We start from the raw sequence: 101,342 nt of genomic DNA, 5'->3' as shown, positions 1-101,342 counted from the left end.
AAGAATTACACTAAAATGTCAGAATCCCTTTCATTCGACAGAGTACAGTACTATACAGTACTACATAATAATGTCAGATGTACATTATTATCACCGTATTTAATTTTGGTAATGTCATACTGTGCGTAATTGATCACTTATCCACCATTTAGGCTATTTGCAGTAAGTCTTGGAACGTGGATATGGGGGGCTACTGTATATATGTATATTACAGGCTCATAAAAGGTGCAATGGAAAAACCCACCTACCTCTCTATTTATTTTTTTAGAGAAAGAACCAAAATCTAAATAATTCCCTTTTAGTGAAAACAATTCCTGGTGCTTTCACCTAAAATCCTGGAAAAGTTTGTCATTTATCTGAGATTTTCTTGTAAAATATTCAAATACTGCTCTGCCCTTGCGTTGTGATGGATTCCTTGGTGAATAATAACAAATAGTTAAAAAGTTCTGCAAGAATCTTATCATGCATGACCATCCAGCAGCACCGATTGTATCCATGTCATGTAGGCTTTCAAGGGACCGATCCGCAGCAGGAGCATTCTGTGTTCAGTGACAGCTCCTAAACTTTATATCAGGAGCCAAATACAGTGATCAATTTTTATAGTTTATTGTCAGGATCAGTCCCTGCCTCGCCCATCGTTAAGCCATTTGGCCAGCAGGTGTCGCTGGCCATCCCATTCTTCTCTCTGTGTTGCCTAAGGTGTAGCACCTTTCCCAGTTCCCATTATTTCCTCATGCTCCCCGGGCCACTGCATGGCTGAATGGACTGAGTACGCTCCTGAGAACTGGGCACCCTAACCATTGTGGGTTAAAGGCTGGCAAGAAACCAGTTTATATTATAGTACACTTAGGATGGCAGAGTGGCTCAGCGTCCAATCACGGTCCAAGGCTCCACCCCGGCCATGTGTGTGTTGTTCTCCATGTGTTGTCGTGGGGTTTCCTCCAGGTTCTCCAGTTTCCACTCACAATCCAAAAACATAAGGTGATTTGAAGTTGCCAAATTGTTCGCGGGTGTGGGTATGTGTGTGTTCCCTGCAAAGGGATTGGTGGCTCATCCTACGTTATTTCCCTCCTTATAGCTTCCAGGACAGACACTAGAACCCTGCAACCCTGCATAGGATGGAATGGCATCAAAAATGGATGAATATTTGATTAACTTTTCTGTGAAGCAGTAAAATATATTAAACTAGGGCTGATTCTGCAACAGATGCATCAGACCATTCAACTTGGAGGTTTATATATCCTGTTAGGGTTCCCTACAGCTTATTCTGAGCCCACATGGCAGAAGTACAGCCAAGGCAGGACTACAGTCCATCACAGGCAGATTACCAATGGGTAAGTCAGACATACCAGTGAACCCAGCTTTACCTTTCAGGGGGAAAACAGAACACATGTAGGGAACTTACTCACAGGGAGCACACGCAAACTCCACACCCCCATAGAGCAGAGTAGGAGGAACCCCAGACTTGGACATGTGGGGCGATTGGTATCATCATGTCACCCCAAGATGTCAGTGAAGAATCAAACTAACATCAAAACAGGAAAGTGTCTTAGTGACATTTCTCCACCTACAGTCTGGTGATAGTTAGTCACCTACTCCAGACAAAGGCCCGTAACACGTGAACCACATCGGTGTGTATTCTGATTTAAAGATGGCCATACTTATATCGTACCAGTGATTACAGTGCAAACACTTAATTAGCTAAATTACTACTATACGTGAGATGCGTTCTAAAAATAAATCAAGACATTTTGGTACGAAGTTCCCATCAAAAAGAGGCTCAGTCATATATCACCTGAAACCCCAGGACCCTGTAGATAAAACAGCCGTATGGTGAGAGAAATGTCATTCATAGCATGTGCTGCATCTCCATAGTGTGCTGGAGCTTCTAATAACTACTAATCAAATCGCATATTATATCAAAGTATAATCTTAGTAGTACATGCATTGCATGAAGTGTGACCAATGTTCATACCAGAAAGCAGAATGAATGAAAAAATCACACACACACACACACACACACACACACACACATATATATATATATATATATATATATATATATATATATATATATATATATATATATACATACGAGGAAGCACTAATCAAAGTTCTAATCAAAACTTGGAAGTTTGAACAAAAAACTAGACAGATGCATGTCAGAAAAGTACTAAACTACTATTTACTGCAGTAAATCCCAGGGACCAACTTGGTTAGATTTGATGTTTTATAGCCGAAGTAGAAGCCATGTCAACATTTACTTGTTAACACTACCTGTGCCTCTACATTTTTATGGACACATCAGCAGGTGTTTCATACAAAGGTTCACTGCGTTGTGGTATTTCCTCCGCTGGTAACGTTGAATCAGTAATTTCTTTGGTCAAGTCATTTGTATCAGATGTTTTATTGGAAGTATTTAGTGTGTATTTTTCAGTTCTGTTTCTGCAAGAAGGCTGAAAACATCAACATGACTAATAGATTCACCAGCCAACAACGCAGTCCTCCCTCAAAGGGGGGACAATGTCATTAATCCCAATTTCTTAAATTTAAGTGATACAACTTATCACAGTTTAAAAGACTCTATAACATTTTTATTAAAAGTGCCAAATACAACTGCACCTCTTTCGTATTGGTGGTTCGTTTTTTTAAATTAAAATCAATACAGAAAGCTGTAGCTGCGACAGCCTGTCAGAAGTAAATGTGTTAGAATATAACTTCAGAAACTGGCAGACTTACGCATGGGTGACATGGGCCGCCGCTCTGGGCGTCTGCAAAAACAAAAGGAATGGTGACATTTGCGTGGCTGGCTTTTATCATTCATTTTCACATCATGTCAAGGGTATCATGTCACCATGAGGGTCAATTAACCGTATCGGAGTGGGGGCCCTGATTACAGTTTGTGAGATAGGCAGGCTACCACTGAGAAGGAGATTGGGGGGTGGGGGGGCCTTGACCTCAGGTCGCCCCCCTGCAAGCCCGAGGTAGGGCGAGTGGGAGAAACTGTCACATAGCGCATCGCTGCCTTTGCTCACTATAAACACTATTAATTTTGCTTGGGGTGGCTGAAGGGGGGTGGTGGTGACTGATGGGTGGGGGGAAATATCGCCAAGGGCTGCATACAAGCTAGAACCACCACTGACTTCAGTGATGGTTACCATGACTTAATACCAGAATACTCAAAAATGCTCTCAGTTAATACATTTTACAAAATATAATCCCTACTTTGTACAAAACATTTGTGTTAGGGTGGGGTTTTATTTATGGCTATGGTGTACTCCTTCCCGGGCAAAGGAAAACATATTCACAAGCACACTGCATTTACAGGAGATACTGATCGGAATGATCGTGTTTGGTGTGAGACTGTCACCAGCCGCGATTACATCTGTGCGAATATTATTTTCTTAACTACACAGTCTCTGGGGGGCTTTTTAAGGGTTTCTCATAAATATGGATTTGAATAAACAAACGACCGGTGAAGTTCTTATGACTTTGCATTGCAAAGTTTTTACGCGTCGCTGAATACACAGTTTTCCAGACTATACGAATGTGGATTTTTAACAGCCAAATAAAATGGCACTTTTTAAAAATATACAAAAAGCCTGTTCAGCGGGCTTATTGTTTTCTGTTCATAGATGAGCCATTGCAACACTTCCAGCACGCGGCGCACCGTGAGGTGATGGAAGGATAAGACTCGTAATGTTCATGATCCTACGCCAGTGCAGTTTTTACGGTAACTCCGGAAATTCTCCACAAACTGCGCCACATACGTATTAAAGGTAGGATGTTAACTGTCAAAAAAGCTTTCTTTTCAAATTAACCTAAGCAAAATATCCTAGCAAATCATTTAATAATTATTTGCATATTATGCTAGGTAATGTAATAGATTTAAAAAAATCTTTGCAGGAATAACACTTGTAACGTGGTGTCGGAAAAACTAATTTTGCTTAAAATATGGGGAGGTGCGTTTCGCCTGATTCACACAGGCTTATATCGTTAACATGTACGGGGAGCGTCACTATATTTGGCATCTAAGTAAACATTTAATGTTAATGCAAAATTCAGGTCTGAGGAGTGCATAAACGAAGGTTAAATTAACACGATCGATTCCATGAAATATGCAACATGAAAGGAACAGAATACGCCGTAACATTGTCGTTTGAGATCACCGGAGATACTCTCATTGGAAATGACATGTATTGGGTGATTTGACGCAGTTCAAAGAATTTTATCTAGCACACAGTGCAAGTGGTGAAGGCTGTCTTGGCTTTTAACAGTAAAACGTGAATCCTGTATTATTAGAAATATTTTATTACTTTTGTAAGTGGGGGATAGCCAACATAATGTCACCATAACGTCAAAAAATACTAAAGGGAAATGATTTTGCTGATCTGTTCTACTATTACATTCGATTTGAATCACTACAAAAATACACGGAAACAATATGAATAAAATATATTTACCTGAAAATAATGCTTCTTTTATTGTGTTTAATGGCGTATTAAAATACATGTATTATGAATTATGTTATTCACTACACTCTCAGAAAAAGGGTAACCCTTTGTACCCTTGTACTTGTACCTTTTAAGGTACAGAAATGGACTCTGGGGAACATTCCAAAACTACAAACAACATGTACCATCCTCAGAGTCCATTTCAGTACGTTTAAAGGTACAATTACATACAGCTAAGGGGACAATTGGCAGACCCTTGAGAGTACATACAGCCCCAGTGACAAGCAAAGGTTTTTAGTTTGTATCCGTTTTTTCCGAGAGTGTATCTTGGGGAGAAAAAAAAAACATTTATGGGTTTATAGGCTAAGTTCTGTTACATAAATGCATTCCAAATTTTCCATAGAATTAGACGACATTATTTCCTATTTAATTCCATGTAAGGTTGCTGAGAGGGACTGCTGACATAAAGTAGACCAACAGACAGCAGACAGAGAGGAAACACTTTGTACGCCAAAACAAAACAACATTTATTCTCAAAGTAAAAAATATCACACTCTGAAGGCCACTTTTGTTGGGTAAATTAACAACCTGGAACATTGTTCACATATTTACACTAAGTGATATACCATCTCGTCTAGCTCAGTAAGCCTAGTTCTGTCAGACAGAATTGGTGTTATGACACATGCCCACAAACAGCGATTAATAAGAATGTAATCATTTTCGTGGTACACAAAATGGCAGCCTTATCGTATCCATAACATTTATTTTCAACCGAGGCATGGGTGTAATCTACTGACCATCTTTTTAAATACACTTGGTAAGGAGATATTTCATCCACGACAATGGAAGGTCCATCACCTGGGTTCGTTGGGACTTTCAGACCCAACGAGTCAATGACCGGGTGTTTGCTACTGGTACTTGTGAGGCACCTTGTCAATCTGAGGTAGAAGCGTTGCATCCGAATCTTAAGTAGCGGTGTATCGATGAAGTAACAGTCATGGCACTCCGCAGTTTCGGTATGAATTAAAAAAAAGTTCCATACATCACATTTATATGAATATTATGGACACATCAGAGAAGTGCTCCAATGATCCAGTCATTCCTACTACATGCTCACGATTCCCTTTTCCTGGTCACAGATAATGAGGCTCATCCTCCTATATTTAAGAGGCTCCCATCTGCATGCAGCGATGCAGCTAGCAGTCATGCAGCCAGGCTGGGAAATTGGCTCGTGCAGTCCTCTCATCCTCGTCAAGATGGTCTTGAGCACAATGAGAGTGTATATGAAAAAAATATATATATTAAAGGGTTCCAGATGTGCACTTTGAAGACAGGATCAGCTTCAGTGTCTGTCATTTTCACCAGCGCCTTCGTGCATAGTGATCTCTCTCCCGTCCTCCTTCATCCGGCGCGTCCCACAGACTGGAAGCGTTTTGGTCGGCACGTAGACTCCCGCCTTCTCTGTGTGCTAGCAGCTGCTGCTCTTCGGGCCTCCGGCGTCTTTGCTCGTGATGATGCTCTCTGTGGATTTCAGCAGTCTCTCCAAGCACGGCGCGTTGATCTTGCCCTGGGGCGGCCGGCCGCCTGGCGGCTCTCTCCTGGCGTCGCTGCTGGAGGAGACGGCGTTGTCCTGCGTGGCATCATCGTCCCGCCGTGGCAGCCGCTCGTGTAGCCCCATGAGGCCCAGCTCTGGGCCAGGGGAGCAAATGGGAGACACGTGGAGCCATTTCAAGCTGGTGGCAGAGTAGGGGTTCGCCACAGTATGTGGGACGCTCAGAGCCTGACAGGCGGAGTGAGCCGCTGCGGTACTGACGGCAGTGATGGTCGAGACAAGCTGTACAAGATCAAAACAGAGTTTAATATTCTTCCTCATTGTTTTAAATTGGGATTCTTCTTAAGAAGCTAGAGAATTAGACCAAACATCAGCATGCTGCAAGCTGACCCGCTGAGGGAGTAGCACTGTATCCTGAAACTGCCATAGTTTGGTTTGGACCCTACCCTCTGCTATGTCGACCTGTCATTCCGTGTGGAGTCATCACCCCCGAGTCACTCCGTGTGGAGTCATCACCCCCGAGTCACTCCGTGTGGAGTCACACCCCCGAGTCACTCCGTGTGGAGTCACACCCCCGAGTCACTCCGTGTGGAGTCACACCCCCGAGTCACTCCGTGTGGAGTCACACCCCCGAGTCACTCCGTGTGGAGTCACACCCCCGAGTCTCTCCGTGTGGAGTCACACCCCCGAGTCTCTCCGTGTGGAGTCACACCCCCGAGTCACTCCGTGTGGAGTCACACCCCCGAGTCACTCCGTGTGGAGTCACACCCCCGAGTCTCTCCGTGTGGAGTCACACCCCCGAGTCACTCCGTGTGGAGTCACACCCCCGAGTCTCTCCGTGTGGAGTCACACCCCCGAGTCACTCCGTGTGGAGTCACACCCCCGAGTCACTCCGTGTGGAGTCACACCCCCGAGTCACTCCGTGTGGAGTCACACCCCCGAGTCTCTCCGTGTGGAGTCACACCCCCGAGTCACTCCGTGTGGAGTCACACCCCCGAGTCTCTCCGTGTGGAGTCACACCCCCGAGTCACTCCGTGTGGAGTCACACCCCCGAGTCTCTCCGTGTGGAGTCACACCCCCGAGTCACTCCGTGTGGAGTCACACCCCCGAGTCACTCCGTGTGGAGTCACACCCCCGAGTCTCTCCGTGTGGAGTCACACCCCCGAGTCTCTCCGTGTGGAGTCACACCCCCGAGTCACTCCGTGTGGAGTCACACCCCCGAGTCTCTCCGTGTGGAGTCACACCCCCGAGTCACTCCGTGTGGAGTCACACCCCCGAGTCACTCCGTGTGGAGTCACACCCCCGAGTCTCTCCGTGTGGAGTCACACCCCCGAGTCACTCCGTGTGGAGTCACACCCCCGAGTCACTCCGTGTGGAGTCACACCCCCGAGTCTCTCCGTGTGGAGTCACACCCCCGAGTCACTCCGTGTGGAGTCACACCCCCGAGTCACTCCGTGTGGAGTCACACCCCCGAGTCACTCCGTGTGGAGTCACACCCCCGAGTCTCTCCGTGTGGAGTCACACCCCCGAGTCTCTCCGTGTGGAGTCACACCCCCGAGTCACTCCGTGTGGAGTCACACCCCCGAGTCACTCCGTGTGGAGTCACACCCCCGAGTCTCTCCGTGTGGAGTCACACCCCCGAGTCACTCCGTGTGGAGTCACACCCCCGAGTCTCTCCGTGTGGAGTCACACCCCCGAGTCACTCCGTGTGGAGTCACACCCCCGAGTCTCTCCGTGTGGAGTCACACCCCCGAGTCACTCCGTGTGGAGTCACACCCCCGAGTCTCTCCGTGTGGAGTCACACCCCCGAGTCACTCCGTGTGGAGTCACACCCCCGAGTCTCTCCGTGTGGAGTCACACCCCCGAGTCACTCCGTGTGGAGTCACACCCCCGAGTCTCTCCGTGTGGAGTCACACCCCCGAGTCACTCCGTGTGGAGTCACACCCCCGAGTCACTCCGTGTGGAGTCACACCCCCGAGTCTCTCCGTGTGGAGTCACACCCCCGAGTCACTCCGTGTGGAGTCACACCCCCGAGTCTCTCCGTGTGGAGTCACACCCCCGAGTCACTCCGTGTGGAGTCACACCCCCGAGTCTCTCCGTGTGGAGTCACACCCCCGAGTCACTCCGTGTGGAGTCACACCCCCGAGTCACTCCGTGTGGAGTCACACCCCCGAGTCTCTCCGTGTGGAGTCACACCCCCGAGTCACTCCGTGTGGAGTCACACCCCCGAGTCTCTCCGTGTGGAGTCACACCCCCGAGTCTCTCCGTGTGGAGTACTCTTTGTTACTCTGTGTTCCCCCCTCGGCTGAAAGCCATGCAGTTGGGTGAATTGCACATAATGTGTTTCTACAGGCTCTGCAATGGACTGACATCCCACCCTGTATATTCCCCAACCCCCTGTGACTTTGTCCTGGATAAACAGCATGGAATATGGATGGATGAATTTAAATCATTATTGTGTCATTGTCTGGTAATATGGCACGACATTAGTGGATATGAGTCTGTCTAAGGCTGCACGCAGTAATGGGCAATTTAGAGGCAAGTTACATGGAGGAAACCCATGTAACAAAGGGAGAACATACAAACTCCTCACACACACAGAACAGGAGCAATTTAACAAAACAGAATTAAGTATTTGCTAGACTCCCCCCCCCCCCCCCCCCCCCGAAGAGGCTGCTCAAAAAAAATTCAGTCGTCTCAAACCCTCAATGAACTTGGTCACTTCTGCGAACACAATCAGAGGTTCCTGTTCGCTCCCATTTTCCATGTCCTGTTATTTAAGTGCAGCATGACAGCCCAGAAACACCCAACATAATGCACAGGTACCTTCTGCTTCTTCCGAAGACAGGTGTGCTCAGGTCGGTCAAAGGCATCATTTCCAGGTTTTATGTTGGGGAACCAGGTCTTAAGTAATTCCTCCACTTTCAGTAGGATGTTGATGTAACGTTCGCTGAGGGAAAAAAAAAAGAATATTTCAAACATTTCGTTTTTTTTTTCAACAAAACCAAAACTGGAAATCAGAACCTCCCATTTTTCCAAAATAAATGCAAGCAAAAAAACTCAACTACAACACGTTGCTTTTTTGATACTGACTATTCTGATGGTCTCGTGTCAATGATAAGAACTGAAAGAATGAACGTAGACTCCCAGAGGTTAGTACATGTTTGCGAAGACCACTGTAACACCCTCCACTCTATGCAACATCTGCACTGATTACCTCAGTCTGTCTGAACCTTGGCTTGACTCCACTAGTGCGTGTTGTGATGCATCATCCGACATGGGGAGTGAGGAAGCAACAATCACTCAAACCAACAGCAGCAGAGGAGCTACCTATCCAAGCAATAATCCTTAAAATGACTCACGATGCTGGCAGAGGGAGGTGATGGATGAAGGAGAACATAATATTTACCCCATTCCTGGGTTCTGTAGAATCCCCATTATCCTCTGGAGTCTGTCTATGGCAGTGCTCTCCTGGAAACTGCTGAGACCTACAAAGGAGGAATGAATTTAACGATGGCAATTTTGCACTCCCATTGATTCCGCTCTATGTGGTCAAGACAATTAGCCAGATAGGTTCCCAGAAGGACTAAAATACTCAAAATGTCATTCAGTCACCATGCAGTGTTTTGACGCGAGTCCAGTCCCAGACTGAACTCTCTCCTAGAATTTCCTTTCATTTACTTGGTCTGGTCACTGGTATGGAAAGCTATTCTAGACAATAGGTTGGGTACAATATGTAGGGTACCAGGAACACCGCTTCTTACAACAATAAATGTATTTTTGCATAGCGCAGTATCACGACATAACATCGTCTCAAAGCGCTTTACAGTATCCTCACCCAAAGCCCCCAGTGAATAAGCCAAAGGCGACAGTGGCAAGGAAAATCTCCCAAGAAGGAAGAAACCTTGGGAGGGACCAGACTCAAAGGGGGAGCCCAACCTCCAGGGGCCGGCAGGGATAGTCAAATAGGAGGAAACCCATGTAGGAGGAAACCCTTACAACTCGACAGTATGAATAAACATTTAAATAGCTTACACCAGTTAGACAGTGCTCAGGGACTTGAATGAATTTCTGTAAGTTTTTCTCGAATACACCAACAGAACACTCATCTATTTTCTGTGCAACAATAACAATTAAGATGAAGCGAACACTGCTAGTTATTATACAGCGTCGCGTCAAACGCCGTGCATTAGCCCACTGCTCTGAAATCGCAGCTGATGGCACCTCGTTGACCCCTCACTCACGTTATCTGGGGTGCTCTTTTGTTAGACACTGCGTTCAGCACATAAAGGAGGCCCTGAGATCATTGACGTCTGCGTGGTGGAATATTAAGGGGAGGAGGGGCAGGGCGGGAGGCGGGGGAAGTAAGAGTGAGAGCTGGATCGCAGCTTAACTAGCCAGGAAAAATGGATGAATCACTTACGTTGCCTGTATCTTCCAGATCGCAGAGAATTCAGGATCGAAGACAGCGGGCGAATGAAGCAGTGCAGGTCCCTGCACTGTAAAACCAGGAGTCTGTTTCAATGACTTCATCATGATTTCACAATGACATTTTGATCTCTTTGTATAACTCTTTTAATCACGCTGGTAGAATGAATGCTTAATGAGCACAGAAATAACAAGTACTCTCCTTTTCATCCTCAAGGCTACAGTCCTTATACATATTCATCTTCATCTTCTGCTGTAGGTGGGGGGGGGGGTACTGGATGCATGTTAAACTCAAGGGGATAGAAGGATGAGAAGAGGGAGGCTTTGAGGAGATTTTGATTCTGCTAGACCTAGATGCGGTTCCCATAGGGTGAGAGTCCTGTTCAATAGCGAGACGTACCTTGTCTGCAAACAGCTCATCTCTTTCTGTCCCGTTAGGGGGTTTGCGGTACCCCGGCTCCAGCGCGTCACCGCTCCGGGGCCTCTTACGCGCCAGCTGAGGCTGGATACCCGACGGCTTTTCTGGACGCTTTGGGGAAAGGGAGTGGTGCTTCTCCTGGTGTGGCAGGGACAGTGAATCACGTACTGGGAAGGAGTCAGCGTGGCTGGAGGGCGAGTCACAGCGAGGGCTCCCTTCCGCGTCGCAGTTGCCTTCGGACGCGTGCCGAAGGTTGAAGTTGTGTGCCCCACAACAGCCCCCTGACTCTGGAAGGGGAAGCGAAGATCTGCCAGCACCTTTATCCTCATCCTCGTCACTGGCCAGCCAGTCAATGGAACAGTCAGAATCTGAAGTCGACATCTTTTGCTTCAGCTTCTAACTTTTGGTGACCATCACTGACCTGTACAAGTAAACCATTTGTCAGCAGCCAGTATTCCACTGAGAAGCTATGATCTTTATCAGCTAAGATCGTTGACAGACAGGGTAGAGAATGTGCAAACTTCAGGTCTTCACTGTAACATCATGATCATGACAATTGAAAGAAACAAACAATGGACTGGGAAGAAAAATCAATTTTCCCCCCCATTCACTAGAAGATATTGTTGAAATGTAATTCTAAAGGCTGGGAGGACTGATAAACAGCTTGATTGTTAAGAGGAAACTGAATTGGAAAACGTTAAACATCCATAAAATTGCAGTTATCGGGAGTGACACTTTGGCTTTCATTTATGAGGTTATCCATATCTCGCTTTGCTATCTGTGAAACTCATAATTCACTCCCCGCTGAGCTGCAGTCCTGGCTCAGTATTGTAGGATTTGGGAAGGTGGTGCACATTTTAGTGCATAAAAATAACCCTAAATGTTTATGTCAACAAACATAATGAATGCAATAGCTATATTAGAGGTACTTATGTCTGAGAGACAATCAATTGTTTCATTCCCAGCACATAAATAAGTTCATCTCTATCTACTCAAATAACTCTTACAGACATTTTCAAAAACTGATGTATCTATAAATGACAGAGTGGATCAGATAGTCACATGTGTGCAAGAAATACTTCATACTGAATACTGATATTCTCTACGATACCGTTTTGCTGGGTGTCGGCCAGAAATACAGATCACTTGATCCAACTTCCGTTTTGAGAAGCTGAGCATCTCCTAAACTGCTTGACATCAGCATGACAGAATTTACATTTCATAGTTTTTTTTTTTTTTAAAACCTACTGTTGGTGAAACGTGCAAAGATCTAAGTGAATGTGCTGCGACTTGCCATTTACATGAGCCAAAATGATGCAGTACACAACTGGGAAGAGTGTATATTGAGTCTCCTATACATTGACTACAATTCAGAATCAGTTTTTATTGCACAAGGTCTCACTCAGAAGGAATCTGACTGGACATTTGCTCGAGGATAATGAAGAGCTGAATACCACATCAAATCAGCAATTCACAAGGCATACTCCATCAGCACTTTATACCTATACCCATACTGCTTATTCTAATTATAGCAATGACTTAATACTCACAAACGCATTTCCTGTGAAATGCAGTTTGTGATCGCCTTAGAACAATGAGAGGGCAATTACACTCTCATATTCCACGTAATTGAGAGAGGTTAGTTAATCTAATTAGGTGTCTTTGGACGACAGAAAGAAACTGAAATACCTGACAGGAACGGACTCAACTCCACATACGCGGCCGGGGAGGGATTTGAATCCCTCAAAACTTGGTGCACGAGACAACAGTGCCACCTAATGAACTACTCGGCTCTTATATGCTACATATGATAAATGCATTTGTAAGTAACAGGTAGGTATGTTTCAGAATATCTAAACATACCGCAGATATAAATGTAATTTCGTTCGTCCAAACCAACGTGTTACCTTCGTCGCATCCTCTTCTTCAGTACGTGCAAAGTGAAATTTGCACGTACTGAAGTGCAAACTGTGTTGATCAGAATCCTCGAATCCTCTAGAGGGCGCACAAGCACTTATTAATGTGCAATGTAACGGAGTTACAAACGCAACCCTCGATTTAACTTACTGTACACTAATCCAGCAGAAAGTCTTCTCACTGCTGAAACGTTTTAACTGGAGGTTGTCAAACAATTGCTTTGTGGAATCTCCACAATGCAGTTCAACATGCATTTGTGTTTAATATTCACTTAGATGTATAGACATCCTTTTCCCTGTCGATTTCTAAAGTTCTTAATTGCTTCCATTTCATCGATGGTCACAATAAAGGTTTAATATCAAACGTCTTTATGAAAATAACCTGCAATGCAACAAATGCAGTTTTCATCGGTTTCCTTCATTGCCCTAGTGACGTTTACAGATTGCATGGGATTTTGGCCAATCCTCGGGTAATATTATTTAATAGTAACGACGGTTGAATGAACATCTATAAGCGCTTTATCCACAAGGTAACAAGTAAAGGAAAGGGGTTACTAAAATAAAACAGTGACGTAATTACTAGGCCTTAAATGATACTAATTCCCATTCAAAGAATATGCATAAAATTAGTACATAAATATTTTAACGTGAAGAGTATTGTATCGTTGATTTTTATATTTCATTTTAACTAAATATTTTAAACGTCTTTTAAATATGAATAATAAAATGCTTTAATTAAGGGAAACCGTCAGACGAGTTGAAATAGCTACAATCAGAATGGGTCGCAGATCTGCAAATATGCCAAAAGGCCTGATTTTCAACAGATGGCCCAAACACCAAACCAAGTATACCTACACGCGCAATAATACCCATGCAATAATGCAATACATTTATAATAAAAACTCAAAAGACACAAACATGTAATGTTCATGGTTTTAATAAGTGTACTACATAAAAAAAATCGTAGATAATATTACTGTTATCAGCATCAACGAAATTTTACATTAATGAAACAACAACAATACTAATAATTTTCAAAAGACACAAGCACGATTGAAGATATTCGGTGCAACTTGCTAATTTTGTCATGATGACGGGATTTACACCTACACTAAATAGTAATGAGGATGAGGCCCTAGACAGATTCCTCCACATCCCCTAAAACGTACAAAGGATGCAAACATTTTGAATGAGTAGAACAAAGAAAGTTATGACTTCGGTCAATATCCATATTAAACGCGCAAAGAATAAATGCAATGCGTCCCCAAATGTAGTCCAGTGTTTGCGGAAGGACAGACGCCGTGTTGGTCACAGAAACTTGAACCCAATCAGATATATTATAATAGAATTCCGAGACAACTGGATCAACATTCCTCTCAACATGTACCCAACACGATCTTATACACATTACGGCATATAAAACCAATAAACACGTTGCTGTACTGCTTTTTTCTTGATTCGCCACGGTTGCTTTAGGAGAAGATCCCGGGTCAAGTCAAAACGAGTCTCCGAATTTAAAATAAGAATAATGTTACATAAGATGAACCCCGACTGCTTTCTTCCTATTAAATACAAGTGTCTACAGCAAATCTGCGCTGCGGATGAAAAAAAATGCGGATGAGAGGGCAATGGTGTCATTCCTTACCAGAAGTGAGTGAATCGCACTTCCCTTTGTTCAGCGCAAAAACACAGGGCTCTCGGGTAAAACACTGATCATGACCGGCGCGGCCGTTTCGGTGATGTAGCCCAGTTTTGGAGCACCCGTGTCACTTCTCCCAGGGCAACGTGTCTGGGAGGGCGGGCACAATCCCATGTTGCCTTCCGATTCGCTATCTTAAGGTACGAATCTGACAAATGGCATTCATGACTGAGTGTGATTGGGCGGACGGTCATGTATATGTAAATATTATGCAAATTAGAAAAGCACGTGGATGGAAGGAGTGGCTTCGTTCCAAGAAGCTTCGTTGTGCAACCGTTTCAACTGCAGCTGGTTGGCTGCAAGTCTGCCACTGCGAATTGGAGGTCCAATTCACTTCGTTACTTTTATAAGATAAGGAGTTACACAAAACGCAACGTATTTGGTATCACAGACTGGCATTGTGTATGTATTTAAAAAATGCACAATGTTGATTTAAAGACAATACAAAACACAGGGTTTGTTTGTTTAATGTAATTTGTTATTGCCCAAGCATAATCTTTCCGATCCATCAGTACTTTGGCAGACGCTGTACAAAATAACCCAGTATGCACATCATATGGCATGTTGGGTGCTTTAATGTTTTTTTAGTCTGCAGTTGCAATTATGTAATTTTAATCGAAAGGCTGTCAGAAGAGCTAATGGGGTTCAGATCAAAGGAAATTTGTTGAATTTTACTGAATTTATGGATGGTGATTGATGGATATGTATAATTTCCATCTATCCAGCATTCTTCCAATTTCATATCCAGTACAGGGTCACGTAGAGTATGGAGCCTAACCCTAACCATAACCCTAACCCCCTGGATGGGATGTACAAACACCCACACATACAGTAACACATTATGCATAATTTAGAGTCAACATTTCACCTTGCTGCATGTTTTCAGACTGCGAGAGGAAACCGGAGTGCATGGAGGAAACCCGCAAAAACGGGAGGAGATGATCACCTTTAACACACAGATTTGGGGAATATTAAAAACATACCTACATGCATACATACATGCATGTATACCTACATACGTACATGCATACATGCATGCATACTGTACAAACTCACAACATATGGGCAATTTTCAGGCATCCGTCCGGCGAACCTGATGCTTCTAGATTCTAGAATATAACCCAGGTAACACTTTAGTCACGAGTGCTAACTGCTTTTTGGGATCTGTCCCAGTGAATTCCCCAGACAACTTTTCCTTCCCCTAAATACTAGCTTGTGAAGAAGAATGGAATAGCATTGGAAGTCTAAGAGTGGAAGTGGGGATTCAGATCCTACTTTTGCTTTGCGCGTGTGGAGTTGCATGTTCTCCCTGTGCTCTGTGGGTTTTCCTCCCTCAGACCAAAGACATGCAGTTAAGCTAATTGGTGTCTCAGGACGGGCCATAGTGTATGATTATGTTACGTGATGGACTGGGTGTAGCCCAGCTTTGTTCCTGTGTTATGTAGCTTCCTCGCTGGAAAAAAAAGTGATTGGAAGCGTAGGAGCACTAAAGAGTGGTAAGTATGGTAAATAACATCATATGAAAATGTTAATTAAAAAGTCCAGAGATGAACTGCGTTGCTAGTATTTAGGTAGCATGAATTGGTAATTGAGGTGTGCAAATCTCTCTCAGATGACAGCATCCCAGAAGAAGCAACGTTTTGATCCACCAACCATGACCTGGGAAAGAACTGATTTGGGAAAATGGTACAAAATGAAGAGAATGGGAAAAATAGTATGTATATATATATAAACTGAATTAACAATAAGATATATGATGTCATAAAAATATTTCACAGTAGATGAGAAGAAAGGGGGTGTGAAAATGGCTTGAAGTCTGGGAGGGTTCAGAACTGGAAAGACTGGAAAGAAAGAGAAGGCTAGGAAGGATCCGAGCAGAGAAGTGTTGGGGAGCCGGGCTGCCGATTGAGGGAGCACCAAAGAAGAGCAAGTCTATAGCTGCATACGTTCGTTTTTCTAATTGGATCAAATTCAGAACAGATCTCCAGAGATAATGACATTAAAGTGAAGAGGGAACTAATGTCTGTTAGCTTTTATTAAAATACAGAGGTTTCTGGTCCATGCAATTTTAATTTCAATCTTAAAGCCGTCTCTCGTTTATTGTCTAAATAAATCAAGATCACAGATAGTGCATATTTTCAACTAGTACATATACTGTAATTACAGTAATAGTCAGTAATAGTAAATATGTAAACAGATCTTAAAAATGACAATGACTATTCTGAAAAGGTTAGCAAAACGTGAACTACACAGCTTCTGGGTACATGTGGGTGTAGCGTGTGCTGCTTAAGATGGGCTTCAGGCCCCCTTGTGACCCTGACCAGGAAAGGCTATTGGAGGATGGCTGACGGAGAGGTAAACTTTACCCTTTCTGGTAAACCAGAAGCTGACAATGTCAAGCAACATACGAGTCATTTCACAGTTCCTAACTGGAGTAGCCTTTCTGTAATTTTCTAGATTCCCTTCTACTTAGCTGGCCCCATGAATCACTGAAATTCCAAATAGTATAACCAGACCCAACTTGGCAACATAATAAGCTACTCATACCCCACTGGTGATTCACACATTAAAATGATGTAGCATCACTGAAGTTTGACCATACGCTTTGGTTTAATGATTCCTTTTTGGGCACATGGTTTATTGACAGAATTGGATAATTCTTGCAGTTCATTATCTTGACCACTTTTTCTAACACGACAAGACATTTAGCTAGCATCACATAACACTATTTATTAATAAAATTGGTGCAGACAGAACTCTTAACTTTTGTATTGTACATACTACACTATTTCTATTGTACATTTCTATTGCTGGTCCCTTGCCTTGTACCTTATGATGTCTGGGTGAAACATTGAGGCGGCACATTGGATAACACCGTCACCTCCTACCTCCAAGAATATAGGTTTCGATCTGGCACTTTGTGTGTGGAGTTTGCATGTTACCCCTGAATTTGTGCACGTTTTCTCAGATACCCCAAAGAGATGCTCTTTAGGTTAATCTCTGAATTGCCATAGAGTGCATGCATGAGTACATGTGCCCTGCAATAGACTGGGGTCCCAGCCAGGGTTGATGTCTGCCTATGGAAAAAAACCCCACACTGCCTATGAAACACTTATGGGCTCCACTATGAACTAAATTTGATGGGGGTAGGGTGTTGCACAGTGGATTAGGGTTAAGTGGCTCAGCTGCCAGGGTAGGGCTCTGGATCAAAGCCCTTAACAATCAAATGGTTCAGTGGCTCTCTGACCCGACATTCCCAGAAAAGTATGTTGCTTTGGATGTTGAAGTGTCTGCTCAATAAGTTTAATGTGAATTGTCCCTCACGTCAATCTTAGGCTGCAAACCCGTTGGAAGATGGACGAATAGATCAAAAAGATCACCCGAATTCCCTAAAAAGTATGTATTTTGCCTTAAGATATGGCCCATATTTCATATACAGCTCAGGTAACCGTTTCAGACAAATTGCACGTCCTTATATGTCCTTATTTCCTTTTTAAATCACCGGTAAAATTCCAGCGAAAGCCGATCCCAACATATGTGCCCCTCATACTTTTTTGCTCTTGTAAAAATGAAATTGGCTCCAGTGTGCACAAATAGCCCAAGAACTCGGTATAGGGGCTTATTTACTTCTTTCCAGAGCCGGGCTGCTGTTTGTGTTCACGTTTCACAGCGAGCGGCGGTACACTGCGAAGGCAGGGGAAAAAGCTTCATTTTCAGGTATCTGGGTCACAGCACAAACATATCTTGCGGGCCTCTTCCAGGCCCCAAACCATAAGCATTTGGTGCCAGTCTAAATAATTTCCCAAGCAGGAATGGGAGTAACTTCAATAATTCAGTGCTGACTCCCCTGGGTGATGTCATAATAAGACTGAAATACAAGCTGCACCACACATGAATGACAGATAAGAGAAGTATTGACTATATATGGGGTTCTGTCCGTCTTTCCAAGGCGTGGAATTGCGGCCTGCTTTTTTTGACTAAGCCTGAGCATTGTGGTCCTTCTGAACGGAGTCCTTTTGGCACTCTGTGTGCTTGCTTGTAATTTGAAAGCCCTGCGCTTTCTATTTTTAATTGAAGAGACTGGAAAGGAAGCGAAGTTGGCCATCTCCCTACCGCTCGTCTTTTCTTCGGTGATCGGCGTGCCAGGATAAGGTGAATGGTCGCCGCAGAGTGAATGCATACGGAGGCACCATCGATGAGTCAGACCATCTCCGCTATGTCTCCGCGGCACTTAAGTGAGAGGCGCGGCAGACACTGCAAGGTTGGTGCGTTTAGTCAGCGCCTTATCGCAGTAAAACGTGACAGCGTGTAGGAGACTCCCACGTGCAAACATTTTCCCTTTCTTAGCCTCTGAAACTGCAAAAGCATTCGGGAAAAAGAGACTATTCTCCCTCCCCTGTATTAAATAAGCACCAAACATCATTCACATCCTCTTTGACTTATATGCAGATATTGTTTTACAGTAAGCACCATGAAAAGGAAACTGATGATAAATATCCACCTATGTTAGGTGATATCATTCTTCTGGTCTCAATAATCAGCCCTATTTTGAACTGATCTGATGTGCGTTGAAGGTTTTTTTTTTCCCCCAGTGTGATGTCATAAAAACCATCAGACAAACGGGCACTGAGCAGCTGCCACATATCAAAGTGAAGACAGGAGACGGTTTATTTCCTTCGGCTCTATGTGGTGTCTTCAGCAAAGCAGTGTGTGAAAACGTTAGCAAGCAAGCGGCACGGTGGGAGGCCCGCGAGAGTGACGCGTGCAACACTAATGAGTCATGTTCTAGCACAGTGGTTCTCAAAGTCGGTCCTCGGGCCCCACTGCCCTGCTTGTTTTCCCGCTATCCCTGCCCCACACACAAGTCAGTGTGTGGCTCAGAGGGGCAGTGTGTGGCTCAGTGGGCTAAGCCTGTGTGCCTGTAATCAGAAGGTCACAGGTTCAAACCCAGCCTCAGACTGCGGGTCCTTGAGCAAGGCCCTTAACCCCCAGCTCCCTGGGCGCCGCTACGGGTGGCAGCCCTTCGCAGACAACTTCCTCTATGAAAAAAGAGGAAGTTGTGGGAGGCGTAAAGACAATTTCCCTACGGGGATCAATAAAAAGTGTCAATTATTATTATTATTATGTCAAGTCCCAGCTGTCTTTCAGCTTCTGATTGACTGAACACATCTGATCCAGGTAATCAGCAGTGTGTGGTGCAGGGAGAGCTGGAGAACGAGCAGGGCAGTGGGTCCCGAGGACCGACTTTGAGAACCGCTGTGCTAGCAGGATAATTCTCAAACCACCTCAAGACTTCGGCCCTGATTTGCTAGATCATAAACCAAAAATTGAGAAAATTTTATGACATGTCATTCCCATTAATTGTAAACAAATATTTGAGAATAGATTTATTCCTGTCTCAGAAAAGATATCGCAGCTCTTTCAGTGCAGTGGTCTTACTGCTGTGAGTGACTGCAGACACTGCAGTTCTGACAGACCGATTATTCTGCTTGCTACTTGGTTCCAGCTTCATACCCTTACCAGGTTATTGCACTCTTTGAAGTCCCTCAGCCGGAGGGGGGATTTAACTGCACGCCAGTCTCCTTCTGCTGAGCTACAGCACTTCGGATGCCCTTGACAAAGATTCTGGGAAATGGAGTCATATTTGACACATATAGTTTTTACTATCTGACCTATAAGTGTGTTTCATGTTCTCATCATTGGTTTTCCCCACCGTTTTGCTCATAAATGCACACTTTATGTACGTTCATGAATATATATGTATATTTAAGCACGTCCCAAAAGCAATTCAAATTTTTTGTGCTGCACATACCCGCTTGCGTTTAAATTGTGAGGAAATATATTCATTTTCCCAACTAGGTTGTTTGAAGGTTGAGATAACGACTGACACTCTAGCATCGGTTTGCCAGTGCATTCACATTTCTTAGCACCGATGCATTTTTGCCGTTGACAGACAGTGAAATTGTACGCCGTGTGGAGTGGGGGTGGATTTGAAGTAAACTCGCCGCCTCCCGATATCCATACAAAACCCCAGTTCTCGCCGCATGGGGTCTCCGCTCTCTGCCGCAGCCTGCAGAGAGGCACAGATGGAAGTTGCACTTTGATGTTTCAGTCGGGAGATTATGAATGATTCAGAGCATACAGGCTGACTGGATCCAAAGAGCTCCTTGTTCTCATTCATGAAACGAGGGGATTTCACACTGTTCATCCATACTGTCTTTCACAAAGATGATGCTGGAGCCCTGTGTGTGTCTGTGTGTGTCTGTGTGACCCTGCAAAGGGCATATCTTTAGCATCATCTCACATCTACACATACAAAAATCTACATATGCACTGTAATGAGTCACAGGCCAGAAGCTGGGAGAGCCATTGAATGACAGTGCTGGAGGAAAACTGCCAGTGAGTGGAAGCAGGGGGGCAGCCAGTGTCTCATTCAGTGGCTGACGGCGTTGCAGCTTGTTTCAGATGAAACTGTGCCTTTCTATTGCAGACAGGTCAGTGCCGCTGTCCTCATTCTGAGGCGGCTCCCCGGTAACTTCCATCGCCGTCAGTCACTGGAATCTACCCTCATTAACACCAATCTTCACTAACACTGGAATGATATTAAGCTCGAAAGTATTTCATAAAAACTAGAGACGGCACCGACACTAACTATCGGTATCTAGCTGATACCAGCAAAAAATATTGGTTTGGATATGGGGGGGGGGGGGAACCAAACATTTTCCATCAGCAGTGTTGTGCAAGTTACTCACAAAAGTGATCTATTAAGACAGAGGTGGAAAGTTCAGGTCCAGAGAGTACAAATGCAGACCAAGGTTGTGTTTCAACCAACCAGTTCAGTACTCTGTGACTGTGACTCTTTATGCTCAATTGGTTGACCTTTCCACCTCTGTCTTTAATGGATTACTTTCGTGAGTAACTTCCCTGACACTGTCCGTCAGAGCCTGAAAATTGCGAAAATGCTTGTAGCGTTAGTCTTAGCCTTCGTGCCTGTAGCATTGTGGCATAGCTTTTTGTTTGAGCAAGATGACCATTATATTTTTCTAAACTAGACATACTCACAGTGCCGCTGCAACAATAAATTCAGATAAATTGCCATGTTAATTTAAATGTATTGACACAAATACCTAATTTAATGCTTATTAGGAGGAAAAGGAGGAAAAATATTGGATTTGCATTGATATCGGCAAACTCTCAAAATTTCAGTATCAGGGCTGGGCCAGAAAATGATAATGTACCATCTAATGTACCATCTAATGTACCATCTAATGAATGCATCTCTAATGAAAACTTTGCCCAGCTGCACAATGTTGTATTAAACTGAACTCAAATGCCAAGCGAGTAATACAGTATTTTGCTTCAACATTCCTGCATAATTTATGAACGCGCTCAGGGAGGAAGTTTTAATACTGAATCTGACATGTACAATCAGCTCAGCACATTCATTCCGCACATCTAGTCTATTCACCGTTAGTTAGAGCAGTCATAACTATATTATATTTGTGAATGCTGTGCAAATCCATCCAGGACAAGGTCATGGTGAGTCTGCAGACTATCCCAGGAAGCAAAGGGCTTGAAGTCACCCTAGATGGGACACTAACATATATACTCACTGTACCAAGTCCTCCTAGAGCAGGACACCCTTGTAAAACGGCTTGATCAACCCTGGGACTTTAAACTCTCCACATAGAGAATGGGAGCAGAGTTTGACCCCATGGAAGTGTGAGGTGACAGTGGCTTTGATGTACATACTATATAATACTTCCATTTCCAGATCAGCTCCATATGTGCTTGTTTCTTCATATATGTTAGGCAAAATGTAATGCAATTTACCTGATCTATCATAGTTATTCACTCTGTTATTTTGTCTCTGTTCCTGGTTCGGTTCCCTGCTGGCCGTGACGCTTCTCATACCTTGACATGAACCCCATCTGATGACTGGCTGATATCTGGCAGCGGAGCGCAGCTGTGGTCAGGACCTGCACGCTAGCAGACAAGCTCAGCTGGATTACTATGGGCTGAATCAGCCATGTGACCTGCAGTATACTGTAACAGAGTTATGTAACTGCATGCTCTGGAATCCACACACAACACTGAGAATTCCAGATTTTCCTCCCCAAAATATTGCGTACAGTAATTCTTGCACTGGGGAATATGTCATTTGCAGAGACTCTTTAGTCTGTTTCCACCACAAGAAAAATCACATCAGTCTGTGTCCTGTGATTGGATTGTTTATGATGGATTACATACAATTCATGAAAGTCTGAAGTGCTCAGTGCACATGTCAAACAGAACAGGATCATATGTGCATTGCAAATGTATTTCATAATAATCAGTTCACCCATGTATACACGCAGATTAGATGTTTAACAGTATACTCAACTGAGCCAAAACATTACGACTACCGCCATGTAAAGTACGACTATCTACATAAAACAGTGCAAATCAAGGTCTGGGCTATATCACACGGTAAGCTGACGTTCGGAATTGGTAGTCGACGTGTTGAATGCAGAAGCAATGAGCAGAGGTCGACATCCGAGTGACAAGAGTCGTACTGTACCATGGTGGCCAGATGACTGGATCAGAGCTTTTCTGAACTGGCAAGGCTTGCTGAGTGCACCTGCTGAGAGGTGCCTGAGGAGGGAACGACCACGAACCTCTAAGAGGGTGGTGGGCGGCCAGGACTCGGAATGGCAGATAATATTGATGCTGATCACAGGTCAAGACACACAGAACATCAAGCCAGTCGAGTTCACCGTTGAAAGCTCCTCCAATAGGTACAGTAGAATAGGAACTGGACTGTGGAGCAATGGAGCAGAGCTCCATGCACTGAGGGCTCCATGCACTGAGGGCTCCATGCACTGAGGGCAGCGTCACTCGTGATGAGAACTGCCCACAAGCCTTGCCATTTCGGAGGTTCTCCGACCCAGTCGTCTGCCATGGCCCCCTCGTTACTTCATGTGAATTCCTGATTGTAAGCAGCTGTCCCGTGTTATTTCTGAGTGATCCTGTGTATTTAAGCTCACGTCTGAGTCCGTATCCCCAGGTCTGTCATTGACGATGTAACGTTCCCTGTTAAGAGTCTGTTTCCCGTCAGTAAACCCTGCTTGCTCGCATGTACGGCTCCAATTGCCCGTTTCCCTGTCCCGGCGCAACGGGATCTTTATCCCGACACATTTCAGCTGGGTTCCGCAGGTAAACTCAGAGTAGCGAATGTTAGCTTACCGTGCTACCACTTCACATTGATGTATATAACACAGATGTTATGTTAAGGATGCGGCATAACTTTCTCCCACAGTCCAGTAACACTTCGCGTCCTAAGTGACTGTGCAGAGATGGTATTCATAAATATAAAAAAACGTTTCCATAAGGGGTTAAAGGACAAAACATGAACATATACCTTGGTTTTATGTTAGAGGTTGAATTCATTATTGCATTAAAGTTTTTCAGCATAGATCTTTCCCTAATAGCTGAGTCCAGAGCATCGTGGTCATTCATATATCCGTTGTGGACATTATTTTACAGATAATAAAGAATTTTTAGTAAATTTTATATTTTATTTTTTACTTGCCTAACCAACGTATTCATTAATTAACTAAGAAAAACGCATTTTAATTGGGCATCGCTGTATCATTCCTGCTTCGAGAGGCAAATGGAGCTAAAACGTTTTTGTTCTGTTGATGTTATATCGTCTTTTCCAGCTCTGATTTTTAGCTTTTAGCCCATTGTTTGTCCATCAACTGTCAACTAACAGTGCAGCAATTATGTATTACGCACTGACTATATTCACACCAAGCACACCGAGCTCCATCCTTCACAGGAAAACAAGAAAGAGCGTCATCTCTGATATGCAAACAAAATGAACTCGATACCATTTATGAATAAACATCTATGTATGAAATAATAGGGAAGCGAGTATCTTCTCTTTGTATGGGCAGTGATGCGAAAGAGACCCTTAGGCTGTTAAGATTATGCACTGATTATGAAGCACTAACATACATCGACTGCCCATATCGATTTCAGTTGCACAATAATGACACCTCATATATTGTCACTTTAGCCAAATGCTTTAAAGAAGTGCAGACTTGGAGGAGTGAAAGTTTTCTGCCAGTTATTGTGGTGAATCTGAGACTCCTCTTGTTCGGGGGCAGGAACACGGGTACGACTGTGTGCTGTAAGTTCTGCACTCAGCTCTGAGGGCCTGAACCTTTGCCTCTAAAGCTGATGATCTTGGTGCTGTTTTAGAAAGGTGTGTATCTACGGCTGTGAATAAACTGAGAGGATAAGGGATTTTTTTTTTTCACTTTTTAATTTTTCTTTTGATATTTAAGGCGCTGAGAAACGAATACATGCTTCTGTGTAGCTGTCGTTTAGATTCCTTTAATGCTCTGTCAGCAAGCAAACGCCACACATTATTCAAAAGGCAGCAGCTAGAAACCTTGCTAGGAGTAGATGTATGGACAGATAATTCCTGCAGTTTCTTCCCTTCACTGTAAAGTAGAGAAGTGGCTTCCAAGTGCTCTTGTTTAACTTACAAGGTAGGGGTTTCCAACTGCGGCATACATTGTTTCACAGACTGGTAAAACTTGTCGACCGGGAGGGGGGGGGGGTGGGGGTGGGGTGAGTGATGGGTTGGGGGGCCAGGTTCAGCCATTTCCTTTTCTTTTCAGATGTTATCTGGATAGCAAATGTCAGGGGGCCTTGAAAGAAAGGCGTGGTCTGAAAATATTTCTTTTTGGAAGTTAACCAAGCCCCCCCCCAACCCTCCAGCATTCCCTGGACCAGTGGAACACGGACCATAGACTGGAAGCACAAACCCCCAGAGCTCAAAGGTCAAGCACCTGCCTTATAAACTGAATTGATTAATGTTTAAAATCCCCACTTACAGTAGATGGCCGAATTCAAGTCTTCTTGTTATCCCACATATAAATAAACAACTACCTTTCATTATAAATCAAATAAATAATCTTGACAAACATTCCCATGTTTAAAATTCTGTTTAGGATCTTTTGTGATCTATTTAAGGTTATAGTGGCTTTGCTCTGATCAGGATTTGAGCTGAATTTGTTTTATGTTGCATCAATAGCAAACCCATTCATTTGTTCAACATTTATGTTTCAGAGGTTTTTCTGCCTCTTGTCAAGTTTATAGCAACCTTCTTCAAAGTATCACAGTAAAAAAGGTCACCCCCAGGCCAGTTTGCACTCACTGACACTGTTAACATACATTCATGGCAAACCATTGAGCCTAATTGCAGTGGGCCCCTTGCTGCGGGTTCAGTGAGTTCAGAGTGTTTGTGCACAGGGTGGTAGCACACAGCTGTGTGGCCTTCTGTGTGCATCACCACACAGAGGATTTCTGCAAACCCAGAAAGAGCCCAGGAGCCAGGAATGCCTTGCTGTGTTTACATGTGGAGCCGTATGCTGGAAACACTCATTTCAAGCTTCCAAAGCTGAACACTTTAATACTGGTAGGGCCTCAATGAGCCCCTGATGACCAACAGTTAGTCTGCGAAACTTTCCTCTCATCTAGTTTTATGTAAAGCACTTGTACTGTTAAAAGTGGTATAATAATAAACAAAATTTCTATAAACAATAATAAATAAATAAAATTTTATATAAATATATATATATATATATATATATATATATATATATATATATATATATATGTGTGTATTCTTTGTTTATTAAACCTTGTGAAATACTGGTCATGCTGGTAATTGTGAATTCAGAATAATCATGGAAGTAAAGGATTTTATGATTTAATTTGACCAATATTTGATTAATATTTTCAGGCCAAATGGCAATTTGGATGCGAATGTTTATTTTAAAAATCCATTTTGACCAGCCGTTGTGTATTTTCGTTGCCGTTTATCGCCGGCCGGCACTAAGTAATCGTGAGTAATTTAAGGAAAATTTCAAGGATCCAAATGAGCTTTGTCGAATTATTTAACAAGTAATAATTTGTTCGTTTGTTTTGTAGTCAATTTAAGGGTCTGTTCTATTAAAGTTTTATCATTTACATGGATATTTCGTGAGTTCTTTCATCCATCTTGCACTAAGTGGTTACAATGTTCTATGCTTATAACGTACATGTTTTCGATATCCCGTCTTGTACGTAGTAACGAGGTTCGACTGTATATATATATATATATATATATATATATATATATATATGTATATATATATAATGTTATAATCTGCAATAGTCTGCCAAACCCTTCTAATATAATGTAACGTAAACGGAGATATTGAATGAGATTGATCCCTGACTTCTGTTCATCTGCCCTAAACCCAGAGCTTACCTGCCTGGCAACGTCTGCCAACTGGCTGGCAAGTGGTTTTTATGAAGGCGGGGGGGGGGTGGCTGAGTTGTTCATGGGTGGGTCTGAGTAGATTGGTAGTAATCTAAAATCTATCATCTGTGTAAAAACAGCTGTGGGTATGTTTTATTCCAAAATACGTAATAGTGAAGAAAAAAGTTGTACACTGAATGTAGAAAATAGGGGGCACCATAGCATCAGGGAACCTCTATTGTTCTCAGGTTAAGGAGAATGGACAACAGGGGTCAAATGCTGGCTCATGTTGGTTCAAGTTCCTCCTACAGTTGTACTAACTGGTAGTGGATCTCTTCCCTGAATAACTTGTTCCATCTCACCCAGAAGCCGGTCCACAGCATCAAACAGAGTGCTGGATGCATAGGCATGAGATGCTGCAGCCCTCCCTTGAGCATTTATAGGAACTCGGATTCATTAGGCCAAGTATTGTTTTTTTTTTTTTTTTTTAATCCTCCAGTGTCCAATGTTTTCATTCCTTAGCCAACTGCAAGCCCAATTCCTTGTTTTGATAGTTTTTTTTTTTGTTTACTGAATGAAGCGGAACTCTGTAAGGTCATCAGCAAAGAATGGTTGGCATGTATCACCATAGCATTTACTGTAGCATTATAGCTCATTGTTCGGTTTTATTTCGATAACAACTTGGTTTTCATGGCTAAACAGCAAAGGCGCAGGTTTACAACGTTGGTAGGGACCAAATCATCCCTGCACCCGCTGCACCCCTAAACTCACATGGTACTCCCACAATTTTGGTAGCATTTGGTACCATCCAAACTCAAATCTACACCCTTCCAAAGCAATGCTCACAAGAAATAAGGTTTAGGGTTAGATAATAGCTGGATCAGGGATAGGCACATCCACACTTGATCAATGTACTTCTAAAATTATCACAGCTTAGTACCAGTGTATACTCTTTGTTTAATGCTTAAGGATCTAATCAGTGCAAAGACACTGCCTGTTAATTGTCTTGACAGCCATATTAAGCAATCACTGCCCTCTGGTTTTCCCCTCTCTCCTAGTTTCCTTTAGCCTCGATGGATGCTGTGAAAGACAGCTCTACAAATAGACCCTCCCTTCATCCACAGGGAACAGTAGCCCCACTTCTCTGCTCTCTGATGCGCCCCAGGCCAAAACAAGCCACTGCCAGCCACTGGGAAATTAAAAAATTGGACTGATCATCAACTATATCTAGACATATGACTCTTGACAGTACCAGAGATAGGATCCAACATCTTGGCCTGATCCAGTCTCCTACATGCAACTTTCTTAGCATGCCCTGACTCCTTCGATGCGATCATCAGAGCAACTAACCTCATCTCTGAATACTTCATGAAGTGGGCATTTATTTTTTATTTGCCTGATGTTGTACAGGTGAACGAGGAGGGAAGAAAAAACTGCTTCAATTGTTAATATTATCTATCAGGACAAAAATCAGGAAGAAGGTCACTACATTCAGATAAGAAGAATGAACTTGGTCTGATGGGTTTGTAAATTGATAGCATGGCAGTGGGTAGTTTTCTTATTTATAGGTTACTTATTGAGAGTAAATTTACGTACTGAAACTATATTTAAGTTTCAAATTGCACTGGGTCGTTTTTAAGGGATTTCAGTTTTTTTTTATGATATTTTACTTAAAAAAAATACATTTTGGGGTGGTATGTGGCTCTGTGCCTGTGGTCGGCAGAATACTTGCATTACCACTGGGGCCTCGAGCAAGATGTGGGACATTTTGTAAATATTTGCTGGACATGGCAAAGAAAGGAAGACCAGGGTCAAAGGTCGCCTTAAGGATTCCTTCGACAGTAAGTTTCTTCTTCCTGTCGAAAGCATCGATGATCATAACAATGTAATTTAAATATCACTGATGTCTTTCAGTGTTACTTGCTGTTACTGCACTATTACTCATCTCCTTTATTACTTATTGAGTATTAATAGTTACTCTTTATACTAGGTGTAACTGAGCAAGTAAACATTCCAATAACTTGTTGAATTTTATACACAGTCAATAAAACATCTTGAATCTTGAATCAGATTTTTCTCACATTTAAAATTTGTAAGATTATTACATTTTTAAAAAGGCAACCAGGGCATACTTAAAGATTACTTTAAATCAGTAGTATGTATTGCTAGTTCATATATAACAATATAAACAAAGCTGTTGGGGTTTGAATCCAAGCTCTACAGTGTGTATGAAGTTTGCATGTTGTCTCTGAGTCAGACTGGCTTGTTCCCACAGTCCAAACACATGCGGGGAGACTAACCGGCGTCTCTGTCTTTGTATGGTATGACTGTGTGTGACCTGTGATAGACTGTTATCCTACACCCCAGCCTTATGTACAGCTTCTGTACAGCTGGGAAAAGGCTGTAGGCCCCACTATCACCCTGACCAGGATATGTGGTTAGGATTTCAGTGCAGATGATGTTCCTTAATCCATATATGCTGTTTGATTCATGGGGGATGAGATCGATTGGCCAGATAAGTCTAACAGAACATTTGGTGGTAGAGAAAAATAGCAAAAGCACCACACCACAAAGGACTTTACATCTGAAGCGATTAAAGCACAACTGCAAACAGCTGAGTCATATTGGGTTGAACGCCATTTAGCAGCACGGTTCAGCTGTGGAGGTCTGACAGTCAGCATTTCCATATGTGAGTGTGCAATGCAACATTTCAAGGCAATCCAAAGAGTTCCAAAGCCTAAAAGTCAATGCCCAAATCACAGTGACAAAAACTGTGATATTATTATCATTATCATCATCATCATCATCATCATCGCAGCATATGCCAAACATGGACAAGATGTATCCGATAAATGGGAAAGTTTCAGTTGAAAAGTAAAGCTCACTGACATGGATAAAAGGACACATTCAGCAATAGAACAGTTACAAAACGTAACAAATGTACAGTCTCAAAAATTTCCCCAGAACGGAATCACTGAATCAGCACCTCTGTGACCCAGTCGCAACAAAAACGTTTACATATTGTGAGCTTCACAAGGCTATAAGGAGCACAAAATCCGAAAAAAAGACAGTATAATTTGATCTTTTGCCTTTCTTCCAGATAAGTTTACATTTGGCAAAAACTAAAGAATGCACTCATTCCACAGTGATTCGTGACGGGCAGGGCATCTCATGGGGGTCATCAGCTATTTACGGAAATGATAGCCCTTCTCATTAGTTCCTTGATACTGATATGTATTATTACGTGTTTCCATCATTTTGTCTGCCTCCTGTATAGATGAAACTCTGGATAACATTGATCATATCATATTGCTTCTATCTCTCATTTTGATACCCAAACAGGGTATAAAGGGGTATAAGTTATTCATGAACAGTTTTACATAACTGTGCTGCAGAATAGTGTGTGCAAGATTCTCAAACATTAATTACAGGGGCGACGTGGCTTTCTGTTTGTTCCCAGCCATCTTGGTTGCTACTGGGGCAACAAGCGACCAAGGAAACTCCCCCTGACCACTTGACCAATCCCTGCTCAGTTTCCCTGCTTTTATTTTAATATAAGACTCAGGTCCTTCAATGAACTTCTGTTTTCTGAGTTTCCCGTGGATCCTATAGTATGCTGAGAAGCCCACAGCCTTTGGAGAACCATAGTCACTCAGGGTCTTCAGAAGCTCTTCAGAAGATCCTGTACATGGTGTATCCTGATATCTGTCTTTCGAGGTTACAAACGGTTACAAAGATGGATGAACAATATTTATGCGTTTGGTAATACTGTTGATTGACCTAAGAATCAAGTGCAAATGACCAAGGATATCTGGGCCACTGGGGAGGCGTAGATACCCTAGCAGACTGAGGGGGTTCAACACTTGACAGGGGCACTTGAATATGTGAAATTGTATGTAAAATCAGGTTGGAGGGCCCATTTTGTCCAGGGGGGAGGGAGAATATAGAGTAGCACAGGTTGTGAATACACATGCTCACTTAATTGTGCTTTATGTCACACCATTATTCTTACCTTACTTGTTGTATTTGTCATCAATGAAATAAACACCTCCCCTCCCCCCCACATGCGCAAGCATAGGTATTCAACTGGAGAAGCTGACGCTATGAGGGTGTGAAGAATGTGCCCCGCATTTCCTTGTAATCCTACACTCACAGATCTTCAGGCTAAGGAGTTGGCAGATGCCAGACGTGTCAGACGCATAGGCAGCCTTATTAAGCAGACCAGGAATCGCTGCCAAGCTTGTATTTTAAAGTTAAGGGTTCTGGTGTTTTTGCACATTGTTCCTCACTAGCTTTTTAATTTCGACCTTTTGTTTCTATTGTCCATCCACTTGAGTGGCTCGTACCTCAACACTGAGACAAGGACCCCCAGGTTATCGTTGTTAACCACCTGCTACCGATGGCTGGTTACCGTCCACTTCCGAGATTCGGATAGAAAACAAAGAAAACGGCATGTGTTCTGTTTTCTCTGCGTCCGCCAGCGGCAGACAGCCCATCCCACACTTCACCGGGGCCTGTTATTTATGCCTCCGTCCGGCACCTCTCACTATTATGCTTGCACGACAGACTCTTGTAAAAAAAATCCATGGAAGTTCTCCACACTTCTCATCACTGGACTTGTCACATCTCTTTGCTGAAAAGTTGTAGACGCTGGAAATGAGCAGCATTTTCATAGACAACTAGAATGAACATTTACTTTAAAAGGTCAGAATGTTTTCCGTGTTGTTATTTATGCACAACGTCTGTAAAACCATCAGTAATATAAGTGGCCTGCGTACTGAATATAGTTAGGAAGTGCATGGGGACAATAACGCAGGTGACATTTTTTTCTGGATTTATAGACTGGATCAACACACATGCAAAATGTATCACTTTCCCTAAGGAACCGTATCAGCTTAGTCTGTCATGGATATTTTTAAGGTTCCCCATTCAAAGTGAAAGAAGGAAATCAGACAATTGCAATTGTTGTCCTAATGCATGAAAGCTCAACACGGTTGACTGTGATGAATATGATAACTAGCATTTCGAAAAAGTTTTAACGTATCTTTTTAGTTCAAGCTTTTGAATTCAACTTGAGTTTCAAGTACTGCAATAATCTGGAAACCAATTCAGGATGACCTTCACACAAGCCCATTCTTCAGAAAAAGGCAGTAACTGGGGGAGCCTCTCCTTAAACTTGTTTTCCATTCATCCTTCCATCCATTTTCTGAAAACCTTTGTCCTATTCAGGGTTGTGGGTGCTTCTGATCCTATCCTAGAGGCTATGGCCAGAGAACAACCCAGGACGGGGTGCCAACCCATCACAGGACACACTCACACACCAACCTCTCACATCTATGGGCAATATGATCCATGAAAGATCATTCAAGTTGAAAAATTCTAATCAATGACATTGATTGGCTGTGTTTGCAAAGTGCCTGCCTCCCCCCCCCCCTTCGGCTTCCATCAGCCCCGGCTCCTGGTCACTCAGCTCCTGCCTACCGCCTCAGACTGCTGCAAACATCAGCCAGACTATGTGGAAGGACTTCGTTTGAAACTAAGAGGTTGGAATGAGGATTTTTCCAATTTTGTTTTGAAAAACACAAATGCTTTCGTGTGCGGAAAATGACGAGTAATTTCTGACCCCCCGTATGAAAATTAATAAGAGGAGAGTGGGCTATTTTTTATGAGTCATACTGGTTTTATGACTCGAAATAGATGCTTGACGAGCTTCCCCTTTGTGAATGCAAAAGAATCTCTCTGCCTGAGGTCTGATCAGAATTACAATGATTGTGCCTGTGCTGTGCTGCCAGGTCCCCGCTGGTTTGCTGATGACATGTACGGCTCCCTCCATTCACAACGTGACAGGGCTTGTGCTGGCGGTGCCACAGAACCAGAGCCGCGACCTGCCGCGGCCCCAAGCTGTGACACACACACACACACACACAGTCAGGCACACACACACACAGGCAGGCACACACACACACGCACACAGGCACACACACACACACGCACGCAGGCACACACGCACACAGGCACACACACACACACACACAAAGGCAGGCACACACGCAAACAGGCACACACACACACACACAGGCAGGCACACACGCACACGCACACAGGCACACACACACACACACACACACGCACAGGCAGGCACACACGCACACGCACACAGGCACACACACACACACACGCACAGGCAGGCACACACGCACACAGGCACACACACACACACACACACACGCACGCACGCACATGTAGATTATACCTATCCTTATGGGGCCCTCTCATTCACTTCTATGGGAAAAATGCTATAATAATATAATAATTATTTATAAAATTGAGTCCCCCCTACCCAGCCCTAACGTTAACCAAGTAATCAAACGAAATACAAGTCTTTTGGCATTTTTAGTTTTTTAAAGTAACAGGTTTTCATCACGTTGTGGGGACATTTGCTCTTCATAATGTAATATATACATGATTGCCCCCCTCCCCAATCACCCACAAACACACACACACACACAGCTGCTGTCTTGCTGCACAAAGACAGTCATGCATTGCTCACGTCGCTTGAATATAATCCACGAACACATGGTCAGGAAATAAGATCAAACGTGAATCTTGCATGTCAATCATCGGCTATGAGTTAGGGCTTGAGCTTCCTTGGCCTTTGAACTTTTATAATGAGGAATGAGTGTGTGAGATGCCATAACAACTAGTTTCAGATCAACGCCTACAAATAAATCATGCCAGTGTAACTGCGATGTCATATCTGTGCATTTTAACCAAATGTACAGGCTGCAGTTCTAACTCCATTGAATACTGATTAATTGCAACTTTAAACTTTAAGCTATTGCAGCAGAAACAGCATCTCCAAATTAAGCAACTGAGTTTTGAAATCTGTGGAATTGGTGGCTTTGTTCATTACGTGACTTTTTAAAGAATGGAATTCGAACTGAAACTGGGTCAAAGGGCATGTAGTTGATCTCTTGTTCACATACTCAGTAAGTTCACCTTGAGAAAGACGCAGTGTGGCTGTAAGAGGAGTCAGGCTGGGGTCAACAGAGGCCCACGGGCTTCGCTATATAGCCTCAACATTCTTAACATTAATTGGCCCATTAAAATGTACAGACTAGTACAAATGTACACCTTGCTTTGGATAAACATTACAGGTGCTTTGACCATAACCGCACTTCTTAATGTCTTTTACTAGAAACTGACCCTAAATGGATAGAGGCCCAGGGCAGGAAACCCTCCAATACAGTCTCTGTACAATGGTATCTATTTCAGTAAAAATACCAATAGCTGTACCTATGTGATTGATATACACTGGCAAAGACCAACAGCTGTATCTATGTGATTGGTATGCCTTGTCTTGCATTGAAGGCTTTAAACTGTGAGTTCACAATTTCCAAAATCATTTTAATAATTAATATATTTGTGCATTTTCATTCACAAATAGTGTCAGCCTGTGTGCCTGTAATCAGCAGGTCACTGGTTCAAACCCAGCCTCAGGACATCTGCGGGTCCTTCAGCAAGACCCTTAACCCCCCAGCTCCCTGGACGCCGCTGCGGGTGGCAGCCCTTCGCGAACAGCTTACTCTCCAAAGAGCAAGCTAAGGGAGGCGTAAACACAATCAATCTATCTATCTATCTATCTATCTATCTATCTATCTATCTATCTATCTATCTATCTATCTATCTATCTATCTATCTATCTATCTATCTATCTATCTATCTATCGATTTACAGTATCTATCTATGCTATGCTATGTTACTACCAGTTATTCAAAACTATGTTAAGATCTCTTGTTTTTTCCCTTGCAGTTCAGAAATTTCACATATTTATCTACTGAAAGCTAATGAAGAATGTCTGTGAAGGAACAGGCACAGTTAAGGTCAGACCTTGCTATGGGAAGCAGGAAAAACATGTAGGCCCAAACACTGGAGAACCCCTGTTTGCACAAGCAGCCAAAATTGGCAAAATAGACCCCATCCCAGCTATTTTCAAACTTAGTGCGCTGCTGCATGAAGTGTGTCTATTGACAGGTCTGCCAGGCACCCTCGGGGAACTCCAGGGTTTAAAGCCAGTTAGGCAGAGCCACAGCTTTTACTGGGATTACATCACTGCTCACTGTAAAACCGACCAGATAGTACTCTAGCTTTTATCGGTATTACATGACTACTCACTCTAAAGTCAGCTAGACAGTGACCCAGTTTTTACTGGAGTTACATCACTGCTCACAGTAAAGCCTGATAGACAGTGCCCCAGTTTTTACTGGAGTTGCATCATTTCTCACTGTAAAACCCAACAGACAGTGCCCATAGTTTTTACTGGAATTACATCATTAGACAGTGTCCTGCCCACTGCACCCAGTTAAATTGGACTCAACACAACCTAACACATTACTTCTGTAGCTGGGCAACAAGAGGTCAATAAACAAAAGCATGTCCAGACAAAAAGAATAAAACTAATGACACAAATAAAATTATAACATGAAAAAGACATATTCTGTCCTTCCTTTCAAAACCCATAGACATCTATCATCAATCCATCCATCCATCCATCCATCAATTTTCTATACCTGCTTGTGGAATGCTTTCAATATTTATTTATTTAAAAAATTATATGTTGTAAAAAGTTAAACGCAACGTAATACTACAGTGGAGAAACAAACCTGGAATTCAATTTAAAATACAAAAAAAACAACTTATGAATGAATTAATATGTAAAAATATGGCAATGTATTATAACTGTATGTTGATACCATTATCCATTTTGTAATTAATTTGCTTTCTTTTTTCATGGTCCCCAAAAAGACGCTTCACACAAATTCTAGCTTGTTGACCTTTGTGTTCTTCTGTGTCTTATGGCACTGCACTTATCCCATTTCCTGTCTGTCCCTCTCACTGCCCCCCTGTCCATCCTTCTCCTTGTCCCACTGCCTTCACTTCTCATTGTCTCATTGTCTGTCCTTAGTACTGTTCCTCTACTCTGCCCCCCTTAGTGTGTCCCTGAATTTGTGGCCTGTTGTCTATCGCTCTGACTGTCCTGCTGCCTGTCCCTCTGAGAGCTCCTCTGACTGTCCCTCAAACTGTCCCGCTGCCTGTCCCTCTGAGAGCTCCTCTGACTGTCCCTCAAACTGTCCCACTGCCTGTCCCTCTGAGAGTTCCTCTGACTGTCCTGGAAGCTTCCCGGAGCTGGCTGAGCCTCAGTCGCCTGTCTCGAGGGCTGTCCTGAGGAGGACAGTCGGGTATCATCCCTGCACTTCTATCGGCGCTCAGCTGGATCGCAGGCCGCTGTGATGCTACCATCTGTAACCCCGCCTGGGTCACGTTACGACAGAAGTCGATCTGTACAGTCCTCAGGGCAGAGCCGTAGGTGACGATGCCATGCAGCAGAGTGTCGGTGATGCGCACGCAGTTCTCCAGGCACAGACAGCGCAGGGTTGTGCAGCTCCGTAAGACGGCAACCACATCGTCGTTGGTGATGTGACCACAGCCGGCCAGTGTCAAAGAGATAAGGTTTGGACACCTGGAAGCACATAACAGGACATAAATAGTTATACACTATCAGTATTTAAGAATAAATTATTAAATCATCCTTTGTAACGTTATTTAAACACTGGGAAAGGTTTTAATTCCCCCTGGAAAAACGTCTGCAAATGTATAATATGAGTCAGTGCTGTTAAATGGGTGTGTCTGTTTCAGGTGCATGAACATACTGCAGGATCACACAGTGGCAATGCTTCCACCTAGTGGTGGGAAATAGAACTGTCTAAACAAATTTGTAATGCAGGAACGCTACCTTCTGGTTTAGACACAGCATTTCACTACTGATGGAAAAATATGGGGGATCAGGGGCAATACTGCCAGTTTTAACATGGTGGGGACCAAGGAAGTAACCATTACGAAATATCGCAAACTACTCTAGACCTCATGATGCATGATAATCCGGCTCATTTCATTCAATATCTGAGAAACAGGCCATTTCCAGGGGACCCAACTGTAAACCAGTGCCAAGCCAATGGCTGCACAGACAAATTCACAGCCGCAGGTTTGGACCATGTGTCGGCTTAGGGATCAAACCGCCTTTCTCTGAGGATATGAGGTGGGGCCGGCTTTGCGAGAGCAGCTGACGTGAGCCTGTCAACGTTTGTGGGTGAATTTACACTCCTGAACAAAACCGGATTAACAGGCTTAAACTAATTGTACAGGGATGGTCTAAAATGTTCCTCCTTAACCTTTGGTGCAAAGTTCATTTATGTGTATATAAAGCAATGGGGTGCAGTAAAATATTATATGATAGATAAGAAGTCGGGCGTTTTACAGCTTTTGGCAGTGCAACAGAGGAAGATTTATGACACTTAGCTTTATCCTGGTACATTAGTATGAGTAAATCTTTCAGATTAGGTATCTATATCTTTTCTGGGACCATCCATTCATTTCTACAGGCACAATCCTAATCCCAACTATGACAGCCTTAACCCCATACCCAGCCCTAACTTTTACCATAAGTAACCAAACAAAATACAAGGTTTTTGGCTATTTTTGATGTTTGATTGCATTCACAGAATTGAAAAATTGACCCCAAGGTCAAAATAGCAAGTTTTTATCACATTGTGGGGACATTTGCAACACAAAATTGAATCACATTGTTTGTTGCATGAACTGAACTTCCATCCATCCATTTTCCAAACCGCTTATCCTTCTGGGTCGTGGGGGCCTATCCCGGAAGCAATGGGCATGAGGCAGGGAACAACTCAGGATGGGGGGCCAGCCCATCACAGGGCACACTCACACACCATTCTCTCACACATGCACACCTACGGGCAATTTAGCAACTCCAATTAGCCTCAGCATGTTTTTGGACTGTGGGGGGAAACCGGAGTACCCGGAGGAAACCCCACGACGACATGGGGAGAACATGCAAACTTCACACTCATGTGATCCAGCCGGAGACTCGAACCTGGGTCCCACAGGTGTGAGACAACCGTGCTAATCACTGCACCACCATACCGCCCCCTGAACTGGACTTATTTATGTTAAAAATGGAAGAGCAGAAATTTGCTCTTGGCTCCATCTACCTGTGAAAAATAAAATATCTTCGCTATGTTACTTCTTCCCAGCACCTGGGCCAAAAGCAGGAAAAGAGCTGTATCCCAAACAGAAGAGGAATGTCACCACATGAACAGCACTAGTTGCCCAGTCAAAGACAGTCAGTTTCTATGGAAGGAAACTGGGAATAGCTGTCCCCAGTGAACAGTTACATCCCTATAACACTGAAGTATAAAATGTAGCTTCAACAAAAACTGTGAATGTGCAGGCATGAAAATATAATATATGAAGCAGACAATATGAAGTAAAAATACCTGCAAATGATCAAACAAGAAGTTTAAAACAGAACGAATGAAGGAGGACCAAACTGCATGTTCAAACAGGAAGTTCACACAGCAGGGGGACGGTTAGAGATGTGCGTGCACTCACGTTTTGCATACGCGAGCCAGGAATTCACTGACCAGCCCCTCATGTCTGCTGCAGATGTCCTTCTGAAAAGTGGTCTTCATCCAGTCTTCGACGTTGCAGACCTTGACCCTGCTGGAGTACCAGCATATGGACAGGTAGCGCAGTGAGGTCCCCAACAAAAAGTTACACTTATTCAGCTCACCCGGCGAGTGGAAACGCAGCAAGGGCCACAGGCCAGGCTCCAGAAAGACGTCTCTGAGGTGGAGACACGTCAGCGAAAGGCTTAACCGACTATCCTTGTCCAGGAAGGAGAAGAGGTGGAGCAAGCATTCACGGTTAAGCTGTGTGATGTGCATGCTGAGCAGGTAGTGGTCGTACTGACTGGAGGATGGCCTGGGCAGACGGTACGGCAGTGTGTCAGCGGTCGGTGTTGAGTGGTTTGGCTCTGTTATCCCAGCAGAGGAGCACCGAGAAGCCCTCTGCACATATAAGGCCAGGAGAAGGATGACTATTCCTGGAGGACAACTGGCAGCCAAGTCAAAAATGGAAATGTGTTAGACACAGGCCCCTGCAATCTGTCTCAGCTGCCCCGCCGGAGGAGCTTGTTAGGATGGGGGGGGGGGGGGGGGGGGTAGCAGCAGGGGCAAATGTTTAGAAGACTGTGATTTTCAAGCGAAGAGGGCTTTTCATTTCAGAAAGCCTATCTGCATGCTTTCATGCTCTGGGAGGAAACATTCACAAAACGTTTTGATAGCATCAAAATGTCGATCCACATTTAATTCGATTTCTCTTCAATATATGTGTAGGAATACCTGCATGAACCGTCCAGGTCAAGGGGCTTTTCCCAGATTCCCAGACTTGCATATAACTTTGGCTGCATGCTTGGAATGTTTTAAATAATCCAATAGAAGTGATTGCATAAACAATGCGATGCGAATGACACCACTAGAAACAGTTTAACTTGTTAATTAATTAATGCTTTATTTTCACCCAGAAAAACAAATCTAAAGACACAGCAGTAGTACCTGCCACATAACCAGACATGTGAGGGTTAGTGATTTTTAGCGGAAAGTGATGTGGTAAATTCCGAAGCAAATATCCTAGAATGAACAACTGATAAATCGTGCGCAAATAAACCTTTCGAGTATTTTCTGCCCATCTTTCATTCTGTGACTTAGTGTAGTTTACACAGTCTAATGGTTCTTCTGAGCAGCTGTGAGTAGCGTGTGCTGCTAACAGCGGTGACGGACATTTAACACCGACGGGAAAATGACGATTGCCTGATACTCTTACGCCGGCCCTGTGGGTGGCTGGCAACAGCTGTCTCTACTCAGACGGGGGATTACATACACCCGGTTCTGTGCAAAAGATTGTTTATAACAAAACATTGCGCAGATGCGCATTCCTCAAAATATGCACTTTGATCAAATTAGAGTATCGTTTTATAAAAAAAAAAAAAAAAAAAAAAAAGTATATATTCCCGCACTCTGGCTTGGGGTGTAACGGTGTTGCTGCAAACCTCCAACACAGGACTCTTAAATTCCATCTGTGCTCTGAGTTTGCATGTTCTCCCCGTGTCCTGTGGGTGTCCTCTCAAAGTCCAAAAAACGTGCAGTTAGGCTCACTGGTATTGCCTGCATTGTGTTTGTGCCCGATGACGGACTGGCATCCTGCCCAGGGGGTGACCCCAGCCCTGAGCCCTGTCTGCATGGGTCAGCTGCAGGTAACCCTGACCAGGGTAAGCACAGATCTACAACTGCTGCTGCTTGGGTCTAAAATAGCACGTGCATATCTGCGTCACTGATTGGCTCCAGTGTGGCTGTTTAACTGCCCGGAAATTGTGGCTCTTCTTTCCCACTTCCGGGGCCCGAGATGAAGGTGTTGGAAGAGCAGGCAATATAAGGCTGTTAAGGCCTCTTGTGAAGGTCAGGATGATGAGCATCTTCTACTTCACCAAGGGAAATTTTTCTGTTTTTAAGGGGTTTTATCCTATACGGAACGTTTCCTTACCTTTCAAAGGGTTTATAATTACACATTTTCAGTGTCTCCCTGAAAGCATGCCAGCACTGTACAATTTCCCTGGCTGGAAGGCTTCCTGAAGATGGATTTACAGTGAATCCCTACTAGCTGCTGTTCAGCTCTGTGCCCTAATACAAAGCCCAGGCATGTGGCTTTAAACCTCTCTTGTGAATCATTCGCCAGCTTCAGCGAAAGCCACACAAACTCCAGGCAGTGAAATAACAGTCAGGTGAGGCTCAGAGGATGGCAGTGGACAGGAGTTCACTCTGGAGTAGAACTGACAAAGTGGAGCTAAAAAAAAGCTAATCGGAGCAACTGTACTGTGAAGACAAGAGTGAGTCAGACAAAGAAAAGGAACGCTGAAGTAAGAAAAAAGCACGAAGTCCCTCACAGCTCTGCTGGAAAGACACCAGAACTCTCTCCTTGTGAGTTCCTAGTATTAGTCACAGGAAAAAGGCACCCCCCTTTTCTGAGAGGTAAAATCACTAAAAAACAACATAAATTGGAATCATCCCAAATTATAATCATATTACCGCATTTAAAGTATTAGAGAGACAGATCAAATGATATCATTTAATAATTGAGATTTTATGCAACTTTTATGCTGTGGGTTCGCGCCCCATCCTGGGTTGTTCACTGCCTTTTGCCCAAAGCCTCTGGGATAGGATCCAGACCCCCCCACGAGCCTGAATAGCTGAATAGGATAAGCAGTTACAGAAGATGAATTTATGGATGGATGGATTTCATGCAAAAATATTGCTTTGTTATAATTCATACAAACCGTAGGGACTGGTAGCGTCACATTTTGTTTAGAGCAAATGATTTTAGAGCTCTCCCAAGCAAATGATGTCTGTAGCTCAGGGGCTGATACAGGATCCAATACCCTCGTTACACGGACTGTTCACAACAGACATTTACATGGTCACCATAGAAAGATATATGTCAGAAACATGATCGCTTAGCATGAGATTAGATTACTATGAGACTATGAGATTAGATTACTATGAGATTATGAGATTAGATTACTATGAGACTATGAGATTAGATTACTTTCTATACTGGTCATTAGGAACATCAGAATGTTACCCATAAATGTACGTAGGCTGGGACAGTTATATTATTGTGGAATCCTATTTAATGCTGGAAAGATAGCCATTGGCTTAAAAGACTACCCATAGCTGAAAATGAGCCAATGAGAAAGAGTGTTACAAGCTCACCTTGGGAGATCTCAAGCCACACTTTTTATCAGATGCTGTCCTGTCGACAGGCTGACGTAACCAGACAGGCAGACTAGTGTAATGGAGAGAGCTCAGGAGTCTGATTACAAAACTGCTTCCAAACCTGGCAGAACAATTTGTGTTCCCTTGCTATAATCACAGAAGCAAGTAGAAACGTGCTCTCCCTGAACATTGTACCCACGGTGCCTTAAAACAAAGACGCTAACCCAGACATGCCAGTCTGACAGAGGAACATGACGACATGCAATCACAGATGCTGCAAGCAAATCAACGGCTTTACCACCCTCAACCGTAAGGGTAGCCAACACTCCACAAATGTTTGTCATTACTTCCCTGGTGGTCCATGTCTTCAGCCAGGATTTGCTAAGACTCAAGGCCCATGCTTTGGCCTGAGATGAGAGAAGACACGACTGCGTATGTGCTGTTATTCAGCAGGTACAGCTGAGACAACAGGAATTTTGTTGCTACGGTGACTACAGTCGTGACTCACCGTTAACGATGCAAGGGACGTGTGTCCGCCACGCAGGTACATACCACCATTACCGAATGAAAATGTAGCAGCACAGATTTACATGGTCCATCATAGTGGAGTGGTGAAACAGCTGAACAGTCTCCAGATATGCCTAGATCTTCCATAATTGACATGATCAAGAACATACTGCAACCTGTTTGGATGAAGCATCAAGAGAGCCTATTCGGTATAATCCAATATGACTCAGTCAATAATGCCACACATCACATTATCTCCTTGTGCTACTATTTTAGCGAGTTTAATATTTTCATTACGAGCACAGATGGTTTGATTTTTGCATTATAATCATTGTTTTCCAAGAGAAGCAAAGGAGGCTCATGTGTTACGTTAATAACAGTCCGTGCTCAGCCAAGGACATTGTTGACACACACTGCTCTCTGGTTTTGGTATTTTTAATGTTAAAACGACAACCATTATTTTTCACTACAATAGTAATCATGGCTGTATATGTGCTGCTGTACATTTGTATTTCATTTTTAATTGCTTTCCTTCTGTATACGGCCAGAAACTGACACATATGCTGCTCTCCACTGTCTACGCTTTATTTGGAAATTCCTGTTTTACTGTGTATTAAATTAGTGATTTTCTATTTTGCATTTGTATTGTCACTGTGCTGCACAAGGAGAGGTGTCAAAACAATTACATTGTGCTGAAGCGTAGTGTTAACAAAAGCACTCTTATTGTGAAATGAATGGAGCACACATTTTCAGGAGTGCAACATACCCATGGATGTTCTGTTAAATTGAGTTGAGTATCATGTTGTAAGATTACTTGAGTAAATACATTTGCACAGAATAATTTCTTGCTTGCCCCCTAACCCCAAAGTGTTTATCTGCTTAATTGCTTTGGTCTGAAGAGGTATACGGTATACTCTGGGTGTCCCAACTGACTGAGCATGACAACAGTCAGGATGGTCTAACTCATTGTGTGAATATTTGAAGTATTATAGCGGTTATTGTGCAAGTCTGATTCAGCTCTGTTGTATGAAATTATTGGAAAAATCCTAATGAGTGAGGTTGTGATGAATGCTACTGTTTAAGGACCTACAAAGGGCACGTTCACTGCCAGCACATGAGGAATTTTTGTTCCATATAAGAAGTACAGTACATACCGTGCATCACCGCTACAGATTAATCTTCAAAAAATGGTGGCTTCCCTGACGCAGAAATAATATAAATTTTATTGACCAGCAGGTGACAGACATGAGCCATGATACAAACCTGTAATCCTGTAACAGAACTGGATCTTCTTTTCGTATTTTCATCTTACAAAGAAGCAGCTAGTTTTATGGAGAATTAACAACATTAATTTAAAAACATAATATTTTTAAGAACTGCTTTTAAAATAATTTTCCTGTTTATTTTGTAGAAAGATATAAGCCAGGGCACAACCCATCACAGGTTTGAATATATCTGAATATCGTTAATAATAATGATATTGATCATTTTTACTGTTTTTATAACTATTGTTTGGTTAATGCAGACATGTGACTGGTGGAGCCTAGGGGAGGATGTGGATTATCTCGGAGTGGAGAGAAGTCAGGAGACAAGGCCTGTCCCCCTCTTACTATCAGTTACAACTGATTACGATATACAGCAGACTTTTATTATCGTGAGGAAGAGGCAGAGAAGGACTGGCTTGCGTATTTCCCTGGTCTTTTAGTTTAAGCCAAAACAGCCGCCCTTGATGTTTGCTGTTATTTATTGAATTTGTATTTTTGTAGCACGATAGGGGGCCCGGGGCGGCATGGTGGTGCAGTGGTTAGCACTGTTGCCTCACACCTCTGGGACCCATGTTCGAGTCTCCGCCTGGGTCACATGTGTGTGGAGTTTGCATGTTCTCCCCATGTCGTCGTGGGGTTTCCTCCAGGTACTCCGGTTTCCCCCCACAGTCCAAAAACATGCTGAGCCTAATTGGAGTTGCTAAATTGCCCATAGGTGTGCACGTGTGAGTGAATGGTGTGTGAGTGTGCCCTGTAATGGGCTGGCCCCCCATCCTGGGTTGTTCCCTGCCTCGTGCCCATTGCTTCCGGGATAGGCTCCGGACCCCCCGCGACCCAGTAGGATAAGCGGTTTGGAAAATGGATGGATGGATGGATGGATAGGGGGCCCACGGGAAAACGGGATTTCAGTGCACTGTGCAGTTGCATTGAAAGGAAATAGGTGGGGACTGAATTTGCCATGGTGGCAGCGGGGGTGAGGAGGGGGGGGTGCAGTATGTATTTAGTGACGGGCACACATGCAATAGTCATATCATGAAGGGATGCAATGTAAGAGAGATAATAAAGATTTTATCATCTTAAATAACACTAATACTGTTTAGGGTAACTTCACAAAAAAGGCATTAAAGGTAACTAACCCACAAGATGAAATGTCTGATACAGAAGTACAGTCTTTGTTGAGTTGGTCTATATGTGTCACTCCTGCACTATGCATGCGCAGCGGATTGGCCTCAGTAATGTGCGTATTTGTAATAAAACATAAGGAACTAGCTGCTAATTGTGTACTTACTTATTTTTTGTGAAGAAAGTGTGTGTGTGTGTGGGGGGGGGGGTCTGCTAATATTTGGGGTGATATCCCCTCTATTTCCGACGCCCCTGGCATTGTGTACTTGCACATGGATGTGCTGATTATTAAGAACTCTTGAGTCTTGTACCATTATTCAAGTCTGATTTCTTTTTCATTTCATTTAACCTTCATGTAGTCAGGCAACACGTTAAGAACAGTTTCTTATTCATAAGCCTGGCAAGAGTCCCAAAGCACATGTAGGAGAAGGAAAGGGAATCACAAGAGTGCTGACAGAATCCCAGGTTTGTCTGTCAGAGCCTGAGTCACATCAATCTATCTCTGCTTCCACATGTTGGGAGCCCACCACCGTCTGAAGTCTTTGTCAATCATAATTCATTCCAATGGGGGTTATTCATTTCAGAATATAATTATCAGTTATCATTACACCATTATTAGTACATTTATTTTGCATAATATCTACTTCATTTGTATGTACCCTTTACTGCAGCAGAGTGCCGTTCCCTATATTTAATAGGGACTGTAGTGAACATAGCTGGATTTGAAACCAAGCTTAGTATCAGGGAGCCGTTACACATAAATGGCAGAACTATAATTAACTGCACACTCTGTCTATAAGAAGCTTCATATTCTATTAAATTATGTCTCCAACTTAGCTTGGAATAGAGGCAATACTGGGTGGCGGAAATGATGTTCCTATTGACAAATATAGAAAGTAATTTAATCTCATGGTGACAGCTAAGCGATCATGTTTCTGCCGTATCGATAGTTGGTAAACATTACTGATATGTGATCCTTAACTGCTCTGTCCTTCCCATTAACAGCACATAGATTTCTCAGCTGCAGACTATAATTTCACACCAATTGCACAGGGTTGCCAGCTCAGATTTGCCCAGAAAACACTAATTATACAATTCGCGGCTGCATAGATGTACCACGGTGTCTAAAGGCCACCAAAACGTGAGCTTGCATACCGCACTTGTCAACTTTTACAGTTTTGGGAGGGAGTGACATCTCTTACAACAATGTAGGGAGAAAAAATAAATGAAGACAGCTCAGTTTAGGGCTGGGACCTCTTTAAATTTTCAGTTTTATTTTTTGTCTTTAAGACTTTATAAGCAGCCGGGATTTAATACGTTTTGCTGCTGATCAATTTTTTATGTCGTTTTTCAGCTAAAAGGAGGCTATCAGTGGCATTCAGAAGCAGAGTGATTTTAACCATAACCAAAGACCAGCTACCCTTTGCTACTGAGTTGGAATATAAGCATTTTACTGTCTCAGTGACAGACATGGACTGATGTAAAATTGCTGTATTGATTGATTTTGTAATTTACTGGCATATTGCAGGTCATTTTGGGAGAACTGCATTAGAAACACTGCAGTCTTAATCTTAGTATAACTGCAGCATTGTATAAACCCTTTGAGTAGTGGAAACACATATAAAAACAACTGTATCTAAATGTCTGTTGGTTTAACCAGAAGGAGGGGGCCTTCAGTGAGTAAGTTTTCATAAAAATCCATTGATTTGGGGGTGGGAGGCAGCCTATGTCAAACACTGACTTTCTAAGTATTTCTAAGTAAACCCATTTATGTTATTCATACATCTACCATAGTGGTTATCCGGTTAAAGGTAGCACCCTATCCCAGGGGGGAGGGGTGTCAGTCCATCGCAGGACACTCTCACTCACACAATGGACAATTCAGAGACTCCACTTTGCGTTACAGCTGGCGAAGAAACCTACAGCCAACACAGGGAGACCATGTACCCCCCACAATGGGATGGGGCAAGACTGCAGCTCAGGGTGCAAATCCTGGCCCCATGCTACGTGAGAGCAGTTTGCAGGAGCTCCCCATCATATGCAGGAATCCTCCAACAGACCAAAGAGGCGAATCCCCAACTTGCTAATGTGTGTGAGTGAATGTGCACTGCAAAATCTATGCTGGCTGAAAATGAATCCTTGTTGTTATTTTAAAAATGCTTTGGCTGAAATTGAGGCTAAGCAACATTAATGTATAGGAGGAGGATGGGATATATATATATATATATATAGCCTCAGTCGTTTACAATGCTTAAATGCATAGCTGACGCGTCAGGGACACCCTTGGGTGTTTTGCCCCCCCCCAGGAGCAGCAGCAAATAAACGTTGTCATTTGATTTGTATTAAAAACATTACAGTTGCACCAGGTACCTGGCTGCTAACTAGCTAACCTCGCATCAATTTTACAAGAAAAACGTTTTTTAAATATTAAATCTTATAATCTCACAGAGTGCAACCAGAGCTATTTCCTTAGATTTTTTCTCACCCCCTCTTTTGCACCCCCTGATGAACTGGTGCCCTAGGCTATTGCCTATGTCGCCTATAGGCCTATGGCTAGAATAGGGATCTATTCTTTACTACGGCATCATAAGTCTGTAAAGCTGTATTTCAGAAGTTATTCCCAAGGTTCCTCAGTACAACCAAATCCATGCACCTAGGTTTTCACAGATAGATAGTCAGGGACAATGAAAATAGACAGAGATCAGAAAGTTAATCTTAAAAAAGACAATTTAATTAAAAAATGTTCACCATACAGTATCTTCCCTGCTTCCTGTATCCAGAGCTGAATTGCTGCACTACTTTCTGGGGGAGTCGGGGGTGGTTTTCCAGGCAGCATTGTGTAGCTTGGTTGTTAATGCTAGTTGAATGATTAATTGAGGAGATACAGTTGAGTAACTCTTGAAAATGTGGTATGAAACCATTTCTATCAACCTGTGACTGTGTAGACATACGGAAAAGGTCCAATTTCTGTTCCTGAACCTTACCCTTGACCACTGCTTGTAGCTATTAACATTTACATGGAGAACAGATTACATGTGATTATAAGCATGATGAATTAAAACTACTACTAATTAGTACTAAACCACTCGCTAGATTTACTACTAAAGTTTCTGCTAAATTAGCTGCCTGTTATTGGTTTTCAAGGTAATAACGGCCAAATACAGATAATAAAATAGAGAAGAGCTGCTTGCTGATAATCTTGCACACTGGCATAGTGTTCGACTGGTGCTGTGGCAAGGCTGCTGGAATGACAGGGGACGCATCTGCGTGGACTTCAGCCGCTGCCTACGATACCTCCACAGGTCTGTCATTAAGAGGCACGTCTAATTCCTTCTTATTCTTTGACACACCATTGCTTCTACAATAGAAGATTATAGAAAAGCACATCATACATTTTATCATTTTCAGCTGCATTTTCCAGTACACAGTATATACAGTATGTGTATAAAATAACTATACAACTATTTTTACGTATATAAATTGTCCACAATAAGGACTGAATAATAATAATAAATTGCAAATTTCTCTGAACTTTCCACAATCTTGTACTTACTTCTTCTTTTTCACAGAAACTACAACCACTATGATAATGATTATTGCTCCCAGAACACCCAGCAAGATTCCAATGATTAACCCTGAAAGGAGACAACTGTTATTTAGCAGTCAAACTTTGTAAGATGAATTACACATTAACTGGATTCAGAACATTCAATGTGTCTATAGTAGGTATAAAATGCATCTGCTTACCAACTGGTGTGTCACTCTCATCATCCTCAGGCTGGAGATTGTCAGAACTGGGCAAATCTACATATAACAAAAATGGCACAATTCTCCAGTCAAAACATATATAAAAAGATTACAAAAACTTGAAAATTTTCACAGCTGTTAGATATATACCTTTCCTAAAAAGTCTACTTAAAGTTAATTTTATTAAGGATACTTCTTGGGACAAAATTGGCCCACTTTTAGTTTATTATAGTGTATTTATTTGTATATTTTAAGTGTATTTATTTAGTAATATTAGTTATTTGTAATTTTACACCTGAAAACAGCACAGTGACATAACTACATGATTTGCAAAACATACTTAGAGAGTTTTTTCTCGTAATCACTCAAAATGAACAAATATTGTTTTGAATGCCAAAATTAAAGATAAAATACATTTTACATGTAAACTAGACTTTTCTCGATACATGTCAGTTTAAGGCAGGTATTCTTAAGTCAGACTTTGTTTAGTACAGTATATCTCTGTTAATTACATAAGAAGTTTACTGAGAGTATACTTACATTTTTTTTTGTTTAGTTAGTATACTTATAGTACACTTAAACATACTTCTTTGTCGTAAGGGTATATGATATATATATAATACATACAATATTACATATGAATAGTCAATGTGTCCCTTTTCACATTTTCTGTGTATTTGTACATGACAATTGGACTAATATAGCATATATTAAGGATGTTGGCTAAAAAGGCTGTGTGGCTCAGATATCTGCATTCAGCTTCATGTATTTATCCATGTCACTGTAGCTTTAAGGCAACTCACCATGAACCCCAGCACAGGTGCTCTCGCAGATTGTCGCATTAATGAACCGATTCCCGTTGCCTCCACAGCCAGAATAATAGAAGTTTTTGCATTTCCCGATGATGGGATCGTAATACCATAGTAAGTAATGGCTAAGGCAATCCCCGACACTCTTTGGGAAGCGGCAGACTTTAATTTCTGAATAAACCAAACATAGACAGATGCATTAAAAATAAATCCAAAATGGTATATCACATAGGTATTATTATGCATGCATCATAAGACAGAACAGTGTGTAACCTGTATTGTGTGGTGTGTAACAGAACAGGAATGATGTATAATGTAGCTGTACAACTGTGTATACCGAAACAGAATTGACCTATAACCCAGCTGTGTGATTGTGTATACCGAAACAGAATTGACCTATAACCCAGCTGTGTGATTGTGTATACCGAAACAGAATTGACTTATAACCCAGCTGTGTGATTGTGTATACCGAAACAGAATTGACCTATAACCCAGCTGTGTGATTGTGTGTACCAAAACAGAACTGACCTATTATCTAATTGTGCAATCGCTTATACCGAATTGGTTTGTCATTGTGTATACCGAAAGAGGAATGATCTATAACCTAGACTTTCTGGTGCATTACAACTGGAATGGAGTGGAGTGCATAGCATGAATATATCACATATTTTTATAAAGTTTTCATGGGCAAGGCCCTGCAAATACCTGATTTTTGAGACTTGCATTAAAACCTTGCGCTCTGCTTATGACACTTCTACCGTTTTATCCTTTGACTTTGTGTATATACAGTGGGGAATTATTTTTGTATTTGTACAATGCTAAATTATTAAGTATTTTATACACTGACGATTTAAGTTTTCCCATTTATAAAGAATGGAGAGATCTGTAATTTTCATCGTTGGTATACCTTAACTCTGACAGTTAAGACTACTAATTATTTTAAAATCATACAATGTGATTTTCTGAATATTTTTTTTAGATTCTGCCTCTCACAGTAGCCAGACAAGCTCACAATGCTAACATCGCTAGCGGGTTTCCTCCTCTGCTTTTACCAAATTGGTTTGATCTGCTCAGCCATTTAGAAGAATTTCCGCGTGACCCGGTTACATTATCAGACGGACAAGCGGCGCATGTGTATGGGGAGCATTCCTCATGGCACTTCACTAAGACATAGATCTCACAGTAGCTATCATGGAACTGGGCAAAGCAGACACTGACGTTCCACTGAAAATGATGCGACACCGGACATTCACATCGTGGGGGGGCCACCCTGTTAGTAATGTGGAGGAGAAAGCTAGTCTGACACGTTCCATAAATAACGCAACAGCGTTGAACATTGCAAAGGAGATTCTACCAACTCCTATGTTGGCCAACTGTTGGCATAATCTGGAATGTTGGAATCTGAGCTTGCGAAAGGGGACTTCACCAAACTTTTTAACACACTTAGCGAAAAATCCAATCATTCATTAGCGGCCCACTACTAGCGGGAGGAAGCAATATGTTCTCCCACCTCCTCAGCTAAAAGACACCTGTGCAAACTGAAGTGGTTACATTTTATAGACAATTTTAACTTGTTCTGGGGATCTGCTGATCTGGGGATCTGCTGATCTGGGGATCTGCTGATCGGATTATCAACTAAACAGAACTGCTGTGAAAATTTGACAGATTTTCTTTCACTATACTTGACTCTTCTGCCCCAAGGAACAAATACAAACCAATATCTGGCCACACATCGATCTATAAACGATCATCAGGACACCATTCAGCCACATATGGAACTCTCAGACACAGCATGGTGTGCGGGACATGAGGATATCTTCTGTGAGTTTTTCTCTGCTGATGAAAGCGAAGAACTGCCATCGATTCCAGCTCACGGTGTCTCTTCACAGCCACAACAACCAAAACACAAGGATGTGTTTCAGGGAGAGCACCACGATAGCTGTGATGACGTCATCCAGACAGAGCACACTGACACTTCCTTATCAGGTTCTACTCCTTCTCTCTCACCTACGTGTCACAGGGACATTCCCAAGGAGTTGGCTTCTGCACGTACAAGGTTGTCCCTCTCCACCGTGGACAGTCCTATCTTGAGAAAATGACCTGTCGCCCTCCTCCTCTATCAAGGACTCTTCGTTCTCAAGTACGAGAGCAAAAATATAATATTATCATCTACTCTCCAACTCAAGACTGCTGATATCTTCAGGGATCCATGCTGTGTTAATGCTACTTGATAACACTCAGAAAAAGCAGAGACCCTGCTCATCATCTATTCCAGTTTTGGTTGATAATAGAAAAAATCGGATTCGTCGTAATAAGATAAATTGGTTGAACTTGATGCATGTTCCACATCAACCTGTGCAAACTGTTACTCTACAAGATAAATGCTTAAAATTGACCCTTTTTTAGTGTTAGATCTCTTACAATAAAATCCTTTTTAATCAATGATCTTATCACAGCTTATCACCTAGATTTAGATTTAAGATGCTCACTAATACCAAGAAAAGAGGACATGTTACTATGTCCTGTAACAAAAACAATACACTGTTTTCCAGTGAGTTATAAGATTGATTTTAAAATAATGCTTTCAGGTGCTTAAATGGCTTAGGCCCAAAATATATAGCAAACATGTTGGTAGAATATAGACCCTGTAGATGTCTTAGATCATTAGGAGTTGGTCAGCTGATAGTGCCAATAGTTAAAAGCAAACAGGGTTGTGCTATGTGTAGATGGAACAATATTCCAGAAGAAGTTAGACATGCCCCATCCGCTGACACATTTAAATCCGTTGACACATTTTAATTTTTTTATTTGCTAATGCCTTCAGTTAGTACTGCACTTTACTGTAATAGTTGAGTTAACTTTTGTCTTTTACATTTTGTTTTTATTTGTATTTTGTCTTATTTTATTTTAAAAATTAAGTGCTTCACTCTTAATTATTAGTTATATTTACTGTAAAGCACTTTGGGTTGCCTTTGGGAGGAAATGTTCTATACAAATAAATTTGTCTTACCTATTACTTATGTATTAATTAACCACAAACTAAGTCTTAGTTACATACTTACATGCTAATTCGTCATTAATGAATTGTGACACCTTTTATTTGTAGTGGTACTTATGTTTGTTAGTGCAGTATGTCTGTTAATTCTGTAAACGTTTTGAACTACTGAAGAAACAACTGAAGGGACTAATGAAGGAACAATTCATGAATAACGCAAGTGAGATACTGATCTCATGCTTGTTCATCATTAATGAATTGTGATGCATCTTATCTCAAGTAGCAAGTATATTAGTTCATGATTTGTACTCCAGTAATAACTGAATTACTACTATGTAATAACTATTACTACTACTACTAAGAAAATGTTTTTCGCAAAGGAGCATTCATCGTGGGACACTGGAGCACCTCAAACTTTATTTCAGTCAGCCTTTGACGCAGGTGAAATTTCCTAGCTTGCTATATGGTACGCAACAGATAACATTACACTTCTCTGTTTCCCATAGACTCCCACACTCAACAAGGCTAGGTCAATTCAATGGTTGTGTACAACCATTTGTAGTCTTGGCAACCACTCCGGTATAGATTTTAGTTGGCCGTGGCTATGATAACATGGTGAGTCTTAGACTGCCGCAAAATATAGCTGCTTAGAAGGAAAGAAAATGCCTGACAAGTCAGCAAAAATATATCCATCCCACACTGTGTAATTTAAACTGCAGACCTGCACAGCCCAACCGCAACAAGCTTTGCGCATAATCACCATAGACATGACACTGAGCTCTAACCTGTGAAGCTATGGCTAGCTAGCTGGGGAAAATGACCGATATAGTAATGTACAAAAAGCTCATGTAAACAACACCTTGGGAAAACAGTTTGTGAGGAACAAAAATTTCACAGAGCTAAACTAGGGAATTAGCCTCAGGGAGCTGGGAGAATATCTAGTTGTCTAGTGTCGAACATGTTTATGCAATGAGATCAGCAATCTGGTGTTCTAGAGTTGGAACGAAGGAGCCCAGCACTTCCTCACCATTTTTGGGGTAGATTTCTTCTGCCTTCAAAGAACAGTTTCTCATGCACATCTTGTCAGTGATGAATCGGTTTCCATTGCCTCCTTGGCCCTTATAAGCGAAGGGAACGCACTTGTCCTTTGTCATGTCAAAATAAAGACGGGGGAAGTGGTCCGTTCCCTGCCCTTCATCCATTGGCAAATCACACACATCTGCAACAGGAAAGAGAGAGAAATTAGTGGTGGCGCGTCTTTTCTGTTTATATAATTAACCAAAAAGGAAAATAAGGCTGATGCCGACATTTGCTTCATAACATAAATATTTTAGACCCCACCCCCACCAGATGGCAGCAGCATTAATTGATAGTGCTGGTTCTGTGTGAACAAAACACAAAACTTGGAAGTGAGCCTCTGACAGACACACTTCAGAAAAAAACAAGGCAAAATTCAGCTTTTCCTTATAGAATTCAGCTTTTATAGAATGCTACTTAGTCTATTAGTTGATAGATTTTTAATCAATGATCACTATTAATAATAATAGATACTTCATTGATCCCTGTGGGGAAAATGTCTTTATGCCTCCCTTAACTTGCACTTTGCAGAGCAGGCTGTCGATGATGGACAGCTACCTGTAGCAGCGCCCTGGGAGCTGGGGGTTAATGGCCTTGCTCAAGGACCCAAAGACGTGCTGAGGCGGGACTTGAACCCATCACCTTACTATGACAGGCACACAAGCTTAGCCCACTGAGCCACTCACTGTCCCAAAAAGACACATGGATGCTATGAATAAATTCATAATTTCCATCCAGTGTACAAAACACCACAGCGCGTGACTTTACGATGAGAACACATCACGGATACCTAACTGGCTGTGACTTATTTACACACTCTGGAACCAACCCTGTTTTTATGACAGCAGCACAAACACGTCATTTATCAAACAGGAACAACTCTGCTCTAAATGTACACCATAATTTGCCCTTATTAATCTGTTGACCTAAATAAATAATACTGCCGTTCTGTGATATCTTTCTGCGGATTACATGTTACACAGGCTGCTTAAAATGTTTTGAAAATATTATTGTTATGCTCTGGTCATGCAAAATGGAAGTATGTGCTGTCATCATCAATTAAAATTAAAAATAAAAGCATGTCTATAAGAACGCCATTCATATCCCTGTATAAACATTAATCACGTCATTGTAATTAGATGTTAGGGCCATATTCAGACAGACACTTAACAGATGTACAAGTGGGCAACCCCAGTCAACTACAGCCATGTCCATCTTTGGTAAACAGCGATTTGAAATAGATTGTTTTTCATCATCAGGTGTAATGCTTCTCTTATACAACTACAGCATGTAGCAGACTGGCAGGAGACAAAATAATTTTAAGTGGTGAGTTATTTTGAATGATTGAATTATACGTGTAATGTGTATTTTAAGTATAAGTTATAGCCCTTCTACTTTAAAACGAGGACTATGACTGAAAGTGTCATATCAGCCTGTTTCTGGATGTGTACATCACTTGCACGTCCTTTTGTTTGAGTCTGTTTGTTATCATCGACTGATGTCCTTTTGCTCGTTGATGCACACGACGATAAAAACAGCCCTAAAAGAAGAAGGAACTGTTGCTTTCTTCTCAGACACATCAAACCCTCAAGCTCTCTTCCTGTGTTCTATAAACACTTGTTACTGCATCAGGCACGGAATAAATAGGGGTTCTGGTGCAGCCTTGTAGGAATAACAGGAACGCAGGTGTTGTGGAGGCGTCCAGTCAGTCAGACACTACAAGCAGCCAGATATTCTGCTGTTTTGGATTATGGATCAGTCCATACAAAAGGCCCTTTTTAATTATCAGTCACCCAAATTAATTAGTTTTTAAACTATTTTGAGACAAAAAAAAGCAAAAACATACAAAAAAAAACTAATATAAAAATATATTTATAAAGTACAGGAATTAAAAATTGTACATCTTTAATTTTTGTTTTAATTCATTTTTGTTTTTCCCTTAATTTGCTTGCCCATTTTAATAATTAAATGTACCCACCTTGCCGGTTATCTTTAAAAGAGGGTGACACATTGCTCCTTATTTGTTAAACCTGAAGCTATCTTCATGAAATTGCTTTATGGTTATTTCACACACCTACAGTATTACGTTTGTGAAACTGTTGGGTTGGGGAAGACGACTGACAGTTCATCCTCTTTTCTGATTGGATATGACAGCCTCATCTAGGTTTCCAATGAAAACACAAGCCTCTCTATTGGCCCTTAGCTGAATCCTTTTCCCTGCCCCTTCCGTATCTCAGCCAATGGAGTCAGACCGCTCATTTACATCCTTATATTCAGTGATGTACAATTCCCCTGCTTATCTTTACAGGTGAGGGCGGAAGACAAGCTTTCGTGTACTTTGCCCCTGGTGTCATTATGGCCCTTAGGAAATGCCTCTGCCCTGCCCTCTCCGGTGCCCCTCAATGTGTCCATTGTTTGAGTCATTATTCTCTTTTCTGCCCCAAATGCAAATGAGGTCTGTGTCAGCCAGGAATAAAACCTATGAGTGATGCATCAGGGAGTGACTGTATCACTGGAATCGTGGGCAGGAAAGTGAAGCTGTTACCTTGCCACACCAAACAATAAAGTGCTTTCTCAGGTACCTCTGCACGTGTATAACTTTCTCTCAAGCTCCAGAAAACCTCCACATGCAGACCTGGGTAAACAAGCCTAAACTCAATCTGGCAATGTAACCGCAGATGCACCATTTCCGGAAGTGGGATTATGACTAACTTGTGAAGTATTTGTTTCATAACTATTTTAAATAAATCTTTGCACCACACTGCAGACTTTTGTAATATATCGATTAGCCAGCTACCGCCCAGTCTGTGAATGCAGGTCACTGTGCTGGGCTTTTCTTCAGTGTCTACCAGCTTCAGCTCCTGCGATTAACGTTAGCTGTCATTTACTAGAATGGAGCATAATCGGTTTCATGAAATGTCCCCGCAAGTGTTTTAAAAGGTAATGTTCGCTAAACTATTTGCAGTTGTAATTAACACAGTAAAGTAACGGTAAATATTTAAATGCCAAATTGCGAAAATGCTAAAACTGCTTACGTAAAGGTGTATGATGTAAGAACACCATCGAAATTAAGGCAAAAAAAGTAGCAATTACTTCAAGTCAGACAGTCTGCTGAGGTGTCTCAGTCAGAAAAGAGCAATACAGAACAATTTCACTGGCAATAAAAATAGCCAGATTAGTGACTGCATGAAATTGTAAAGCACATGATTAAGAGAAAACACAACTCACTTGACTGCTGAGCCAGGACAGTGTGGAAAAGGATAGAAAGAACGACCAAGGCAACCAGACGATTCATGATGCGGCTTCACAGACAGCTTCCTGCAAATGCTAGATTGTAAACTGTGAAAGGGGAGGACGTCCTTTCTGTTTAACCTTTGTACTTCACATATACATTGATAAGAGTAGTAATCCTAGGGTGAGTACTTTTACTTTTGTTTTTGTCAGTACCAGAAAATAGCTGTAAATAAAATATGAATTGATTAAAAAAATGACGGCAATAATAATTATTATTATTATAATTATTATAATATAATTATTATTAATGTTGTTTTACTCATACTCAAAGGCAATTAGATTGCACTGTGGTTTATAAAATCATACATTTTCTGTAACCTCTGGTCCTATTCAGGGTCACGGGGGTTCTGGAGTCTATCCTGGAGGCTACAGGCACAAGGCAGGGAACAACCCAGGATGGGGCGCCAACCCATCACAGGGCACAAGGCGGGGAACAACCCAGGATGGGGCGCCAACCCATCACAGGGCACAAGGCGGGGAACAACCCAGGATGGGGCGCCAACCCATCACAGGGCACAAGGCGGGGAACAACCCAGGATGGGGCGCCAACCCATCACAGGGCACAAGGCGGGGAACAACCCAGGATGGGGTGCCAACCTTTCGCAGGGCACAAGGCGGGAACAACCCAGGATGAGGCGCCAACCTTTCACAGGGCACAAGGCGGGGAACAACCCAGGATGGGGCGCCAACCCATCACAGGGCACAAGGCGGGGAACAACCCAGGATGGGGTGCCAACCTTTCGCAGGGCACAAGGCGGGAACAACCCAGGATGAGGCGCCAACCTTTCACAGGGCACAAGGCGGGGAACAACCCAGGATGGGGTGCCAACCTTTCGCAGGGCACAAGGCGGGGAACAACTCAGGATGGGGCACCAACCTTTCGTAGGGCACGAGGCAGGAACAACCCAGGATGGGGTGCCAACCCATCACAGGGCACAAGGCGGGGAACAACCCAGGATGGGGTGCCAACCTTTCGCAGGGCACAAGGCGGGGAACAACTCAGGATGGGGCACCAACCTTTCGCAGGGCACAAGGCAGGAACAACCCAGGATGGGGTGCCAACCCATCACAGGGCACAAGGCGGGGAACAACCCAGGATGGAGTGCCAACCTTTCGCAGGGCACAAGGCGGGGAACAACTCAGGATGGGGCACCAACCTTTCGCAGGGCACAAGGCAGGAACAACCCAGGATGGGGTGCCAACCCATCACAGGGCACAAGGCGGGGAACAACCCAGGATGGAGTGCCAACCTTTCGCAGGGCACACTCACACACCATTCACTTAGACATGCACAACTGGGTAGTTCCACCTCACCTCACGTGTCTGTGAGGGGAAACCGGAGTACCCACAGGAAACCCTGTGATGATACAGGGGAACAAGCAGACTCTACACACATGGCGTCATGGCAGAGACTTAAACCCAGGTCCCAGAGGTGTGAGGCAAAAGTGTCGACTGCTACGCCACCATGCCGCCCCAAGGTTTGTAACACTGCGTAACATAAAGAATTGTTTTATAATTGTGCTGCTTGCGGGTGGTGTGGTGGCACAGTGATTAGTGCTGTTGCCTTGCATTTCTCAGAGCAGCGTTCGAGTCTCCACCCTGGCTCCACGTCTGTGGAGTTTATATGTTCTCCTTATGTCATCATGGGGTTTCCTCCAGGTACTCCAGTCCCCCCTCCACAGTCAAATTGCCCATAGGTTTGTGCATGAATGTTATGTGCCTTGAGATGGGTTTGCACCCAATCCTTGGTTATTCCCTGCCATGCACCCATAGGCTGACTCCCGTGACCCTGAAAAATGAAATGGAGAGTAACCTGTCCACAAAGGGCAGCCACCTGTTGGGGCCCCCAGGGAGCTGGGGGTTAAGGGTCTTGCTCAAGCACCAGCAGACGTGCTGAGGCTGGGTTTGAACCAAAGACCTTCTAACTACAAGCACACAGGCTTAGCCCACTGAGCCACATGCAGCCTACATGGATGGGTTGTGCTAATCGCAAATAAATAATTATTAGCGTAACAGTAATTTTCAGTAATCTATTCTGACCCTATAATAAATATGTGTCTCAAAATTGTGTTCATCCTTCCTCAGAGGTCCAACAGTCATATGATCTGGACCAGACACAAAGTCCTAACCCACACACCTTTGTCTGCTGGACAGCTACTCATAAGGAGCCATCAAATCACAGCCATTTCTCTACTGCACGACCCTGCTGGCCAGAATCTAAATATACCCCATGCAGGCTGCCAGGACTTAACAGTGAAGCTCCGAACCATTCAGAAGGGATATGCGTTCAAGATCATCTGACCTTTAGCGAATGTTCCAGCGGCATCGACCTTTTCAGCAGGACGACCGCTCGAGAGCTGCATGTGTCACACAGCCACATGTTTCTCACAGCTCTAGGAACACTGACACGGGCTGACCCTGCCAAAAAGCTGCCACTGGTTGATAAGAGCCCATCAGCATCCTCTCAGCATGACTAAGAGGTTGTACCTCTATCGTGGGTAAATAAATTGTGTTTTCATTGGCGATTAAGTTTAGGTTTATAGGATATCCGGTATGGAAAAATGCACCATAACCTTTTTAATAGCACACAACAACCCTGTTTGGCACAGAACAGAACAAAGGCATAGATGCTCTGTAGAACTCAGTTAGCCATGCTACAGAATCACACACACACACACACACACACACACACACACATACAAACAGGTTCGTAACTATATCTTTGTGGGGATAGTCCATTCCTTTCTGTGGGGAAAACTCTTATCCCAAATAAGCAGATAAAGTACATCGCTAAAGTACATTTCAGTCCCTTTTATACAAATTTAACTGATTGCTCTCTGTAGGGAAACAGATATTTCAGCATCACGTAAATGTTTTAATTTCGATCGTAATCTATTAGTTGTATTACATGCTTTTGTATTACAATTGTTTTCCTTAAAGCGTGTCATAGTTTAAGTTCAGTCTGGGTTCCTGTAAAAGTTGTAAACGACACTTAGAATGTTTTGCATCGCGTCCCAGAGGGTGCAGTTTAAGGTGAGCGGTCAGGCGCTCAATGAGCCCCAAAGGGCTGCTGACGTCATGAGCTCCTTAGGATGGAGTCACCCTGAATACTATAAAAACCAGCTACGCATTATGTATGCCGTCTGTACCAGACTTTTGAGAAAGATTCTTTTGTGATGTTTTAAACGGAAAAACGAATAGGATATGGCAGTCACATCGATTATCCTAAATCTGGTGCTGCTCAGTATCACGTACTCAGAAGGTAACACCATTTAAAATTGTGTTTTATAAGCTAGGCGATTAAGGTCATTTTTTTAACGTAAAGTTTGCTATTATAAACATGTACCATTTTACAGAAAATTACGTGTTAAATGTACGTTGCATGTTCTGACCAAAGGATCATTCGATGCAAATGTTTATTTTAAACGAAAGTTATTCGTATGATTGCCGCTGTACACTTAGAAAAATAAAAATTCTCAATGCAGGGAAAATTTCATGCATTTTTTTGACCATACATCTGTTCTGTTTCTTATCCAGCGGATATATTAAGCGGATATTTTAAACTGACAATTACTGCAACCAGAAAAGTAGCGCTGAGGTTGACTTTGAGGCAGACCGGGCTTGGAATCAGATGACGTTGACATAAGGAGACAATGAACTTTTTCTAAAAGGAATATAAATTCCCGTTGATACCTTTCACTTCGTCCCTGAATTACTCACTTATATTTTTGTCTGTGTTACAGGTGCAAAGTGGACGTATAGGGGTGAGTGAGCACGGTGATTTCTTAACTGCTACGGAGGATCATGAGTCTGTATGCTGTGTGATACTTACACAGATCAAGCTGTGGCATTATCGCAAGGAAAATATTGTTTTATTTCCTAATGCATGTTGATTTTGTTTAACTTGGCCCTTAGTCTAAGGATGAATATAGTTAAAAATATAATACCCACCTGTGGAGAAGTATACGGACGAATTAGAGGTGAATTGCAATGCCTAATCGGTATCACTAGGGGGAGCTTGTACCTGTAAAAATAAGACGGGGTTTAAGAAACGTTTTTCCGCACCTTAGCAAGATATGTTGCTGACACAGGCAGGATGTTAAATGAAAAATGTGTCCAATATTTGATCCCAAGGTACCGCATTTGACCTTGTTTGAGCCACATGGCATACCTGACAGCTATTCCCAATTTATTGGTCGCTGCATTCCTGGAACATCTCCGTTTATAGCTGCCGCGGTAACCTCTCCTGACATCTTGCACGGGTTTTGCTCTTACGTAACAGTTTAGAGGAGTGTATTCCGTATTGCTCTTTTGTCTTTTTACATAAGCTTCAATATGGCATCACCCATACATACTACATGCAGAAATACTTTTAAGTAAGGAGGCTTTTTTGTCCCTTGGTGATTCCCCCCTGACCATCCCGCTTTTCCTTTCCTTGTCGGTTAGTACGAGTTCTGCTGAATAGCTTCATGGGTTGAGTGTGTGTTTTAGAAACACTGTAAACCTTCAGCGCATAGGTTTGAGGCTGCCACCAAGCCACCTTCATGTGTTTGTTTGTATTTATTGGTTTTTATTCCACAGTGTTTATTTTCTATCTTAGTTTTCTTTCAGTTCGATTTTTATTATCTTTGCGTTGTATCCCTGGGGAGTTTTTCTCCAAAACAAAATCTCTCAGTTAGCTGCATTATTTCCCTGTAATAATTTTCTGTTTCCTGCATTGTCCTGTTTTCCTTAGTCCTGTTCCCTATGTCTGCTTAGTTCCTTTATGGCCATTATTTTATGGTCTTAGTTTAGTCTGTTTGGTTTCCCATTTGTTTCGATCCCCCATGATCCCTTTATTTTGTAGTGCATTTTACAGGGTTATTTGTAGTAATGGCAGAAGTTCTCAGATAATTTATTAAATGTTAATGAGGATGTTTTATAATGCGATAATACCGTAGAGTAACTCACTAGAGATACATTTGTTTCAGTGCTGTTGCCATGTTATTTGCTGCACTAAATGAGAATGAGACTGAATGAGAGTGTTTTGAAATATGCTAATTGATGGTAATGTTTGGATGGTAACGTTCGCTTGGCAAGGCACTCGTTGGATTCACTTCCAGTTGTTTTGCATGATTTTGAAGAATGATCTCTTATTCCAAAGAACTTTTTTATGCCCTTACTGAACATGCAGTTCAGATTGTTATGTCATTATTAGTATCATCATGCTTCATTACTAGAATAGCGTTTAGGATCATTCCAGTCAGTGTATGTAAAACCTTAATTATGGCTTTTCTATAAGTGTGTGAAGGTCACAGTATAGTATGTGAAGGCCACGCTGTGTTATTTATGCTTTCTGTGTAAATGCACTCACATTACAAACTTGTCCCACATGACCACTACAGAGACTAATTTCTGGAATTAAACTTAGTAATTAAACTTCATTAGTAAGTTAGTAAGTAATTAAATTAGTAAGTAATTAAACTTCATTCTGTTGTGTCACATTGGCTGAAGAGCAAATTCCTCTCTGTTAGCAACTATGAAGTCAAATAAAGGGCAGAGACACAGGAAAACATGAAACTATATTCTGAGATGGCAGTGGATCATGAATATTTATGAAGCTAAGGCTCTAACTAATACCTATGTGTAAGTGCTGCGTATGTTCAAATGTATCCAATTTGAGGTGAATCCTCAGCAAATATCGCAGATACTTTAAGGTACTCTAGCCAAAAGATAAACCGATTTACTTCTGAATGCTAAGTATACTGAATGACATCTGTGTTCAATTTAACCACTTCTACTACTTTTAATGAAGAATATTTGTAAATATATAGTATTTATCCTTGGTTTTATCCTGGATTCCTGGAGGACAACTGGCGAGAAGAACTTTTTTCTGCTAACTTTTTCTATTGATTAATATAAAAATTTTGGGATTTTCTCCATGAAAAATCATTCACCTGAACCAGCTGTGAAAGCTACGCAGGATCAGGGCTCCCGGTTAGTGGACACAGGACATTGGGTGCAAAGGAGTATAACACTATAATGGCAATGTAATGTTATAATGCTATTTCTGGTATGAACTAACTCATGTTCACAAATTGAACCTTTACGCATACTGGCTTAAAAAAACTACTGACATGTTTGTATGCGCATGTGTAGCTAATATGAACTCTCCATAATTACACCTCGTTATGAAAGAATCAAGTAGCAACTCACACACTCTGCTGCAAAGTCAGATTTCAATATGATAACAGTAGTTATGACCTGTAGTTGGGCTATAAAATATTTCAAGGGGGATTGCGGGGCGGGGGGGGGGGGGGGGGGGTTGATGCTTAGAACTACATGTTTTGTAATTTGCCCTTCACAGTTCCATATCTGCATATTAAATATTACCCAGGGATTGACTATATTACACTACAGATAGTCTATAGTCATCGCAGTTTATACTTACTGTGGATCATTTTCTTTAAAAATACGTTACATCAGAATGATACAAATACGACAGGAAAAAAAATGCTAAAGATAAACTTCAAGCTGCATGTAAAGTAAAACTGCCTATAAAACAAACCTCTTGTAAGGTACATATTCAATACTTATTGATTGTAATAGAGGAATTGATTTATAGAAGATAAAGAGAGCTAAGCTACAACAAAGACAGCACTTTAACGGTTCTATTTTCCCCCTATTAGCTAACCTGGGGATTTATCTGAAATTGCTGACCGTCATAGAATGTCTCAGTCACAGATGCCCTAAATGCTTAATGTTAGCTGTCTTACCACTGTCTTATTTTTTAAATACACCACAGGTCTTTCTTCTGCTGTACATGCATTTGCTTGGCCATGTTTGCTCCAGGAAACCCACCACTCACTCGATGTGGTCAAGCAAACTTATTGCATTGACCAGTGAAGCCCTTTCCATAGTACTTAACCACAAGCAAACGTAATGAACTAGAGAGCATGCATTGCTGAGTCTTGCATTTTGCCATCAAGAGAACAGTTGAGAAAAATGGAGCAGAATTACGACAACGATATAGTCGGTAAATTCACCTTTATGTGAGTGATATTGCACAGATCAATTTAGGGGGGTGGTGGGGAGGAACGGTTTTCATTAATTTTTCTCAGGGGGGGCGAGCATCCACATGTGTCCCTTGATAAGTCACAAACTGGACCGTGTTACTTTTTCTTCGTAGTCAGCATATACTGGCAAATAATTTAAAACTATGCTAGATGTAGTCAAATGAGAGAGCGCAGCGGTGCGTAAGTGATTTAATGCGTAAGTAAGAACCCAGAGCAGCAGCACTGACAGGGAAGCCGAATAATAACACGACACTCATGATTACATGCTAACAAAACACATGCATTCCGTGGCAAACATCACTGAGTTGCAACGTTTACTATTTACAGCAGGAATACACATATCGATGTACGCTATTTACTGATGTGTGTGCTGCGGTGCACAGAAAGCTGGTAAATATGGCAGTAAATAGCCTTGCTGACCAACCTTGCAGCATCGGGTGGGATGGTAAATGATGAAAAGTTTGCCTCGCAGACCGTATTCATTGATTTCATTGATGTCATCAGAAGGGTGTGGCCACCTTTACCCTGAGATGAGGCTTTGGGGCTGACCTGCGCTCAACACGTAATGACGTTACAGTGGAGAGTGCTGCTTTATTCTTATATTGCTTGGATGTGTCGGTATATTGATGCAACATGTTTAACCCCTGGGCGGCATGGTGGTGCAGTGGTTAGCACTGTCGCCTCACACCTCTGGGACCCGGGTTTGAGTCTCCGCCTGGGTCACATGTGTGTGGAGTTTGCATGTTCTCTCCATGTCATCGTGGGGTTTCTTCCGGGTACTCTGGTTTCCCCCCACAGTCCAAAAACATGCTGAGGCTAATTGGAGTTGCTAAATTGCCCATAGGTGTGCATGTGTGAGTGAATGGTGTGTGAGTGTGCCCTGCGATGGGCTGGCCCCCTACTTGGTTGTTCCCTGCCTTGTGCCCATTGCTTCCAGGATAGGCTCCAGACCCCCCGCGACCCAGTAGGATAAGAGGTTTGGAAAATGGATGGATGGATGGATGTTTAACCCCCTTCAAGCCAACAAGCACAAAAAATGAATGAATAGGATTATAGAATTGAATAAGGCTGATTTACTGGAGGAAGTAAGTTATACAGGGTGTTTCTCGGAACTCGCGTTCTCATGTGCTCGTTTTATGTCATCTTCCATCGCCGAAGACCAGTTCCAATACTAAGATCATGTAATATTCGATTATCAAGGATGCGTCGGTTGCATCCTCACTAACTAGAACAATCCCATGATTGACTGCATCCTAATTTAATTCTTGGGATGCAAGTTAGCAAGACTGCTCTTGCGAAGACCATAAGAACTTTGTGTTCTTGGTATTGAGAAAGACCCATAGTTTTTTGGAACAGGAAGAACACAAAAACAGGACAATGGAGGTCACATGACCATTGTACTTGACCTGGAACATATATAAGTTGGCAGCTGTATATCTCACTGATCATGTGACCCCCATTGCAGTCACAGCAAGTATAAAACAGTAAAACATGGATTCCTCTGTGTATGATTTTACAAACATTAATTGGGAGTCTTAAGGCAGCCTCCAGTTTACCTTGTGTGAAACACAGGTCTCTGCATGGTACCGTATATGTATGGATAAATTAAGTATTTGTAACGTTTTAAGAAACTCTCATAAACTTCTCACAGGCCCAGATGGAGAGACCCACTGGTCCAAGAATTACCCCTATTGTGGTGGGGTCTTTCAGTCACCCATTGACTTCGAGCCAGAGCTGCTGAGATACGACCCCTCTTTGTCCCACATTGAGCTCCTGCACTACAACCTGTCAGACAAGGAGCTGCTGACGCTGGTCAATAATGGGCACTCAGGTGAGTAATGACCCTGACGAGATTAGCCATGGGAGCCACGAAAAGGCTGAGAAATGGTCAGGAGAAATGTACCAATGAACACCTCTGGTCGTTAATAAACCAGTGTGAATGCAATTTTGCTTTTTCCAGTCTTGGCTTAGTTGGGATGTCTCACAGCACTTATATAAGTGACAGTGATGGTGTTCAGCATGTTATAAAACACTGCAGAGGGTGGCTCAGATTGTTCAGTTTTGTAAACCAAACAGAAGCCTTCTGCAGCAGCTGTACATGCACATTTACTTGTCACAGAAACCACACAGCTCACAGAATCTTACAGACACTTACTAATGGCCGGACCTGGCGTGGGTGCAGGTGGTGACACACTGGTGCTGATTGTAAAGCGAACTCACAGGAATCGCTGGGAAGGGCAAAGCCCTGAAAGACACATTGGATGCAAGGATTTTAAACACTCAGCAAATATCGAAAATTCCTTACGGCATTAAGCACTGGCGTATCCTCACATCAAAACAAGACTCACACATTTCTCTGAATGTCTACACCATCCGCAGGCCTCCTTTTGATTCAGGGAATCAATATGCCTGTTTTATTCTGTTACCTCACACCTCTGGGATCGTGGTTCCCTATGTGTGGAGTTTGCATGTTCTCCCCTGTTGCTGTGGGGTTTCCTCTGGGTACTATGGAGTGTGTGTGTGTCTGTTCATGTATATATGACATTATGGAGACCAAATATAAAGACAACTTATTTTGACCTTCTGGGGACACGGGGAAAGAGAAAAGTAAATTAAAAAAAAATTTGTGATTGTGAAAAGTGTCAAAAACTAAAAATGCCAAAAGTCTTGTATTTTGTTTGGTTACTTATGGGTTAGGGTTAGGACTGGGTGGGGGTTGCGGTTGTCATAGCTGGGGTTAGGGTTATTCTTCTAGAAATGAACGGAGAGTCCCCACGAAGATATAGATAACTGATGTGTGTGTGTGACATTTCTGGCCACAGTGCAGCTGTCCCTGCCTTCCCGCATGACCCTGTCTGGTCTCCCCCACCGCTACTCCGCTGCCCAGCTGCACCTGCACTGGGGCTCCCAGAGCCTGCCAGCTGGCTCTGAACACACCATCAACGGCAAACGCTTTCCTGCAGAGGTATGGTGAGAATATCCCGCCTTCGCGGCTCTTTCTCTACACACCCGTTTGCAAACGTTTCTCTCTGTTATTTCATTTAATATCGTGCTTTACATCTACTTCCAAACATTGTGACCACTTTCATCATTCTGTAAAATAACAGTTATTCACACTACCCGGCACGTGTGTGTGTGTGTGTGTGCGTGTGTGTGGGGGGGGGGGGGGGGGGTGCTGGAGGAGCCTAAGTACCTACCCTTTTGCCCGATCTATTTAAAGCACCTCCCTTTGAAGTTACCGAGAGCCCCCTGCCTCACAATTTTTACCCTTGCGACCTCTTCACTCTGGTCATTTTACAGTCAAGTTGACTCTTTTTATTAAGCCCTCCCCTCACCACCACCTGCTCGGTGCCTTTGAGCACCTGCCCACCCCCAGAAGGTCTGTGCACGACCCTCCTCACTTAAATGAGTCAATGCAGGGACAGTGCCAGGGGTCCTCAGATATACCCCGGGTTACCAACAAGAGCCTTTATGTTGAATTTGTAGGTAAATCAGAAAAATGAAAATACAGTATATAATAATAGTGTTAATGGTTATTATTATAATGCAGTAACAATACAGTACATAATAATAATTCAGCAATAATAAAAGTAAATACATACGATACTGTACTGTACATCGAGCTGACATATTGCTGAAGCCGTGCAATGTTTTCATTACAAAGTAATGAAATGAAGGGTCACAAAGTAGTGTGTGTGTTCGTTATCATGAAACATTGTATTTAACCTGAATGTTTACTATAATATTCTTTATGTTAGTCCATACGTAAGAATTAGTTGTCCATAAGTCAGACGTTCTTGGGGACTTTCTGGATTACAGACTATCAAACTGCATGAATCTCCAGCATTACATCGACGTTATGGAAAGAACATGCACACAAATATGATTAAACAATGTAAGCCTGAGTGCTCTGCCTGCAGCCTCTTCGGTTCATACTGACAGACGAAGCTCTCGCCCCCAGCATCTGCACGTCATCCTGTTTTTTTGTTGATCAATGAACTGATTGTCAAATGTCATGTTTCCAGCTGCCTCTTTTCTCCCAGGCTGTAAATATCCCTGAAGGGTATAGCCATAAAAAACAGACCATAATTTATGTAAGAAGCATGTGGCTTGTGAGAGAGCTGTCGCACTGAGATGCTGATGAGTTCCCCAGCCTGTAGATGCACTCTTGCCTCAGGCTATGCTAGAAAGGGTGTTTAGTGGTGAGACTTCTGATCTGATGCCCGTTCCATTTTAGGAGCAGTCTGTACATCATTATATTCTTAGACAGCGTTCACACCTTCACAAGTTCACTCAGCTTCTGGGAACATGCATCCTTCTCTTTTACTTCAGCTTGGAAGTTTTGTGCGAAAATTGTAACACGTTTCGCCTAAAATATGTGCGGGTAACATAATCAGTGAGCGTGACACCTGCTGCTTATCCTATTTGTTCTTTTCTTACAGATGCACGTGGTGCACTTCAACTCCGAGAAGTACCCGAACATCTCCGTCGCGGCAGACCGGGCTGATGGCTTGGCTGTTCTTGGGGTTCTGATTGAGGTGAGTCGCTGTGGGAGAATCCGACCACCAGGAGGTGCTACATTCACTCGACCTTGGGAGCTCACTGAGCAGCGTATCTATCAGAAATGGTCCTTGCCCAGTCCTGTCTGTCGTTTCCCTGTTTGGCCAGCTGGTGTCGCTGGTGTTCAGCTCTGATTCTCTCTGTGGCAGGTGGGCAGCTTTAACCCCTCTTTTGACCGCTTCTTGACATACATCGATGGGATTAAATATAAGAGTAAGTTACAATTTTTCATATTTGTTAGCAGAGGAGATGTGTTTGCTTGAAAGTAATCTGTGCAGTCAGGTATTATTTCTCCTTCAGTATTTTGGAAGTGCTAACAATGACACATGATAGATGGTTAGGTGGGCCGTGCATCTTCTCCTGCTACTTGCATTGGCTCATTCTATATTGGCCTGTTAGATCAGACAGCGAAGATCCCTGCCTTTAACATCCGGGCGCTGCTTCCTGACCGACTGGACGAGTTCTATCGCTACGATGGCTCCCTGACTACACCCCCCTGCTACCCTAGCGTGCTGTGGACCGTGTTCCGAACCCCAATCAGCATCTCACACACACAGGTTCTGTACCTCATCCCCCCCAGTATGTTTTAACTCCATGTTAACTGCCATTCTCTACACTGTCGACGTCTCATGCTGTTGTAACGCTGTTAGTGGTGTCCTTCCAGTTCCTGGGTTTAGCGACAACCCTGTACTCATCCACGGTAGGGGAGGAGTCCCCAGTCACCCTTAGTGGGAACTACAGGAGAACGCAGAATTCAGACGACAGGACCGTCCTGGTGAATTTTCAAGAGGGTGAGTCTGGATTGCATGGCAGGCACTACATTTTAAAACGAAGCAGCATCTTCCCGTGTGGTCCGTAGAAGTCCTCCACTTTTAGTAAAGTGGCGAATGATTGAAATTCTGAAAAAAGAAAAAAAATTGTACTGCATCGAAACAGAGGGGCCAAACGTTGCATAAATTCATTCATAAAGAAATGCTCAGTTATAACTCAGATTGATGGACGACTGACAGGTGGATTGTCAGGTTTCGTTTAGATTCCAAGCCTTCAGACATGTGTGAAAACCCTCCACCAACACAGCACAGCTATGGCTCTGTGCCTATTTAATGCCTCTGAGGTTACAGTAACTGATTAAAGTGAAGGTGTGTGGCCGTATTTGGGGGGCAGTGTATGGCTCAGCAGGCCCAGCCTCTGTGCCTGTGAACCGATGGTCTCCGGTTTGTGTGCCTTGAGTAAGGCTCTTAACCCCCAGCTCCATGGATGCCACTGCAGGTGGCAAAAAAGAGAATTTCCCCACAGGGATCAATATAGTGTCTTTATCATTAATTGTATGCAGGTGCAACATTAGTTTATGCAGACATACAGTGCGGTCACATGGTGCAGGGTTGACCTGCTCGCTCAGCGTCTGGTTTGCTTTACACATTCACCACTTCTGTGTGCGGTGCAGGAAATGGGATGCAGGGCGTAGACACAGCGACGTCACCTCTTCGTAGAAGGCAAGCCATTCAAAAACTGCTTGCCAGCAACCTTGCCAAAGCGACACACAAAGAACCCTCTCACATATGGCCAAGACTCAGCCATACACTAGATTCCAGCAAGAAATGGGAAAATTGGGAGAACAAGCACATCGTGGGCCAGTCCACGCTGAAAGAGAACTTGCCAAAGTCGAAAGCTGGAAGTCTTCTCTTAAAACTCTGGAATTCCAGAATCACTGGGCTTTCAGAAGATAGTTTATGTTATAGCACCGTGGAAAAGAGAACAGTGCTTGAGCTTAAGAAAGCCCACTTGAAAAATCGGCTGGCAGAGGCCCTCCGAGAGGTCACCTTCCCGGCCCTCAACTTTGGGAGCTACCTGAATGGCAGATCAGAACTATCTCCCTTGACAGTCAGGCACCTTCTACATGGGCAGCGCAAGCACGAGCTAGCAAAGCTACAGAATTCCCTGATGAAAGCAGCCCAGGTTCCAGGTGGAAACCATGTGTCTGAGGAACTTCAGAGCAAAACCAGACACCCAGTCCAGTAGAAGCACCACACAGCACAGCTCATACCTCTCTCAACTCATCCTGTGTCGTAGACGAAAAAATAGATGACAAATGTAATTTATGAAGCAAATGTGTATAATGAACTACGAACTGCTGAAAAGCTCACCGCACAATCTGTTATCAAGCCATTGATAAAATGAACTGTACTGTTTATTAATCATGTCAAAATTCACATTTAGCATTTAGAACATTATTAGATGAAAGTGTCTATTTGACTTCATTCTAAAGACTGGAGTCTTATCTTCATTGGGGAATAATTCTCAGTGACTGAGTTTACTTTGATGTAGACAATGGCCTATGTATGCAGAATTTCTGTTGTTTATTTAATAATAATATAATGATATTAACCATACTGTCTGTTTAGCGTCTTTTTTGTATGCATAAAATTAAAAGAAATAAATATTTACCAGCCAATCAGTTGATATCTTGTCATGGGTAAGTCTATACCCTGTTCAGGATAAACAGTCGGAAGGTGGATGGATGGATGGATGGATTGGTCTAATAAAAAATAAAATCCAATAAATTGTAATAAGTGGAAATCTTAGTAAAATTTGAAAACATGCCTACAGTTTTCAAGATATTTATATATACTGCTGAATCTGTCGATCTTAGGTTGAAGGCTTCAGTCAGAAGCTTGGGTCTGAATGGAATTACCTAATGGCTCGGGGTGTGGTTAATACAGATGGAAGCTGCTGTGCCGTGTGATTCGTAGTTGGTCGAAACTGGCCAATAGTAAAACTTGAAAGAATATTACAGTCCTTATGTTGAGAGGCTACGTTTCTCGCTCAGACTTTCTGTCTCCTTTGTTTCCATGACTAAGGGCTGCACTGGGTCAGCTTAGGTATGTTCTCATTGACATCAGCCATCTGTATGTGTTTGCATGTCTCAGCCTTTGCTGCTCGAACCTAACTTGGCACTTGACGAATTAAACTTAAACCTACAATTCCTTGTATGTAGTTAATATTCAGTAATCAACAATACAGTGTGATAATTAAAATACGTAAACTGGAATTCCATCACCTATCATCGATTTGTCTATTTCTTTTTACCAGCACTTATATTTACATCTACTTACACTAACATCAGACTTCTACTTCAGACTACAATAGGGTGTCATTAATATTGGTAAGCAGGACAAACTATATGAAATTATTTTGTTGAACTAACACAAGAAAAGCACATTATGTGTTTCAACATTTAAATCTAATTCTAGTTGCAACTACAGAATCAGTATATATTATTGCATGAACTTTGAAATGCATAACCTATATTCTAATTTTACAGGACCATTGCTTATGTGAAGCGTTTACCAAATGGTGAAAATCCACGTTTACAATGACCACAGGCAGGCACAACTCCCACAAAACACTGGTTTACACACTTGTCACATCTCAGCAATTCATATAAAATCAGTACACACCGTACAAATATAATTTTACTTTTGTTACCACCTAGTGATGCATATTTGCCTGGTTATGGACTGCAGATTTCACATTAAAACATGCTGATGTTTAATGCCTATGCCGGATATTTTTTAATGGGTGCGTTTTTACTAATTTTTTTCTAATTAATTTTCACTTTTGGTTTGACATAACGGTTTTCCTGACACCCGATGTCTGTTCCCAGCGCTTAATGAAACCGCTCGTCTTGGCTTTGTGTGAATATGTCATCGCAAGCTGAACCTCATTGTGACACGAACCTCGTGTGTACTGTCTCTACTATAACGATCAGTGCATGCGTGTGTGCATGTGGATTTATTGGTTGCCCGCACTGTGTACCTATGTCATTACCGTGTGACATTCGAGGGTCGGCTCGCCTCACTTTCCCTACAGGTGTTCTCGTCTCCATTGTGGCAGTCACACTGCTGGCACTAATAGTCATCGTCACACTCATCTTTTATTTACTTAAGAAGAAAAGGTCAGTGTTACAAAGATGTAAATAGCATGTTTTATTACAAATCTCAAATCCCAGACTCTTACACCTTTTTAGTTAAATTGATAAAGCAATTAAGTATGACGCTATATTAACTTTCTGCTTATCTCCTTAGTAATGAGAGAGTTCAGCAAAGGACCAAGGACATCACACACGATGCAGAGAGTGCTGCTCACAAGTAACAACCTTACCAGCCAGGCACCAAACTCTTGTGCAGGTCTGCTGTGTCACCTTACACTGCATACAGTATGCTGTGACCACACTTCACTTATGCCCCAACAGTTATTTTGTTGCCAGTGAACTGAGGCAGATTGTTAACTGCAGGTTAATGGCACCTGCAACGTATGTGTGTGTGTGTGTGTGTGTGTGTTTCCATAGATCACATTTGGGAACCAAAATGTCCCCAAAGTGCGGTAAAACCTGAAACTTCCTTACTTTAGGGGACACTTCTTCAGGTCCCCATTTGGATAACCTCAGTTTTATAAAAATCTGTTAATCCAATCAAAAGTCTTGTATTTGGGTTGGTTATTTATGGTTAAGGTTAGGGCTGGGTAGGGGTTAAGGGTGTCGTGATTGGGATTAGGGTGTCCCCATAGAAATGAATGGACGGTCCCCATTTAGACAGGAAGACCGTCGTGTGTGTGTGTGTGTGTGTGTGTGTGTGTGTGTCTATGTTAGAATACCAATTTACTGAAATGTTTTGCAATTATTTTCAAAATAGATAGAATTTTAGAAAGCTCCAATCTTCTGTACTACACAGCTGCTTTGAACAATTTACATTTGTTAACGCGTTAAAGTCAGTTATAATTAAGCAACAAAAGGATAATTTAATTTTTTTCCATCTGCCCTTTCCAAAAAACCTGAGTACTGAGTAGGGTGTATAGCATACAAGACAAGGAAGCAACTCAGACGGAATGCCAGTCCACCAGAGGGCGCAAAAGCACACATTATCGAAAATGAGGCGCTGTCGTCACGAAACCTAATGCCATATTTTCGGTTACCGCTGGGAAATCATTGTGCCAAAACCCCAAAAGGAACCTCTGAGGAAACTGCAAATTTAACATATACATAGAGCCAAGGTGAATGGTGACTGTGCCACCCACCAGGGATGGATTACGGACCGGGCCAGCGGGGCCGCTGCCCAGGGGCCCTTTGGGTGCAGGGGGCTCATGGGGCCCCTAGCCCAAAACAATTTGCAACGCTTATCAACAATGTATTTTCATTTGTCTATTTTAGAGGGCCTACATTCTTTGATCCTCTGCCTACAAGGGCCCCTGACCCTATAGGGAGGGCGTTTGGCTGCCAAGGGCCCTTGAATTGTGCTGGTTGTGGTGGTGGTGGTGGTGGTGGTGGGGGGGGGGGGGGGGGGGCCCTCGCGAACGTTTTGCCCAGGGGCCCACACAACCCATAATCCGTCCCTGCCACCCACTACACTGCCCGATTTTATTTTATTTTTTTTAAAGAAATGCATGTGATTTCCATCCATTAAATATTTACAGGATTTGGCTTTACAGGATATCACTTAAGGAGTTATTAGTTACTAGATTTTTTTGGCAATTTCTCTATATGAAAGCTATACGAAATCCATTAGAAAATTATATTTATATAAAACTGATTGTACATAGGAATAAGACCTGTAAAGTAATACTTGACCTATTCAGTATTCTAGTAATAAAATAATAAATAAAAAAAAAACGTGTATTATTACATTTCTCACAAGGATAATGTTTTTCTCCTTGAGACATTGCATTATCATTGCTATAAGTAATAAAGACTTCTGCAGTCTCATTGCTCAAGCAGTAACGTAGACCTGGAGCATGCCTGCTCCATTTCTCAAGCAGTATTATAAAGTTTCACAGAGTCTGCTAATTCCAGTGATGTTTCCTGTTTAGCTTCTAGTATATCTCCCCCACAGACATATTAGGCCACTTAAAAAAAAAATTGGTTCTCCTCCCCTCCCGACCCGCCGAAATGCCTCCGACCCGATTTATTTTTTATTTCGTTAAAATAAAATAAAATTTGATTTTCAAAATCAAAATGTTAATAATATTAACGAAGAATGACATCTTATTTGTCAATATTGTAAAATAAAATGAATAATTCTTTGGTGCATTGGCCTTTGCTCGTGTTTATTTAAATATAGTGGTTCTGTATGGGATTTGGGTCTGGATAAGTGGATTAATAAGGCTCCCTTTCCCTTGCAATGGAGAATGGTATAATTATATTCAGGAGTGAGCAACAAAATCTCTTTCTGTCATGTTTTCTCACATAATCAATACTCTTCAGATTGTCAGGATGGATGCATCTAGCTGATTCTAAGGCAAATATGATGGACAAGAGCTTGCTCAGCAGAAAAGCAATTCACCAACACTTCCTTTCACACTTAAGTCGCAGAAAGCTAAAATGTGCATTTTTTAATGAACTATTAGATACTGCATTGCTTATTTTTTGCAGTATTCTTCTATTTGCACATATTTATGTTCCAGTATTGTTATTATTATACAAAGTTACAATGTGGCATAATTTTTCAGTACAAATCAACTTATTTTTATACAGCGGTTGTGGTACAATCATACACAATTGATACAGGCGTAGTTTTTTTTAATCGTACCCATAATACTTAAAATGCATTAAAACAAAACAGTGTGAAATGATCTGCTGATTTAGCCGTAATTTTCTAGCAGCGCATTATGTGAAAAACCCTGAACCCGCATCTACCTGCATGCGGCTGGTTATATACACTTCTAATGTTAAACCTCAGGCATAATGATCCAAAAACTAGTCGAGCCTAAAACTGAAGTTAAGAATATCAAGTAATCACAATGAAAACGACGCCGCATGATAAGCAGCGCTGCAGGAAAGCGGACTAGAGAGCCTAATGCAACACTTAGGTATATACCACAGGACAAATATATCAGGTATGGTAGGGTCTGTATGACAGTATTCAATTCCATATTATATCGACAGACCATCTATAGTATATTTATTTATCATTACGTCTTTTTATTTTTATCTTGTCCCATACTTCGCTACCAATCTACCTATCTCCTAAACAGAGCAGATAATGCAGATTTCTCTCGCAGCACATGACCCAAACAGACAGTAATCAGAGTAATCAGACAGCAGCGACACCTCCAGTCCGGAAGACCAAACTACATTGTAGTTACAGTGTATTTCCGGGACCAGATACACTGTTTTCCGACTTGCAGAGGTCGCCAATCTCGCAGATTCCAGGCTCGGTTTGCATGCATGCTGATTGGAATTGACTGTTTGATCAGCTTTCATCTAAAATCTGCTGTTCCTAATGTATCACCAACCGGTGCTTAAAAACCGACGGACTCTGCTAGAAAGAGCGGAGAAGTTTGTGTCTGATGTTTACTTCACCGATTGCAACCTCCGAGGAAGGTAAACTGGAAAGAAACATCCGTTGAGTTTTGAAGCACACGTGTGTTTTGCGAACCAGCTGTCAGTGAGGTTTGTCATAACTGCAGCATATTAACCAGAAAATTAAAATATACATTTGTGCTGCCGGTTGTCATATTCTCATGTAGTTTTTTTTTTTTTTAAATCACTGTCATACTGCATCGTGCCTTGAAGATATTAATGTAGATTTAAATTAGTTTCGTATAGATGATTTCTAAACACAACAGATGTTTGCTTTTCAAAACATCATCTTTATTTCAGTATACCGGATTCATTTTATATCAGTTTAATATTTACATCCAGTATTTGGATGTGTTGAAGTGAATAAAAAGTAAGATTATAATAATATTAGGTAATAAGTAATATTATAATTTTGCAAGTTTCTTTAGCTATAAAAACGACAGTTTGCCTTGAACCTTTGCCCTGTGTAACAACCAAGTTAATCGCAACGAAAGCACCGCCTTATCGGACAGTGGTGCATAACGACTTTTGCACCATTGTGTGATATGCCTGGTTGCCTAAGTGTTGGTCTATTGTTAGGGGCGCGAACTGGGTCGCCGGCATCCTATGAAATCTTTTCAGCAGCCCGTCACTTTGCGTGTAGGGGTGCTGTCCTCCTCCTGTTCAGACCCAGGAGCTTACAGAGCTCCCTGAAACTGCAGCCCTGGTCACTATGGTGCTCTTTTGGGAGTCCAGAGCAGGCAAAAATGCGTCCAGGAGGTGGACCAATACGGTGCGTGTGCTTCCTGATTGGGGATGGCATATGCTTCAGACTACATCGTAAAAGTAATAATACGTAGTGTTGGGGGTGCCTTATCCTGCTGAGATGTCTTGGTGGTTCCTCCCCAGGCAGAACCTGCTCTAACGTTAAGGTCTGGAGCTCCATTCATAGCCTTTAAGCTCTTTTCACGCAGTGCTGCTGGTATCACTACGACCATGCAGCCTGGCCTTCTACCCTTTTGCTTCCAAGGGATCACTGGACCCAGGACAGCATCTGCTTCCTGCAATTGCCACAGCTCCTCGGTCACTTCCTTGTTGGTGAGAGTGCAGAGCCTGCACACATTCTGCCTCCCTAAGGTGATCATCACTTTTATCCCGATGAGCACAGTTTGAAGCTGAAACCCCTGTAGAGCTCGAGGCCATCGAGGGACCAGCATCTCTGGTTTACCAAAAACTCAACCGTCAATGGAGGAAGTCATGGTCTATTCTCAGCTTGACTGGATGGCGCAGGTAAGCATGAAAGTGTTGCACAGCCAGCAACACTGCTAGCATCTCCCGTCGAGTCTTGGCGGCTCGGGGTTCTGCTGAAGTAGGGTGCAACACACTCTCCTTCACCTAGCTGTGAATACACTGCTCCGCCACCACTTACTCGCATCTGTGTCAAGAAAGAAGAGCAGGTTAAGGTTGGAAAAAGCCGGACTGGGAGCCTGAATGCTGCAGACCTCCATCTTATAAGCTAACTCTGCACGTCCTCCACTTTACCTGGATCCACTGACAAGCTCTGCAACCCCACTTGTTCAAGGAAGCTTATCTCTATACATCAGGAAGCATTTCCTGTAGTTAACTGGAATTGTCAGCAGTTTTCAGACACTGAAATACCTGATGCACATTGGCTATGGCTGAGTGGAAGTTGATGACTTCTACCAGAACAACATTTCGATTTGATTATGCAGATGGCCTGACTAAGTGGATTCAGCACGTCTTCCATTAAACTTTCAAAAGCTGCTGGCGTATTGCACTGCCAAAAAGCATCACTGCACCAGAGGCCCCAGCCACTGCAAAAAGCCGTCTTGGGCCTGGCGTCAGCTGTCAGTTTCACCTGCCAGTAACCACTCCGGAGGTTCAGAGAAGTAAACCACAGAGAGCCAGCTACACAGATCAAGGTATCATTAAAGCGTGCAAACAGGTACAGCCTCAGCTGACCATCTTTGTGAGTCCCCGGAGGGCACAGGTGACCTCCAGGTGTGGTTGCTGGTCTGAATCACTCCAGCTAGTTTTGCCTCCACTTCTTGAGCCTTTGACAGAGGCAGCGGTCGGGGCTGCTGCCCAAGCCTGTGTCAGTCTTGTGTTGCTGGACACCATCTGACTCTATAGATGCTGCAGCTGAAACCTTGCCCTCTAGGGGGCAGTGCTGGCTCAGTCACCATTTCCCCATCACCTTAATAAAATCGTCTCTGTTGCATCCCCCGACAACTAGCTCCTCTTCATCCACAGGGTAGCTATTTATGCTGTATGGCAATGAGTCTTCCACCTTCCTCCTCTCCACTTGTCTTAGGGTAACCGCTGCACACTGCTACCATCAGGTAAGTCCAAGTGGGTATACCACATCTTAGTGTGTGTTCCCAGCTTGATGCTTCTCTCGGCAGAGCAGATCTTCCCTCTCACTAGTGTTTCTCTCTATAGCTTAGCAAGCAGTTTACCAATGTCTTTTTGGTGCCATTCCACTTCTGACACCAATGTAACGTACACCAAGTGAATGGCACTGAATGCAAAGTATAGTTTACCAGAACAGGAACTACATTCAGAACACTTTCTATGTGTATATTGCTTGGACACCTCTCTTGATCTCCTGCCCCCAGTGTTGTCTTGCAAAGCAAAATATAGTCACTCTATTTAACAAAAATATGATTAAGTGTGGGGCGGCATGGTGGTGCAGTGGTTAGCACTGTTGCCTCACACCTCCGGGACCCGGGTTCGAGTCTCCGCCTGCGTCACATGTGTGCGGAGTTTGCATGTTCTCCCCATGCTGCCGTGGGGTTTCCTCCGGGTACTCCGGTTTCCCCTCGCAGTCCAAAAACATGCTGAGGCTAATTGGAGTTGCTAAATTGCCCATAGGTGTGAAGGGTGTGTGAGTGAATGGTGTGTGAGTGTGCCCTGCGATGGGCTGGCCCCCCATCCTGGGTTGTTCCCTGCCTCGTGCCCATTGCTTCCAGGATAGGCTCTGGACCCCTCGCAACCCAGCAGGATAAGCGGTTTGGAAAATGGATGGATGGATGGATGATTAAGTATATTTTTTTTCCAAGAATATGTGTGGATCTTATGACATGTTCTTTCTCTTGTAGACTCTATGGAGAAACATGCCCTATGGAATCGCTGTCGTCTTTCCTGACTCCAAAACGTATGTCATACTCTGAGGCATTACAACAGACCTTTCAACCATGCAAGGTTGGAGACAGCTTCGGGCCGACGTAAGTGCCGTGTGAGAGGCTAAATAAATTACCTGCAGCAAACCATAAACCTTATTCGCCATATAGCATATGCATCCTGTTTTACTGCTTTGATGTTATCTTTATATAAACCAAAGAATAGAAAATTATCAGCTAGATATGCAAGGTCTGTAAAAGTCAGGCAGGCAGGGCAGGTCCAAGGAGCTCCTCTGTGGCAGACTGGGGCAAAGTACTTCAGCTGACTTGTTTTAAGAATGATGCAGAAATGGGTGCAATTGTGATTGACACTCAGTGAAGTATTAATACAATCTTCCATCCCAGACAGAGTCTAAGTGCCAAAGTTTCCCAGTAAAATCTGGACAGGCTAATGCTAACCTAATGCTTTACCCCCCACTGCTGTGATCTTAAGATGGTGGACATGCTGGTTTAAGGTGTCCCTGAACATTCCTGAGACCTGGGAAGGGAAGGAGGTTCATTTTCGATGGGAGATCGATGGAGAGGGAATGGTCTGGAAAGATGGGCAGCCTTGTCAGGTTCGCAGATAAACAAGAAATACCACCAAACACAATAATTAAAGTACCACCAAACACTATGGTTACAAAAAAGAGTTGCAATCCATCAGTCAACTGTAGTGTTTTATTATTGATTTGTAGCTCTAGTGTAAATCATTTTATATCTGAATCATAGGGGCTAACAAAGGAGGGTGAGAAGACTAGCTATGTCTTGACCACAAGCCTCAAGAATGAGGAACCTCACAGGTGAGTGCTCCTCAGACACAAACATGGCAGTGGATGAGTACCTGTGCAGGTAGCGTGGATTTGCGGTACATTCTTTAAACCTCTCTCTCTCTTTCTATCTGTCTCTCAGTCTCACCCTCTATGTAGAGATGGCTTGTAATGGCCTGTTTGGGGCTGGGAAGGGGTCCATGATCGCAGCCCCTGACCCCAACAAGATGTACACCCTGCAAAGTGCGGAGCTGGTTGTGTTTAACCGTGATACCAGAGAGCTGCTGACAGACTTTGAGATGCTCGTTGACGTCGTAAAGGTCTAGAACACCCCTTTTATGCACAGCCTTCCACATATTGTCTGCTTTACTTTTATTGCACAGCAGTTGATCTCATGTGCCCCCTCTACACTATTCTCACACCTTTAAGACTGCTTACCCTTAACTATTTTGCTATAATATTAGTGCCAAATTTTTCCTTTGGAAGGGATAGAGGTAGCTTGTGTGTGCCTGTTAAACACCTTTGGGGTTTTTTCTTGTTTTTCCATGTGTTATCAGATGCTCGGGGAGGCTGACCAGCGGGGCTACCAGGCATTATTCACAGTAAATGAAATGGTGAATGTCTGTGACCCAGCCGACCCCTCCTCCTACCCTGCGGCTCGCTGCCTGGCCCTGAGGTTCTTCAGCCAGAGGAACGGGCAAAGTCAGCACACTGTCCATGCCATGGGCCATTGTCATATCGACTCAGGTGTGGTTTCCTCAAGCTGGAAAGAGGCAGGGCATGTATATAATAGTGGTAAATCATGGCTGCTTCCTTCCTTTGAGCTGATTGTGCCATGCTATTATGAAAATGAATTGATGGGGCTACACGTCAGCTGGCTAGTTATAAAACGGTCATTGTGGAGAGCTAAATGCAGTACAGAACCAGGAGAAAGTTTCGTTATAAGTTATGATTGCAATGTCTCCCGTTTTCCTCACAGCCTGGCTCTGGCCGTACGAGGAGACGATCCGAAAATGTGCCCGTAGCTGGGTGACCGTGATCCGCCTGATGGAGAAGAATCCCGACTTCGTTTTCACCTGTTCACAGGTGCCGTAGAATGTAATGGCATGGGCTCCCCCAGTCATTCCCACCATGGCTCTTCTCATTTCTCTACCCTGTGTGCTTCTTCTCAAGGCCCAGCAGTTTGAGTGGGTGAAAGACTGGTACCCAGGACTGTTTGCTCAGATCAAGACCTTTGTGGAGAGCGGCCGGTTTATCGTAGTTGGAGGAACTTGGGTAGAAATGGTAATATCCACATTAAGACTTTTACCGCTTTAAATACTGTACCCACAATGCTTATGATACCTGTAGCCACACCTGTGCTGTTGTCACTGCAGGACGGCAACCTGCCTTCAGGAGAGTCCATGGTTCGCCAGTTTCTGGAGGGCCAGCGCTTCTTCCAGCAGGAGTTTGGCGTGCACTGCAAAGAGGTACAGCCGCTTAGAGGATCTATTCGCTACACGAAATTATTAAAAAGCAGCTTTTATGGTCAAAGTGACTTTGATCACAGTTTGACATAATTCAAGTTTCCTGAAATGGTTCAGCTTTAGTACTTGCACATTAGCGGTAGGGACATCAGTTATAATCATCGTTGTGGATTGAGGCAGAATGACTCTTTTGCTTCCTGCTGCTTTAGCTCAGAGGGAAGGAGCTTCCTAGCATCCCGAAACACAACTTTTTAATGCAACGAGTTTCTTTTTCCCGTCCTCATTATTGTCTTCTTCGGTAAACGTCCCTCCTCACTGTCCTTTGCAGTTCTGGCTTCCGGACACTTTCGGATATTCTGCACAGCTCCCTCAGATGATGCGCGGCAGTGGAATCACACGATTCCTGACTCAGAAGCTCAGCTGGAATCTGGTCAACACGTTCCCTGTGAGAGAGCTGCCCAGTACAGTGGTCATAGGGGCTGTGACACACATTACGGTCTTCATTCATCATTTATTATCCAGCCTTTGACGAATCAATATTCTTAAAATTCTAATTATTAAATACAGTCAGGCTCCGCACAACAGTGTTTCAGTCAATGACAGACCATATATATGGCGGTAATCCCATAACATTATACCCTAAAGCAGTTGAAAAATTCCTATCGCATAGTGACGTCGTAGCACAACATGTTGCTGATGTGTTTGTGGGGATGCTGGTGTAAACAGACTAACTGTACTGCCAGTCATATTAAACTGTAGCACATACACTTATGAACAATACATAATACTTGAGAATGAACAACTATGTTACTGGTTTATGTATTTACTAGATTTACTATATATTGCACTATATCAGTATATTGTATGTTATTTCAGAGTGTACACTGTAAAAACAGAAGTTTACTGTAGCCTAGTTGTATAGTAGGTTATACCATCTAATCCTGTGTAAGTATGATGTTCGTGCAACAACAAAATTGATTAACGACACGTTTCTCAGAAATATCCCCGACGTAAAGTGACACATAACTATAGAGGGTATTTTTTTTAGCAAATGTATAGTACATTTGTACGTTTGATACTCTGTGACATGATATCCGGAGTTCTGACGGATTGACAAAAAACTGTGGCTTCCTTCTCCCCAGCATAACACCTTCTTTTGGGAGGGCCTAGATGGATCCCAGGTCCTGACGCACTTCCCCCCCGGCAACACCTATGAAATGAAAGGCAAAGTGGAGGATGTGAGTCATAATTTTGAGGATACCTTTCAGCCCCAGGAAGGGCAGGCCTCTTCTGCTGACCGTAACGTTGCTTTTCAGCTTCTCAACACGGTTAGGAATAACAAGGACAAGGGAAGGGCCAACCATAGTGCGGTGCTCTTTGGCTTCGGCGATGGGGGTGGGGGTCCCACACAACTCATGCTGGATCGACTTCAGAGAGTGCAGGACACAGATGGGCTACCTAAGTGAGTATCTAGCACAGCATTTGTTATGAGAAACCATTCTATCGTACCTTGACAACAGGATAATATCATGGTCAGAAATAGCTACAGTGCAAGGCCGAATATGCTTTGTACAGCCAGGCGGATGAAAGTAATTTTGAAAATGCTGTTGCAGCAGGATTTCATGGTCACCCAGCTGAATTTCCTGGCTTCTTTCAGGGTTCAGATGTCTGGCCCCGATAGGTTCTTCTGTGAGCTTGAGGCGGACTCCAGTCTCCTTTGCACTTGGTCAGGAGAGCTTTTTCTGGAGCTCCACAACGGCACCTACACCACACAGGCACAGGTGTGCGTCAGGATGGACACGCTCGGCATCTCTCCGTGCTCGTCCCTGCTGATGACTGCACTGGTCATTTGGGTTTTGGCCTGGCGGCAGATCCCTGCGTCTCCCTGCATTGCAGATCAAGCTGGGGAACCGCCAGTGTGAAGCTCTGCTGCATGATGTGGAGGTGGCCAGCAGCCTGGCCCAGTGCAGGAGCCCAGCCTTCCGCTACCCTGCCAGCACACTGCGGAGGCTGTGGAGGTAGGCGGCAGTAGAATATAAAGAGACCCTTTTGGCCTTGATACTGATTGGCTAGAAAAAAAGCTAGCCTTGTCAATGAAACATCATTTCCTGATTAGCTTTTTAAAATAAAAGTACATTGTCACTTGCATAATCAGCAGAAATGACTTCACTCTCAAACACAGGAAAACAAATGGGACAGACCATGGTATTACTGTTAATGGAAATACACTGTATGGACAAAAGTATTGGGACACGCCTCTTAATCATTGAATTCACATGTTTCATTCAGACCCATTGCTTCAGGTATATAAAATCAAGCATCTAGCCATGCAGTAAAGTTCACAAACATTTGTGAAAGAATGGGTTATTCTGAAGAGCTCAGTGATTAAGTGTGGTACCATGATAGGATGCCACCTCTGCAATAAGGAAATTTCTTCCCTGCTAGCTGTTCCACAGTCAAAAGGAAGTGGTATTATTGCAAAGTGATAGAGTGTAGGAGCAATACAAACTCAGCCACAATGCGGCAGACCACATGAAATAACAGAGCGGGATCGCTGAGGTGCAGAGTCCGTAAAAGTCACGAACGCTCTGTTGACTCGGCATCCGTAGAGTTCCAGATTCCTCTGACATTAACCCCAGCACACAAAAACTATGCTGGATCTTCATGGAATGGGCTTCCATGGGCTAGCAGCTGCATGCAAGCTTCACGTCACCAAGTGCAATGGCAGGCGCTGGATAGAGTGGTGTAAAGCGTGACACCACTGGACTCTGGAGTAGTGGAAACGTGTTCCGTAGAGTGACAAATCACGTGTCACTGTCTGGCATCTGATGGACAAGTCTGGGTTTGGCAGATGCATTATAAAGGTGCACTGAATATGTTACGAATGCATTACAAAGGTGCAGATAATGTAAACCATTACCCAACACACAAACACATTACCCAACACACACACACATAGAAGAACCTGATGTTTTTTCTGCTCACCAGACGACACCTTGGTTTGTGATCTTGAGAGAGACCTCGTTCCTTCAGCTATTTCCCTCATGTGAGTTCCTGACCTTCTGTCCTTTTTTGTAGACTCCTGCTCCTTAATCAGTTTCACGACGTGCTCCCAGGCAGCTGTACGGAGATGGTAGTGCAAGATGCCCTGGCGTACTATAACGGTATTGTGTTTGTGTGTGATGTTCTGTCTGACGTCATCTATAACAAGAACTTCAATCTCAAACCCCACGCTGCTTCCTCCTGTCAGATATCCGCAGCACCGGATGCTCTTTGCTGAAGCAGGCATGTGTGCTTCTGGCCGGGGAACAGGGTGGGGCCACAGCCGTCTTCAATTCGCTGCCTTGGGAGCGGCATGAGGTCGTGATGCTGCGGGGCAGCACCGAGTTAGGTACGGGCCTTTAGTTTGTAGAAATTAGAATTCTGAAGATGAGTCATACTGTAGGTTTGTTTTAGCATCCTTGGTCAGAAGAGTCATGGTTTTCAAGACTCACGCTCATTCCAAATATAGTCAATTCACAGCCACAAACCAGAAGTGAACCAGAAGTGGGTGGTATTTCCAGCTCTGGCGGTAACTGTGGTAATCGTAGCTGAAAGCTTTCCATCAGAAGTACAGCTCAGATTTCAACGACCACTGCTTTGGACTCGGACTAGGAGAAAGGATATTTTCTTCTTTTTTTTGGTCAGGGCACATAACAATGAGGCTGCACCTTTCAGCTGCCCCAAAAGCACTTCTGAACTGTTCTGAAATGACATGAATCGAATGAATAAACATACTTGTTTTGCATCACTTTCACAGCCCTTGTGAAAGTGCCCAGTGTCGGCATGGGCTCTGTGACAGACACCTTGCAGCCCGAGTGTCCTGTGTCAGTGACAGTCCAGGTATTGGTATCACACTGATCACTTCTGACCAAGTGTTAGGCTGCTCACACTACTGACAGCTCCACACTGATTTTCAGCCTGACGGCACCTACCTCATGGAAAATGGCCTCCTACGTGTGGCTGTGGACAAGGCTGGCCGCCTGACCTCCCTCTGTCTGCTGAAGGTCAGCAGGTTAGAACCTCTTCTCCTTGCACTGCTAATAAATCATCCGCAGTCTCATTCGTGTCGTTTCTGCCTCTAAGTGAATTATCGATATGGGTTTCAGAGAAGCAATTTCCGATGGCTGCTATGGAAACCAGTTCGTCATATTTGATGACGTCCCTTTGTACTGGGACGCGTGGGATGTGATGGACTACCATTTGCAGACCCGGTAGGTTTGGGAGGATACATTATATGTCTAATATTATGTCATGCATAACTGACTTTCCCCATCATTTCCATGTTTATGTGAATGTGCATCGCAGGAAGCCGGTAGTGGAGGCTGCCAGACCGGCAGTAATTGTCAGCCCGGGGGGACTCCGTGGCATTGTGTCGTACACTCTGAAGATCAGCGAGCGGAGCTCCATAACCCAGGAGATTATTCTGGATGCAATGTGTCCCTACGTGAAGTTCGACACTCAGGTCAGCACTCGGCAATGACTAAGGCTCCATGAACAGGGCATATTCAGGCACAATGTAATGTTATTTTGAAAATGGAAATCTATCGATTTCTACAAGGAATAAGAAGCCTCGGCTTCCGGTTTCACCGATTGCATTAATGCACTTTTACCAGCGAACAACCGCCCAATCCTTCTGAGATGGGAGCATGTCCCCTCCTTTCAGGTGGACTGGGCAGAATCTCACAAGTTCCTGAAAGTGGAGTTTCCGGTGCGAGTACGCAGCCCAAATGCTGTCTATGAGGTCCAGTTTGGCCACTTGCAGAGACCAACCCACAGGAACACGTCCTGGGACTGGGCACGCTTTGAGGTAAAGGCGCAGGGTTGCTGAAGGACTCTTACTGTGGCAATTCCCAGTTACTACTAATGACTGCTTACTTTCTGGAGAACCAATAAAGTATCTCATCACTAGGAAGGATCAGGGCAGTTATGAATGAGTTACTGTTCATCTGAATTAAGTCTGTACACTGTCTTAGCCATTTCAATTATCTTGCATTTGCTGAGTCCAGGCAGAAGGGTTTATGGTGGCTGGTTGGAATTATAACTGGCTGAAGTCCAAGTCTCCACATTTCAGTGTATGACTGATGAATGTAGTTAAATGTCCACCTTTACCTCTTCATAATGGTAAAGTAAGATTCTGCTCTTGAGCATGAAGGAAAGCTGTCAAAACCTCCAGGAATGTAATCGCCGTTATCCTGTCACAGGTATGGGGCCATAAGTGGGCGGATCTGTCAGAGCACGGCTTTGGGGTGGCACTGCTGAATGACTGTAAATACGGCTACTCTGCTGACCGGAATACCCTCTCTCTGTCGCTGTGAGTTCCCTGATGATGTCATCGCATTCACATTGAATAAACACACCAAAGTCCCAGTGCTAGTAAAATGGGGAAACGGTTTAGCGTAGCGACATCGTAACTGGCTGTACCCCCCCTGCTCAGGCTGCGTGCCCCAAAAGCTCCAGACGCGAACGCTGACATGGGACAACATCGCTTCATGTATGCAGTCATGCCACACTCAGGCAGGTCGCCTCCCGCTCATCTGAAGCATTCCAGCCACTGGGAACTGCCGACTAAACAAAGGTTTCCCTTTTTGTGACATTGTTCAGGTTCCTTCCAGGATTCTTCGGTCATCCAGTGTGCATACAACCTTAACTTCCCCCTTCGACTTGTGCCCGACTCGCCCAGCTTCAGCTCCTGGAGCGCCTTCTCCATCAGCTCTCCAGCAGTCATCCTGGAGACCATAAAACAGGTATCCCTGAAACTCATCCTGACCTCCAAGCACTGGGACAGGGCAGGAATGACACTGTCTGTGTCACGCAGGCTGAAGACCATGATGACGCTCTTGTGGTTCGTCTGTACGAGTCATACGGGAGCAGTGTGAGAGTGACCCTCAGCTCATCTCTGAAACTCAGGAAGGTCTCACAGTAAGTAAGGTTGCACGTATGAGACCGAATAGTCACTACACAGCCAGTAACTTCATAAATATTTATCTTGCCTCAGCTGTGATCTTCTGGAGCGTCCTGTGCCATCAAAGCCCTCCCCACTCACAGCTTCAGGAATCAGCCTGGATTTCACACCCTTTCAGATTGTCTCTCTTCTGCTCTTCCTTGACTGAAGATGCTTCTTTTAGCCTCACAACGGAGAGGCCTTACTTTTCAACCAACAAGTGAACACCCTGGACGGCATTTTGATTTATACACAGCAAATGTAGCTATCGGAACAATTCATAGTGGGGGTGGCCTATGAGATAGGACTCTGTGCCTGTGATCGGAACAGCTAAATGAATGAATTAACGTAATGAAATAAAAGCCAAGTAATGGATGACTGCATTAGTAATGTATTGCTTTTAATGAATCAATAATGTATTTGTTAAAATACCAAACATTGACAAAAATAATACAGTCAATATCCAAGTGCAAAGTTGGATTTTAAGTGTTTTTTTCTTTTAATCATCCTGAAACTGTTGCTCTCCGTACTGTTAGCTGCTCTCCGTACTGTTAGCTGCTCTTCCGGACTTTTATGCTGGTCACTCCACCTTTTTTTTCTGCCGTCCTACTGTTAAAAAAAAAATACATTAAAAAATCCTTAATTTTTTTTTCTCTAACCTTTGATACTTTCTACTTACATAGTGTTTCATTATAAAGTTAAGCACAAAGACGCAAATTCTGATATATATGTAGGTCGTTACTTATGCTGTAAAAAGGTAGTTTCTATTTTCTAATCACTTGTGTGTTAATAAGTGTGACAGTTGTGTATGGACTGTGAGCAGGGATCGTTTACATCACTGGGCTACATGGGTGTTTTACATGTATTTTTACTAAAGAAAATAATGCTTAAAAGTTTTGCCACTCAAATGGTTTTTTTAAGAACTGCTTCGGGGAGAATTCTCTCGCAGGGCACAGAGGTTGTTGGATTGGATATATTTGGGGAGTACCCAAAGGAAGACATGTGACAACAGGGGGTGAACCTCCAATCTCCACCCACAGGGAGCCATAGTGGGGGTTCAGAACCTGGTCCCAGAGATGTGAGGCAACAGTGCTAACTACTACACCACCGAGTCGCCCCAATTACAGAGATAGTCCTCTTCAATTTCCACACATTGTTTGCTGCCGTTGATGCGGATGGCTGCTGTGGTTGAGGTGGTGGTTTGGCCTGTGAAAGGGATCTGAGCACAGCATCCACTGACAACTAAATGCCAGGACATTCACTATGCGATGAAATTCCGTTTGCTTTCCCAGTGTCCTTACTGACTCAGCTCCAAAGAATTAATTCGTATATATACTTTTTTTTTTTAATAAGATCAAAGGCACTGACTGGCTCCTTCAACCTGTCAACGAGTAAGGGGGGGTAGGCTGGTGTTCCGCAACGTCAGTGCTGCCCCCACTTCTTTTCTTTGCTCATATATCCATTTAATCTTGAAGAACGTGGTGATCCACTTTCTGGATGTAGCAATTTCCCGGATGAGCTTCACGCAGGATTGCGGCCCGCTTCTCTGCGACGTCCGTACTGGCCCTGAAATAAGTTTGCGAGTCTAGTCCTGAGATTCAGATCCAAAGATTGTGAAAGGGCTCTTTACACAACCAGATTTAGGGTGTGAGTAAAACATGCCAACTGTAGGATCTGAGGAGGCTTTGTGTTGTGTTTTAAGCTGTTATGACAGGTCTCTTTATCCCTTATTGCCAATGACTCCAGCAAAACACTCTTAGTATTCCATACGTGCCCTGCAGGGTGCGTTTCTGAAAAGTTCTAAACCCCCCCGTTTCATGGTACATATCTTCCTGTCATTGAAATGGCAAGTTACAGCAAGGTATGCATCCATATCAGATGTTAAATGTACAGAATTAGCCTTCTTCACTATCGCAGTTTCTCCTGCTTACTTGCAGTTACTGCCAACCATTTCTTCAGTGCATGTCTGTTTGGAAGTACAATTTTTTTTTGGGGGGATTAGCATGATTTACAGAAGATACCTACAACTGTAAAGGTGCAAAATATTTTTTATTGTGACGCAAGCAACAATAATTAACGGAAATCTTGAGTGTGCGTAGGTATTCAAGCCCTTTGCTTTGAAACCCCTACAGAGTTAGTCCAACCAAATAACTAAGTCAGAATTAGCTGTTTAAGATCCACCTGTGTGCAATCAAAGTGCCACATGGTCTATTAAATGGTGCCTATAAATGAGCCGGTTCTGAAAGGACCGTGACTCTACAACACTACTAAGCAAGCAACCTGAACCAAGAAGCAGCTTCGTCAGAGACAAAAGTTGTGGAGAAGTATAGATCAGGCTTGGGCTATAAAATATACCCCAAACAGAGCACCATTCATTCCATTATAGCAAACCAGGAAGAACATGTCGCCATGACAACCCTGACAAGAGAAGGCTGCCCACCAACTCACAGACCGGGCAAGGAGGGCATTAGTCAGAGATGCAACGAAGACAACAATTATGACACTGAAGGGGCTGCAAAGGTCCACAGCGGAGATGGGAGTGTCTGTCCACACGACCACTTTAAGCTGTCTACTCCACAGGGTGGAGCTTTATGGAAGAGTGGTCAGAAAATAAGCCATTACTTAAAGAAAAAAGAAACCACGTTTGGAGTTTGTCCAACAGCATGTGACAGACTCCCAAAACACATGTAAGAAGATTCTCTGCTCAGATGAGACTAAAACTCAACTTTATGGCCTTTGTGGGAGATGCCTGTGGCGCAAACCCAGCACTTTCCATCACCCCGAAAAACACCATTCTCACAGTGAAGCATGCTGGTGCAACCACATTGCTGTAGGGGCGTTGTTCATCCGCAAGGGCAGGAAAGCAGATCGCGACTGAAGGAAAGATTGATGGCACTACATACAGGACAATTCTTGAGGAACACCAGCTTCAGTCAGCCAGAGAATCGAGACTGGGATGAAGGTTCACATTCCAGCAGGTCAATGACCCTAAATATACTGCTAAAGCTACACTGGAGTGGTTTAAGGGAAAGATTAAAATGTTTTGAAATGACCTAATCAAAGCCCGGCCCACAATCCTCAACCTGCGGCATGACTTGAAGAGTGCTGTACACCAACGCAACTCATCTAACTTGAAGGAGTTGGAGCTGTTTTGCCCTGAGGCTAGATGTGCTGAGCTAACAGAGACATACCCCAAGAGACCTGCAGCTGTAATTGCAGCAAAAGGCGACTCGATTTGTGAAGTGAACATCTACGCACACTATAATTTTGCAAGGCACCGTATATTGCTGGCGGTCAACCTTCTGCACAAAGGCCATGGATCGCTCATCTTCCCACACCAAAAATGGTTCTGAGTCCTTGACCATGCAGTCAAAGCCTCATCAAGTTCCTTTTCGTCTTATTGTTGAAATACTGGAAACACGTTTTATTTGTCCATCCTGGCTGGCCTTCGGCTCAGCGGCTGCGGTCTGAACAGCCCCACAGAAGGCAACTATCACAGAAGGGCTGCCAGCTTTACCCAGGATAATATTGGGCCCTTAAGTAAGACCATCTCCCCAATTTCTCCAGGGCTGAACCTTGCTTTCTCAGTTGTATGTTACTTTGGGTAAGTGCTGATTTTAATAAGTCTAATGTAATATGCAACATGCGCAGTAATGTAACAGAATCCCAGTTACTGTCAAGCAGCTAGCAGCAATGTACTCAATGTGACTCAAAATGTTTTGTTGGAGAAATATGTTCACTGAAGTATGTTAAGATGTATAGAAATGAGGGTCCTTTAGGATCTAGCCATAGCATGTCAGGTACATTGCAGCTGAGACAAGGGGATTCTCACCGGCTGGTCCCGCTGGGCCGCCGCCCTGCTTGATCCGGGCACTCCGACGGACACTTTGCCGGCTCACTCCAGGTTGGTTCTCAGCGATTCGCCATTGCCGGCTTTCCTGCTTAACCTCTGCCTTTTTACACTCATTTCCCGGATTTCCCTTCCTTCCTTTTCTGACTTTTTTTGAATGCTTGTCTTTGACAACCTAACAAAACAAGCCATCATAGAGACGTCACAACCACAGCCTCAGGGCCAATCCCATGTGTGCAGGAATAAAATTACCCTGTTGCCTTTATTCTCCCCATTGTCGTCGTCTTCGTCTTTCAGTTTTCTCTTTTTGGTTCTTGCCAACTTGCGTCCTACAATCAAAATAAGATTGCATCTGCCAATTTCAACTATTTGGTTTATTCCCCCTCCCCCTATAATCACTTAAAGTTCATCTTACCTTTAGGTGCCATGGGACCAGCATCACCCTATAACAGACATGTTGTTTTTCTTTAATAGCATCCACACCCTTCAGTTTGGCTAATTGTGTGCTAGGAGCAAACAGCTCATTTCTTACCTTGAACCAGATCGTTCTGCCATTGTGGTCTCTCAGTGACATCATGCCTTCTACTGAGTAACACTGCATCCATGCCATAAGGATAGAGTAATCTTTCTTGGCTGGTTGGTATCCCTTCTCACCTAACGAGTTGGAACACAATCGGAGCAAAAATGAACGGACAGAAACCCTTTTGAGGACCTAGCAAAGATAAGAGTGAATATATATTTACTTTTAATTTGCCATTATAATGAATAAGCACTGATCATTGATAAGTTCTACGTAGCAAAAATATTGCAATCAACACAATTAACCAGGTAAACATTTTTAATTTATCTACAAATAAACAGCAATTCAATGCTCCGCCTTTTTCTCAGTGTTTGTTGCCAATCCTTAATATGCTGCTTAATACTAAATCTACTGCAGTTGTAGACGTGCGATGTTCAAGAATACAGGCTCTTCCTTAAATATTTTGGGCTGAACACTGAGGAATATCTTGTTACTTAGGTTTATCACTTCCATCGGAACAGTGTGACACAAGCTCAGAAGGTCAGCTGTTTCTGTCCTAAACTTCTCGTTGGGCACCTGGGAGAGAAAACAAGATGTTTGGAGAGCTGACAGAGAGTACTGTCAACATTACAAAACATTCCTTCTTTTAAAATTCTAAGTCACCTCATCTTCACTGAGCTTCCAGTCATCCTCGGGTACTTCCTTCGTTTGAAGTCTCTCAAGAACACTCCTCGCTTTGACGAACGGTGGGATGCTTAGTCTAGTGCAATGAACACAGCGGAAATGCGGTTCAGGTCAGATCTACTTTCTCAGCAGCCAAAGGAGGGAAAAATGCTATTTAGATGCAACGCAAATGTTAAGGTCCCATTATAACACTGAGCCTTTACAGAGATTCTGCTACGTATGTGATAAAGAATAAATGACCACATCATCTTCCACTTGCGTGCTGATAACTGTAAGGACCTTTGGAAGTCACATTCAGCAGCTTTCTAAGAAGGGTGGAATCCCTAAAACAGGATCCAACGCAGACAAAACAAAGCTGGAATCAGAGGATCAGTAAACTAAAACCCTAGATTAAAAATAGCAATTAGCCATAGGGCTGAACCCTGTTTAAGGAGTGAGACGTTTAGAGGACTATATATATATATATCCTCTTGTTTATTTATGCTGTTTGTATTATGACTGGAGTTAGATCACTGTAATGCCTCCTACACGTCAGAAGAATGGTATTAAATTTGTAGGTTTGTTTTTAACCAGGGAAAGCGCTCTATTCCTGCAATACAACTGGAATACACAGAGTTAAAATTATATGTTGAGCCTGTCCAATAAATTTTTTTTTATAGATTAATAGAGATACAAACTGCCTATCTCTGGAGATAAGAGTACCTAGTGGAAACCCAGGCAAGACAGGGAGAACATGCAAACTCCACAAGGAGAGAAGAGGTGGGATCAGAGTCACAAACCTAGCAGGTTTCCTATTATTTTTTTCTTAGGGAGACACTAATTATAATCCTCCCCCAGCAGTTAAAGTTTCCCAGAGCCTATAGTTGTGATTTAAATAACTGAACCAGACAGCAGGGGGAAAATTAGTCACTGGAGAGGCCTACGTATTTGGAAGTCGTGGGATGGTCAGGAAGTCAAATCATGGCATGAAATAAGCTCACAAATTAGAGTAAGAAACGGTTTGCATTCAGGCTCACCTGTAAAGGATTTCAGCTCGTAGATAATTCCCTATACCATTGAAGTACTTCTGGTTGAGCAAAGCCTCACAGATGGGCTTCTCAAATGCACGGTCTGACAGGTGTGATAGGACGTTGAGCCTGCAGGATCAAATGAAGTCAAAAATATATTCACTTTTTCTGACCTATAACTTGACATTTGGTAAGTGTGGGCGAATAGAAAAACTTTAAAAATCCCACGACAACAGTGACAAAGTAGGGCAAATAAAACAATATTGCTAAAAAGAAGTATACAATAATGGTAATAACTTATTGTAAATGATAATGGGGGATCAAAAAATAATCCGGGGATGCCCCAATTTAAGCATTGTTCATACCATCTCATGATTAGAATAGAATGCATTTATTTATTAATTATAAATGCTCTCAATTTTACGGCGCACACACGTGACTGACTGTAGAAAATGGAGGTTCGAACCGAAACTGCTGATACTCCAGCAATACACAAGGCCCTCTCTCTGCCTGCCAGGTTCCATTGGGCTGCCAGCTGCCAAACCGGCGGTGGTCCACGAAACTCAGCACCCTGGGAATTTTCTCTTTGGTGTAGAAGCGCAGATGGGCGTGTTTGGGTAACTCCTCCACCTTATTGAAGGAGAAGTAACCCGACATTCCGAAACGGAAGACCACATCCATGGTCTGAGCCACACCACGATTAACCTTCCCAGCCCGGATGGGCTTCAGGGTCAGTCGGACCTCCTTCCCACGGGAGATGGCAGTGATGCTGTATGCGTCAGATGCAAAGGGCACTTCGGGACATTTACTGATCGCAGACTTCTGCACGGCCCCAGTGAACACAAGGCCGGTGCAGACCTTGTTCACAAACAGGCTGGCCAAGTGCAGTTCGGGGCCTTCGGGCATCGTGTCACGATGAAGGGCAAGCGGCTAATAAGGGGTGGACAGTATTACAGGGCATCGATTACAAACGCACTCCTAGAAACATACGTTTTTACGGATCCCCTTAGGTGTCATTGTAGAAAAAAAATATCTCGTTGTAATTCGTGATCTCGAGTTACTAATTCGTTCCCTCGAATTAATCATCAGTCAGACAGCACGTATGACTGAGATGGGTTTTTTTTGCCCTACCATGACACCTAAGAGGCTCCGAAGTCTATAAACTCACTTCCGAAAGAAAAAAAATACCATAATCCTCCGTATCATGCTTGACATACGTCAAACCTATTAAGATACGTTTTCGAACGAAATCCCAAAACAAAAAGACATCTCATCTATGTACGCAGACATCTCATCTGATCAACTATGTACGCAAAATGATTACGAAAATAAAATTTTGATGTGAAAATGATACTTGAAGTCGTGCGATCTGTTTTAATACGTAGCCTGACGTAATGGCTTAGCGACTGAATAGGGAAACATATAACACACAGTTACACTACATTCAGCCTTCTGATATAATTCAGTATTTAATTTTTTTCAGATGTGTTTCTAGTTCACGATAGTATAAACATTGGAAGTTTCTTACCAAGAGACCGAGTTTCCTGCACTGAACACAAACTTTCGGTTGGCCAGTGTAAACTGGAGCGTGCGATCACCACTCTGGGAGTTGTAGTCTTTATGTTCCTTCGTCTATTGAAGCTTCTTTACGCCCCCTACCCATATTATTACATTCCCACGGCAGCTGTCTTTGGAAAATAAAGACTATGAAGCTCATCGTATTATCATCATTAGTATTTATTCACTATAAAATTAAGAAAATAAATGTTTAAATCAATGCAATCTATTTTTAGGGGTAGCCTTCTTAAACCAGCAAATTAGATTTAACTGACGTCATACATTAGTTTCAAGCAAGTAAGGCAAGTTCTCAAATTTTACGTCGTTTAAATGTAAATATTTATAGAGCAATGTTCTGTTGCAGGAAGTTGATATATAGGCTACACCGAAAATATCAATCACTTTGTTTTAAGTCCCACCCCAGCAGAAAACAACGGACGTACCCGTAATGAACAGCTCACTTTAACTGGTAATGTTGCAGATATAGTATAGGTCGAACTTTAATTTTTATTTTAGTTTTAATCAAAGCAATTAAAGTTGGGCACCTCTCCAACATTCAACAGCACATCATGTTAAAACAGCTACCCGAAGTGTCTCTAAACATTACTTGCAATAATTCATTTTTGGACAATTAGTTTGACTACAATAATTTAGATACACAATACAACTATACAAAGAAAAGCCAATGATATGCTGTGGATATTGTATACATAGAGACATCTTTAATTGCGTGGAGAGAAAAAAAAACGTGATACTCCGTTTAATGTATGAAACGGCAAAATAATGCCAAATGTAAATTTGAAATCGAATTCCCTTGGCGTTCCCATCTCAGTTGCTTTTTAAGAAATGAGTTGCACAATAAATAACCAGAATTGCATTCTACATCACAAACCAGTTTTCATTAGCAGAAGAATGTATACAGGCTCACCAAGACTTTGACATCTCAACCATATGAAATGTTCCCTAAGTTTTAAGTCTGCGGAAACAATTCAAATCCCATATCCAATAAAACATTAAATCAGATCCTATGTCACAGTTTCCATGACGTCAGTCCTACCCTTGAACTGCACTGCCTTGTTGGGTAACACTAGACATGCACTCTGTAATAAGATAAACGGAAGATTAAAGCACCAAATTATAAAAGACAGTACTGCATGCTGACATGCAGTTACCCACTGCAAGGCAGTTTCTCAGCCCATCTCTACCCAAAACTAAATGTACTTTGTTCCTTAGGCAACTTTTTAATGCAACAACAACAAAACAACTGTTCATAGCAGCAGAAGTACCTTGAACTGTCCTACAGTTTTCTGAATTGCTTGGTTCTCTATCTATCCTGCTATCCGCTTTCCTGAAAAGGCTTCTGCATCCATTCATGAATTAAATGACCTTCTGAAGTATTCACACTGCTTTTATGCAGTTTCTCCTGCACGGAAATAACACCACCATTCGCCAGCTGCCTTAATGAACCTGCTGTCGTTAAATGTAATTGAATGAATGCATTTCTAGATGAAAAATTGTCAGTGCAAATTGGTGCTTCCTTCAATGCAGGGAATTCATCAAGGCTTGGGCTTGCTTGAGTTCTGAAATTGGAGAAAAAGAACATTTTCGCCACACAAACAAAAAAAAAAAAATGTATCCAATCATCTGACAGGAAACTCTCTTAATACTGCAATGTAAATGTATGACGCCCTCTGTGCTCACCCATCAGCAAGACCCTGAACTTGTCTGCACTAACAGAGAATACGGTCGATTGTGTGGAGCCTGGATCGATGCCTTGGGCCCGGAGCCGGAGCTGGACCACTGGTTCCCTGACATCCTTCATCTCGCTGGAGCTGAGTGTGTAGTCCACGCGCCATGAGATGTCCTCCAGGCGATTCACTGCAACACAGCAGCAGAGCCTCCTTTCACCGCTAGGCTGACGGCACAGATATCAGACTGACTCAGTTGTTTACCCAGAACTCACGCAGCTCAATGGAAACTAGTAACAGTACACACCAAAATAGTCATCTACATCACTGGTTATTAAATCTCTCCCAGAACTTGTTCCAGTCACACCATAAAGCTGTCATACTCCCCCCACAGACAATCCAATTAACCAGCTGGGGACTTTATGTGGCACGTGGTCATTTACTCACAGCGCAGACTGCTTTCCCGAAGTCTGTCCTGCAAGGCAGAGTGGTTGTCTTCGTACGACTTGCACAGACCCGTTGCGTGCTCTGTGGGAGGGAACCAGGGATGTGAATCACCCATGGGGGTGCTGAACCCAAAAATAAATTTAAGAAGGGAAAAGTAGTAACACTTTATTCATGTCTGTGGGGGAAATTGTACTTCCCTGCTCTCCATGAGATATATGGAAATTCGAAAGATAGAAAATGAATAACCCTTTTTAACAGAGTGTTCACCTAAGCCTATTCACACAGAATACCTCATTTCAAAATAAAAGAACCCTTATAAAATTCGTACATCAGTTAAAATTAAAATATCTGTAATATCTCTTTAATAAGTATGTACCCCCTTTGATTAACATCAGACTAACACAAACGGCCAATTGTCACACACATGCGGAATCGTTGCAGTTCAACCGAATAAAAACAGCTTCACACTGCAAGTGCAGCCACACACGAAGAAAGCAGGACGGCTTCCAAAGACCCTCCAAAACACGTCTGTGACAAAGCTGCATAAAGACACAGCGAGAAGAGGCTGTTCATCCTAAAATATACCTGAAGCCATGTACTGAACTGCGGTATATTTTAAACAGGTTGGGACAGTGCTGGAGGTTAAAGAGGAGTTTAAAATATATAAGGCACTACCCAGGAGTGTCTCAGGGTGTACTCACACTAGGTGATCTGCACAGTGCCCGAGCACTTTGGACCCCCAAAATCCAGTTTGTTTGACTAGTGTAATTGCTCCATTATACTTAACCACGCTCTGGCCTGATTGATGAGGTTAGTTGGACATCCAGGTTAATCACTAACCGTGTCTGAGCACCGAACACAGACATGATGTCAATGATGAGACTCGGGCACATATACACTATACATGGACCGGACCTGGAAGGAACGGATCGGGTAGGATATACAGATCAGGTAGGCTATACAGATAAGTAGCAACAAAATTTTAACAAACACTGTAGCATAGAGGTCACATTGGCATACAGCAGAGGCACAGTGTACGCTGGAAATCTGGGCTGACAAGACTATTCAGGAACAACTGGATAAAAAAAAAAAAAAAATTAAAAAAAACACAAAAACTCCAAGATATTTGGTAAAATGCAGGATTTCTTATATATGCCGCACAATTAAATAAAAATCACTGCATGCCCTATAAATGTACAAGGGGTCCGTGTGTTATGGCAAAAGAATTTCAGATAAGCCACAAAATAAGAGCATTAATCATGGATTCCATTGTGCTGTGCGACAGCGCCGTCTTTCCTATGTATTCTTCAGCACACCAAGTCTCACAGTAGTAACCATGTTGGTCTGAAATGGATATTTGAATAAACACTCATTTCACACACAGTACTTGTGTCTTATACTGTATTTTAGCAGCAAGACAGCAATAAATAGTAAATAAAAGTGTAAAAGTGCAAACAATATTAGCAGCAGGACAGAAAGTGTACAGTATATGATAAATTAAATTGTATATGAAAGAGTTTATAATTTGGTTTTGATTCACGAATCCTAAAGCCTGAGGGAAGAGGCCCCTTCCCATCCTGGCAGTGAAGGCCTTTGTGCTATGGAACCTTCTGCCAGACAGAAGGGGGGGGAGTGGGTGTGGGAGGCGTGTGTGGGGTCGGTCATCCACAATGCCGGTGCGTGACGTGTAAATGTCTGCCAGAGGGGAGACAGGCCCTGATGATCTTTTCCACTGTCCACCACTTCTTTTGTTATTTCTGTCGCATTGTATATTACCAAAGCATTGACGCATGGAAGAAAATATGAACGTGTTGCATTGAATGTCCATTTAAGTGCTGCGCCTAAATGTCGTGCTGGTGCTCCGAAAATTTTCAGTAGACACCAATGCTACTAGTGGGAAAACTTAGTCTGAAGCCCTGCAATTGCAACCTTGAAAAACCCTACAGTTTAATGGGCAGTGGAGGATGTGCATCAAGCAAATATATCAGAGATATTACACACATCTGGCACAGATGGGAGGGTGATTCACAGGACTGTCAGCCTCTACAACAGAACAGAACTGAACTAAATCCAACTGAAAACCTTTGAAATGACTTCATCAGTGAAAGCCAACTTAGCTCTCCTAGACCAAACAGATCTGTAAAGGGGTGTGGGGGCCAGACCACACAATCCATGCATGCCAGCCTTGTAAAAATCTACCCTAGAAGGGCAGGCCATTCCTCCCAATCACACCCTCCCAGGTTTCACTGTCAATACCCACATGAGGGTTAAAGACCCCCAACAGAACAATGCAATCCTCAGAAGGGGCACCTTCCAACACCCCTCTAAGGTCTCCAAGGAGGCCAGATACTCCGAGCTGGTGTTTGGCGTGCATGCACAAACAGTCAGAGCCCTTCAACCCCACTTAAAGTCAAAGGGAGACGACCCTCTTGTCCACCAGGCTAAACTCCAACACACTGGCACCAAACCGGAGAGCTATAAGTAAGCCCACACCTGCCTGGCGTCTCCCACCATGGGCAGCTCCAGAGTGGAAAAGAATCCAGCCCATCCCCAGGAGTTTGGTTCCAGACCCCAAGCCATGCATCGAGGCGAGACAGACTATATCTAGTCGGTATCTCTCTACCTCCCACACCAGCTCCAGGCTTTGACAGCCGCCCACTCTACACCGCACCCGACCCCCTACGGCTCCCCCTGCAGGTGGTGGGCCCATTGGGGACAAACCCATACTACCCCTTTGGGCTTTGGCAGGTCAAGCCCCATGGGTGAAGGTCCAGTCACCAGGTACTTGCATGCAAGCTCCCAAACACAGTATATAATACCAAGAATACAATAATAAAAGTAACTACATACAATACCGTACAGCATCTCAAGCTGACCGGCCGCTGAAGCCACTCAATGATTTCATGAACGTCACGCAGTAAAGTTCATGATCGTTATTGCATACCACTGTATTTCACTGAAAGTTTCACTATAACCATTCATGGCATTTCCGTTCGAAAGTACATGCTGGAAGTTGGAGAAAGTTTGGGGATCAGAGAGCCTGGGGCTGCCAGCATCCTGTACCCCGGGGGGGGCAATTTGTACCGGCAACAAATTCCGCCAGGTACATCAGCACTTTTTAACCCTACAACAGCAGTAGCTCTCCCAGAGCACTTCATACTCGACGAGCTACAAACGCATCAATAAAAAAGTAGCATGAACAGCAGGAGATTAAGAGCTGATTAAGAAAAAGGAGATTACCTTTGGGCAAGCCCAGCTGCTGCAGCTCACTGGATAGGGACTCACTGTCCACGTCATTCTTAGCTGCGCTAAAGAGGATGAAATTCAGCACTGCCACGCTAGCTTTTATATCACCAGTCTCTGTAAGAAGGATGTAATATTGTCAGTCAGTCCTTGCCAGAGATCATTCCCAGGCAATGGATGCTTAAGCAGAATAAGCAGCTCTTGCACTTACCAAACTTTGCATCTGCAGTGAGTTTTGCAACTTTATCATACTGAAAAACAAGGGAAGACTTTAAATTAAGGACTGACAATCATTTTAGCGTGATCAGTGCAAACCTTAAAATCTCCTTAGCAGTAAACAGGTCATTACCTAAGAAGGGGTACATAAGCTACTTACATCAATGCCCTCTCCAAGTAGATCCTTCAGCACTTGGACACAAAGAAGTTTCATCTTTACGCTGGACTGCAAGACATGGATACACCTGGTTCAAATGACACTGTCACGATCATTACTATTATTACAGAAAAGAACGTACGACACTTGTGACTACGGGCACAGTTTCATAGAAAGTCAGAACACGTATATCCCACAAGGAAAGTGCAATTGACTTAACTATTTTTGCCAAAGTGCTGATTTCCGCAAGCACCCAATCCGGACAGTCCAAGTCTCCGCAAAAGCGGAACCTCTAAAGAACGGGGAAAGTATGTCTGTCAGACATTATGTATCACATTTCTCAAAGCAATTGTTACACGGAAAAACATGGTGCTGGGAGTCGGCCACATAAGTCAACCGAGAAACAGCGCTTCCTGCGGCTTCATATCACAAAAAAAAAATCCTTAATAAAATCTCCATGCTGTCATCGAGCTACGGCTACAGACTCCATTATAATTAACGAAAAACAACATTTAAATCAGAAATGCAAGACGTACCATTTTCTAGTCTTCAGTAAATGCTGATCAGCTGACTGATTTCCCCTTCGGGTTGGACGACTGGTGTCTAACTCGGAGTTATTAAGCCCGCAAACCAAATATTCCATAATCACTCATATTATTTTCAGAATCACTGTGATCGTCTCATTTCTGCATATGTCATGTAGACACTGGGATGAACCTATATGGTGTAGATAGGGTATGAAAAAGACGTAACAGCCGGCTTTAAAACTTATGTCGACATAGCTCTAGTAGTTGTTCATTTCGCCATTGATTGGTCGGTGTTTCTAGAACCAAGATTAATGGTTACTTACAGTGTAATACTGATAATGTTTTAAACATATTCCCAGCGTATTACATATTCCGCCGTTTTTAAACTTTGCATATTAACAGTATTTTTTACATCTTAATTTTAATGAAGTTAAACTGGATGCTAACTTAATTTGAAAAGTGTGTAAGCAGACCGTCAAAATCACGGTGCCCAACCTTTTATTTTAACAGCGAGAGCTACTTATATAAAATAAAAAAGCACTGCTTAAAACAATTAAGGGGACTCTTAATTCACACATCATATCTCCATAAACGAAATATTCAAGTTCTTTACTGATACACATTGTGCAATTTATTGACAAGGAAAGGACGTAATAACGGTCAATGGAAACCAAACTCATTTACCCACTGAAGGCTGCATTCAAAAAGTAAAGTAAAAAACTGACATAACAGACTGATTCTTATAACGTGGCTGAGTAGTGTGCAAGACCCCCATATGCCTGTATGCACTCCCAACAACATCTGGGCGGCTTCTGATGGGAAGGCA

General features: G+C 43.0%; 7 protein-coding genes across 9 annotated transcripts; 2 read left to right on the top strand and 5 right to left on the bottom strand.

Moving 5' to 3' along the window:
• Positions 1-4,293: 4,293 nt before the first annotated feature.
• LOC125706604 (circadian-associated transcriptional repressor) lies at positions 4,294-14,554 on the bottom strand. Its single transcript, XM_048973352.1, has 6 exons — positions 14,414-14,554; positions 10,835-11,273; positions 10,430-10,505; positions 9,416-9,494; positions 8,833-8,956; positions 4,294-6,288 (listed from the first exon to the last, which is right to left on the bottom strand). Exons 2-6 carry the CDS (start codon positions 11,231-11,233, stop codon positions 5,923-5,925), a joined length of 1,044 nt encoding a protein of 347 aa, XP_048829309.1. The 5' UTR covers positions 11,234-11,273; positions 14,414-14,554; the 3' UTR covers positions 4,294-5,922.
• A 19,670-nt stretch (positions 14,555-34,224) lies between these two features.
• fbxl22 (F-box and leucine-rich repeat protein 22) lies at positions 34,225-38,690 on the bottom strand. Its single transcript, XM_048973355.1, has 2 exons — positions 38,238-38,690; positions 34,225-36,285 (listed from the first exon to the last, which is right to left on the bottom strand). Exons 1-2 carry the CDS (start codon positions 38,570-38,572, stop codon positions 35,889-35,891), a joined length of 732 nt encoding a protein of 243 aa, XP_048829312.1. The 5' UTR covers positions 38,573-38,690; the 3' UTR covers positions 34,225-35,888.
• Positions 38,691-47,058: 8,368 nt separating this feature from the next.
• Positions 47,059-56,310, bottom strand: si:dkeyp-73b11.8 (BPTI/Kunitz domain-containing protein). The gene is made up of 6 exons (XM_048973354.1): positions 56,206-56,310; positions 52,928-53,119; positions 48,900-49,076; positions 48,097-48,153; positions 47,903-47,984; positions 47,059-47,707 (listed from the first exon to the last, which is right to left on the bottom strand). Exons 1-6 carry the CDS (start codon positions 56,270-56,272, stop codon positions 47,635-47,637), a joined length of 648 nt encoding a protein of 215 aa, XP_048829311.1. The 5' UTR covers positions 56,273-56,310; the 3' UTR covers positions 47,059-47,634.
• Positions 56,311-59,310: 3,000 nt separating this feature from the next.
• ca12 (carbonic anhydrase XII) lies at positions 59,311-73,205 on the top strand. Of its 2 annotated transcripts, XM_048973350.1 has the most exons (11): positions 59,327-59,533; positions 60,015-60,035; positions 64,978-65,157; positions 66,149-66,291; positions 67,769-67,864; positions 68,036-68,099; positions 68,286-68,443; positions 68,551-68,677; positions 70,745-70,765; positions 71,757-71,841; positions 71,972-73,205. In XM_048973350.1, exons 1-11 carry the CDS (start codon positions 59,476-59,478, stop codon positions 72,036-72,038), a joined length of 1,020 nt encoding a protein of 339 aa, XP_048829307.1. In that variant the 5' UTR covers positions 59,327-59,475; the 3' UTR covers positions 72,039-73,205. The 2 variants fall into 2 exon arrangements, with proteins under 2 accessions (XP_048829306.1, XP_048829307.1); XM_048973349.1 differs by lacking the exons at positions 70,745-70,765; positions 71,757-71,841; positions 71,972-73,205 and adding an exon at positions 69,331-70,338 and having other exon boundaries at positions 59,311-59,533.
• Positions 73,206-75,029: 1,824 nt separating this feature from the next.
• man2c1 (mannosidase, alpha, class 2C, member 1) lies at positions 75,030-87,522 on the top strand. Of its 2 annotated transcripts, XM_048972413.1 has the most exons (26): positions 75,031-75,261; positions 78,342-78,467; positions 78,856-78,979; positions 79,134-79,204; positions 79,314-79,491; positions 79,729-79,918; positions 80,151-80,257; positions 80,345-80,455; positions 80,548-80,640; positions 80,966-81,082; positions 81,780-81,875; positions 81,954-82,099; positions 82,295-82,418; positions 82,534-82,655; positions 83,716-83,801; positions 83,888-84,028; positions 84,437-84,519; positions 84,597-84,691; positions 84,786-84,890; positions 84,985-85,141; positions 85,343-85,486; positions 85,881-85,990; positions 86,114-86,193; positions 86,281-86,423; positions 86,495-86,598; positions 86,675-87,522. In XM_048972413.1, the coding sequence occupies exons 1-26, from the start codon at positions 75,161-75,163 to the stop codon at positions 86,787-86,789; spliced, it is 3,069 nt and encodes a 1,022-aa protein (XP_048828370.1). In that variant the 5' UTR covers positions 75,031-75,160; the 3' UTR covers positions 86,790-87,522. The 2 variants fall into 2 exon arrangements, with proteins under 2 accessions (XP_048828369.1, XP_048828370.1); XM_048972412.1 differs by having other exon boundaries at positions 75,030-75,261; positions 81,780-82,099.
• Positions 79,069-94,302, bottom strand: neil1 (nei-like DNA glycosylase 1). Its single transcript, XM_048972414.1, is given in 11 exon segments — positions 79,069-80,441; positions 80,528-80,630; positions 80,764-81,847; positions 90,453-90,645; positions 90,723-90,799; positions 90,886-90,913; positions 91,003-91,124; positions 91,485-91,750; positions 92,691-92,810; positions 93,148-93,611; positions 94,210-94,302. Coding segments are annotated over 8 exon segments (1,290 nt in total). The 5' UTR covers positions 93,588-93,611; positions 94,210-94,302; the 3' UTR covers positions 79,069-80,441; positions 80,528-80,630; positions 80,764-81,803.
• A 98-nt stretch (positions 94,303-94,400) lies between these two features.
• On the bottom strand, positions 94,401-100,752 carry commd4 (COMM domain containing 4). The gene is made up of 8 exons (XM_048972415.1): positions 100,526-100,752; positions 100,210-100,281; positions 99,993-100,058; positions 99,828-99,867; positions 99,614-99,733; positions 96,374-96,454; positions 95,940-96,116; positions 94,401-95,818 (listed from the first exon to the last, which is right to left on the bottom strand). Exons 1-8 carry the CDS (start codon positions 100,526-100,528, stop codon positions 95,778-95,780), a joined length of 600 nt encoding a protein of 199 aa, XP_048828372.1. The 5' UTR covers positions 100,529-100,752; the 3' UTR covers positions 94,401-95,777.
• Positions 100,753-101,342: the final 590 nt, after the last annotated feature.

The sequence above is a fragment of the Brienomyrus brachyistius genome, chromosome 13, assembly GCF_023856365.1.
Source record: "Brienomyrus brachyistius isolate T26 chromosome 13, BBRACH_0.4, whole genome shotgun sequence".
Lineage (NCBI taxonomy): Eukaryota > Metazoa > Chordata > Actinopteri > Osteoglossiformes > Mormyridae > Brienomyrus > Brienomyrus brachyistius.
The sequence above is the reverse complement of the archived record's forward strand: the minus strand, read 5'-3'. Positions and strand labels throughout refer to the sequence as shown.

What these genes read in the sequence shown, in the direction of transcription:
- LOC125706604 (XM_048973352.1), bottom strand. Translation starts at nt 11,233, where the DNA reads ATGTCGACTTCAGATTCTGACTGTTCCATTGACTGGCTGGCCAGTGAC. An exon ending in CTACAGAACCCAGGAATGGG is followed by an intron (nt 8,957 to 9,415) that starts GTAAATATTATG and finishes TTTTTCCCTCAG; the next exon opens with CGAACGTTACATCAACATCC. An exon ending in GTCTTCGGAAGAAGCAGAAG is followed by an intron (nt 6,289 to 8,832) that starts GTACCTGTGCAT and finishes GATCTTGTACAG; the next exon opens with CTTGTCTCGACCATCACTGC.
- fbxl22 (XM_048973355.1), bottom strand. Translation starts at nt 38,572, where the DNA reads ATGCACATCACACAGCTTAACCGTGAATGCTTGCTCCACCTCTTCTCC. An exon ending in CTGGCTCGCGTATGCAAAAC is followed by an intron (nt 36,286 to 38,237) that starts GTGAGTGCACGC and finishes ATGTGCTTCCAG; the next exon opens with GTGTCCAAACCTTATCTCTT.
- si:dkeyp-73b11.8 (XM_048973354.1), bottom strand. Translation starts at nt 56,272, where the DNA reads ATGAATCGTCTGGTTGCCTTGGTCGTTCTTTCTATCCTTTTCCACACT. An exon ending in TGTCCTGGCTCAGCAGTCAA is followed by an intron (nt 53,120 to 56,205) that starts GTGAGTTGTGTT and finishes TTCCTGTTGCAG; the next exon opens with ATGTGTGTGATTTGCCAATG. An exon ending in CACCTGTGCTGGGGTTCATG is followed by an intron (nt 48,154 to 48,899) that starts GTGAGTTGCCTT and finishes TGTTATATGTAG; the next exon opens with ATTTGCCCAGTTCTGACAAT.
- ca12 (XM_048973349.1), top strand. Translation starts at nt 59,476, where the DNA reads ATGGCAGTCACATCGATTATCCTAAATCTGGTGCTGCTCAGTATCACG. An exon ending in GCAAACGCTTTCCTGCAGAG is followed by an intron (nt 66,292 to 67,768) that starts GTATGGTGAGAA and finishes CTTTTCTTACAG; the next exon opens with ATGCACGTGGTGCACTTCAA. An exon ending in TCAGCATCTCACACACACAG is followed by an intron (nt 68,444 to 68,550) that starts GTTCTGTACCTC and finishes GTGTCCTTCCAG; the next exon opens with TTCCTGGGTTTAGCGACAAC.
- man2c1 (XM_048972412.1), top strand. Translation starts at nt 75,161, where the DNA reads ATGTATCACCAACCGGTGCTTAAAAACCGACGGACTCTGCTAGAAAGA. An exon ending in TGTCTGCTGAAGGTCAGCAG is followed by an intron (nt 84,692 to 84,785) that starts GTTAGAACCTCT and finishes TATGGGTTTCAG; the next exon opens with AGAAGCAATTTCCGATGGCT. An exon ending in GGGACTGGGCACGCTTTGAG is followed by an intron (nt 85,487 to 85,880) that starts GTAAAGGCGCAG and finishes ATCCTGTCACAG; the next exon opens with GTATGGGGCCATAAGTGGGC.
- commd4 (XM_048972415.1), bottom strand. An exon ending in TACTTGGAGAGGGCATTGAT is followed by an intron (nt 99,868 to 99,992) that starts GTAAGTAGCTTA and finishes CTTGTTTTTCAG; the next exon opens with TATGATAAAGTTGCAAAACT. An exon ending in GTTCAGGGTCTTGCTGATGG is followed by an intron (nt 95,819 to 95,939) that starts GTGAGCACAGAG and finishes CTCCAATTTCAG; the next exon opens with AACTCAAGCAAGCCCAAGCC.